The sequence below is a fragment of the Clupea harengus genome, chromosome 20 (assembly GCF_900700415.2).
Source record: "Clupea harengus chromosome 20, Ch_v2.0.2, whole genome shotgun sequence".
NCBI lineage: Eukaryota > Metazoa > Chordata > Actinopteri > Clupeiformes > Clupeidae > Clupea > Clupea harengus.
In genome coordinates this window covers 9,283,981-9,428,159 of record NC_045171.1, presented here as the reverse complement: position 1 = coordinate 9,428,159, position 144,179 = coordinate 9,283,981, and the positions used below count along the sequence as shown (strand labels likewise).

At 45.0% G+C, this 144,179-nt stretch overlaps 2 protein-coding genes across 2 annotated transcripts; one reads left to right on the top strand and one right to left on the bottom strand.

Annotated features, from left to right (window-relative positions):
- Positions 1 to 35,616: 35,616 nt before the first annotated feature.
- Positions 35,617 to 134,004, bottom strand: ctnna1 (catenin (cadherin-associated protein), alpha 1). The gene is made up of 19 exons (XM_012831883.3): positions 133,895 to 134,004; positions 133,684 to 133,809; positions 130,327 to 130,444; positions 129,827 to 130,022; positions 123,034 to 123,200; positions 119,454 to 119,573; positions 118,041 to 118,310; positions 109,129 to 109,332; positions 79,823 to 79,903; positions 78,564 to 78,716; positions 70,089 to 70,181; positions 69,474 to 69,630; positions 68,287 to 68,487; positions 65,603 to 65,763; positions 61,283 to 61,393; positions 56,830 to 57,011; positions 52,454 to 52,559; positions 39,509 to 39,643; positions 35,617 to 38,071 (listed from the first exon to the last, which is right to left on the bottom strand). The coding sequence occupies exons 3-19, from the start codon at positions 130,441 to 130,443 to the stop codon at positions 37,784 to 37,786; spliced, it is 2,742 nt and encodes a 913-aa protein (XP_012687337.2). The 5' UTR covers position 130,444; positions 133,684 to 133,809; positions 133,895 to 134,004; the 3' UTR covers positions 35,617 to 37,783.
- lrrtm2 (leucine rich repeat transmembrane neuronal 2) lies at positions 83,845 to 87,575 on the top strand. Its single transcript, XM_031586912.2, has 2 exons — positions 83,845 to 84,338; positions 85,079 to 87,575. Exons 1-2 carry the CDS (start codon positions 84,335 to 84,337, stop codon positions 86,725 to 86,727), a joined length of 1,653 nt encoding a protein of 550 aa, XP_031442772.1. The 5' UTR covers positions 83,845 to 84,334; the 3' UTR covers positions 86,728 to 87,575.
- Positions 134,005 to 144,179: the final 10,175 nt, after the last annotated feature.

Sequence of the window (144,179 nt, the reverse complement as noted above, 5' to 3'; positions counted from 1 at the left end):
AGGGAGAAGTTTGCCCGTGGTTATTTCGGTTCATTACAGCGGCATGGTCCTGTTTGGTGATTCGCCTTGGGAGGATGGTACAGTTGCTTGGGGTCAATTGACCTTGAAATTCATAGCGTGAAAAATAATTGGTCGGCTAACAATGCGTGCATTTGAGGTGTGTCTGTGTGTGCATGCGTGTGTTGGGAGTGTGTGTGTGTGTGTGTGTGTGTGAGGCATCTCACCCTTGAAGAGCCAGCCTATAATAGTTGTCATGCTCACGCTGGGCTTTCTCTGATCATTCAAAACTGAGTCCTAATGGGAAGCAGTTTTTTTGTGACACTTTAGGAGAAAGCTGAGAATGTGTCTGGATTAGTGAACACACATTTTTAACTAGTCCGTCTGCAAGGTGGCAAATATCCTCATTCCTGAACTCATTTGCAAAGTCTGAACGAGCCCACTTCCATCCTATTTATATGTGGATAGACATGACTGTTGCAGTGAAGTAATTTATGCTACAGATGTTTGCTAGGGAGCGCGGCTCGCCCAGGGGAACCATGATTAATTTATTTGTGTTTGGATAAGAGCGTGTTCGCCAGGCCTATTAATATTGCTCTTTTGCCGAATAAGATCATATCTTGGCAAATTGAATATTCCCTTCTTTAATAAGTCAAAGCTCCAGCCTCCGTTTCACAAAAGGTGAAAAAAAAAAGTTGGGGGATTCATTAGAACATTAGCCACAGGTTGTAAATCTTTGCACTAAAAGAGACGATTTTTCATGTTTCGGAGGGCGTCGGCACGCTTTGCGGAGAACGATGGGCATCTATAAAGCCAACACACCCTTTATAATTCAAAGCCAACGTACTCCTCTCTACCCATCCTCAGATTTACGAGAGCACGGCCCATTATATTCCACATCCGAAGTTACATCGCCAGTCTGTTTGGATGGTTCAACATACTGTTAGATACGACACAATATACAAGCTTTAACGTAGCTCTTCGCACACACATAAATGTTAAACTCTTAACGCGTCTAAACAATAAAGAAAGCATCTGTGGATGTTTGTTATCAGACATGACTAGTTTAAGCGCATATTAACCATATTTTGCGTTTCCTACCGCTGTCACGGTTTTATGTGGCGTAGACCCGTATTGTGCCCATGACAGTGGATCTTATGGAATGGTAGTAAAGAGTTCTTTATGATGTTGTCTAGAACTGAATGCATTTGGTGAAGTGTTGTCATTTCTCAGGACCACGTGCTTTGCAAGACTTAGCATATTTCATATTTAATACGTCTTTAAACTTGTTTAGAGTCTACACAGTTGCTTCCAAGCCCCAGACACGCATCACAAAACATAATGTTCTTTAGAGCAGAAAAATATTATGCTGTCAGCTGTGACGGGCATGGGACTGCTAGTTTTGCTCTCTGTATGTTCTTTAGAATCTGACAGATGACAAAATCGGGCTTTTTAGTCGCATGGATGATGGCTTTTAAAAAGAGTCCAAAACAACGCAACGATGCAGCCACTGAGTTCTTATCTGCACTTTGCTTCATGGGACATTTTAAGCGCCAGTGTGTAAAAAGGTTGATGAGACACTGGACTACTGTGATGTGTTCATCAGTGGACAGCTGCCATATCGACTCACTGAGGCCAATTTTGAATGTCTTGGATCTCGGGCACTTTCTTGATGCCCATCAAATCCACCTTTGGGCTTTCTCTGACCTCATCATTTTTAATGTAATCTGCGATGGAACTGCTTGAAAATTCCAAGCAGACTCACTGCAACTTTCATCGCTGCACTCCATGCTTGCTCATTTTTCTTCCCCTCTTCAAAGACGAGCACGCTTTCCCCCTTCCTCCTCTACATGCTTCCTGTGTTACACTTTCACAGTCCCCAGATTTCATTAATTAATGCAACATTCCTGGAACAGCTTTGCCGCTCACCTTAATTCACCTACAGCTGAATTGGCAGCTTCTGCGTGGCACAGAGAAGCACAGGATAGCCTGACATCTTGTGTTCCCTTCGTACTGTAGGTGCTTTGTCATTGTATAAAAAAGCTCCATGTTTGGAAGAGTGATTGACACCCCTGAGAGAAAAGGAGTTTGATGGAGTTTAGTGTTTTGCCATACGCAATTAACTTTTTTTCCCCAGCAATTCTGAATACCACAGTGTGCCTTCATTTTGCACAAATGCGCATTATGTTTTTTTTCTTTTTCAAGAAAAATAGCGGTGGAGGCATCCTAGAGATGGGGTGCATAACATCAATCTGCAAACAGATCATCTGCAGACAAAAGGGACCTTAAAATGCCGCGTGAAATCAGATGCTGGGAAGTGAAAATGTAAAATCCTCCTGGTCTTTGAATCAGCCTCGCGTTGCTGCAAACGGCTGAAGCTGTTATGCGAAATGATGTGGGCTCAGATAACTTTGCCTCACAGAGATACGTCCCCATAAATAAGAGCCTGTGGAGATGGTCTGTGTTTTTTAGCAACATGTTGACGGCAAAGATCCCATTCCTGATGACACGACCATGACATGGGCTGTGGTGTAATCTACAACCATAGAAAGATGATGATACAGTGCACATGTCAGGAGTGGACCTCTCCACATTCCTGAGATGTTTTGACATCAAGTCCCATTATCCCCCTGTTATTGAAATGCGCTGTGGCCTTGCCCGAGTATTTGGGCTTGAGTTGTGTACTCACGCACTGACAGTGTTGTGGCTTCAAGGGGACCAAAGCCATAGATGGGGGGAAAAATAGGGGTTGCTATGGCGATGGCGGCGCGTACGGACGCAGCGGCTCCTTGGTCTCCAGTTTGGTTCCGAATTCCGTTGTATGCAAATAGAATGACAACAAAGGCTTCTATTCTATTCTTTTCTAAAAAAGAGGACACCACCATTAACCCGTCTAAGGACATGAGCTTTGTCCTCCTCCTGCGGATCCACGTGGGTTCCAGAGCCGTCTCTATGGATTCAGGGTAAATAATCCATCTGATGTTTATTCGTGGTCACAGACGTCACGAGACGTGGCACTGCCTCTGTACATAAAATAGATGCGGTGCACTCGTAGGGATCTCAGGGATTGACAGTGAAGAGTAAGAGCCTCTCTTCAAAGAGGAGGTGGTAAGCCACGGAGCAAGTCTTCCTGCAAATCCTTTTGATTTTGCTTACCTTGAAACATACAGCTGTACATGCGACTCACAGAAAGCTCTGTTTTCGAAGTTCTGAGTCACGACTGGAAACAAGCGGCTAGTGTACGGTTTTCCAGACTGTTCAAATTCACCCCCGTTCTTTTTGTTAATCAATAAATGTCAACTTTCAAAGTATTATAGTAACTGTGAAATTAAATCCTGTTTGGCAATGGGTGAAAACCAGGCCTCGGTTCTTCTCCTGATTAAGTAAATAGACAAATGTATTATGTCTAATTGTATTTTTTAATTTTCTCCCTTTAATCCTCTTAATGGTGTAAATCAGACATTTTACACACTTTAAATGGCCACGTTATGGACATGGCTTTTCCTAAATAGGACACTTTAAATGCAATAAAATCACCAGCTATTAAAACAACTCTTTAAGCTTTACTTCCCGGCCATGCACTTTGAGAAGTGGACTTTCTACAACATTACAAACTGCCAAATAAAACAAATGAGAAGGCATGTCGATCTGTCCATTCTTTTCATTCATCATGAAGTATACTATTTGTCAGAAATATTGATTTCATCTCATTTGTAATGCAGACACTGTCCGCAAAAACATACAGGTGTCAAACTGTAGTTTTATACTTGGTGAACAACAGCACAAGCCCCTAAATGTTATTTGTGAATTACCTCAATACGTCAGCTCTACTTCTGACCTTCATGAGGGGAGTCAAATCAGTCGACCGCCACACACACACACACAAAATACTGTATCCGTCTTCTGAAAAGCTCTCAAAAAAGGACTGTCTTGTTTAAAGTGCAGGAAAGGGGGAAATAATTGATCCAAGGAAACAAAAGTTTCCTAAATGCAGCTTGATAATAGAGAGCCGTCATCATTAGGATTGATGGCACCAATTTATTATTAATGATTCGGAAAATGAGATCCAGTAGGCCCATTTTAAGTACATTTTCCATTACAGTGGCTGACAGCCACATATGCTGATCATTCTCCTAGCTGCACTTTACCAAAGGCCTGCTATTGTGTTATTGTTGAAAACACACTGCCTTATTAAGTTAATAAAATGGAAGATAATGTGGTGTCATGCAAGAATTATTTCATATCTGAAATTAAATTAAGCCATTTCATCTCTGCAAGTCTAAAACTGTATAATTACGGCATTGTTATGAGTCTGGTGCAAAATAGAAACGTTGGCCAATAGACAGAAATTATAAACACAGCCAAATCGAGTATAGGAATGCATGGGGACTGCGCAATTGTTCATTACACATGTCAGAAAACATATGTTTGATGCACATATCAGTAATTATTGTTTGCCTTTTGAAGGCAGTTAGATTAGCAGCCAATATATATATTGTGCCTGTCAGTGTGGCAATCAAGGCAACAATAGTTTTTTTTTTACTGCACATCAGTTCCTGCTAATTAGACAGGGCTGATTGTTTTTAGTTTTTTTCTTTCCAGCTGTCCTTTCAACCATATTTGAATAATCAATAATACAGGCATCCCTTTGTAAGGTGTTAAACCTGAATGAAACATTATGAAACATTAGTTTGACTTAATTCATCTCTGTAATTGTGTGGCACTTCCATATCGGTCTGTACAGACCTGTTTGTGGAGTCTGTCCCCTCTTAAACTGCAGTATTTTATACATCAGTTTCACTGGTGGAAAATATAACAATACAGTCTTAAGTGGAATATTTAAAAGATGATTGACAGAAATATTGTTAGTTGTCAGTTGTGAGTGAAACATTGCAACAGTAGGTCAAAGGTTTTCTTTGAAATTAAAACACTGCACTTCAACAACAAGGTGTTTGACATGGATGTTTTAGGTAGGTTAAATATAGCAGAATAACCATGAGTTTTATCCTCGGTGACTCATTCACTGCAACACTGTAACATTATGTGCAACACAGCCTGTCATTTCTGCCTGCTGCACTTCTACCAGCCCCCATCCAGCAGGGAAGAAGCCGTATCTCTTCACCCAGGCCCCGGTGTCACTTGCTCAGCCCAGCGCAGACCCTGCCATGCCTGCAGATCAGTCTCTGAGCCGGTTGAGCTGATTTCAGGTCATGGGCTCCGTCTTTAAAACGGATCTCGCCTCATTCACAGGAGCCTCTCGTCCACCGGCGCCTGGCAGCTCCGCCTCACTCACCGGCAGGCACCCCCGGGGACCTCCGCTAGGGCCGCCCGCCAAGCCCCGCCCCTGGCGAAGGGGATCTGGCCAATCCTTTGGTGACCACCTGGCTACAGGCGTCTCCACCAGGCGTGCCTCCTGCTGCTTTGCAGCATGCTGGGTGGAACGCTGGGAGGCATGGTCCTAACCTCCACCTCTGCACCTCCAAAAAAAAGCTCAATGCTTTCGGGGAAATATTCCACCTTCAGCTCCCCGAAATGGGCCCTCCAGCCACTACCTGCTGCTGTGTTGGCCTAAAATAATACAGCCATGTGGCGGCACTGTCAACAGGCTGAGAGCCGCAAACATGCTCATGATGTTTGGCTGATAATGGACTACAACGGTCCTTCAGATAAAATCATGTGAAGATCAATCGCAAGCGAAAGCAGAAAATTACTAGGGGGAAAAAGCCTTGAATGACAGCTTTTTATGAAAAATTAGGACAGAGATTATTATTATAACATTATATATTGTTACATCAGTGTGTATAAAGAAGTGCAGAGTGAATTTCTGTTGGATGATCTATCATCCCAATGCACTGTAAAGGTACCATTGTATAACACACACCAAGGACACTGCATGACTTCGTATGTGTTGATAAGCAAAGACAGCTTCACTGCCCCGGTTGATCTTCTATATTCATTTGGTTTGGATCTTGTGCAAAAAGCTCAGCACGCTATAATAATATATTTAGAGACACAATATGTTGGTTTTTAAATAGGTGTTTGAAGTATGTTTTTGTAGATAACCAGAATTTATAATATCCTAGTTTTGTGATCTGGGTCTAACAAAATAATGTAAGAACAGCTTTCACAGCACAACCTTTCATTCAATTACATCAGTTAGAAAGCTAGCTAGCTTTTATCAATGCCAACTGGGAAGTTGTTGGTGTCTGCAAGGCAAGTCTGTTGGCTTTTGACAAGTAAGCTAGTTTACTGTTAGTAAGCTACTTTACTGCTGCTTTAAGTCCATCAGCTAGAAAACCAGACATGCTTTGTTATATTGTGTAATACTTTAAGATGCTTTACTCAGATGAAATCAGAATCACACACACACACACACACACACACACACACACACACACACACACACACACATACACAATGTTTCTTAGTACATCAATTAAATTAACTCACCATTGATGGGCTATGCATTGTTAAAAGGGGAAAGAATCCTCATAATACTTCAAAAACACACTCACCCTTCTGATTAAAATGCATTTGCCTTTTCCTGTCCCTAAACTTCAAAGATGGAACTGCCCCCTGAAAGATGTAACAGATCTTTACCATTTATAATTCTTTACCATTGTTCAAGACAGAAAGAAAGAAAGAAAGAAAGACAAAAAAAACAAGCAGTTCCTCAATGGTCACCTTATTTAGATATGCAAATTAATGCTAATAATGTTAGCACTAAGAGTTTCAATTAAAAACCTCTTCACCCCGCCCCCCCTTGCTCCTCCACCCAGCTCTCCACCTGTCACTTGTCATTTGTTGCACCTTCTGAAGGCCCCAATAACTGAGTTTGGGCTTCCCTGGAGACGTGACCACATGCATCTGAAACACACACACACACACACACACGCTACACACAGACACAAACACACACACACAAACGCGCACGAAGGCACACGCGCACACACCGACACAGACACACACAGACACACACAGACACACACACACACACACACACACACACACACACACACACACACACACACACACACACACACACACACACACTGTAGCTTTAAATGGGGGCTTTAGCAGGGCCCATTCCCATGGCTCTCCGCGTGAAGCCTGGTCTAATCTGAAGAGGAGCAGACCCTGGCACCAGCGGGATCTAATGGCCGGCCTTTCACACCTCTGCTGGGCCGGCGGCTGGCCTGGGGCGCAGTGCACACAACACAAGCTGTGGAGTTTTACTAAGCACCAGCGTAGCACAGCTAAACACCTCCACACACACACACAACGCACACAACACACACAACACACACACACACAGCCTGTTGAGTTTTACTAAGCACCAGCGTAGTACAGCTAAACACCTCCACACACTCACACTCACACACACACACAATCACACTTTTTACTGTAGTGTACGCTACACTGGTTAGCATGACGGGAATTAAAAAGGGAAATGAAATACATCACATTTAGCCTCTGCTTACTTATTATAATTAATGTGTCAGTTACCATGACATCCACTTCAGTGTGACTGTTTTCAACTGTAACTAATGTTAAATCTGTAGGGTTATGGGGCCTTTGTGTTCACAGATGAATTATACTTTGCATTCAAGATATCAGTGAACAAGCAATTAATATTAGCACTGATGGTTTGTTCACTTCTGCATGTAATCAATGTTAGTTAAGGGACTTTTAATGTATAGCATTACCCAGGAAAACTTACATCAACAACTGAAAGGCAATCCCTACCTACACAATTCAACACCATGAAATGTTCATAACATATTTATATACACTACTAAAACTATTACTGGTATTACTTATAGTAATGCTGGATCTTTCAGCCGGGATCCCACATAGGTGAAAACTGAATGATGCAGTCTGACGTGTCCACTTTGATAGTGATGGCTCAGCACAGGTTATCATCAATCATGTAGGCAGTGTTCCCTGTGAACACTTTAATAAAGGTATAAATACGTATACATTATACGCAAATAAGTAAAAAAATGACTTATATAATGCTAAACAACATTGTACTAACAGTACTATTACAAATATTTAATTCTTTCCGCTTCAATATCAAGTAGGTGACATCTGAATGATGCTCTTTTATGTTATCTATTTGCTTGCTGTAGCTGAATGTGGATGTGCTGTTTCTCATACACAGATTACCATCGATCATTGCAGATCGCAGATAGATACGACAGGCAGGCAATGCTATCTGTTTATCTGAGCAACCAGAAGAATCACACAAGTTGTGTGTTGTTGTTTCTTCTCCTCTGTAATTGTTCTGCTCCCATTTGGTGATGGTTTTGGGGGGGAGGTAAACTCTGCCCTCCCTTTGTTTGCATATTCTTGACTCATTCGCCTTCAGCTTCAGGTCCCTAAGTAGTATTTCTTGTAGCGTGATCTGAATTTATTGAATTATATTTCTGCATTAAGGATTTATTATTTGTGCTCACCGTCATAAATCTGTTAAGCACATTTCATTTACTAAACATCTTAGGGCTTTTTAAAGAAGAACAAGAGATTCGGGAAGGCAAATAGAAAGGGAGAGAGAGAGAGAGAGAGAGAGAGAGAGAGAGAACACTAACATTCAATAGAGAGAATAAACAAATGCTGTTTCCTGAGGAGCCGGAAGAGTGAATTATGCGTGGGGCCTCGGCCATGACTTCCTCCCCATAAGATGCATTTGAAGCATCACATTAGCAAAAGCCTTTGCTGCTGGTGCTGCTGCTACTTCATAAAATGGTGATGAATCGAGGCTTTTCCTTTCCAACTGAAGTAATATCAAAGGCCCTAACAGCTTTGTGTGCACATGGCATAAAGGAGGCAGGAAATCACTGAGATCCAGTCCAATCACTGCGTTTGACTCGGAGGTCACACCAAGAGCTGGAGAGAAACAGTAAAGATCAGCTTTCAACTACAGCCAAACATTTGAATGTGCAAGTGGATCAGCGCTGCAGTAGCGACAGTCAAGCAACTATGGGAAATACTGGTTCATGTGTTTCCATATGGCCAAGAGTATCTTTTTTTGGACTATTGGGACTACAGGGTTACAGAGATGACCTTCATCTTTCTGTGTGAACTAGTGAAATAGTGTAAAATAGTAGAAATAGTGTGCAGATAAGCAAGAGTCCATATGGCCAGAGTATCTTGACTATTAGGATGACAGGGTTACAGGGATTACCTGTAATGTACTATTATGATGGCAGAAATAGTTTGCAGATAAGCAAGTGTTGCATGTTCTCAATTATAAATATCAGAAAGGCCCAGGAATGAAATATGCCTAAGAGTACTTCATGTAAGACTAGCCCAGTTTCTCAGCATACTGGATGTACATGAAATATGCCTAAGAGTACTTCATGTAAGACTAGCTGTTTTTCAGCATACTGGATGTACATAGGAGGAAGACATCCATTAGAACCAGCTGTAATTAAAGTGGGAAAACAATGCGTGCCGTTATCTTGTTATCATGTATGTCAAGTGGCATCAGCTTATCATTAACCAGGGGCATGACACTGTTTAACCTGATCCGCATGACAAACAAATGAGCTCAAAGTACTGTTTATTGCATTTAACACATGCGACAAAAAAAAAAACTCTGATGGCTTTTGCTACAAGCCTCTATTTGTCTTAACTGTATGCTTGAGCTCCGTCGTCTTTGAGCTCCAGCGGAATCTGAGACTCTGTTATTCCAACATGCTCTTTTCGAGCTTCCCCACGGATGGCTTCAGGTCAGCATGTTTAGTCTACTACCTTTTCAGAGATTCCCGAAGATGTTTACCAGGGTGGGTAACAGAGGGGAAGGTATTCTCTAACGAGGCATTTTGCCGATTTGGGCAAAAAATCTTTTTTATTCCAACTTTACTACCTCAAACGCTTTTACGACCTAAGGATAACCTTAAATAGATTGTAGATATATTAGCTGTTATTGCAGAACAAAATAGAGGATTATAGAATAATAAACATAGCACAAAAAGTAAGGAAATTTGTGTTTGGTAGATTATTTCTTTGTTGTAACAATGCTTCTTGGCAATACATTTTATACCAATGGAAAGCCTGTTCATTTCCCTTTTAAATTGTGCCACATTTGTAAGGAACATGCATTTGTGGGATGAGCAGCACAGCTGTTTATGTGGGTAGTGCCCAAGTAAAAAAGTTTATTCTGTTGGTATTCACTTTTGTTTTGAGTTGTTTGGTGGATTGGATGATTGAACTCTCGATCAGTAACAAGGAACAAACAAGACATATTGGCAATTTTACACTTTATTCATTTAATACACCATCAGGAGCGGTTGGAAGATCCATACGCAGCCACAACAGTCTGGCACCTCCGCCTCATGCTGGTCACCAACCTTTGTCACACGTTGCTGTGGGATGGCATTCCATTCCTCAACCAGGAGTCGTTGCAGGTCAGCCATCGTGGTTGTGTTGGTCACTAACACGTACAGCACGCCCAAGCTGATCCCAAAAGTGTTCAATTGGGTTGAGGTCTGGACTCATGGCAGGTCATAAATGAATAAAGTGTAAAATTGCCAATATGTCTTGTTTGTTCCTTGTTACTGATCGAGAGTTCAATCATCCAAACAACTCAAAACAAGAGTGAATACCAACAGCAGAATAGGAGAATTTTGGCACATTTTGCTTGGGGCGCTACCCACATACTCAGCTGTGCTGCTCATCCCACAAATGCATGTTCCTTACAAATGTGGCACCATTTAAAAGGGAAATAAACAGGCTTTCCAACGGTATAAGATTTATCGCCAAGAAGCATTGTTACAACAAAGAAATAATCTACTAAACAAAAATGTCCTTACTTTTTGTGCTATGTTTAGAAGTATAAGGAGCGATTGAGTACATTTTGTGTACATTGAGTACATTTTGACTACTCTTTTTCAGATAAGACTTGCACTAAAGATATTACAACAGACATCACTGGGATCATTTAAAACAATATCGTTTACAACAGTCTACATAGAGGAGAAACCAAATACACAAGTAGAGTGTCAGAGCGTGTTTGTGTGAATATGCATCTTTGGCCTATAAAGATTTGTAATGATGGACTTGGGAAAATGAGCCCATCCAGGCTTCCATCCAAAGCCTGATTGATTGGACTCTCCGGCATATTTGTCACTTAAGCAATCAGATTCCAAAAAATGTAAAGGTATGGATTGCAGTCGCATTCAAATGGCTCCAGCAAGCCAAGAAAGGAGAGGTGGGTTAGAATTCAAAAACCTAAAAGAGAACACTGGTGGGGGGGGGGGTTCAGTTAAACATTTAGTTGTGTTCTCTCCTGTTCCATTACATGAATGTTGCCTTGTTGTTTTTATCCACTTATCCTTATCCACTGCCCAAAGAGGAATAGGATTTTGACATAGTCCCCAGACTCTGTGAGAATGATTATGAATCCTATTGTGAAATGGCCATCTGTGACTGTGATAATAAAATAACAACAGCCGTATAATGGAGATCATCCTCCTGGATGTTAGAAATGCGTCTCTCCTCTCCCTCGCTAACTTTGTGACGGCTCACACAAAGCAATTTGCAGAAATACAGGCAATTAGTGCAGGGAGGGTGGTAGTGCTCTTTCAGGAGAATTGTCTCATCAGGCAGTGCGCTCCATCGCGGCGGTCTGCCACTGCATTCCAATTATGCAGCAGCGCACCAACAGGGCGCACTGGCAGAGATGGCCAAAGGTATAGAAAAAAGGGCAAAGTGTGTGTGTGCGTATGTGTGTGTGTGTGTGTGTGTGAGTGTGTGTGCCTGCAGGGGGATTGTTTACCTACATTTGATGGCAGGCCTTGTGAAGCCTCTGCGGGTCATGACGCTCACTCCTCTTCTCGCCGCCGCCACCGTACCGCCTGTGTTCTCGTGATAAATGGAAAGTCTGTTTGCTGTGTCTGGTTGGTTGTTTTGGCAGCCACGGCTCGCAGCAGGCATCTGCCATCTTTTCTGCCTGTCCCCGCCATGAACCCCGCGCACTGTTTTTAGGGCCCCCGGTCATAACAGGAGCACAGCAGTGGTGGTCAGTGTGAGGCAGACTGTATAATGACCAGGACGGCTTTTAAAAGCCCAGGACTTCTCCTCTGAGGGGTACCTTTCACCTGCAGCAAAGTGCCTGAGTTGTGCTCAACTTCCATGTTCCAGGAGGTGTCTTAAAATACACACAAACCTAATTAAATATATAAATAAATAAGTGTACCTGGAGCTTAACTGGCAAAGCCAAGACCTGGTAAGAGGGGTCAGGGGTCGGTGCCAAGGGAGCTGACGTATGGCTTAAAAGCATCACCTAAAAGTGCAAAACACCATCATTGTGCAACGATTTGTTACAATGTTTGTTTTTTTTTTTTAATTCAAAGTGGAGATAAAAAGGTGAAACACATAATGAACCAATAGTATTGTTTTGGAGCTATATAAATAAAATTGAATTGAATTGAATTGAATAATGAACAGTATGCTCCTCAGTATGCCTTCAAAGTCGTGGGTGCATTTAGGTAAGGAGATGCATGCTTTCCCTCTCTGAAGGCATCATGCTGTGCGTTTCTCGTTGGCGTAGGGATAGAGACTGACAGGATCTACCTATCATGCAGCCTACAGCATCACAGCTGAGAGACCTCCACAAGTCAGGACAATTATGCCACCTTCATCTGAACTAATGTTCACTTATTTCCTTCCATCTCATTTAGCCCCTTTTCCCATTGTCCTCTGGAAACTAAGACCTTTCAACACGTTTGAGATTATATGCCGCCGCTAATTTTATTCAGTTTTACACTTCAAAGTTATTCAAATAGGAGCAGATGCAGAGTGCTTCCGTGGCTCTTAGCTGGCCCTTTGTGCGCTTTTTATATGATTACAGCCTTTGATTAATCCTTCTCAGAACAACCAGGGCAGTAATGCGGCAGGCGTGGGTTTTCAAATTACAGGAAAACACGGAAAAGGTTTAAAACATGGGTGTTGAGCAATTTATAATAAAGAAAAGAACCCCACTCTCAAGTGTGTACGCTTTCCTAGTGATTTATAGGGAGCGTATCGAAAGGCATCTTAAAAGAAGGAGAAAGGCTGCGCTCTTTAAATCAACAGGTGGACCTTGTGACATCAGCTAATTAACCTAATTTACCTGGGCCCAAGGGTGCACCCGGTCAAAAATGAGAAAAAAGGGTGGAATGGAGAAATCAAGAAAAGAAAATCAAAAGACAAACAATTAAAATAAATAATATAACAAATAAAATAAATTTAAAGTAATGTTACAAAAATACACTATGGATATGGAAATGGATATAATGAGGGTACTAGTAGGAGTATGCATACGCACTCACAAAATAACATTACAACAATAGCAGCCATCGTCACCACCACCACCCTCTCAACCACCCTTGTCGTCAGCAATAACCCCCTCCTTCATCATCATCATCATCATCATCATCATCATTAAATTCAATTCAATTCAATACAATTGTATTTATATATCATCAGCATTAAAATAACTAAGTAAGCTATCAAAATAAGCACAGTCAACAACCTATACAAACTCCATATCATGTTAAGTTGGAGTTCATTAATTCAAGAAGTAAATAGCTCTGCCTATCTGCACCCCTTCTAAGATGGCGCACTGCCTCGATACCCTGAAATGTCAGGGTGCAGATATCATGTCCAGTCTCATTAAAGTTGCACAATTTATGCCATGAGCAGAAAATAATAAGGGCCTGGATAGTGTAGGCAAGGCACCCGCCATCGCATGCTCGCATTAAATTAGCTGCATGGCTGCAATTTTGGTCGGATTCATACTGTCGTGTGAATATAGGAGGATAACAAGGGCAGATCAAAAGGGAAACGGGTTCGAATTTCAGACATCTTATAGATAATGACTCTAAATGTGATTGGACATAATTGTGTCAAATTACTTTGACTAGGCTACAGAGCATTTTCCCTGCTGTTACGAGATGTGATTACCTATTGTTGTGTTACACTACACAGCTGTAGGGGCTGAAATGAAAAAGATTTGATCTCAAAACCCTTACTCTTACAATATACATCTCCTTTTAAGACATTCAATTACTCTTAGTGTAGTTTATAGTTTAAAGGCAAACACATTGCCTTAAGATGAATTATTATTTCCTTAAGCACTGAAATACATGGCTTCCTCCAGCAGAATCAGACTTTCAAACCTAGGTCAGCCATGGGAGTAGGCAGCCCCTTTATGATGTCTCTGTGGAGTTGCATAATGGCCTTGCAACTCCCACACAGATCCTTTTTCTGTCTGGGACATTTCAAGCAATTGGAGCGATTCGTGTACTTTTCCCTCCTAAATAACGCAGAACTGTATGTTCTCGCCTAGGTATGGCGGATGCTCCAGGTCTTGCATCGCCTACCTGTCCGAGGGGAATGACAATTCCCCCTGAGGCCCCTGCTGGCTTAAAGTGGGTCTTTGCCAAGGTCTCAATCCCATTTGCTGTCTCAGGCTTGTCACTGGGGACATGACATAAAACCTCTGCTTTGGGGAGGGTTACATCCACCTGAACTTTTAAATCTAAAATTAAATCTTCACGGAGCAAATTAAATCTTTGCGAACACATGTGTCTCTCAAATTGGAGGCAATCAGACTTCCACCTATCTGTGCAAAATCCACAATCCCTGGCGCTGGGTTATAACCTTCATGTCGCTGAATGGAGGTAATTATGGCAGTAAAAAAGGAAAATCTCGAGACGAGACTTGTTTTGCACTTGAACATTATTCTTAAGTATAGAAATATGCTCCGGTCCAAAGAGAACAAAGGCATATAATGAAGACTGCCTGGCGGCAGCGGCTATGGTGGTTGCGGCGGCGGCGGCGCTTTCACGATCTTAAGTAGCGAGGTGGCCCAGACGTGCAGATAAAACAGGCCAGAGGAGAAGGTGCGGTGGCAGCTTGAGATGTAATGTCTGACCCAGCTTTTCCCCCAGCGAGCATGTAATGCTGTTGTCAAAGCCACAGATACCCCCATGGTGAGCAAAGGAAATCAAACTTGAAGCTTCCTTGCCCACCCCCCACCACCACCACACACACACACACACACAACGCCCCTGTCCCCAGTCTGTATCTAAGGCGATTACCTTTCCACAGATCCTACTCCTTGCATCCCTTTTTTTCTCAGTGTAAAGCCACGTTTATCTGGAAAATTCGCCACAAAGGTTGACATGTCACAGCCAATATGTCATGGCGACCCGCCTGTCCTAGAAAGCCATGGATGACCCCAGGGGGCATTGAGTCGGAGCAGTCCCCGTTCGCAAGAGACGTGTTTCAGGCAGGCAAAACTCGAGCGTGGAACCCAAGCCCTCCTTGGCCGGCGCTAATGAAGGCAGTGATGCTAAGTGGGTCCCTGCACGGCTGGGTGGCCCTGGTGGCCTGAGCTGGTAGAGCACACAGCTAGTTCCTCCCGCTGGATCCATGAATCAGTTTAGTGCTAAATTGACAAAGTTACTGGATGTGACAGGGGCAGTCATAAGATTGCATTTTGTTGGATCAGTGTTTCTCATTTTTTTTTCTCTCTCTCTCTTTCTCTCGCTCTCTCGCTTTCTCTTTCTCTCTATCTCTCTTTCTATTTCTCTCTCTGTCTCGCTCTTTCTGTTGCAGCGATGCAGTCAGATCGCTGCGGAATTTAAATTGATCTGATTTATTTCAAGCCAAATCACGGTTCTGCCTTTGCTCCGAGGAGATGGAAAGACATGAAGTCTGTGTACTGTAAGGACAGGATGATTACAGCTCCCTTCAAATCTCCATGATTTGATTTGTAACAGTTGACTTGTTACCAGCAAAATGTCAACCATTCGTCAAATAGCCCCACAGATGAAAAGATCATCTCAAACAGGGAGGTCTGTACACCGCACGTCAGGCCCAGTGCCTTTACCTTGTTTATCGACACACTGATACAAGTTGGCCCATGTTGTCTATTTTTTTAAAGCGGTAGAATGGATTTCCATTGCTGTCCAGGCTTCCATGTAGTTTCAAACATCAGCTGTCCGCTTGCAGTACATGGCCAGGGGTTAGGACCATCCCATTTATCTCCTTCAAGGTGTTCCACTGCTGTCCAGGCCTCTCGGTTTTATTCTTCAAGTCTAAGTGGCTCTCTCGCCGTTCATGTCTAGGGGTAGCTGGCCGGGAGAGGAATGGGGTGGGGGCGGGCTGGCGGGTCTCTTCCAAGACTGAAGAGGTCACTCTGCTCTCATCACACACACACAGTCATACACACACACACACACACACGCACACGCACACACACACACACACACACACACACACACACACACACACACACACACACACACACACACACACACACACACACAGAGAGTCATATGCGCGCACACATAGTCCACTCTCTGTTGGTTTTCAACCTAAAAGAAAAAATAAATCACTCCCTACTCCCAGCGACACAATGAATTGTATCGAATAGGTTCCCCCTAATACGCCCCATGAGCCTGGGGACTAGACTGTGAATAAAGGCACCTTAGAATGAACCCCCCACTGGGTCGCCTCCCCATCCATGCTCGCCTGGCTGCCTGCCTGCCTGCCTGCCTGGCTGTCGCAGCGGCCTCGTCTCACAGTGGACCACTGGGCCCCGGCGGAAAACAGAAATAATCGAATGTTCAAGCTCGGGCTGTTGGCAGGCCTGACACAGATTCATAACCGGAAATAATCATGGCAATCACAGGTTTCCTTTCAGGAAGGGATGAATTCATCGACCGGAGCCCCAATCAATTTCCTCACTGAACCACAAAGTGCAGGAACAGGGCCGAGGGAACTTCTGACGATATTTGGTATTTATGTTCACAAACATCAAACTTGCTATTTTATTTTTACCTTTTTAGCTGACTGATGTGCACACTTGAATTAACCGACACAATCCTAGAGCCCAATATCACTAGAGGACATGAACACTTTGTGATGACTCCATTCGGCAGTTACTATTATATATTTTGCTGTCAGATTCGTTCTGAAGGGCAATTTCAAAGTGGTGCAGTGCAGACTACCTAATTCTGTCCATCTATTCTCTATCTCATTCTTCAGGACATGGGGCACAGGGACTTCAAGCCGTGCCACGGACCAAGGCCAATACATATAGACTTGAAGATAAAAGCAACTTGATGGTTAGCTGCTTTCATCTCTAAGCCCTAATATTAGCATCATACTCCCCCCAGCTCAGGCATGATTAAATGAAGCTAAAGCAGTGAAGTAAGAAAAACACAAACATATTAATGGCTTCTTATTTTTCTTTTCGTAGCTCTAAGCTTTTGTCTGAAAGCAAAACAAGGTAGAGGACTTTTTCCACTTGTAATAAAAAAAAAAACGAAAAAAAAAAACGTAAACAAATCAGAAATTCCATCTTGGACTTAATCTGTTCTTCCAGCCCAAGGCCTGGTCTACCCACTCAAGGGGCCCCCTGCAATCGACTGGCACTCTCAGGGGAAGCCACAGAAGAGGAAAGAGCAACAGAATGGAAATCTCAATACACAGTTCACCCAGATTGGTATTGGAGGGATTTACAGTACACTGGCTATAATGTGCAGCCAAGCATTGATAATAAAACAGCCACACAGGCAACATTTGTGAGCAAAAAAATAGAGAGAAAGAGAGAGAGAGAGGGGAAATAAATAAATAGAAATAACAAGGAAACAAACATTATGCAAGATGTCCGAGAGATGCTCACTACCCTGCTTACACCCGCCTAGTTAGTTAGCGGCTGACCTTTCTCCTCTTGGTCTGCTAGGGAGGTCGGCTTTAACTATCTGCAAATATCAGAAGGGGGTGAGAAGGGGGGCAGGGGGGGTAATGGGAGCATGGCGGGTCATTTTTGGTGGGATAGATTTGTTCCAGCAGTGTACTCTGAGGCAGTGGGGCGAGTCACACTCCTAGGTAACGTTACCTGAGGCCACCTCTCTCTCTTTCTCTCACTCTCTCACTATTTCTCTCTCTCTCTCTCTCTCTCACTCTCTCTTTCACGCTCTCTCCTCTGGCGGCATTTAAGAACCTGTCAAGGGGAGGGGGCGTCGCATTTCATAAAACAATTATCAAAGACGGCCGTGGCAACATGCCCGTTAGGGCTGATTGCCTTCCCCAGCCTGTGCTGCCTCGCCATTGCAGTCCAGCTGAATGATTTATAGATGAAGTGAGATCCAAGGCTCCACACACCGCAGAGCGTGGGGGACTAAAGGGGGGACCAGGCAAGGCACCAGTGACACTACGTTTAAGAAGAACAAAATAGAAAAACGAGAGAGAGAAACGGACAGGCTGGAGATGTTGGTGAGAGTGAACTCACAGGTTGTTGAGGATGCTAAATCACCATTTCCCCTGTTCTGGAAAGCGCCTGTGTTTAGATAGCGGCAAAGGAGGGGGGCAATATTTTCCGGCTCCTTCTTGCCAGGGCGAGAGAGGCCGATAAGCACGGCACAGTGTGCCAGCCAGATTACAGACAGGTTCCGGGATGCCTGAGGGATGTCAGGCCATCGCTTTCCCAGCACACATTAGGGGCTAACACATAGCATCACGTATCTATTATTGCCTCCAAAGTGGTTGCTGTGACACCACGTCCGTCTAGCGTGGGGTGGGGGGGGGCCACCCCACCCTGGCCTTGTGCTGCAGCCAGGACCAGGGCCACTGGGGAAAGAAAGAGGTGGAGAAAAGAAGTAAATTAACCCACGCACAACTGCCAAATAACAACGGCAATTTCACACCTGAGCGAATAAAAACATGACCATTCGTTTGTTGTCCTGACAGGCAAATAATACAAAAAAAAACTCACGTTTAGCTTGGGTGGCACCAATGAGGGGGTGTGTTTGCCATCAGTCAAACCTGTGTTTGCCGCTCGAGTGAAGGCATCCGTCATGTGACTGCGATCGCTGATTACTTTCATAATGGACCTGTGCTTAAAGCAACGTTTTCAAACTATTAATCCAGTTCATAATCGGAAGCGGAGGGCGCCCAACATGCATGTATTTACGTTCGCTTGCTTTAGGGGTCTAAAAGCGCTGCCCGTTGTGGAGGACGCAGTGGGGGTTTTCTAGATTACTCACACTTGTTTGAATCAGCGAAATGTCAAGTCTTTGAAAACGTATGATGTTCACATCAGGGTCCACCCTCTGGAAGGTCCTGAAGGTTTATGGCTACAAATTCAGAACAAATTGCAAAATGAATCATTGTATCAAATAAGATGGCTCATATGACTTGACTTTATGTATCAAATGTACTTGTAGCATTGAAACATAAAAATATCATTGATATAATTGATAATATAAAACTACATTGTGATGATCGTCTTCGTTTGTTAAATTTTTTGTCTTTCACAATTCAGACTTGGATGTCTGCATCCTCCAACCACTTAATAGTAGCGTGGTCGAGAGCGAGGAGACCGTCTAGCCCATTGGGTGGTTTGAAAATTGGGCATTCCTGAAGGAGGTGCGGGATAGTGATGATGAAATCATACTAAACTTACAGTAACAGTGCAACTGAAACCAAAACGAAATCTCTTTCAAAACGATTGTGATCAGTTTATGTAAACAGTAATAAAAAATAAAAACAGATTTAAACCTAAATCATTAGTTTAAAAGGATTCCTTATGATGTTATATATGATATACAGTTACCAATATAATGTACAGAGTAAAGATTTGACTTTTAAACCAAAATAGGTAGATATTACACCAAGTAAAATAATGAAGCCAGAAGGACACAAGAAAAAAAAATGCAGCTAAAAGCTCCAATTTGCCTCTGTAGAAGAAGTAAGCCATTGCAAGGGGGGGGAGGCATGATAATGTGACGACCATCCATACATGTAGTATTTTCTCTCGAATCATGAGAGAAAAAGTGGCGAAGTGACATCTCAACCAAACAAACGCAATCAAATCCCAACACACGGGCGAGCTCAGTGCTGGAGAGAAGATGGGGTTGGAGACCTTTCGACGTCTTCCCCTCAGTGAGCTAACTCAACGTGACATCAGTGAGAGAAACTCCCCAATTAAGCCCCAACTGTGTCTTCCAGTGAGGTCTCTCTCTCTCTCTCTCTCTCTCTCTCTATATATATATATATATACAGTATATATATATATATATAAAAATGTATATAATACATTTATATTTTTTTAGTAGGGGGATACATGGGATCTTGCCAAATTGCCCCCCAGGCTAAGGCAAAAGGAGGCCAGAGTATATAACAAGCGTGGCCTGAGAGTGAGCAGAGTCCAGTCAGTGAAGTGTGGACTGTGGATATGATCGTAAAATAACCCCCCACCCTCCAAGAAAAGAGGATGGAAGTGCTTCTACATCAGATCGATATAAGGATGTATTTTCCTGTGGTGCATCAAGGGAAGGTATTGACAAACTTCGAATCATCTTTACCTGATCTACAGAGATATCATCACTGACTGCCAATGATTGCCTGTTTGCCTAGCAACTATTTTCCGTAAAAAAACAATTAAAGAGTCTTTCACACACCGTCATGAATTAAAACCACGATTGCCCGCTGTGTGTGTGTGTGTGCATGTGGGGGTCTTCTAATATAATTTCCAGAGTGACACACATATTACCAATTCCAGAAACATTGGCATTCATTTGCATGACTTAATGTTTCCAAAACCAGTGGGTGTCAGTGTCTTTGCTTAACGACATTATTTAAGCAGTGTTTAAAGATGAGACATGGAGTGAGTTATTTAAGCAGTGTGTAAAGATGAGACATGGAGTGAGTTATTTGAGCAGTGTGTAGAGATGAGAGACATGGAGTGAGTTATTTGAGCAGTGTGTAGAGATGAGAGACATGGAGTGAGTTATTTGAGCAGTGTGTAGAGATGAGAGACATGGAGTGAGTTATTTGAGCAGTGTGTAGAGCTATTTGTAATTATGTGTCTGAGCAGAGGGAGTGAAAAGGGAGTGTGCCTTTTATAATTTTAAAACACATATCATGTGCCAGGGTCTTATGAACACAACTCACTCCCATTTGACTTGTACAGAAAGCTCTTAAAAATCAGTATGTAAATTCATTTTTCTCACATTTGTGGACAAAAAAAGATGGATTACTCAATTGGACTTTTTTTTACATAATCCCCGAGGGATAATACTCCTGACTGCGGATGTTACATTATTTACTGCAACAGCTTATCTTGCGGGGAAAGAATGAAAGGGGGGAAAATGGAAACTAGCAATATTTGGAAGGAGTTCTTGCGATTGCCGTGCTACGGTTGCCATGGAGGGAGCTAATTAGAGAGCCTCCACATCACGGTGTGACTCAGCACTATCATTATACAAACGGCAGTCAGTAAATTAATGTTAAGTGGATGTGAACTAAAGCATTGTTTGCACAGCTGTGGCTCTGGTGAAGAAGGTAATGTGTGCATTTTGAAGCACATCCCACAGTTGTTAGCGGAGGGGGGAGGGGGGGGGTGTGGTGGCGGGGGAGACAGCTTTCATGGCTGTTTATATAAATGCTGATAACAGGTTTGCCATCTCCCTAATCTGTTTAGCCCTGTGGATTGGTTGCATAGAGTGTACAGGCACGTTTTGCACTTTAAGCCTTAAAACAGGTACTGGATTAGAAAATTGTGGAGTGTATAAGCCTTTTTTTCAAGTGCTTGTTTTGTAAGACTAGTTAACCTGAGTCACTGTTTCCCTTGTGTTTACCCTGACCACATTCCAAGTGCTCTCTCCCTTCCTGAAAGAAGTGACGCTTAAATCAGTGACATCCTCTGTAGCTACTGGTCTTTACTCTCACCCTCTCCCTTCCCCTCTCTCGGTTACATAATATAGTTATAAAACTATTAGTGCTGTCAATCGAAATATTTAACAAATTAATCGCACAATTTGCTGTGATTAATCGTGATGAATACGATTTTTGATTAAAAAAAATTCCCTCTTAAGACTGAAGCTTGTAATAATGGCTCTTTAAATGTAAAATCATGGTATTAATGTAGAATCAACATAAAAGAAGTATATTTCAATTCAAATACTATTGTTTAATAGCATCTTTTTTTTAAGCATCTTTGAACACAGATTCTCTCCTGTAAACTACAGATTTCCAGTCAAATCATCAAGACCATTAAACACAAAACCCAGGCAGCTGTGTTAATTGCGTTAATTTTATTATTTTAAAGCGTTACATATTTCAAATTAATCGCAAAAATGTACGTATTCATTTCGACAGCACTCAAAACTATTTGACTAGTATTACGTAATTAAGCGTTATGAATGGTCAGGACTAAGTGAACTCTTGAACTGTTTTATATCGAGGCAACATTCACTGTTGCATTTGTACAGTTCATCCGGGCAGCATTTCCCACTGGTTTGAGATCTCCACAGCGACTTGGCATCCCATGTCTTATCTCATGTGTGTATGTTTATTTTCTGCTTTCCGCCCATAAATACAGCACAGCATGGAGCTTTGTGGGGATGGGGGAACTGCCAGACATTGGGGGTGGGAGTTGAGATGGGGGGTGTAGGGTGGTGGTGGGGGGTTGGGTTGGGGGGGGGCCGACATGCTGTACATCATCAGTCACGTTAGCGCAAACAGATGCCGCTGCCAGCAGCCCTTTTGATCCACTAAAATGCTGCACACAACAGAAATGTTCGGACTCTTTTGCTCAACTGTTACATATTTCCGCATATTTGTCTCCCCGATTCAGCCCGTGGCAACCACCAATGTATCAATGTCAGCTTCGCCGTCGACAGACTGCAAAAGAGCAGAACTCAGCAAATGGTATGGCACATGGGTCTGTGCAAGGGGGGAACCTGATGAGACTTCCCCGGCTACACGGCGGGGCGGAGCGGCCCAAGGCGGAGCAAATTGAATCGTGTGGGAGCCCGGGCATTAATTGGCGGGCTGTATCTTCATGCCACTCAGGCTCTCTCTCCCGTGCCGGTTTCTCATGAAGTTTAATATGCCTATTAAAAGACTACTGCAGAGCAGGAGTGGTGTGGTTTTCATGATACTGCTAAAGGCGCATCACGCCACATATCAGTGCTATATAAGAGCGGGGATGTTTTTTGGGGGTTCTTTGAGCAGGGTAACTGAACGCCCGCTGCGCACTGCTCTGCGCAGAAATAGAAATGCGAGCTGACAAATGTGAAAATTCAAATAGGGCAAAAGAGCTTGCATGTCCTAACACATAAGAGCAGCGGGTCACGCGGAGAGCTGGGGAGCCAAGGGTTGCACTCGAACGAGGACGAGGAGGACCGCAGTTTGTCGCCGGTCAATTAGTCCCATTTTTCCACATCCCCGGGCGAAGGGCCCAATTAAGAAGGACGCAGGTTGGGCCATAGAGAGACCACTCACATTCAAGAGAGCTAACTAAACTGATAGGTTAAGGGCACGGGGACCAAACACTTGAGGCCATGCACTCATAATATTATGTCTCGGGACAAGCAATAAGACCCCTGCATTTGATGATCACCATTGAGTTACTGTACAGAGCCGACTAACTCTGCCTGAAGGATTTCAGTGCGGTACTCTACTGACTACTGCCATATTCTGAAATATGGATTTTAAACTCACACTCATGCATTCCGAATCTGGCAAAAGGCTGCATTCTTCAGTCGTGACAATACATTTACAGCACACAAACACACTCTTAACGCTGTCGACTGAGTTGGAATTGATTGGGTTCTGTGCAGATTGGAAAAGAGAAAAGATTAGTACTTACATGATCGTGGATCTAATGTGAGCCAGTCTCCAAACATATAGGAGCCACCAGAGCTTATGAGTCACTAGTATGGACTGTATGTATCGGCATAAATGTATGTCACAGCACAGCAGGATTGCCTTTCATATAGCCACAGATTTTGGCCCAGATGTGGCCCACACCTGGGCCAGATCAGCCCAGACTCAGCTGCCATCAGAATGACAGGACTGTAAGTAACGTCACTTTGGAGACCACCTCCTGTTAGGAACCATAAATAACAACATCATCAGCAAAGGAGTGGGTTCCACTGAGCTGACAAACTGGCTAGGACTTAAATTGCATGAGGGTTTTATTTTTTTATATTTCACCAGTAGAAACATAAATTACATGGTTTTCTTTTTTTTGGCTTTTCACATTATTATGCAGGTCTAGGTTTCTCCCTTTCAGTGGCAGGTACATTGTGAATTGTCCCATTTTTTTAAGTGCACAGAAAAGAAGTCCTGACAGGTACTTTCTGTTAGATGCACAGCAGCAACCTTGCATTATGTTTTTTGAAAAACATCATGTTCTAATCTAGACGGACTACATACTCATGTTCTAGACGGACTACATACTCTGCTAAAGGTTCTCTTGTGCCAACAAAGATGGTAGCCAACAGCAGCAAAAGAGGGGCCATTTGAGGACCAAATTCAGCTGCTTTCTGAAAGTGCCGTAATAATAAAGGAAAAGTTAGACCAGCTTTGATTTGGTCCCAGAAATATGGATTTGTCCCACACTGAATGCGGGTGGAAGGGTTAATTAACACAGTTGGTTGTTGTATGGAAAGCTGGCAAATTTTCTGATGTAACCCCACGGCGCAAAAACAGCAACACAACCCCTGTTGTGGCCCTCCATCTTGCACTGAAAACAGAAATATTACAGCAGTTAAACGGAAAATATTAAAGGGGAGCACCAGACAAAATTAAACTGGGTTCTTCTGACAAGAGCGGAATAAACATACTGCTGTTGTTTATGTAATAGGAGTGCTTGTGTTTATCGCAGCATACAGAGTGCTGGAAGCTGAGACGAAGATTCTGCATCACAAGTATACTGTCCAGCTGTAGCAACTCGCGTGGATACTGGAGAGGGAAGACATGTTAAAGAGCTTTATGTTACATAATTAGAAGAATAACGCAACCTGACACTCAACCTCTGCATGTTTTAAAACAGATTAAATAATTCAGTGGGCTATTCAAACATGTATCTCATCCTATTCTCACTGCACAACAGTACACTTGCAATGGCAAAGAGATCAACGCGAAATAAACACGGATCACAAGCAGTACCAGCAAGCGTTCAAAAGAAAGTTATTTCCCCCGCACCGTCTCTAATCACGTTATTATTCACGCTCGCCTTATTTAAATATTTACTCATTCCTCCGCTTGTTGAGTCACAACTTTTATGACACATTTGAATTTGTTTACAAATACATGTTGGTCGACATCAAATTTGCGCAAAGATATTTGTGATATCAGGCGAGAGCTACGGAGGAAGTGGTCACCCAATGAGATATCACTCAAAATAGATACTGGATTATTTGGGCACATTTCTGCTTCGTCGCGTTAATCTTGAGATTTCACAGAGAATTGCCTCTGCATCACCTCTCATCTTGTGTTATAACAACCTTCCACACGACACAACACAACACATGTTGTTGGCCCAGGCGTCGGAGGAAATACAGAGCACCCTTGACAATTCAGAAGTAAGTCCTCTCTCTGAAGGCACCTTGCGCCCTTCATAAAATACACAGCATAACAATCACCTTGATTTACCACCTCTAGGAAGGGTATTATTTCAGAGGAGACAAAATCAATAGAACTGAAACCCTTGCAAATGCCTCTTTTTGTCCTCGAGAGGTGAGTGGCTATGTCCTAGAATAATGCATCTCCTCAAGTATGCACGAATGACATTATTCTCTGATGATAATGGTGGCCCGTCGTAAAACAGGGGTCGGCCTGGTGGCACTGTCACACAGAGAAATTATTTAATATCACTTTTAATTAAGTCAGCCTACACAACAGCTCATTACAATGAAAGGTTGATTAACTCAGCATACTTGCTGCTCCGTATAGTCCATTCACTTTTATGTCCGCCTGTCTACTCACTAGCCTTGAGCCGAAGTGATCACGGGGGCCTCCACGCATAGATTTAACCTGATCTGAGACAGTAATATGGAGACTGACAACTGAGTAACAACACCTCTGGTCAGCGTGGGCCTCGCCTTAAATCACTTTCACTGCCAGTCTAAATATAATTCGTACCCAGACAAACAGCGTAGGCCAAACACTCTGAAGGGTGTTTGCATTTTGTTGTGTTAATTTGTTTTTTTTTCCTCCTGTCTACTCGAATCATTAAAAATTGAAATACACAACGCATATATATATATATATATATAAAAAAAAACTGTCGACCTGAGAGCTGAATTGGACACCTCCGCTGTTTTTAATAAGAGCACTCCTCCCCTCCTTCGAATAAAGACCGAGACGGCCGTTAATTTAGACCAACACAGCAAGACAGCCTTGTTTATAGGCCGCACAGAAAGAGCTCCCGCTAGCGACAGAGAGGACTGGAAAAAATCCCGGAGTAAATCATTTCTCAGTTACAGATGAACAAGTCGTGAAGTAGATATTTTGCATTTTCAAGAGTCGGAAAGGATGAGCAGGAGGATTTGCAGAATATTAAAATGCAAATACATTATGTTTACGGTTTTGTTATTAGGCTGTTGCTCTCTGGTTTTAGCACATATTTAACATGCTTGTGTAGGCATATACCACAGAGGAAATATAAGGCTCACATAAAAAATTAGACTAATTAATATGTTGCATCGTTGTATTTACAGCACAACACGTCTCACACAACACAAATATCTCAAGCCTTATTTGTGGTTGATTCATTTGGCATGCTCAACCGCTCTTCCAAGCAAACACATCACTCTCTCTCTCTGTCCTCTCTTTCTTCCTCGCTCTCTCTCTCTCTCTCTTCCCCCTCTCTCCCCCACGCACCCCCCGTCAGATATTTCCCCTTCCTCTAAACCACTGGCATGAAGGACAAGATTGCCTAATTGGCATGCAAAGAGGAGATGGAGCCTTCTGTTTGGGCTCTGTCATTTACTCAACAAATCACACTGTCATCCGTGATGCTTCCCCAGGCCGTTTGATTCCGAGGGCTGGGCTGGAAGGTGACAAGTCTAAGCTCAGAGCCCTCCACTAGGGACGGGGATGGTGGGGCGGGGGTCTGGTGGGGGCGGGGGTCTGGTGGGGAGGGGATCTGGGGGGTCTGGGGGCCCAAGGGCTTGGGAGTTCAGATGGGAGTCATGCGCGCACACACACAGAAGTTACTGTAATCTTACTCTTTGGCCTAATTAGCCACAAATCACATGAGTGCATTTGAAAATCATCACTAGCCTTACCTATAAAGAACACCAATAAAAATAAGCAGTTCTTCGATTGAGGCGTTTAAAGCCCATACGGGGAGTGGGGGCAGTGAAGTACATTAAGTGATTGTAGTGTGCTTTGCCCATTGACATTATGCTATGAAGGAAGAGGGGGGTAGCATGCCCATGCCCACGCCCACACATGCAGCTAATTCAGACCGAGAGGACGACCAGTTCAGTTCCAGACTCATGGTAGTCAAAATTATGGAAGCCCATTTCTGTCAATGTCATTATAATGTGAAACTTTCTTGAAGTAATGACTTAGTATCTCAAACTAATGACTTAGTACCTCAGAATAATGACTTAGTATCTCAGAATAATGAGAAGCTTTCTCAAAATCATGACTTAATATCTCAGAATAATGAGAAGCTTTCTCAAAATCATGACTTAGTATCTCAAACTAATGACAAACTCTCAAAAGGACTTAGTAACTCGAAAACTTTTACATGTTATTATTTTAAGTTTCTTGTTATATTATATAAGATACTAAGCTACTATTTTGAGAAAGCTTCCCATTTCAATCACTTACAGTATCTTTTTTTTCCATCCCATTGGCGGACATGAGCTTCCGCACAAAATAAACTCAATACCCTAAACATTTCATTAGATCACTGTGGTCCTTGGCCTACATCACCACAACTTCAATTAAAACCGCAGGAAAGAAAGAAATATATTAAAGAACATTTATGCAAATGTTGACACTTCATCATAGCTATGTAAAAGCTTCTTTTAGTGAAGAAAAAGCAAAAGCCATTTACAGTCTCCAACCCAGGTCTTTTGGCATTCAATTAATTTGTTACAGCAGCTCCCACAACAGCATTCTGCAACGGCCTGAGATATTTCTACTTGGAGTTCCAAGTTCCTTTCTTCCACACTGGCAAAAGAACAATGGCTAACAAGCTAACCTTATGCATACACCAATTCCTTCGTAGTTAAGATTAAAGACGTGCCAAGGAATGGGTCGGCGCGGTAACCAGACAGCTAACAAAAGGTGTCTGGACGCAGCATGCATTCCCCCAAACCCCAGAGTGAATGCAAAAACTGGGGCCGGGGCACTCTATCCGTCGCCTGAGCTGCCAGCCTGATCTAATTGTGAAAGCAGGATAAACACTTTGAGTAATTCGGCGTCGGTCAAAAAGGAAACCACACAAATCACCCTCCCTCAGGGGGGGGTCTGGCCAAGAAATTGGTTTAAGCACGAGTTCGCGACATGGGTACCAATGCGGACCCCCTCTTTCTTATTCTCGCTCTCTCTTCTACTCTTCCTTCTTCCCTCCATCTCATGGCCAGTCCTTTTTGCCTCGCCTTTAAAAAGGAAAAAAAAAATCGCATTAGTCGTCATTGTTATGGGGTTTATGTTTAAGGGGGGGGGGGGGGGGGGGGGGGGGGAGAGCAAGATTAAAAAGATGACTGTCTGGCAGACACAGCTGCACACCCTTGGGGGGGATCTTTGACTGATGACTTGAAAAAATATAAATCACACTCAAAGCCCATCTTCGCCATGACAGCCATTAAAATACTGTAAGAGCACCTGGAATACATATTAGCTGATTGGTAGGCAGACCACCATATATCAAAGGATTACGCAGAGCGGAATGTTTGATCGCCGGTGCTAATTTCCAGCTGCTTAAACAGCGTTTTGAGGTGTATTTCAAGTTAAACACCACCAAGTGGCTTCGGCGAACTCCGACGAGGTGGCTGAAGAAGCTCTTTTTGAACGCATTAAAACCATGTTAGCAAAGGAATAAGCTAATAAGCTAATCAGGGGAATAGGACTCGCCGCTTGGTGTGTGGTGGTGGTGGTGGTGGTAGTGGCAGCGGTGGCAGGTGGTGGAGGGATTTGTTGGCAAAGACTTGATTGCTGATCGAACGCATCCTGCCCCTGAGTCCTGCCCCTGCCACTGGATTAGGGCAGTCACAAATAATCTGGAGCCCTTGGGTGAAGACAACGAGATGCCACGATGAAGAACCTGAAGCCGCAAATCACTCTGGCTGGTCAATTAAAGCGCCCGTTGAAAAGCATTTCGGCTGTAATTACATTGCACAAATCGTCCCCGACAAGCGCACACACACGCACACACACACACACACACGTTCATCAGCGATATTTATTTCTCATAGAAAGACACTAAATGTAAACGTCAAGCGGCTGGGTTTAACCCAAACTGCCATTGTTGAGGGACGTTTCCAACCACATTACCAGTCACTGTACCACACCTGCTATTATGAACTTATTAGGCTAAGCCAGCTCTCTTGTGAAATACTAGTAAATACGTGCTTAAACTGACAGATCTCCCGGCGTTGTGTGCCTGTAAGCACCTTGCTGCCACCCACCTCAGTGCCTTTTTAAAGTGTGTTTGGTTTAGCCCCAGGGTGACAGGGCAGTAAGGGTCTTCATATTATCCAGACAGGGTTTATGGATTATGGATGGGAATCCAATCCATACGCCATTCTGACTGCAGCCTTGGATATCACACAACCACTTCTAATTCAACCTGCCCACCTCCCCCAACCCCTTGCTTTCCCACCCCCACCTATTTCGCCCCCACATCCTGGGGGGATTGCGACAGTGTGCGTTCTTCAGTTAGGCCGTGTTATATGTGTGGGTGGCGGACTCGTGTATGAAAGGGCATGATACAATTGTTTAGTGGACCGTAGGTGAGACTTCAGGCCTGATGGAGAGGTAGCAGGGAATGACTCAGACAGCAGCCCAGACACACTGCATCTGGGGCAGATGCCTCATGGGACGCTACTTATGAAGGTGTCCTCTCAGTCAACACACAAAAGCATAGTAAATATGATATACATATAAAACGTTTATGTACATCAATTGTTTGAATATTGCCATGATGACATAGGGGTCATTTCAAGCATGTCATTAAATGAACAAACATGCCATGGTGAATTACGCTTTACGAAATATCGGCTAATGACTCAAAACGCTATAAAGATGAGCAGAATGAAGGCTATTGTGTTTCACTGGACTGACAGTGCTTACAACGAAGTACGTTTAAGGGAAGGGCAGGGTAGAATGTGTGTGTGTGTGGGGGGGGGGGGGTGGAGGATGGAGCGGGGATGAAGTGGATGCTGGGATAGCATTGGCTGTGCCTGACAGGCTTTAAAGGATTGGCAATGAGAGTCAGCAGTCACAGTAAAAGTGCCTGTTCGACAGGCCCCCCTTCCCCTCACCCCCACCCCCAACCTACACCCTCTTCAGCATGGAGGGACAGTGTGTGTGTATGTAGGTACATGTGTGTGTATGGGGTGGGGGGGATGGGGTGGGTTAGGTTTACGAGATAAACGCAGGCAAGATTGAAAGCTCAATACCACATTACTAATTACACTTCTGCGAAAAAAAAGTCAAGTGAAGTCCCCCCGCGGGAAAATACTTCCATTAAACATGATATGTGGGTTACCGGGCTACTATAAACCTGACACTGCAAGCACAATATACAATTCCGTAACTTACGGCTCCAGCTCTCGGCCTGATGGCTCTCACGTAGTTAATGCGGCCTCCCAAAAGAACTGCTCTCCACATATGCCCACAATAAAACATGAACTCAGACACCCACTGCAGATAAACGTCATTATTACTGATATTCAGGGATGATTCCATCAAACAAACATAAGGGACCGTATAATTCCCTGCGTGCAGATGAACTTCCTACTCCACCCACACCCCACCCCACCAACACCACATAACCGTCTCCCAACCAAGCCAGGTGTTTATTTCTGTAACTCTAGTGCTCTGAATGTTTAATGAATATTGGAAGACATAAAGAATAACATCATATTTTACTGTGTCAGGCCTTGGTGTTAAATTAAGGCTCTGGACACGTATAGACGGAATGCAGTAACTTCCCAGAAGGCGAAATAAAACCCTGATCCACAGATTTACGAGGTTATGCAACGAATCCAAGGTAGTGTTCTCACCCATATCACCTCTTAACACAAGCCTCTCCAAGGGGCCTTGGATTTCCTTTTTATGGTCTTAAAATATATATAAATATATGAAGCACTAGCCTAAGCAGTAAGCCCTTCCTAAGATGGTCTCAGCTCCGAGTACATTTACGTTTATTAAGCTACTAACAGGGCAAGCATAAGAAATACTGATCACACTGACGCAGTGAATTGTTTGTGCTCTCCGATGTATGTCCCTGAGAATGTTGTGATTGCTAATGCTATGGGTGGTGACTTGCTTAATTTAATGCCACAATGGTCACACCACATTTGCAGTACACCAGCGACAAGGGGAAAAGCCTTGCAGTTTTTCAATTATAGCACTTTTAAACAGAAGATCACCTGAGATTTGGAATTTTCACTCACCGTGAAGTCTACAGCAAACCTTTTTCTTAACACTTACACACACACACACACACACACACACACACACACACACACACACACACACACATACACACACACACAAAAACACATGTAGTGGTCATTACTTGGTAATGGGTTAGAACATTAAACCACAAGCGCTATGTACTGCGGGCCACAAATGGGCTTAAGTATAAATCACAGGTGCTCTATGTTTGACCACATACTCACCAAGTGAGGCACTTTTACAAGCAGCGGTCTCCCACAGTGCCTAGTTATCAAGAAGCGATATCCTATGTCAAACGCATGCGTCTTTTTTGCCCTCTCATACAGCGTACATGGAAATCCCCCCCCAATTCTGCGCACCGCGTTCAGACCTTATTATTTCACGCCTCTGCTTATCATGGTGTGACGTTCAGGGAGCCCTCCTCCTCTTCTTCATCATCATCCTCCTCTTCCTTGTGGTGTGCAAAAAAAATCAAAATAGTGTCTGGCAAGTCTGTGGAGCTTCAGATGTAAATCACAGTTCTCAACACGTGCAATATCTCTTAGATGTCTGAGTTCACCCAGCACTCACTGTAGACATGCCAAAGACTTTTTGAATTTCCTTGCCAGTCTTTTCACACCTCATTGAATGCTAATACTTCAGAGGGATTTTTTTTTCTCCTCGCTTCTTCTTTTTTTTCCATATGCATCTTTTCATCGCGGAATTATGAGCACGGGGGGCCGTGAGCTTTGAGGGGGTACTCCACCAAGTTGATTGAACTGTCACACAACACCTTTTTGTGATTGATCACATTTCCGCCAGTCATGTCACCGCAATCTCCGAAACAGTTGTTGCAATGACAGCACCGGTCCAACGAGGGTGGGAACCTGGGGGAAAAGGGGGTGGGGGGGGGGGGTGCTCGATGTGAGATGGAACTGATGCACGTCAGATTAAGAAAAGGAGGTCTGAGAGATTCTAAGAGGGGGAATGATGGTGGTCTTATAATAAAGAGGAAGCACTGAGGATGGCAGGATATGGGTGAAGGTGCAGTAGAGGGCAGATGGGGGTACTAGAAAAATAACACGTTTTGATAAAAAATAAAGGGTTGGAAACTTCAGAGGAGCATGACCGAAATCCTTGAATAAAACCAAACTGACAAGAAGACCTTGACGTCAATCCAGCCAAGCCAGATCAATCTAGACTCTCGCACGGCAACTGTGACGGCTCAGGGAAAGGCATACAGCACCGTTCCCTCTGCACTCATCAAACATAGCATAGCTAAGAGGATGTGCTGTAGGCACTGTAAGAGGGGCCTTTCAACGAGGGATACTTTTCTGAAAGGGAAAGAAAAAAAGAAACCTCTATCACCATGAAGGATGGAGAGAGCACGTCTCTGGGTCAGACAGCAAAACAGCAGAATGGAGAATGAGCGAGCACATGTCTGAGAAAAAAGTTCAAACTCGAAAGCAATCGCAGGTCAGGAAAGGATGGTACCCCCTATCAACCTGGATAGATGACACACACACACACACACACAGACGGACAGAGAGAAAGAGAGAGAGAGAGAGAGAGACACACACACACACACACACACACAGAGAGAGAGTCAAGAGTAGACCCTCAGGAAAGACCATGCGTGGAAATAGGGACCTACAATGTAGGTAGGCACTCATCAAAATGGTGATTGAATGAGCCCCTACCCCCTCCTGCCAAGGACTCAATCACATTCTCAGTGGGAGAACCTCATCACTTGGTCACTCAATGCGACTCCTGTGCAAAATAAGATGTGCAATCCAGCCAAGCTGGAGGTGCTTCACCTCCCCAGGCTGAATCACCAAAGAGCACAAATGAGGTGTTGGCCACCCATCCACTAGTATCTAGATAGAATCGACGTCAAACCACAGTAGCGGCAGAATAAAATGTTTTCTGTTTTGTTGTTTTCTAGTCACTGGACAAAATAAGTGTATTTAGTGAATTAAGTAAATTGCTGCATCTAAAAATAACATTCTAAAATATAGTTGCCGAGATTAGAAAGGTTTCCAGGTTAGAAACAAAAATCTTTCCTAGCACAGTCTACATTAACCCTGCCAATAAGTAATAGACCTCTCCAAATTAACCTTTATGTTTTAAATGTAACCTTTAAGTTTTTTTTTGGCTCTGATATCATGTTTTATAATTACGACATGAAGAGATGCTGGTGCCTAAAACTAAGATGGCATTGTCTGTAACTATGGTAACACGATACATCTGTTTCTACAGTAATGTTAAGGAAGACGAAATCTATTCTATCTGAAAGGTAAATGTGTTTCATTCTGGAATAACCAAAATGGGCACTAATGTGAAATGTAAACACAATGTTCACACACTACATATCAGGCTTCAAAGAATTATTGATTATTGATCATATTAGCATGCACAGGTGATGTATACTAATGAAACCTATATCTGAAAGCAGATTGCTGCTTTTCTGTTCTGATCTTTGAGAACCCAAAAAAATTCCACCCTGTATTAAGGAGTTCTATTTGAATTTGGTGACACTTCACAGACTAACTGTGAAACAAATCATAACAACCTTCAGGCGGCTTCAAACCTTTAAACGGTGGTACGCAGCACCTCTTTGAGAGAAACAATGCAATGGGTAGGAGTGTGGATCATTTATGTAAGTCGTTACAAAATGTCACCACTTATCTGAACAAGTGGTTCACACAAGTCAAATTCTTGTTTATAAAACTGCTTTTCCTGCAGCCTTTACTCTGTCACAAGGGCGATTTAGCCTAAAAGCTCAAGCACCCTGGGAATCAACTCTCGACCTTGCCATTTCCAATACTCTGCTTCTCCACTTGAGCTACGCAGGGTTCTTAGGTGACCCTGAGCATTACGCAAAACCTGCTGAAATAAAGGCAATAAGCGGTAAAAAAGAGGGACATCTCCCACAACATAAAGGATGGGTTCACAAAAGGAAACCTTGTCATTATAGAGGCTTACTGTATTTCGATGTGAAGAGGGGCAGGATTGCTTTCCGTCGTCTTCTTAGAACAAAACACCCACAACTTGACAAAAGCACAATTGCTGTTTGAACTCCCACTGCTACTTTGACCACTGTACAGACGAGATGTGTACTCATACAGTAATCTTACCCCATATTATAAACTTTTATGCACAAATGCACTTATGATGCACTAGTCACTTGCCTGCATTCATTAATGTTTATAAGGTTGTTATGAATCATAAAATACCAGACACCCACAAATGTAAATGTTCATAATTTCCAATGACAAATAACTGTAGTTTGCTGTGGTATGAGGCTTTTCAGCAGTGGTATGTTTATATTAATATGTTCGATTGCCATTTTAACTACTCACTCTTTATGTGAATGTTCTGAGCAGGCAAACTGTGTATAACAATGCATCATGTTCTAAAAGTGAATCATGGGCTATAAAGCCCTCGTACTCAAGTGTTATCCAGCAGAGATGTGAACATTAATGGACCTGTGGCCTCTTCTGTACAATTATACAAAAAGTTCACAAACTTCCAGGAGCGCTCTTAAAAGGCACTGATGCTGAACTCAAGAGAAGTGTTAGCCCAGCGAGGGATCTTTGAACAGAATCTTAAGCGCTGGTTTCAACTCCAAAACCTAAAATTCTACAAATGTACGTCTGTACCTGGTTGCTAAGGCTAAAGATGACCCCCTCCCTCTCAGCAGCCAGTTCACTCCTGTTTCTGTGTGCAGTCTGCCTATCTATCTCTCTCTCGCTCTCTTGCGTTAGAAGCTCCATCTTTCTATTTTAAACCACTGGTATCTCAGGAGAAAGGTCAGTGTGAGAGGGTTATGAGTAACGTGTCAAATGTGTTGAGTGTGCGCATCATTCAGTTTCAAAATTGTGTCTTGAGAAGATGTTGAAATCTGTTGCCAGGAAAACCAAATATGGAGGGCATGAAATCCAATTAGGAGGGCAGTAAAAAAAAAAAAAAAAAGAAAGAAAAAGAATCCCTACCACCAGCTAATAAACCGTATTATGAATTAAACTAAAACATCAACCTACAAGTGAAGGAGGAAAGATAAAACACGCTTTTAGATTAATACGCTACCATGAAATACCCTGAAACTATATTTAGGGAAAGTGACTGATTAAGCGACATACTTTCTCTGCCAGAGGTGAAGTTCTACTGTTAATACACGTACACAAGATTAATAGTCAATTGTTCCATTTTAGTTTTTATTTCTTTATTTTTTTTTTTACATACAGAAAATACAAGTAACTGTAAAAAGTGTGCAGTATTTAGTCAAATCCCCATCAAACTGTTACAGAAAGCTAATGCTAAACAACAAACACTGCTCTTTTATGCAGAGATCACCACAGCAGTTTTTTGGAAAAAGAAGAAATGAAGAATTGAACTCCGACTTCCAGAACATGTTTTGAGGAGCCTACAGCACACAGGACATGATTGAATTATGATGGGGGAAGAAGAAAAAATAAAAAAACAAAGAAATCTCCAAATGAACACAAACACACAAGCAAACAACGAAGGAAGAAACAGCCATCTGTCAAGGGCTCTCCGCTGACCTGCCCTCTTAATTGTTTATACACGTACAAAACAAGGCAGGGAACCAGGGTACTGGGTGACGTTGCTTCAAAGACCCTCAACGCACATCCATGAATACAGATAGCATGCATGGCTGGTCCGAATGTGGGAACAACTCTGCTGTTTCACCACCCACTGCTTTGAGTTGAAAAGGTAAAAAGAAATGATAAAAAAAGATGGCTTCTACCTCACGGTGCCCCGCTACACTAAACTCCTTGACTATCGACCCAAAAAAACTCCACACTTGAACAGCTCAATCAAGTGTGGATCCCTACAGGAACAACTAGCAAAAGAACAAAAAAATTAAAAGAAAGGAAAAGTTTATATTTCTTTTGGAGACGTTTGAATGCCATACACCTATATAAAAAAAAATAAACAAGGAAAAGGAATCAAACTGTTGGGGCGGGCGGAATGTGTTTTAGATCTGCCCGTTACGGTACGGAGCACTGCCATTCCAGCCCCCCCCTTGGGGCCGACCCAGGGGAATATCGAGCTCATGGTCTGGCAGATCATTTTAGTGTTTGGGGTGGCAGCAGTTCCTGACTACAGGTCTACTGGTAGTGTCTTGGCCATTGAAGTACAAGGTTGCAGGGCAGGACTGATTAGGATGCCCTCCTGATTAATGTATTTGAGTGGATCAGTGCATCAGTGGTGATGCCAGGCTGAGGCCAAATGTATGCATTAGACTGGGAGTGTAGGGGGGTGAAGCCAAGTGTACGTATAGGAATGAGAGGGCAGGGAGAGCAGCGTCCTGTTCAGCAGTATCCCGCTGCCATACTGGGAATCACGTATTCACTCCTTAAAACAGTCAAAAACCAGGACAAATGATGTGTTTTTATCGGCACTCAGGAATGTGTGTTTGCTATTGCCTACATTGCATCCGAGTGAAATTGCAATCAATGAAAGAAACAATACAAATACAACGACAAATGAAGTAGCCAGTTATCAGATCAGGAAAAGACCAAATCCAGAGCCCTGCGTTTATTTACTTTTTTCGTGGGCATGTTAAAAAAAAATGTTAGTCAAACAAACACACCCAACTATGAATATATCAAAAGTTAATTAGATGCAGCGCAGAACATTACGGATAATGCACTTTGGTCTGAGCACTAGAAAAAAGGTTCCCTAAAATGCCTCACCCATCCTACAACAGTACTATAACTCGTATTGCTTGAGAGTGTAGAAGGCAGAGCTTGCATAGGCTTGACACCTAACACTGCAAATTAGATTAGAGGGGAGAGGGTGCCATATCAAATATAGTTCCTAAAGGCAATATAAAAGAGCACCTCAAATATAATTCTCTCTCACGCACTCACACACGCACACACACACACAAGATTATAAAATACTCAGAGATGCATCAAAGAAGAATCTTGATCTGAAGGTACATGAAGGCCCTTCTTTCCTCTCTTTAATACCATAAAATGCCCTTAGTCCAGTTGCCATTTCCTTGCTTCTATTGAGGACAGATTCATTTACAGATTAAGCATAGCAGAAGGCTTTCCAAGTGAATAAATATAAACATTATGGAGGAGTAACTGGGGCAAATAAAGAAACTGTGAATAAAAAAAAAAGGATAGTTTGCTTTCTAAGCTAAAGGAATGCTCTCAAAAGCATATATGCATCTTCTTTATATATTAAAAAAAAAAAAAAAAAGCAACAATCAAACAGACAAAATCAATCCCAACGTCTATGCTGGGAGCAACATACATTTAAGAGTGGTGAATACATGTCTTATTCTAAGCTCCCATAGCCAGTAAAGGCAATGCCCTTTGCTCAAGCCCACCTAGATGCTATCCATGGCTTTGAACTCGCTGAGGGCCTGCACAGGGTTGATATGCTTCTTGTGGGAGGAGCGGCGGACCTTGTTGGTCTTGTCGTCGTCCTTCTCGCGCTTGACCAGTGGCTTCTTCTCGGGGGCTTTCATCTTCCAGGAGACGGCCGGCATGTTGAGGTTCTGCATGCCCAGGGACCTCTGGTACTTGGTGGAGGCCACGTAGGACGCCTTCACTGTCGACACCACGCTGTTCATTAGGTTCTTGGCCGCCTGGATCAGGGACATGGCACTGTCCAGCTGAGAGGAGAAAAGGGAACGGGGGAATTATGGGAAATGAGAGAGAGAGCGAAGAGAGTTAAAAACAGAGATGATTTCACGCCTAATAATCTGTGACACTCTGAGAAGGTCACACGCACTTCACCAGAGGTGAGGTGGATTTGTGATCTCAAATAAATAGATAAATAAAAATATGATTTGTGATCTCCTCAAATAAATAAATCCAAAATAAAAACAGGAAACATGCAATAGTTGAGCCACAGGAGTGTTGGCAAGTGTGCAAAAAGGTCAGCCGTGAGCGCCAGAACTAATTGAATCTCCGCCGCTTCACGGCCTTGCAGACCTTATTGACACGGAGAAGATGTAATGGCGCCTCCACCTCCATGCCAATAACAATGAGAAGTCATTATTTTTCTTTTTCAGAGATCAAGACGATGGCGACGAAGACGAAAAAGAAAAAAAAACACGTGGCTATGTTTGTACTCTGAGAGGCAGCCTAGGCTGCTCTCTAAAAATACAGCAGAGGTAAATATCCTTTGGCACATTTTATGAGAGACAGAGAGAGAGAGCGAAAGAAAAAAAGAAAGAGGGGAGATGGTGGAATGCTTACACATAAGGGAATACTATCCCTATGGACAGGGAACATGTCGACCGTTTCTTTTTTTTATTGTTTCAGAGCTAGAGGAAAAACAAGGGTAGCAAAAAAAGCTAGATTTCACGTGGTGAGGGAATAAATTAGAAGCTAATGAGGAGAGATTACACGGGCTATTAAAGAGAGGCAGACGCATCCAAGACTTTAAACGACAAACACGGCTAGAGATTAAGTTGCTTTGAAATGAGGAGTAAGCAACACAACACACGGGGAAGGAGTAATCGTATTACGGAGGTGATGGAGCGGAGTGACAACAAGTCCTCTGTGTGTGTGTGTGTGTGTGTGTGTGAGATTACACAACAGATCATATCAAAGCAAGAGTACTTGATCGAACACACACACACGTGTACATGTGCACGTGACTGTGTGCAAGACTGTGTATATATATTTATGCAGGTGTACATCCACATTATGCTGTCTTGCGTATTAGCTTCCATGTACCAATTAGCCCATTCATTTTACTGTTGCGCTTGACTACACATCTGGCTTAAAATAAGCCCTGCGGTGGTGTTAAAGATATTATAAAAACGCAACGTCACGACCAGTAAGTTGTATTTAAATCAGTTTGTTTTATTTTCAATGGATAACCTCTACGCACTTAAACAAAACTAAGGATTGTGAAAGTTACACTTCGGCTAACCTCCTCTTAAACAACCCCCTAAAACCCAATCACATTCCATTAATCCCCAAAAGTTACGAGACGCGTCAGGAGAAATGTAGTAAGCCGAAGCAAAACTGCATGACTTGCTGCTGAGGCTGGTTGTTGTGTTCTTGTGTGACTATCTTGCTGTGTGAGAACTACTTACCCCAGAGACCACGAGCTCTCCTCCCAGGTTCTGCACCTCGGCCTTGACCTTGCTGCAGATGTTAAGCTGATGGCAGTAGAGGGCGATGCGCTGCAGGTAGGCCAGCAGGTCCTGCTTGCAAGTGGAGTCCGGACACTGGAGAAGAGAGGAAGAGGAGGGGAGGGGGAGGAAGAGGAGGAGAGGGGGGGCACGGTCAAGGCCTGATCGGACAGATTTACAACACCACGCAAGGAATTACATTTCCATCAATCTGCTTTTAAGAGATATATAAATAATGTATAAAAGACTAGCCATGACTCATCACTTTCTCCCCCCCACCCTTCCTCTGACTTCTTAGGTTTGGCTCTGAGCTCCGATGCTTTTTGAAGTAGATCAAAGCAGGTGAGGATTATTACAGAACTTGGACAAACTTCTATAATTAAAAGCCAGAAAAGAAAAGGACTGCTGGGATTTTTCAACGTCGCAACAAATTCCTCAAAGACACGCACGACAAGAGGAGTATGGATTCCACCCGCTAAAACTACCCAAGTCAAATGAGAGATACAGGATTTGCTGACAGCGTAAGAAGCGCCCAAGCTGAAGAATACACTAACAGCGGGGGGGGGGGATGGAGCTTGGATGGCGAGGGGTGCCTTTTCACACCAGAGCAAAAGTCAACATGAGAGGCCTTTCAAATTGTAATGACATGCTTGTATTCAAGTGCATCTAGTGAAGCCAGCCATCTACTGTTAACATTACTGAATGGCCTCTCGTTAGCCTTGTCCCTCCCCGGAGATTTGGCCCCCACTCTTTTTAAGCGCTCACACTCCAGGCTTGGAGCACACCCTGTAGGACTCGAATGCACTTAACCACCACTGCAAAAGACTTTAGCAGACTTTTTTTTCCCCTGTTGTTTTATGCAATTTAAAACTAGCCCAGTTCCCCAGCTGTGCTTTTATTTCATTTATCGAGGGCTTGTTGAGATAAAACATTTGGGAAAGAGGGGGGGAGGAGAAACAAGACAACAAAAACGTACATACTTCCAGCGTTTTAAACTTTAAGTAGAGTAATATGCGAGTAGAAAATGGCTTGGGGTAGGGGGCCAATTCATAGATTGCAAGCATACATAATGCAGGGAGATAACAACCTAAGAAAATACCATGCTGTTAAAATAGAGTTATCCTGCCTTTTAAAAAAATATAGAAAATCAAGTCAAGTCAACACTTGTTTTCAAACTAAGTGGAAAAGTAGGCCTGTGTCCCATTAATCTGTCAAACTCTGTTTTTGGGGGACATGGTTGAATGTGGTGGTTGAAGCTGCAGAGAGATCAATAAATGTCACCCTCGGGATCTGCCAGCGCCACGTCTGGTGGCCGTAATCAAAATCTACTTAAAATCTCTCACTGCTTAATTACGACTAACGAACGCGCTCCAGTGGAGGGCCAAACTAAAGTAAATACACATCCTAATAAGAGGGAAATGTTTTAAGGCTCTAACCTTTTCTGCCCATCAGGGGACCAGAGACGGAAGGACAGTAGAATGCTAGATTCGTTAAACTCAATTTGCCCTGAGCTTTGTTCAATTAGCCCCCCGCCCACCATCCCATGATTTCCTCTATACTTGATACAGATTTAAGAAAAATCTTCCTGGGGAGCCCTTTTTCCTCCCCTCTGTCTCTCTCTCGCCTAAACACTTATTATGCACTCAACCTCCTAGTCCCGTCCTCAGCCTGCACCTCTTCCCTCTCTCAGAGGAAGTGATGCGCAGTTCAGAGGAGCCTCTCTGGCTGCTGGAGGAGATAAAAAAAGGTAACACGGTCATGTCAGTCCTGCAGCTAACGTGGCGGAACATTGGGGAGTCTGGGCCGTGGTGTCTTTAGCATGCTTTATTAAGCAGCGGCAGCGGAGGCCGCCGCGTCTTTGCCAGCAGCAGTGCACATAGTCGTAAGTGTTGCTCCACACCACTCGCGCCGTCACACCTCTGCTCGAGCGAAGAGTTACCCCGTGCCCACCCGAGTGCCTCCTGCCATGCCGAGTTTCTTCCACTTCCCATGAGGTTCTTAACATGTGTGCAGGGTGTTCTCCGGGGGGGGGAGGGTTAGAAGGTCAAGTTAAATGTAGATCATAGGATGGCAGGCGGGCAGGCAGCCTTTCAATCCAGAACGTCCAATAGCTCTGAAGCTGGGTGCTGATTGGAATACCAATTACTCTCCCCCGCCCGGCTTTGGCAGAGCCGCTTTGGAGTGTCTTTTTCATTTTGGAGGCCGCTGCTTGGCACCCTGGGAACTGTAGTGCAGATCATCCTCCTACGGAGCGCACGCCGCGGCCACCCCGGTGGGGTATCTTGGATAAGGCGCTGGGGCCTCCTGTGCAGCTCGGCACTACAGCGGCTGCTCTGTGCCTACACTCAGAGGGCCAGATGTGAGGCGCAGCGGGGCGTGCGGGGAGGGGGGCCCAGACTTTTGGCAGAGCCTCCAGCCCCCAGATTACAGAGGGACAGCAGCAGCAGCAGAAGCGGCAGCAGCAGAGGAGTCCTCTGCTTCTCCTGCTTTACTATTCTAACCCATTACTCCCGCGGTGATTAATATAAACCTCTAAATTATATCAGTGCCCCCCTCGCTCACACACACACACACACACCCCAGCCCCGCTAAGCTGCTGCTGCTGCACACCACAGCCCCGCTGCCTAAAAGCACTCTACAGACAACGACAGTCCAACAGAAAGCACCCCGAGAGAGGGGGGGGGGGGGCGCAATGGCACAGAGAACAACAGTGAAAGGCAGAAAAGGAAGGAAATGTAAAGAAAGGGGAAAAAGAGGATTGGAGAGGGAGCAGTGGATAGAGTGCGGGAGAAGAGAGAGATGGAGTGAGAGAAAGAGAAGAAGAGAGGACAAGAGAGGAAAATGGCATAGGGGAGGGAGTGAGTGGAGAGGCAGAGGGAGGATGAGGGCGCAGCAGAAACAGAGCGGTGCTAAAACGGTACCCACTGTGCATACAAATCAGGCACAGGACTGGCGTGTCAGCCGGCTCGCTGCCGCGCCTCTCAAAGCCTCGCTTGTGCCTGCTCAGCTGCTGGACTCCACTCAGCCCCCCAACCACAGGAAATAATGTGTGCTGTGTGTGTGTGGCTGCCTGTCCTAGTCGCACATGTACATGACAGACAGACACACACACACACACACACACACACACACACACACACACACACACACACACACACACACACGCCTGCGCACATGCATAAAGGCATGAGATACTAAACCTGTGGCGCTTTGACTGCATATAGTGTGATAACGTGACTGTCCTGTATTCATATATGTGGGTGGTTTGGGTGAGGCGGACACAAACTCACACAAAGGCATAGGCACAACTAAAAACTGAGCTTGTGTCTGCCTCATATGGACATGTGATACCTGCACAGACAGGCACAAGACTGCGTGCCCACACATACACATAGCCACCCACATACATGAAAGAACTTGAACTTGCAAACTGGAGACAGCAAGGGTTCAGACTGCTGCTCTTTCACATGTGAATACAAAGGATGTATATGTAGACAGGCGCGCACACACACACACACACACGGTGACTCAAACAATCATACACATGCACAAGACACTCTCCCCCTACCCAGTAATTCCACTGTTTTTAGCTGATAATAAGGGCCTTTCTTGTCCAGCATGTCCAGGACGGAGTAGCCCCGTCTAGATCCCCCATATCTCCTCAACACCGAATGCCGGGGTGGGCTGAGGCCACGCAGCCCTGGAGGACCCGTATCTGATCCGTTTACTACGCCAGGGCACTTTAATGGCCACTGCAGCAATCTAATGCATCACTCAATCATTTATAAATTAAGTGGACTAGCACAGCCCTCTTGGGGAAATGTTTTATAAAAAAAATGCTGCTTTTGAAAAATCCATAACTGATAATGATGTACACTTCCCAAACAGTTCCACCGGCCTCCCAATGCAAGTCTCGCCCCGGTCACCTGAACTAACCCAAACGGAGATTATCATCAGTTTACTGATCGGTCTGCTCCAATCCAAATCTCTAAAAAAAAGTTCAAATGAGGAGGACGCACGTCCCTCCCTGCCCGCCAGGAAGCATCTTTGTCTCGAGACATCGAAATTAAAATGCAGAGGCAGATAAAACGAGGGAGTTACTCCCTGCAGCAGTCAGAGGAACATGCAAAGGTTAAGGATGTTAAAGAAGGTTTTGTTTTGTTTGTTTGTGTATATTTTATGCAGTGCGTTCCCCCACCTGCATACAGTCTAAAAGTTGTCCTGTGCACACAGCTTGGCGGTGACTCTGCGTATCTAAAACACAGTGCTTCATTGTGTGATTAACTTCCAGCTCATCCATATTGATGAGGACGGTGTGTCTTCACACGCTGGAGGAGTAAAGGCAGGCGCTTGCCGCTGCTTACACAAGCCCCTTCTGTGTACGTGACCCCTTGCTACGGCGCAGAGTTCAAAGCACACATTGTTCCCATTTTTCCAAGCAAAACTCAGACTCCAGGGAAACAACAACAACATAAAAAAAAACTACCTTTTGTATGACAACAATAAAATGGAAAAAAAGTACAGCAACAATGAACAAGCACAGCGAGCAGGAGAAGAAAGCACACTTAAGAACAGTGGTAGGTGTGTTTCGCAGGCACGGACTTTTAAAAATATCCACTGCACATAAAGCGAACGGGAAGGTCAGGCCTCATCATTGCAAATGTCATGTGGCTGGCCACGTTCCATTTCAAACAGGCAGAGGGAAGGTGAGGCTGGTGGCGGAGGAGGTAGTAGCTCCTCCACTGTGTCTGGGAAGCTGACCTTTCAGGACACATCAGGCGAGGGAAAAGCCAATTCCCCCTTCTTTCCATATTTACTGACACCGCAGCATGTTAATGTGCCATGGCCTCATTGCGAGTGGTGCTCCCTGGGTAATGCAGTCTTTTTGTTTATTTTGATTTCCGTGATGCACTATGGGGAGGGATATCAAAACACCGGGGCTTGTGTTTAAGACCCTTCGGGGAGCTGTGTGTGTTGACAGTGTGAATTTATGTGTGCCGGCATTACTTGTAAGCAAATGATGAACTCCCTTAGAACAACACCCAGCCACCGCCACGACAGCATGGTAGCCTTTGATGCTGGCCAGGGCTGAGCGTGGCCAGTCTCAGGTGTGTTATACCCGCTTAATGGCCATCTCCTGCTTGAAAAACAGGCCACACACACCCCTGCCTACACACACACACACACACACACCGAAAACCACCTCGCATGCGCTGGCTCTTCCCAGCTTGGTTCTCAATCCCCTAGACAAGCCATGGGGTGTTCGCTGGAAGTGCATAGTCAGCAACACCCACGCTCACAACTTCCAACTCCAGTCAAAAGAGAATCCAGCTCTATTCGTAATGTTTTACTGGCGATGGTCCGCATAGACATGTGTGGAGAGGGGGGCAGACAGTGTGAGAGAAAGAGAGAGAGAGCGCGAGAGAGAGAGAGAATGTGTGCATGAGAGAGAGAGGCCAAAAGAGGAAGTGAGCTTATGTGTGAGCGCGCGTGTGAGAGGAAAAAGGGGGAGTGTTGGAGGGCTACTTAAGTTTTATCTTTATTATTCCACCCATTTTTGGCCACCGCTTCTGCTCCAAGCGCTTTTGAGAGACCAACTCTGACGTCTGTCCTGATCCCGTGTACTGCTCGTGTTAAAAATTGTTGCCCAGCCCAGTCGCTCTTTTGTTATTTTCATTTTCCATCCCTCTTTTCTCCCCAGTGAAATGAATGGTGGAACATCCGTCTATTGTGAAGTCACTCGCTCTGCCAGCTGTACACCAAGTAGACCGATGGCAGCTGGCGAACAAAGATTATAATTGGTCATTCCAACCACACTAGAGATCAGAGGTTTTGCAGGATGTGACATACCATCATAATACAGCATTATTAAGTCGCCTTTATGTTTATATATCTGGCTTATCAGAGATTTTCCGGAACCTTCGATTAATGATTCGGCTCTTCCAGCTTTCATTTCGACCTTACACGGCCTTACATTACCTTACATAAAACTTTACATATCTGACTGGTTATCAGAGATTATGTTCCAGTATGACATAAGCCATGGACCGGTAACATGGCTCCTAGTGTGTTTACTGGGGTGGAACAAGCCTTCCACTGAACAATACAAAAATCAATGGGAGTCAATGTTACACTGTCCACCTATTTACTAACAACATTTTTGAAGACACTTGTATCGAACGTTCTAATGTTGAACATATGTACACTGCCAACCATATTCGCCTGCAATATCCCAATGTTGAGGACGAATTGGAATTTATTAGTCAACTGGAAACCGCAAAAGGTAGAGATGTAATGTTGGTCTACATCCCTCTGACCCACTTAAACGCTCACTCTAATCATATCTTCTGCTTTTTATTCACGTTTGCTTAAAGAGTTAAAAGTTTTTTCTCTTCCTAGGTTTTCTATTCCTACCACCACTGCTCGTCACAAGGCAGCCTTCTCACAGGCATAGGATTCATGATAAGGTGCGGTCCATTCCTTGTCTTAGCAAAGTACTAGCAAAGAGGGCCTATTACAACACTTGCCGACCAGTAGAAGACTAGTCTTCCAATAGGTCCTCTTTGTAGACTCTGTGACAATGACTGAGGATTCCAATGTAAGTAATGTAAGCATCACTGACATTCTTTTCACTTCAAGGAGGATGTGTGGAATTTGGTAACACTTGCGTCTTTTAACACTTTTGACCTTGACATGATAAGATCATAAGGTGAGATGATAAAATGTTTGCCTTGATTTGGGCAAATTATGTAGCTTATTGCACAGAAAATAAACAAAGACTGTCAATTTATTAATCTGTCTTTTGCTTTGCTGCTGCCTGTAACTCTCTGGGAGGGGTCGGGTCTGAATATTGCACCTTTGGAAGCAATCCAGTCACTGAGAAGTTTGCATAAGAATAAAAAAATGAAACACATAAAAGAGAAAGAGAGTAGGGGGGAGAGAGAGGGGGGAAAAAAGAAGATAAAAAAGTCTGGCAGTCAGCAAATTAAGCCCTTGTGACTTTGCAGTGTTCTGACATAAAACACATCTGCTAGAGCCAGAGAGGCATGGAGGCATGGGGAGGAAGGATGATGAACCGTCTGTGACCTGGAAGAGACCGCAGCCCCGGACCAGCATCGTAAACTGCCCCATCGCACACACGTACACACACACAGTGTCATCACACACACACACGGTGTCATCGCACCTCTGAACTAGAGCTGCTCTGTCACACTCACGCAACATGAACGTGTATCTTATTTCTGCCTGTTTGTGTGTGTGTGTGCATGCATGTCAGACACTACACAGCAGGTATAACACAAAGGCATAGACATACAGACACAAAAAAAGCTCCATCTCTTTCAAACACACACACAAACAGTCCAACAGTCCACTGCACAGCTTGATGGGTCAATTGACAACATGCAGAGACTGAAGTTGGTGCAATTTATTTCGTTCATGTGCGAGAGAGAGCTGGAGAGAGAGAGGGGGGATGGAGACTGCGGAGGAGTCCAATCTGAATTCCAGGTGCACACATTACCTGAGGCTGCATACAGTTCATTTTACACAAGCACCTGGTTGCTATCAAGTCATTTTCACAGATAAAAGATTAGTCTGTGGTCCAGCTCTACCAAGGCAGACTTCTGGTGCACATATGAATGAACCTGAGAGGATGTGAGAGAGAGCGAGAAAGAGAGAGAAAGAGCGATGAGCATCTCTTCCCTTATGTGGCTAATGAGTCTTATATTGCATATAAACTCATCTGGCACGGCTCTGGTTTCCAAACAGCATGCTAAATATAAAACCAATCGCTGTCTACGCTAATCAATCTCGTCACATTTGAAATGGACTGGCTATCCCCCAGCCCCCTCCTGCCTAATTACCAAATAAACACACCCAAACAAATAAATAAACAACAGCAACGGCAACATATTTGCCCCCGCAAATTCAATTGGTGTGACGAGCCTGGGACACTAATGTGACGTTTAAAAGGACACAGACCAGACACTGGGTATCCGGGGTGCCAAGTATGGCATGTGCCCCACCGCAGAGCGCCAGGCGTTCTGTAATTTATGGACTTATTAAAATATACATTATGAGCTTGTCAAAACGCGTTTTGGAGTTGGCGTAGTGAGTGGCTGTGTGAGCAAGCGTGTATGCTTTCCGCAACTGCCTGACATGCCCCTTTCATTCCCTCCAGAAGGCCTGCTGTGAAATCACGCAACTGGTCTAACCACACGGGGAAACCCCAGGCAAACCCCCCAATCCAAATAGTTTTCCACAGCTCTCTCTGCTGCTCACTGAGGCTCTATTTACAGTGTGGCCTTTACGTGAGGGGGACGCCTACAAGCTCAAACAGCGGGACAAAACTAGCGTTTGATACCTAGCATGACGCGTTGTGTCTACGGTCTGTGGTGACTTCGGAGGTCACTGGGGGTGGGTACTCGGGGGAGCAGCGGCGTAGGCGCGTCTGGCCTCTGCCCCCGCACACCTCCGCTCCGATGACCCGTTTTAAACGGACGGGCCTTTGGCCCCGGCATTAGCATAACTGCATATTTAAAGGCCTGAGAGGGATGAGGAGTGATGCAGCCTATAAATAAACACTCTTTGCTTAACAAACAAGGGTGGAGAAGAGGAAGAGCAAATACGAAGGGCAGAGAGAGAGAGATAGATAGGCAGGGATGGAGAGGGAGGGAGGAAGGAAGGAAGGGAGAGAGGGCGAGGGAGAGAGAGAGAGAGAGAGAAGGAAGAGACAGGTGCCTTGTGAGACAGTCATGGAGAAAGACGAGGCGTACCGTCTGTGCATATGTATGAGCATGTCTGAGAGTGTGTGTGTTTGAGTAAGAGTGTATGTGGCTGGTGATTGTATAAGCGTGTGTGTGTAATTGAGTGTGTGTGTGTGAGATTTAGTAAGTGTGTGTGTGTGATTGAGTAAGTGTTTGTGAGTGTGTGTGAGTGAGTGTGTGTGCTTGTTGTGGTTGGGTGTTGGCTTCTGCTCTCTTCTCTGGCTGACCCTTGAACTGCTGAGCTGAGAATCTGTGGGCTTCTCCCCTCGATTTTTGTTCCGCCGCAGCTTGGAGGGGGGTGGGGGGTGGTGTGGGGTGCAGTGGGGGTGTGTGTGTGGGGGTGGGGGGTGAATTTACTGCCCTGTCACCATAAAGCGTTGCGAGGCCAGAGGGGGGATTCGAGTCGGACCACCGCCGCCGCTCGTGGATCATCATAAATCTGCGCTGATTGAATGCAAATTGGAAAAGTACACTATGTATGTCGGTATACATCATGAGGATAAAGCATGCAAACCCCACACACAGCAACACTGTGCCCGCTCGCGCTAAATATGCAAGCCTTATATTACCAGCCTGTGATTGTGCTGGTGCTGGAGGGCGGGAGGGAGCGTTTGTCTGCATTATTTTCCATTGTGTGCTGTATGGATGTCTACGAGTGTGTATATTTGTGCGTCTTGTCCACCACTGGTTCATGTGTGCGTGCATCTGTGTGTGTGTGTGTGTGTGTGTGTGTGTGTGTGTGTGTGTGTGTGTGTATGAGAGATTGCAGGCATGTGTGCATAGTTTTCTACTGTTTATATGTTCGTGTGTGTGTGTGTGTGTGTGTGTGTGTGTGTGTGTGTGTGTGTGTGTGTGTGTGTGTGTATGAGAGTGTGTGTGTGTGTGTGTGTGTATGAGAGAGTGCAGGCATGTGTGCATAGTTTTCTACTGTTTATATGTTCATGTTAGTGTGTTAGTGTGTGTGTGCTTGCATCAGCTTTGGGTCCTATGCACATGTGCGTCCACATGTGCAGAGAGGGGTATTTATTGCCCACATGGTGGCTCGCACGTTTGCATTATAAATCTCAATTACACTGCATTATTTGTTTACCAGTGGCGGCGCGGCGCTGGAGTTCTCACTAGGTGCCCCTGCAGAGTCCTGCTCGTAAATTGTTAATAAACTGCAGTGCAGACCTTTGCATGGCACTGACCTAAATCCTGCATCTCATCCCCGCGCAGTACACTCATTTCTTTAAACTTTAATGGGGCTCTGTTACACCCATTTAACTGACTTCACCCCCCCAGAAAGCTTGCCTGCACCCGCACCGCCCCTAACCCCCACCCCCCCAAAAACCATTACCCCCCCACAACCCCACCCTGCCGAATAACAATTCTGACAGCCCCCATGCCATGTCTGACTGTGTTAAAAGGATCAGAGATACAATAGGTCTGGGACCATCTGGAGGGAGATGCTGCAAGAGACCAGAGGCGGAATCAAAACACAAACAAAAAACAACAACCAATCCTTTCCCCGCCCGGCCAAAATGCAGCACACCCGCTCACACACACACACACACACACAAAGTGCCCTGGTCAGCTTCAGTGCATTCTGATATGGAGCTTTGGCACAGACCAGAAAACAGGAGCCCAAACAAACAAACAAACAAACCGTAAAAGGGAGGGTGGGAAGAGAAAAAAAAAAAAGAAAAAAAACACGAATGCGAGCACAAGAGTCACGGCCCTGCTCCTCACCTTCCCTTTTCTGAGTGCAAGAGTGTGCTCACCACGGTGGTCCAGCACAGAGAGCAGACAGCCGCCCACACCAAACAGCCCCCCGCCCCCCTTCTCTCTCTCTCTCTCTCTCTTTTCTTCTTCTTCTTCTTCTTGCAGTGCTGCGCTCACCTCCCAGGCAGTGCCCTGTGCTTCCAAGCAGCAGTGGTGGGGCGAACGAGCAAGGAAGCAAGCGAGCGCTAAATATAGATGCGTGTAAATAAATTAAAAACCTGCCACCTGGTAATTAGGCTGCTAATTAAAGACGAAGCACTCTTTTAATGGATTCAGGTCTCTCAAGGTTTCCCCAACCACCCACCCCATCCTTACTAACCTCCTCCATCCCTTCCCCACCTCCTCCATCCCTTCCACACCACCAATCTGCTCCTTCTCCACTCCCACATCCGTCCAGACCTGAACCTACTGCCCCTCAAACCAAAGCTCTCTAATGGCTTGTTCATGCTGCGTGATTCTTGGTAAGGTTGTGATTTGTGATTTTCGCAGCTGCTGACTAAACTCCAGAATCATGGCCAACTCGAGGGTGAACTGCATGTCAAACGCAATAAACCCATGTGACTCTCAAAGCTGTCAGGACGGTCTCATGAACACAGGAATTTGAATTGGATGCTGTGTCATTCCATAGTAGGCAAGCAATGCAAGAGATTCAGATGATTTTCCCTCATCACACAATAGTACCCATGCTAAAAGGTATACTCCACAATTCCCTCTTCGCACAATGGAACCCATGCTTAAAGGTGTGTTCCTCAATTATAATCCAATTGACTTCAAATTCAGAGAATTTCCCCACACCGTCCTCTAGCAGTCTGTGTGCTAAAAGAAAACTTGTACACAAAATAAATAAATAAATAAATAAAATAATAATAAATTACAAAAACCTCTGTTTGCACAGTCCTGGCTCTGCAAATGGGAAACCATGCATTATTCTAGCCAATCAACACATTGCTTCAGGATCATGCAAAGGAAGGGCATTTTTTATGTAATTTTGGTATGTAAAGCTTAAATATCAACAACCTTTCACCAGAATCATGGACTGCACCTTTAACCTAGGCAAAGAGACGGCCATGTACAGTAGATGAGTGTGGATTGGTTCCTGGCCCATCTAGGTCTGGCAGGCACGTTGCTGTATTTATACTGCAGAAGCCCCACACCCCCAGAAGGTGCGCATGTAGATACACTCCACCCACAGACACGCAGGACTCATGTGAACCTCTGCACCTCTCGCTCATGCAGTTTGATCTAATATGCTCACACACACACGGTGAGGCACAAACACAGAAACATTCACATGCCGTCTTTCGTCTCTCCTACCCCATCTGTGTGTGTGTGTGTGTGTGTGTGTGTGTGTTTGGTTGGGTGAGAAACACACACACCTGCACAGACCCCATCTGTTTTCTTAGGGGAATATTGTATTCATAACAGTGGGTAAGCAGCTTCACAGGACTTGGTGGGGGCAGGAGCACCGAACATCATGCACCCCCCCGCCCCTACTGAACTCCTTATTTAGCATTCCCACTTCATCGGGCCAACTCAGGTAATGCCATCGCATCCAGTTAGAAAATGGATCAGCTCCTCTGCGGATCAAAGCCCGACTTCAATAAAATATCAAAACCACCAGTGCTTTCCAGATGACTGTGAGGGCTGCTCATTATGCAAGATTATGTAGGAGAAAGGTGAAGTTTTTTTTTTTTTTTTTTTAACTGAGTGCGCACACTGCAGATGTTTCCTGGCCGACTTTCTCATTTTTTTTTGTGGCCATAGCCTTTAAATAAAGGTGCTTAGCTTTAAGGCTCCCTCCCAATCTTACAGAACATGAAATGTTTAACCAAAAAAAAAAAAAATGTATATATATATATATATATTGCACACTTTGACGCAGGCAATTAATAATTCAGCCGAACCTAGTGCAGTTGAGTTCGCAACACACGGCATGAGGCCTTCTCCGATTGCGCACCAATGCAGACGAGAAACCTGGCCTTCGACTTAGATCTAATCACCCATTCTCCTGAAGAATATTATTATGTTTGAAGAGGAGTAGTGAGAAAAATGTACATCATCGCCAGGCCTGCCCTGCAGATATTATTGGAAGCTGAGGGTCTGAAATAAACAACTGAAAAACAACCTTCCAAGTTTCTTTTCAGAGGGTGAGACAGTAAGGTAGTTAGATCAGTGCTTACGGTCAGATATCTCAAAACTTGTGTTTGCTTCGGCCTTACCGTTGCTGAGCTATAATGCTGCCAGTTGCAAGCAAGACACGTATGTAGTCAAGAAAAGAAACGGTCAACTGTACAATCCCCATTAGCTTTTTCCAAAGTAAATAAAAAAACACAACACACACACACACACACACACACACACAAATACTACTGCTTACTTGGTCGGCAATGGTGCGGCCCAACTTATCCATTCTGGAGCCGGCCTCTGCGATCTTCTTGGCGGCGCTGATCACGTCCGAGGTGTTCTTCAGCGGTCCCTTGCCCCTGAGGAGACAGAAAGAATCAGTCACACAGTGGCAGTCAGGCAATGCTTGCCAGTCGCTGCATCCTCCCCAAACGCAGGGTCTCGCTCGTCTTACACGGAGCCGGCGGGCATTCCGAAGCACGCACACATCCCCTCGCCTTCCCTCTCCAGGGAAGAGGTGGAAAGGACCGACTGGTGTGGAAATGGGAATTCTGGCAGCAGCTTGCACGTGTCTGGATGGCTCTCTGACACACTCTGCTTTTGCCAAAAGCTGGCTTCGTACTCTCGGGTCCAGGACTCTAGGTCCCGGCAAGGCCAACTCCACCGGTGGGGATGGGCTAACAGCATCACATAGGCCAGGGGGAGTCTGGAGGTCTTATTTGGCGTCATGAGTCTCTTAGGAGGCCCCCCCCATTTTCACAGCAAAATAAATAAATAAATAAATAAACCAACAAACAGGCATCACATTTTCTCCCATGGCAGAGGCCCTGGACTATGAGCTGCCCGCCTGCCTGCCTGTCTGTCTATCGGTCTGTCTGTGAGCACAGCCAGATGGTGAGAGACCAGGGCCAGGGCCTCCCACTGCTGGGCTGAGCTGTCTGTCTGTCTGTCTGTCTGTGCTGTGCTCTCGGTGGATTCCGAGGGCCACTGCTCCGGTCCTATGAGCTTAATAGGGTTCAGGCCTTCCCCCTGCCTCCTGCTCCTGACACAACACCCACCCCCCCACCCCCCCTCGGTTGAAGCTGGCGAGCCGTTTGCCAGCTTTGCGTCCCCACAAGGGACTCCAGGGCACAGTTGGCAAGTGGCGCAACCTGGATTCAAAGCTGCTCTCTCCCGGCTAAACTGAGCAATCCAACCCCCAACAGATGGAATTTTGTGTTTTGCCTCTTCCTGTCTCCCTCCCCTTTATAATTCTCTGTCTTTCTCTCCCTTTCTCTGTTTTTTACCCTTTTTTTATTCCTCTCCCTCTTTCTCTCCAACACTACAATCCTCCTCCCTTTCTTTCCCTTCCCTCTTCCCTTTCATGCTCTTCGAGTCTCCTGACAGACATCAAGAGAAAGGGAGTCCACATAGAGGTAGCCATGCATTACTTCAGCGAGCAGCACACCACAGGGGAAAGGGGAGCTCTCTGAGACTGAAGCAGCAGGATGCTGCCTACACACACACACACACACACACACACACTTACCCCCTCGCTATTGAATCATTATGCAAACAGCGGCACTGGGGCTAGGATTAGATAAGAAAAGAGATGTGTGAAGGATAAAGTGTGTATAACTGTACAGATGTGTGTGGGTGTGTGTGTGTGTGTGTGTCTCTTCGTGCGTGTACATGCATGTACTGGATGTGTGTAAGTTCAATAGATACAAGCCAGACTCTGTGTGTGAGCGTGTGTAAACATGTCAGTGGTCTGCATGCATGCAACAAACAAACAATAAATATATGAATGAGTGTGTGTCTCTAAACATGTCTGAACATATTCTGCATGCACTGTGCGTGTGTGTGTGTGTGTGTGAATTCCACAACAAACAGTAAAGGGCAGCAACACAGGCAACCTTTAATATCCCCCTCCCCCCCCCCCCCCCCGTAGTCTATTCCCTTCACAGGCCAGCCACCCTGAGCCACTACAAGGTGACTGTTTAGCAGGTTGACTCGAGATCGTTTATCAGATTTGCATAGCTGAGGACACGACTGTCAGAGTGCCTGTGAATTAGTGGGCAACGCCAGCTCCAGATGGGGGTCTGGCGGGAGGAGGGGTTGAGGTGTGCGTGGGGGGGGGGGGGGGGGTAGGGGGCCAGATCGCTGGACCACAGCACGCACACACACACACACACACACACACACACGAGTGCGGACAGGTGGCTGCAAATCTGCGACACGAGATCCTGCCGCCATGCTTTATTCATGAAAGACTGGGACAGCAGGGCGCTGCGACGATGGTGGCATCGGGGTCCTCTTGGCGAGATATCAAGTCAGGATAAAGGCCCGAATAAATTTCCCCTTCAAAACATTAACCTTCATGGGGCCGTGTACCCGCTCAAGGTCGAGGGGCAATAATTTGGGCGTCGACTGAATTAACTCCCCACGACCTTCGCTGTGGCTGCTGCAAATGTCTGCTTTCAATCCATCACAAACACACACACAGAGTTCCTTTCAGTCAGTCACACACACACGCATGCACACGGTCACTGACAACTGATGTGATCTCCCTTGAATACGGTGACATTTGAGTCATCATGCATGGTGCATGTTTCACTAATTTGTTACAGTGACACCATGCCAAGGCGGTTAGTGCTATGATGAAGACCATCCACCGTAGACCATCACAACCATAATCTTGCCCCATGACACACATCATCTACTCCTGCATGTGTGTGTGTGTGTGTGTGTGTGTGTGTGTGTGTGTGTGTGTGTGTGTGTGTGTTTATGTGGATATGACTTTTAATCTGAACGGCAGTGGTGGCATGTGGAGCGGGGGCGGGGTGGGGTAGGAGCTTTGGTGGGGCGAGATTGGAGCCAGGCTCATTTACATGAATTTGCATGATATTAAAATGCCGCACGACAGGTCAGGGAGGAAAGGGCTGTGGAATTGGAAGAGGAGTAGGGAGAGGAGGAGGAGGAGGAGGAGGAAGAGGATGCTGATCGACGGACCATGCCCGGCATCAGCGCTTGGAACTTCAGCGTGGGATGGATGGATGGATGGAATAAAGGAGAGCAGCAGGAGGACTAAAACCTGGCCGTAAACCTCACCTCTTCCTCTCTCTCTTCTTTTTTCCTCCCCCGCCCCCACTTACCATTTTGTGGAGGAAAGAGGAGATGAAATGACGGTATAGCTTGTGGGGTGTGTGGGGCCCAGGTACCTCCGTAAATGGCATCCGCTGATGGACAGGCTCAAAGAGCGGATAGACTACCCTATGTGCGCATTAACAGTCATATTTGTCTACCCACACACACAAAACACCGTCTCTCCCCATCAGCTTCAGACTGTCGACCACACAAACACACAACCACCCACACAAAGCCCTTGTAGGGAGCAGATGGCTGGGACACTGAAGTGTTCAACCCATAAGCTAAAAAGGACTCTTTAGATTCTGCTGGCGAAGGTTGGACACGCACACAAAAATGTGCCTGACCTTTCTCACTGGTAATAAGTCATCTCTAACCACTCCTAACCCCCCCCCCCCTCCCTTCCCTTCAGTCGTGTGCTATGCTATGTATGAATCTGTGCAGAGACACTCATAGATGGCCATGTCAAGATAGCAGCAGCTGCTGTACAAAGTGATACTGTGATTGGAGCATCTCTGCGGAGGGGGGTGGGGGAGTGGGGAGAGAAGGGGAGAACCTGACCCACCCTGTCACTGCTTGGTGATGAGTGCTTGGCTGTGATGACACCATGCAGGCCGTCAGTGAAATTAATCGGTTTTGGATTATGAATATCAGATGCCTGATCGGTTTTATTTATTTATTCCTTTATTTTTTTAAATGGCCGAGGGGTCTGTTCTCTTGTGCATAGATGGGAATAGATACGAGAGTGAGCTCGGTGAGCAAGACTGAGTAGGTTCAGAGGGCCCTCTTTAAAATAGAGAGCCGGAGAGAAAATTACCAACTTAAGAGCGTACAGCTTCTTCCTAGCAGGGTACTAAGTATGGTAATTCTGCAGTCATTCAGCTAGGCTGAAATGACACTGAACATAAGAGTGCAAGAGTAACAACAAAAGCTTGTCACTTATTTAAGAGAAACAGAGAGAACGGGGTAAGGGGAGGTTAACACAAGAAGAACAAGAGGAGAAGCAGACAAAAGAGGGCCCTAACAAGGATATCCGCTTAAAAAGTCATCGCCGCGCCATGCAAATTTAAAGAGCTGCGGAGGTCAGAGGAGGATTGCACAGGCATTCAGGGCCAAGCAGTCCGAGAACTAGTAGAGTGCCACGCCAACTCAACGAGCCACTAAGCCAAGACACACGCATCACTGGAGAGAGGGAGTTAGGAGGTAAAGAGAGAAAAAGGGGGTGGGGGGGGCGAGAAGGACAGAGAGAGAGAGAGGGGGAGAGCTAGAGTGAGCAAGAGAGATGAGAGAGAAAGAGAGAGAAAAGTGAAAGCTAGAGTGAGCAAGAGAGATGGAGAGAGAGAGAGAGAGAGAGAAAAGTACAAGCTAGAGTGTGCAAGTTAGAGTGAGCAAGAGAGATGGAGAGAGAGAGACATTGAGAGAGGAGAGAGTGTGGCAGCGGGAGAGGGAGCAGAAACGAGAGCTGGCTTCGCGGACGCGGCGCCGCAGCTGTGCGCGACTCACCTGGTGAAGTCGGTCATCTCCATCATGATCATGCACATCTGCTTGGCCAGCACGATGATGTCGTTGCCGCTGTCGTCCCACTTGGACACCTCAGCATCCAGCTTGTTCTTCTCCTCCTGGAAGCTGGCCACCTGCTCGGCGATCCTGGCTTTCTGCTCCTGAGGCAGCTGAGCCATGATGGCCTGTGGGGAACGGGGGGAGAGAGAGAGTAGAGTGAGAATGGGAGAGAGAGAGAACGGAGTACTGAGGATTTGGCACAGTGTGACCATTACACCCCTAAAGCCAAACGACAGTGAGAATAACACAGCGCCCGGAGATCACACCGAGAGCCAACTGCTACCCATGTCCCCTTCCCCCCACCCATCCCTGAAAACCTCTCCTGCTTCCAGCAAAGATGTTTTCAGACAGGCACTGCAACCCTGAACTTATCCCTGGACATTACCCAGAGGATTTGTATATGAGAACGCACAAATGTCCGAATCAGTTGGACTGGATATCAAACAGACTTTACCCTGCCAGCTCCCTAGAGCAAAGTCCTTGTAATGTCCGATTGAGCCCATGCGTGAATACAGCAGGTAATTGTCCAGAGAACTCACAGCGAGCGGGTCTGTTGACACCCCTCGTTTTCACTCACACAATGCCTGAAGCAAAATTATACAAATGTGCAGTCGCAGCTTTTTAGCTTAAACTTCAATACGTGGCACAACCACTTAGTTACCTAGCGACCTGCCTGGTTCATGTTAACAGACCAAGATCACATTTAGAAATCCCCATTGGCAACCTCATACTTCTACCAACAATATTTCACAGGAATCCTGCCTGGCTTGGTCAATAAAAGATAGAACCAATCAATCCTCATCAAGAATAGTTCTACAAATCCACCATTCTTGTGGCTTCAGAAGATCAGAACTTTGTTTTAATCATGTTGAAGAAAGGCACCACACGTTCCCCATATCGTTTTAAGCAACATGCATTACTAGCTCCAGAGTAGCTCCTTGAGTGAGAATGAAGAGGCTGGTCGAACATCTGCTCTGAATACATATTTATTTTCTTCCCTTGCCTCCGGCAATCTTAAGATCTATAACGCAAGTTTTTTTTCTTCCACCCTCCAGGACATAATGAGCTGTGTGAATGTGTGTGTCACTTGGTTAATAATAATCCTGAGGCCTCTTCAAAGACAGCCTGAGAGGCTGCCGGGGACTCATGGCACCTGGGATAGAGTGCACAGAGGAAAATGAGACGAGGAGAGAGAAATAGAAAGGAAGTGAAAGACAAAAATGGAGCTGAATACACAGACAGACAGAGAGAAAGACAGAAAGAGAGAATGAAAGGTGGACAGAAAAAACAAAGTTAAGAGAAAGAAGAACTGACAGAATAAGGGAACATCAAAACATTAAAGAATGAAAAGGGAAAAGGATAAAAAAGACAGAAATAAATACAGAGGACAAACAGACATCAAACAACAGAGTTGCGGTCCTAGCCTAGCTATTCCTCTGTGGGCTGAAACCAGTCTCCACAGGGGTGGCGCCAGGAAAAACAAAGCAAGGACGCCTGACACCAATTAAAACGTGAAGTAATTGTGTTCCATCAGGGCCAACCAGAGAGAGTGCATTCTGTGCTGGTGGCAACCCCCTCGGCAGGCTGAGTCCCACAGCATGCTAAAATGCACCTCAGTCCTGGAGCGCACTTGTGTGATTTGCGAGAATGAAAAGCTGTACGGGGTTAACAGAGGTTTGATGTGAAAATGTATATAATAATTGAAAGAAAAAAAATTATAAATAAAAATAACACCCTAAGTGGAGGTGGTGAGGACGAAGAAATGGCCACTGCATTGCACTGTATTTCATCTTTCTTCAGACTCTGGTGGAGAGGTCTGTGTGAAAAGCCCTCATTATTTCACTCTTTATTAGTACTTTAATGGCCGTGTGCACATGGAAAAACATTATTTTACTTTTAGTGCTATAGAATTTAACAAGCCAGTCATAGCATTAAAAGAAAAGCGATGGGAGGGGAGAGGAGAAAAAGCAATATCAGTGTATATTTTAACACTCGCGCACAAAAGAGATTAGCCTCTTTGAGAATCCACTGCGCCAACAAGGAGGATCAAAACTAAAGTAACGAGATCCCCAAAGCATAACTTCCCCCCTCTGATGATCGCCTAGCCTGGCTCCACCCGCGTACTGCTCACAGCTCCGTTTCTGTTGTGATTATAGTCTAGAAACTCTGTTCATAAGAGGGACTGCAGGGCCATTCAGAGTAGCCAATCAGTGACCTGTGGGATTGGCTAAGTGAACGACGACGTTGAAATGTAGCGTTTGTTCCAACGATGACGGCAGTGCTATAGCGACTGGAAATGAACCCCAATGGAGTGTGGCCTGACCCTATCTATTCACATGGGTGAATTTGGGTCTGGTTATACCTGGCTAATGATCTCCCCCACCAAATGAAAGGCATTAGACACAAGGACTGCTGCACCAATCACACTTCCCGGAAGTTCGCCCATGAATTAACCTAATTTACATGACTAATTTCCAATATCTGTTCCCTCATCATGGTAAAAACAGAGTCCCTTTATACAGCTGCTCAGTGCAATGCTTTTTTGCATGCATTACCCTGGCAACAGCAACCAGGTAGGAGATGAGATGAGGGAGAGAGATGCAGAGGGGAAAAGATGTGAGACTCGGATGAGAAATGAGGGAAGAGCGACTGAGAAAAGCTTGATCTTTGAGCTGCCACTGATGGCATTAGCCTGTGAGCTGACGACAGACACTCACAGCCGAATCCTAATGCACCGTTTCACAGTTCCACTCAGACTCTGGAGCCTTGCACAAGGAAGACGGAGGGAGTATAGCAGTGGGAGGGGAGTTCAGCACTCCAGGATGGCCAGTAATCAAGGAGGAAATCCCACTTGTACAGCTCCCTGATTCCCCGTTTCCTCACTTATGCACCAGGCAGACCACATGTGGGAAGTGCACTGGCACAAAATGGCTGCCATCACATCAACCAGGTGGGCACTAAACACTGGTAAAAACGAGATGGGGCTCTTGCGACATGGCAAATAACCATGTTACACAGGGGGCAGTCACAGTGAACTACACTACAGTGTAGGGCTGAGTTCCTAGTTTTAATGTAAGAGCTATGTCTATGTATGTTAACACGCTACATACAGCTGCACTCAAAATAATTCAACATTATTTGTACATGAGGAAAAGGCTAAGATTGAACTTGAAAAGACTGAGCACTTTACTTGAGCCTCAAAATACTGACTTTCACTTTTTCATTTCCATATTGTGAATATTTTTGAACACAACATTATGCTCTCAAAGCCACCCCTCTAAATAGAAAAGCCTTTCTTTGGATTTCCGCTCGCTCTCGCACTCTTCTGCAACACTTTCAGTGTGTGCACATGGTTACGATTTACCCACAGATTTTCAATCCCTGCTTAAGATTTGGGACTGCAGGGCATCCAGAGGCTAATCGTTGCTTTTAATGAAGTACTTCATGGTGTAATTTGAGGTACGCTTTGAATCATTGAAACCATCCTTGAAACCAATGTCTTGTGAAAACACTTGAAAGTTTTCTACTCAGGGTTTCCTTTTCAAATGGTCAAAATGTTCATTCAAAAGTCAGATGGAAAACCAACCGTCTCAACTGGTTTCTCCAGCATCTCCGTGCAATATCTAGCTATAACTACAGATGTTCGCATACAATTTAATACATGCCCATGGTCCCCATGGAAATTACTTTCAGGTTTGATCAAATAAAATAATCTTGACAGGACAAAAAACATATACGTGATTGACGTGCCAGATTCAGAATTAAGTTGACCAATTTGAGTGAGCTGAACAGAAAAATGGATGGGCATTGGCCAGCCCTGACCACTTTTTGATCTGGCCTTGTGTTGCATTTAATTTCTTAAATAACAGTAACCTAATTTCAATTCAGATGGAAGTTGCACTATAATGGTAAAACTTTAACACACCACCACCCCCCCCCCAGGCCTGTGAACAGTCCACAGAATTGGTTTTTCGACCTCCAGAATAAAAAATGAAACGCAACTTCACATGTAAACTAAAAGAACAAGATAAATCTCCCCTGGTGTCTTTGTTGGGTTGCATCATCATGCCTTTAAAAAGAAACCCTCTGAGAGCTGCAGTGCAAGGGTAATCCTGAAGGGTGGGAGAGAGAGAGAGAGAGAGAGAGAGAGAGAGAGAGAGAGAAAATGAAAAGGAAAGTGGGAGGGAAAGAACAAGTAAGGCAGAGAGAGACAAAGTGAGAGAACCAAGCAGAGCAAGAAACGAGAGAAAGAAAGGCAGAGCAAAGGGGGAGAAAGAGAGAGAGTGTGTGTGTGTGTGTGCACACGTCTGACAGATCTGGGGCCGTGGTGTGAGTGTGTGTGTGTGGGTGTGGGGGGGTGCACAAACAGAGAGGGACAAAGGGGCACACGTCTCACCCTGGCACTCTGGCCGGCAATGAGCTGGTCATCGTCCGTCTGCCTGCTGGTCCTGCTGTGCATATCAAAGTCCTCCGTCTCAAAGTCCGAGTCGTCTAGCTCCTCTGGGGTCTGTGGAAGGAGGGAGTACAAAAAAGAAAAAGAGCATGAGGACGAGAAAGAGGAGGAGGAGGAGGAGGAGGAAGAGGAGGAGGGGGAGATGGAGAAAAAAAGGAAAAGGGAGAACAGGAAACATTAGAGGGCTGGTCTGAAGACTTAAATAACCCAACTTGCTTATGATCTATGACGAAATCCTTAACTCCAGCCCCAACTGCAGCGCAGGCAGATAAATGCCTCGGCCGGGGCCTGCTACGGGAAACTGTAAACTCTAAATGAATTTGTAAATCAAGTGTAATGTGCTGCCTGTGCATTTTGAGAGGGAAAATGGAAATATAAGCCAGTGTGAAACATATTGGGGGTAAAACACTTCAATCAGTCTCCCATCTGTCGCCGGTGTCTTTAAAATAAAATAAATAAATAAATAAATAAATAAAGATGCGGGGGAGGGAGCGGGGGTGAGTGGTGGTGGGCTGTTGAGAGAGGGTGGGAAAAAGAAGGAGGAATGATCCCCCTGCTTCTGTGAAGTGAGACAACCCGCCTTATCCCCGGCTTCCATGGTGCCTCAGTGCTCCCTGCCCTGCATGCAGAGCAAGCCCCTTGGAGCCACACACCTCTCCTCTAACCATGCAACAAGAGGCAGAAATAATATCAAAATATATAAATAAATATATATAAATAAATAAATAAATATAGCTACGTCCTTGACTGACAAGGAAATGCATTCGGATTTGATATGGCCGAGGCAAGGAGATGCGGCACCGATAAGAGTGCATTACCCCTGCTGAAGCAGGGCGAGTCGTGCTTATCCGACTGTCTATGCCATCCATTTATGACGACAGTCATGCTGACTGCGAGGCCGCCAGAATGGAAATGCCACGGGTGAACAAGCCGAGACCCTTTCTCCCTTGTGATTAAGTGTGTCCACTAGGCAGAGGAGAACTGCGGCCCGGTGATGCTGACAGGTGGGGGGAGGGGGGGGGGCAATCAACACCTATTCCCCATCTGCACAGAGAGGACGGGGGGGGGGGGGCTCAGGCTTCAAGATTTCATGGCCGCAGCTTGGTGAGACAGATAAGCATAGGAATACTGAATAACCCTGGAGATGAAGGGAACTGGGACAGGTCACGTCGAGAGGTTGGCTTGGAATGTCAAGGATGTGTAGATTAGAGCCCCGGCTCACCTCAACAGAAACATAACAAACGGCGAGAGTGAAGAGTCATCTCCTCCTGATAACCTGACAGACAGTCAGCAAGTGGCACCAGGCAGAGGCTGCCTTCACATGCTGCTGAGAAACCGGTGTTCAGCTGGCCAAGGTATTGAGCGGAAGCTGACTGGCAAACAGCAGGGACCGCAAACCTCCACAACACAATGAGTCAGAAGATGAATCAGATGAAGGACAAAAAAAGAAATCCTGCTAAGTCTCTGATTTCACATTATGAAGCCACCTTGGAAACATGTAAATGAAAGCTTTGTGTGTTCCAAGTTGTATTTAACCAATAAAACTGAACCCAGGAAGCTGATGTTTTAAAAACACTTGGGTTTCCCGGCGAAGCATGTTAAAATAGTGTCGCAGAATAATACCTGGGACTCTAACACTGTGGCTCAGGGTGAGTGCATTTTGTCAATAAACTAGGGCAGACAAGAGCCCAAATATCAGCGCGCTCTAGAGAACGCCGGTGGCGACAGCAGCAGGTGAGCAGGAATCAGGTCTGGCCTCCCGGAGCCCAGGAGCCGTCACAGCTGCCCCAAACTTTTAGAGGGGCTGGCTGTCTGGGAGCCATTAGCACCAGTGACATCTCTGTGTTGGAGGCACCAAGGGGGTGTGCACACGCGTGTGTGTGTGTGTGTGTGTGTGTGTGTGTGTGTGTGTGTGTGTGTCTCTGCTTGCTTGCGTGTGTGTGTGTGTGTGTGTCTGCTTGCATGCGTGTGCGTACGTGGGGGGGGGAGGGGTGGGGGGGCTGCCCAACTGTCAAATCCCACGAGACGGTCGACCCAGGCTACGAGCGCTTCCATTTACAGAGGTTAAAGACTCTGTCCATCTCGAGTCGCCCAAGCCACACACTTGTCGGTTCGGATTGAAGGGTCGGTGGGGGCCGGGCAGGCCAGTAGAGATGCCCGGCGGAGCTATTATTCTGCACGCCGCGGTTTTAACTCGCCTGACTGGATGACACTAGTGTCCACTTGGAGCACGCTAGGTGGACGTGGCCGCGGTGCCTGGCCCGTCTGATTAACTCCAATTAAAGGCTAAAGGGGAAAAAATTGACTTAAGTGCTAATACTTCCCTCCTGAGTTCTTTTCTTCAGTTTGAACAAGGTTACAATGCTGAAGCAATAATTGCCTTTAAAAAATAAATACATACATACATACATAAATAAATAAATAAATAAATAAATAAATAAATAAAAGCTGTTGCTTTGGATCTTGGGTCTGTCTACATCTAAAAATGCCTGTAATGATCACTTACTCCAATTCAATTTAAGCAGTAGACTCAACACCGCGAGAAAGAAATAACAAAACAAAACAGAAATATATTGACTTCCCCCTGTTTTTAATTATGCAATATACAAGCTCGAAGGGAGGAGACGGTTGGAAAATACCAAAAGATCAGCAGTGATTGGCTCCCTGCATCGGAGGCCATTTAAGCTGCCATGCATTCTCGGAGAAAGTACTCCTTCCATCAATCCTGGGCCACGTTAAACCAACACTGGGCAAGGTAAGGCCCAGCAGGCCTAGGGGCACCGGTCCTAACTGCTTCATCAATCTGGATAACAAGGCATGGCACTGCAGGAAAATGAATACTGTACCAGAGCTCGAGACTCGGCCAGGGTGGGGGAGAGGGGGGTGTGGAGGGGCTGTGGTGGTGCTAATTAAAACCGCAGTGTTAAATCAATTACTTATTGTAATGCAAATACTGTGAAATGGTTTCTTTATCCAATTTGGTGGTTCTTTAGTTCAGAGCTTCTGGCATTAATGAGGACCTTTGGTGCAATTTGGGTACGCAGATTCCACAGGGAGATGGAGGGCAAACGGAGGTTAGTGAGGTCAACATGCCTTTATGCAGCTGAGGGGGGATCCCTTACACTTCAAAACAAACCAAACAAAAGCCAGAAAAAAAGATGGAGTGCCTCTTCTGGACATGAAAATAAGCATATGGCGATGCAAGTAGCACATGGGGGCAACTGAGCATTAAGGATTTTCAAAGGAATGACCAGGACCGATGTACTGCATGTCATTTAAATCTGTCATCCTAATAACTTCCTCACTGATCATTCTTCATCTTCATCATCCAAGTCTATTGCCATTCTTCATCTTCATCATTCAAGTCCTCTGCGGGTCTTCACACATTTAACAGAAACGGGTGAGTGAGAAGGGGGATATGGGGGGGGTTGTAAAAAAAAAAACTCTTCATCCAATTACTCAAACAGTGCACATAATCTTTACAATTAATTGGAAGCTCATTACACTGAACGATGGCACATGAAATCTGCCTCAACTAATGGCCCTACCGTAGCCACGACTCGCGCTTGGCGCCTATTTCTGCTGAACTTAACGATGGCCATGGGTTTGTTGTCTGCTCATTGTCGGCCTATTAGACGACGCTTGAGTGCTAGCAAGCTGCCATCTGTCCCCTCTCCGAGCTCTTCTCAGGCAAAGATCATTAACCCATACACAATGACTGCACGTCCAGAGAGTGCAGGCTAGTGCAGTGAAGAGGTTGGGTATTGTCTTCGATTAGCCCGTTACTTGCTACAAACACGTCGCCTCCATTAGTTTGGAGTGTCGACGGGCAATCCCACACACGTCTGGGGTGAGAAGCCCGGTGGGGGGTGGGGGGTGGGGGAGGGGGGGGACAGACTTCTTCAAGGAGTTTATTATGTACAAATATAGAGGGGTCATTTAGCTCAACAAAAACTAAAAAACTAGGGGCCTTTGAACAAAAGAAATAAAACCGCACAGAGAACACCTTGTGCAGTGTTAATTATAAACACAAAGAAAGTATATATTATAATAAGTATTTAAGCCTATTTGTGTGCTGGGAATGAGTCACTCACTTTCGACAGAGTTTAGAGAGAGAGAGAGGAGAGAGAGACACGAACACACTCGCGCAAATACACTCTCTCCGTCTCTGTCTCTGTCTCTCTCTCCCCCTCCCCCCCCACACACACACACACACACACACACACACACAGAGCAGAACAAGGGCATGAATAATACACTCACCCTGATCATCAGGACAGCCTTTCTGATGTCACGCACGCCGTCATAGACCAAGCGTGAGGCGTCGATGAACTCGTTCTCGTCCACCGGCATATCTCGTCCACCCTGTATGGCGCTCAGGGCTACCACGGCGGCCTCCACTTGCTCGGTAAAACGGGGCATCACTGCAGAAAGCACAGGATGGGGGGACGGCCATGTGAAAACTGGAATACACTTCGCACACACACACCCTCTACACACCCCAGGATGGCAAAACCGATGATGGGGTTTGTAGTTCACTTTAAGTGCTCCCTCACGTACGTCACAGAGAGGGTCCATGGGGACCTGGAACCCAGACGCACGCTTCTGTCTCATTAGGATACCCCGACATTTCATTGTTATCACACGGGGGCCACAGTGAAGTTCGCAGTCAGCTATTTCTTTCATTTGTTTGTTTTTCGTTTCCTGCAAATAAATAGTTTCTTGGGTGCAAACTGAACTGAAGAAATGAACTAACAGATTGGCCTTTCAATAATTAATTGTATGCCAGTAAAGCTTTTATGGCTGGGATAAGGTTCGTGCTGTTGGGGCCTCAGTCACTGCTCTCCCCTTATATGCAATATGGGTGTGTGTGTTTGTGTGTGTGTGCGGGGGGAGGGAGAAGTCTGCACATTAAGACTGTTCAAAAGGCCAAAACAGCAGCAAAAAACCTCAACACCTCAATTTTGGTGAAATTAGTTACTTGATTTAACATGATCCATGACCATTTGCACAGCCATTTTGCCGTGCCTTCCCAGAGGCTCAGGGGCCTATCTGTGGCCTAATAGGCCCTCCCCGTGGGTTAAGGTGCATTTACATTAACATCCATTCTCATTCACAATTTAGGCCTACGCAGAGGGACCGAATGGAGAAAAAAGAAAGAAAGACTAAGCGTGAGCGCGAGTGCAAGAGAGAGAGAGAGAAAGAGAAAGAGAGAGAGAGAGAGAGAGAGAGAGAGAGAGAGAGAAAGAGAAAGAGAAAGAGAGAACGCACCAGTAAGCAGGACAAAGGGAGTGAAGGGAGAAATGAACAAGAGGAAAACTCAGGGAGATGGGCCGGAGAGTGGGCATGAATGACACCGAGGGACAACAGGAGGGATGGATAGGAGAGAAGGAACGAGAGAGAGCGGGAGAGAGAGAGAGAGACACGAGGTGGGCTTGCGGAAGAATGGAGCGGCGCGTCGAGAAATAGGTTTGGGGCCAGCCTGCAGGCTCAGGAGGGGAAATGAGGTTTAAAAAGTAGTTAAGGGAGCCTTCACGGTCACGACACAGCTTGTCTTCACTCCTATTTTCCCTTTTTTTAACCTCTCCACCCTGCACTTCTCTATTCTCTCTGTTCTCCCGCAAAATAAAAAAGGGAAAAGACTTAATCTTTTACAACATCGTTCAGACAGGAACAGGTCTGGTATTCAACTTAATAATGCAACTGGAGAATACGGCTTTTTGCGGTGATTTCATCATTTAATGGACTAAAAGGGCCTTCACGCTCTAATGTGAAAACGAGGCTTTGTGGGATGCTGGCACTCGACTGGAATGAAATCAGCATGGCTTGACCAGTGGGTTTAACTTCTGTGATTTTGTTGTGCTTATTTATTAAAGCTAGTCTGCAATTCGTGCGAAATGTTGCTATTTGAGCACAAATGATCAAATTATACCCCACCCTTCCATGCTCAAGAAGCAACGTGCCGCTTGGCTTACAATCATGGACTGCACCTTTCATTTTATTACTCTTTTTTTGCTGTGTGTGTGTGTGTGTGTGTGTGTGTGTGTGTGTGTGTGTGGGGGGGGGGGGGGTTGCTCAAAGTGAGGGGTGTGTGTGTGTGTGTGTGTGGAGGGGGGGTGTACACAGAGCAAACAGTGAGGAGGCAGTGAGAGGGCAGCTCAAATGATGCATGGGCACCCTGCGGATGTTCCAACCAGCATCATTCACTTTTGACAAGGGAGCAGCCAGAGCCTGTCAGGAGTGAGACTCACACCTTAGAGAAGCATGGCAGGGGGTGGGGACATCCTAATGTGGAGGAGTCACACCTGTATCAGCTGTGCAAAGCATCATGGGAAGGTAGGGGGAACCACAACTGATACAGTCACAGAGTACATACCGGTGTGTGGGTGTGTGTGTGTGTGTGTGTGTGTGTGTGTGTGTGTGTGTGTGTGTGTGTATGTGTGGTTGTCTAGTGAATGCAGAACTCCTGCTGTGTCAGTCACATAGGGATTTAGGCAGGTGGGGTGTTTGGGGAGCTGTTGCAAAGCTGTGCTGTTTAGGCAACAAAAGCCATTTTTTAGCCTAATTTGCATATTCATACATTTATTCAATACTCCCTTCACAATCTCAAAACTGCATGTTGAAACATTTTTTGTGTCTGCACGCGCACTCTTGTCTGAAGCAATGTTAAGCCCGCACTAACAGTTTCATCTGTGAAAATGTCAGTTTTCATGCTTCATTTTCTACTAAAACTGTCCAACTCCTGAGGAGTCCTACAATGTACAGAACTGTGCCTAGAAGGAAACCAACATGGGGTGGGAAAGTGAATCCATTCTGTTGAGCATTAGGAGGGGCAAGGGCCAACCACTGAGTGTGAAAAGTGGAGTTTGCAAAACTGAACCAGTGTCTCTGGCTGCACTTTGTGTGTTATAATTGGGGAGGCAGACTAGGGAGGAGATGGGCCTTACCTGTGTCAGTCAGGAGCTTGGTGGCTTCCAGAACCTTCTCCGTGTAAACGCCGGGCTCATAGTTGTCCATCTCCGAGGTGACCACGTGCACGACTCGGGCAGCGCGGCCTCGGATGGCACCGGCTGTGCGGTCCAGTCCGTCCACGTCCTTCTCCTGCAGCGCGATCACGCACTTGTTTACGTCCTCCAGGATATGGTTCTCTGTGATGAAAATATTACGTAACAAAACACATATGTAAACACGTGAGAAGCCATTTTCCTGCCTGCGTGGCAAAACAAGCACAACAAGGATGCAACACGGAGAGAAGTGAACAGCACAGGGGGAAAAAAATAAAACACCACATCAAGGCAGGAAATCCTTATCCTTCATGGTGTATTTGCAATGTCCCTGGCTTAGAGGAACATTAGCAGGAAACCTACAAGGGCAGTGGGGAATCAAAGACACACACACACACACACACACTCAAAAAAGAAAAAGACCTGGAGACAAACGCGCAGACAGCTTATAAATGGGCGCCTGTAAAATGCAAATCGACATTGTGTAAACTGCGCTCCGTCCTTGGATGGAGGTGAGAGGAGTCACTCGGCTTAATGCTTAATGAGAACTCTTTAAGGCCACGCCTGACAAGCCGTTTGTGCGTCCTAACATACGTGACAGGATGTCAATTCCGGGCCTGCCGTGGCCAGCGCTCAAGTGCTTTTGTCTGGTCCGGGGAGAAAAGGGAAGACTAATCAAGCACAGAGAAGTATTCTCGTCGCAGACAAAGTGTTGCACTTCAACAGGCTTATTTTTTTTTTACCCTTTGACGTACCTTTGAGAAACAATTAACTGTGGTTACCATGTTCATCTAAGTCTCATTAGGCCTCTTCAGCAGATGAGAGTGGCTTAATGCTTTGAGCATGTACAGTCATTGGTTATCTTGTACGTTATCAGGAACTTTTCAGAGGGAATTGTGGTACCACACAGCAGTAGAAGTAGTATCAAGATTTCGCAGCAGCAGTAGTAGTATCAAGATTTAATATCCTAGACTCAGGTCATTCAAAAATAAATACCAATACATATGTATGCATGCAGATAATGGGCTGCCACGGATGCTCAGGGCAGTAGGATCCATTACATTAGCATCAGAGAGCCATTCCAGTTTGAGCCCGCTAGCTAGCCGCCGCGGCCGAGGGGACGCGCTTACCGGACACACTGAGGAAGTCGTCAATGGAGGTGATGTCGTCCACGGCGTCGGTGAGCACGCGCACCTGCTTCTCCCACTGCTCTTTGAAGAGCATCATGTTATCCAGGGCCACCTTGCTGTTGGGCTTGCTCGCCAGGGCCAGAGCCGCGTTAATCACCTGCAATTACAAATTGAAGCCCATTAGGACCCATTACAAGGGCTGGCTGAGTGGATGAGGGGGGGGTAGGGGGTGGGTGGCGGCAGGCATGCATGCAAATCACCACACATGAACATAACCATGGCTCTGTTGGCCAGTTTGCATTCTTTCCTTATGTGTTTATTTATTTCTTATTTATATAAAACTAATGTCATTTTAATTCACTGCTGGCAATTACAGTACATCTCTGGTTAATTCTAGCTTGTCTGTTTGGTTGGTTGGTTGCTTCACACACACACACACACACACATCCCCCCCCCCCAGCTCTGCACTCGCTCTTTTGGAGGAGAGCTACATTTGTCGAGATCAAAGCCGGAGGATGAATGGGAGCCATTAGGGCCCGAGATGAAAAGGACTCGGCAGGCTGGCGAGGGGGCCTGGCGCTGCCAGTGGGATGCCCAGAGCGGAGTCGGCCCTACCTGGGGGCAGAGGGTCTCCAGCTGCGACGCCGCCATGCGGACCAGCTTCACTCCCTCCTCATTATTGGAGATGGAACACGCCAGGTTGGCCACCTAAGACAGGAAACAAGAGAGAGAGATTCTTTCAAGGTAGGCACTTGAGGGAGAGAGGGGGAGGGAGGAGAGAGATTCTGTTAGCCAGTAATTACCGGTTTTTGCCTGGTAAAACAATGATGAATTTAAAACTTGCCAGCCAAAATGTCCAATAATAATCAGACAAAATCATTAAACACATCATTAAAACAGACGTTTGTGTTTTAACCAAATCAATCAATTCATCTTATTGTCGTCATCTTATTTTATTGATTAATGGCGTCACAAAATGCAACCACTTCTTACGCTTAGATTTTATCCAAATCACGTTTCATTCTCCGTGAAGCTTGAGGCTGAGCTCCGCCAGACACATCATGCTGATTAGCTAACCGAATCGCTCCATTTCTACAGGGAGGGCGTAATCTATTGGAATCGTCCGTGGCTCTCTGGGTTTGTGTATTGGCCTACAAACGTGACTGTAAATGCCAGCAACCTCAGGAAGGGTAAGTAGAGGCTCATTCACTTCCCTGGGACAGTTCTGTTCTGTTCTGTTCGCACAAACCATGTTTTGCTGATGTTGACAAATAAACGATACATGGGAATAATCTCGCTCGTAGTGCCATTGCGTTGATAATAATCTCCAGTACCTGTAGCCTAAGCTATAACTTTCAGCATAGGTTCTGCAAGAAATATGGGTTCACAACGATGAAACGTGTGCCTTTAAAAGCTACACTTTACTTTCTTTCTTTAGTTTTACGTCTTTAGCATAATTCTTTAATTATGCCTTAGCATAACCTTAACATGTGTCAGTAAGTTCCGAATTTGTCCGTTAAAATGTATTCTTTCTGGAAAACCAGGCCAGCAAAAAAAATCCTAGCGGAAACCCTGAGATGCGGGCATGGATAGAGAGAAATAATCATGGTAGAGAAGGGCAGTGGGGAGAAATGGAGAGAAACCGAGAGAGAAAAACAGAGCGAGAGAGAGAGAGATTGATGGAAAGTGAGGCACAGAGAACTTGAGGTAGAGACAGAGGGAGAAAAATATAGATGAAGACAGACAGAGGAAAAAAAGGAGTGAAATAGAAGAGGTAGCCGAGACAGAGAGAGGGGTGCAGGTACCGACACCCACACAAACGCCCATCCATCACAGAGACAGTATACAACCAGAGGCGCATTTAATGTAATTGAACATAAAAGTCGGATGGTACTGAGATGATTAGACAAAAGGGATAAATAATAAAGCCAGCAAAGAGAAAGAAAGTGAACGCCATCAACACACAGATACAAATACAGATACAAACACACTATAAGGTTCTGGTTCCCATCCTGATGTTTGTCTGTGTGTGTGTTTGTGTACTCTGTAATGTCTCTGTCTGCTGGTGTTAAGTGCCCATATTTGTTGACGGGGCTAGGTTTGTAGAGTAAAATTCCCTCATGGGGACAATAAATGAAGTAGGTATTTATGTATGTATGCATGTTTGTATGTATGTTTGTATGTATCTATCTATCTATCCATCCAACCTGTTCCTCCCCTCATGTTTCAGAGGTGGGGGGTGGAGTCTGAGACAGCTGCCAAGTCTGAGAGATGGGGCCTAATCTGGCCCCGATCTGCTCCAGAGTCAGCGCCTCTCTCGGACGGGTCGACTGTGGCGAGGCAGGCGGAGGCTCCCGCGGATGATTAAATCGCCACTCTTGCTACGATGCCATTACCCCTGGAGAACGTGAGAGGCAAATATTCCTGACACCTTCAAAAAAAAAAAAAAAAAAAAAAAAATCTCACAGGCTGCTGAAAGCGAGAACGCTGAGGTAAGCAAGTGCTGTTCCCGCTGCCAACGTTTATAGTTTGAGAGTAAATTTTGCTGTATTGACCCAACAAATCAAGCTCACCTAGCGGCGCCAATCCCCCCCCCTCCCCCATCCCACCAATCCCCTGACATTTGTGCCCTTCCCTGAGAAGAGGTGCATTATGACTAATCTTATGGGTCACCTGCATTTCCATCAGGCCATTTAAAACAGTGTCGTTCATAAGCCTGGTGTCGTTTACCATGACAGAAAGGCCACACGCATAGAAGAAAAACCTGTGGCTGCCCAGGGAGCTTCTTGCATCTAAATGCTCCATAGCTGCCTTGGGCAAGGGGGGAGGGGGCATGTTTGGTGAATGGAATCTTAAGTACACTTTGCTACCCATCATGCACCCCTCCTCGCTGTCCCCTGAAGACAGGAGACTGTTGAAACATTTAAAACCACCTAACACTTCAGATGACAGGCACTCAACTGTGCATGTTAGCACTCAGTACTCCCAAGCTCACACATCAGTGTTTGGGGGGGGTGGTGGTGGTGTACCCCGGGGGATTTCGGGGCTGGGTGCAAATATAGGATGTAGGATTGCGTAGCATGCCCTTTCCCAACCACTTTTCCTTGACCGACAAAAAAACGTCATAGACGACTTAGGAAAATGACTTAAGAAAAGACAAGTGTTGCTATGACAATCCGACTGCACTCACACTAGGCTGGGCAATTATGTGATGGCAGATGTTATTGACGCGGGACATGCTGATCGTATGTTATTTCTGCTGCAAGGAATTGTGGGACGGTATTATTTCCTTTCGTCAAAGATGGTCCAGTGTACCCTATGCTAAAGGAGATAAGTAAGGAAGTACTGAAGCACCTTTTCTTCAGCATTTAGAGGATTCAACCAGCTCTCATCATGGCTGCCACTAAGATACTTGCGGGTCATTTACCTCAGTTGGGCGCCTTCCTATGCAAAAAAGGCTATTCGACTGCAGCCTTGGTGCCTGATGTCACAGGGTTGCAGTTTAAGTCCTGATGCTCCCTTTCAAGCCTCTTGATGAGGAATCTGCCTCGAGGGCAAGTTGCACCATATCCCATTAACCACTCCAGCACATTACAGCACTAACACAACGTGAAAGAAACCACAAACAAAAAACAAAAAAAAAAAAACAAAAAAAAAAAAAAACACAGCCACGCAATCCCCAACACCAGCCCTGCCCCACCCTACCCTACCACCTCCACACCCACACCCACACACACACGTCAGAGAGGCTGATTCAGTGAAAAATCTATTAAAATGCATATCTGTAAATGACCACGTGACCGGTAATGGAAACGTGCACGTTCCGTGTGACTCGCATGTGAGGCAAGCCCCGCATTACAAAAGCAAATTAGAGAACCATTTTAAATGACTAACCTGTAACAGATCTGGAATTGTATTCATTCCTTTGCCAAACACTCCCTGTTGATGCATTTCACTCCCAATTGACTAATAGATTAAATGTATTTCCCAACAATAAAACAAGTAATGAGAATAAGAATATTTCAGCCTGGAGGCTTAAAACAAACGAACATGTATATCTTTAGAAAACAGGTGTTTGGGTGAAACCCTACAAGCCACATTGAGAGCTAATTAATTGCTAATTTTAGGCAATTCTGCTGTGTAATGTTCTCATCTGCTCGCCTTAGATTAAAGTGGTTTTAAATTGGTTTTCGTACATGTACACTGGGTTGATTTGACCAAACATATAAACTACCTCTGACAAGCAAGTCGGAGGAGAGACCACCTGAAATCACTGTTACCACAGCACTCAAACAGGACTAGTTAAAATCGCGCACTGCTATAACCCTCGTTTGTGTTAAGTTACCGTTTTGAAACTTCCGTCTATAACAAAAATCTTTTCAGATTTGCTTACATAGGCTAATGCTGACACTTTTAAAAACCGGTTTTGAACAATGGTCTGATGCAAATAGATTAAACTGTGATAGATTAAAGTGTGGCTTCTTAATGTCATCCCTTTCCTAACCACCTTCTTAACAACATCGATTTAGTTTATGTTGTTACTGTTATGAAGTGACAGAGCGGGGTGAATAAGGGTTCAGGCTGAGGTTGCGAGGCGTTCACGTGGGGCAATTACGTCATCGGGTTAGAAAGTGTGCGGACCGGGCGTCGACGCGAACACGGATCCGCTGGCGGTTCGAATCTACCAACTCTGGAGACCGGATTCAAAAGGTTGTGGATTCAGGGACCCAATCCGCCGCGTTCGTGTGGACGAGAGGCCGATCTGACAACACATCTTTCCGGAATTTAGGCTATCCAGGTTCCGTGTGGACGGGCCCTGAGCCGCCTGGGACATGACGGCCACAGCGGCAGACCCTGGCTGCGCTCTGCTAAAGTGGAGCTGAGGAGGAGGCGGCGGCAGCAGCAGCAGCTCCAGCCAGCCTCACTACGCAGGGAACTCATTTGCAGCTAAATGTCAAACATTTTCCAGCAGACGGACGGCACTCCCGTGGCGTGGGCGCGTGGCTCATTTCCTCCTGGAGGTTGTGACTCGCCCATGTGACTGTACATCTTGTCACACACATAAATTAGCGAAGGTGCATCAGATCAATAGGCAAGGAATGAGGGGTGGGGTGGTGTGGGGTGGGGGGGTGGTTGGCATCCAGGGGCAGCAAAGCTTGCGTCATCCGGGCTACGCCCCCACTGAGACGGTGACTCAGGATGAAGTTGTATGGATGCGAAAGGCGGTGAAATGGTGATTATTCAATTTGGATCCGGGCACTAATTACAATTTCAATATGTTATGCAGACTAGTTGGCAAGAAATCTTTTGAGGGGTGTCAAATGCAATGAATCATGAATCACTCAGACCGACTTGCCCAGATTTTCTTAAGCTTAGTAATTACTGCTGGCACCAGGTTCCTGAAGGGAAAAAAAAAGGTTTTGTAGACAATGTATTATAAATTAGACATATGATGGGCTTCTCTCTCACTCAACCTCGGCCTCCCTCTCCCTGTCTCACACACACCAAACAGACACAACACAAACACACACACCCCCCTGGTGTCTGCTTCTGTCTTCAGCCTGCACATGGCAGCAAAGACGCTGCAAAATCTCTCCATCCCTTGAGCAACCTAGAACCTTTCAGTACACGGCCCAGAGGCAATGGAAAACTAAGCCCATCCTATTTTTACTCCAGTCTTCAGGAGAAGCAGCATCGCAGTGCTGCCACGCAGCAAAAAATCCTCTCAAAATATGGTACTGGTGCTGCAACTGAACGCTGGCAAATGCAGCAGCCTCTTCCAGAAAACTGGCTCCTGTTCCCCCTCCCCACACACACACACCACCACCCCCACCCCCCCAACACACACACACACACACACAGCAATATCAGGATGCTCAGGAACTAGTCAGTCATTAAGGGAGAAGGCGAGTGAAATCAACTAATCAGAGCAATGAATGAGGCAGCGGCGACGTGCATCTCGTGCCAGGGCAAACAAACAAACAAACAAACCAACCAAAAAAAAACAATAACAGGCAACTATGCCAGGCAACACCAGTGGCAGCCGCTCTCCAAAGGCAACCGTGTGAATGTACAGCAGATATTTGAAAATGCATTTGCATAGAACAAAAAATTTGACCAGGGAATCATTTTGAGTCGAACACATAAGTCTAAATAATATATAAAATGTGTTAGTTTTGGCACGTTTCTTCTCCTCTGGAGGACGAGCAAAAGGGAGAAAGAGTCTCCGAGGCTTTTGTACGAGGAAAGAAAAAAAAAGGAGGCAGAAGAGCGGGAATGGTAACTGGCTCCTCCTTATCCATGGCTGTTTGATTGTAGCGCAAATTAAAGCAAATTTCAGCTACAGAGAGTCTGAGCCACATTTAAATGGGACATGGAAATCGTGGATATGTGTGCCAATAACCGTGCAAAAGGCCATCCTTTCCATTCTTCCCACCCTCCCTCCTTTCAATCTTTTAAATTTTTGCTACATGAAAATCTGTAGCTTTTGCCCAGAAAAACAGCTCTACACTGGGGCAAAAAAAGGCAACAAATAGGTCAAAGACACGAAGTTCACATAAGGGTGAATGCCGTTTTTTCCCCACCATCTCGTAATGTTATGCAGTCAGACAAGATTAAATGGTGCCCTGACCTGCTAAGCTTTAATACCGGCTTTGTAATGGTCGACAAAAAAATAAAAGAATCAACCTGTCAGAACCACAAGTCATTGGGGTAAGTTTAGACCATAACAACACTAAGAGGCAGAGGAGGTAACGTCGCCCTGGTGTCAGATCTGAGTTCTCATAAAAGGATGGTAATGGTAGGGAATTCCTGGCGGAAGGGAGAGACAGACAGACACACACACACACACACACACACACACACGGGAATTAAAATGCAAAGCACATAGCACGCAACAATCGTATTCATTTTTCTAGCTGTAGGAAACTGCATTAATGTTGAAGATGTCGGGAAAATCAATACATTAAAAACCCTCAATCCACTGTTAAACAGCCATCCATTTCCAGCAGGCCCCTAGGGGCGAGGCCTGAATACTGTGCGAGGTGTCAGCCACAGACAACTCCTCCACACACACACACACACACACACACGTCCTGCCACTGCTGCATGTCTGTGGAGGTACACATCTGAGTGCCCATCTGGCTGTAATCCCTGCTACAGGCGCCCAAACACGGCGTCAGGTGGGCCCTCGGATTTCAACAGGCCTCATGCCTCATCTTGCCAACTGCTTGTTGTTCACTAAGCCATAATAAAGAGTTAATTGTGAACAATTCTGTTGTGTCGTTAACAATAACAAGTAAAATGTAATCGCTACTAACGTGAGCGTAATGCTTGCCAGCAGGGACGTTTACGAAACCCCAACTCAATGCTTATTGTGTTTCCTGGTTACTCCATGGTAACAATTAATGAGTAAGCCTTTAATGATCTGAGATTGCGTCTCTGAGCTATACGTGATAGGATTTGTTATCTGCTCAGATTATCATAATCTCACCCTCTGCAAAAACAAAGCATGGGTAACCGCCCCTCCTCTCGTACATATGTTCACCAGCACACAAAGCAGATAATTCAAAGGAAAGCTGTAGTGATGGATTGTATTTATGGATTAAACGCCACGCTCGCTTTGCTTAAACCTAGCGACTGGATTGAGAGCGCCTGAAGGCCACCTCTCTCCCCCCCTCTTAGTCTCCGCCGCAGAACGCAGAACGTAACGGCCGAGAGAGAAGTGACTTATCGGAGGACGTGTTCTGCTGCTGCTAGCACTTAAAACCCCAGCGAGACTCAGTTTAACAAGCCTCTTACTGCCCCCACCCCACTTTGATTTCCACACTAACCCCTCCTCGCTCTCCGACCACCCCAGCAGCGCCACGCACAGAGGGCTGGGGCGGCACCACACGGGACGAGGTCATTTGGAAATGTCAGTGGATGACGCCTCTGTGCCAGCTCTGCGCTGGGCAGATTTGAAGACAACTAATGAGGACTGCTAATGTTCCTGTCAGCTGGTTGGCGGCCCGTGAGTGAGTGAATGTGTGTGGTTGTGTGTGTGTGTGTGTGTGTGTGCGCGCGCGCGCGCGCGCGCGTGTGTGTGGGGGTAGGTTTGTGGGAGAGTGAAAGAGTGAAAGAGAGAGTGTGTGTGTGTGTGTGTGTGTGTGTGTGTGTGAGTGTGTAGGTTTGTGGGAGAGTGAACGAGTGTGTGTGTGTAGGTTTGTGGGAGAGTGAAAGAGTGTGTGTGTGTGTGTGTGTAGGTTTGTGGGAGAGTGAAAAAGAGAGAGAGAGTGTGTGTGTGTGTGTGTGTGTGTGTGTGTGGATGGGACTTGAGAGGGAGAATGTGTGAGTGTGACTGCACCATGGATTTAAAAGCCTAAATGATTCCACATGAGAGGCTTGTCTATTAGGAAAATGAAACAGCTAGGGAGATGTGAAAAGGCATTTTTGTATTGGTCTGCATAAACCATGGGGAGGCGCGTGTGTGTGTTTTTGTGAGAACAAAAAAAAAAAAAATGTGTCTAGGGCAAAACCAGCCTTCCTGTGCAGTATGTCAATAAGAAATAGGATATCCAACTGTTGAGACAATGAATGTATTTCCCCCGAGACAGCATTTAACCTTGGGCACAGAGAAGTTTCGCTCCTCTGGGCAGAGAAGGTAAAGGGGGGGGGGGGGGGGACTGTGACCATCCATACAAATGTAGTTTGGCCACAACAGCGCTGGTTAGCAGCCTCCCTGCATCTGCCAGAGGCACAGCTATAAAAGTGCAGGTCTGTTGACTCAGTCAGTCCCCTTTGATGGGCCACAAAAAAAATGATCTATAACTTAGTATGTATAAAGGTAACGGCGTACTCTCGCAGATCAAGTGGCTGCGTCAGGAGCTATTTTTATTTGCGATTCAACTGGCATGCATGCATATTCTAGTTTTTAGAAACTGACTTACAGACAGACACATAATACTCATACGCAAATCAAGCAGCAGCCAAGAATGTTAAAACATGTGTAGTCAATGTTCAGACCAAATTGTCCAGACGAGACACTGGGCAGACGTAAGCAATTGTGATTAATATTAGCATTAGCGCTTCTGTGGTGTGCTTCTTGCCTACCTCAATCAGCTTGTTGGCATGCTCGCGGAAGACTAGGGCATACTCCTTCACTTCCTTCTCGTCGCCGTTCCTGGCCGCCTCGATGAGGACCAGGAGCGGCACGTTGGTCTCCAGGAAAGAGTCGGACACGTGGTCCATGACCGCCTTCCTCAGCTGCAGGGAAAAAGAGACAGGGGGAAAAAAAACTCAACTCAAATTGAACTCGGCGCTGACAAAACAGCCTCCCTAAATGTCACACATCATTTGTGGAGATTTCCTTTTTTTTTTTTTTGTCTTTTCTAATTCATTCATTTTCCCCCATTGTCCCTAAGTGGGTGGATGAGTTCAACACCTTCAAAAACTGTTGAAGATCCAACATCCAATTATTTTGCGATCATACCTGATCAACCTCTAACTTCTTAAAAAAAAATAGTTTTTTAATCTCCCCCCCCCTCCCCTTCGAGCTCTTTCACCTCGTCTTTTTTTTTTAATTGTCAGACTTTATTCTATTATGGAATTTGAGTCTAGTTTTTCCCCTTTGAATGTTCCCTCCTCGATCTGCGATCTGATCTGCCTTCACCTGTACTGTACCCGACTTGAATGATATCTGTCCAAACAAATGTATTTTTTACCCTTATTTGTTTCACTAGCGTATATAAGATATGTATACCCTAGTATATACAAGATAACGAGTCGGGAGAGACATGGCCAAATGGAAGCCCACTGGAGACCCTCTCCAGTGGCGCCAGTAATTTCATGTTTAATGCAAACTTATAAATATCAACATGCAGGCCGTAATGGACAGCTCAACGGCTATATGAGCTCCTGTAAAGGAGTAGGGGGAGAGAAAGCAGCTCGCCTTGCATGGGCTCTGAAAACAAAATATTTTCTACATTAATGACTTGGACATAAAAAAAAATCAATGGGGGATCTGCGCTGGCCATTATTAATGGGGAGAGGGAAGCAGAGAGGTGAGAGCGAGAGAGACAGACAGAGAGAGGGAGAGGGGGATGGAGAGAGAGGGGGAGGGAGGGAGAGAGGGGCGGGAGGGGAAGAGTGAGGCAGAGGAAGAGGGGGAGATAAGAGGGAGTGGGGAGAAAGGGGTTAGGAGACAGAAAGAAGAGGGAGAGGGGGAGGGAGAGAATGGTGGGGATAGAAGCAGAGAGGAGAGAAGAGGAGAGGAGGGGAGGAGGGGAGGATGGAGAGGATGGTGGGGATAGAAGGGAGAATATAAGTGGGAGATCACTGGAAGGAGGAAAAGGAAGAGGAGAGGAACTAACCTGTCTGCGCAGGTCACGGGTCTTTTTAGTCATCCTGTCGATGGCCGTGTTCAGGGCATCGCTCTTGTCCTTTCGACCAGCCTGAGGAGGAAACATTGAAGAAGGATTAGTGGGTGGAAGAGAGAGTGAGACGAGACGACAGAGAGAGAGAGACACAGTGAGAGAGAGAGAGAGAGAGAGAGAGAGAGAAGAGAGGGCGAGACAGAGGAGAAAGGAGTGGGGGAGGGGGGACACAAGCTCAACTGTTTGCTCTTGTTACCGTCATGTCCTGCTAAGGAAGATGGGTGAAAGTCACCTGGGAATTTGGGGGAATGGATAAACACATTAGCTTGTCATGGCACAGCTTCAGCATTTATGGGAAGGTGAGGAGGTGAGCGAAGGAGAGACAGAGAGAGACGGAAAGTGAGACGGGCAGAGAGTAGACAAGAAGAAAACAAAAACACAACTCTGCTGGCATACATGACAGGAGGAGAGGACCGGGAGCCACGGCCAATCAGCACGGAGCTGAGGGTTGGACTTTAGTGGGTCAATCTGAAGACTGACTAACTCGTCCGGAGGGAGTCTTACACACGCGTGTGCGTGTTCTCCCACCCACATCTTGCCACTCTAATGAATATTTAGGTCTGTGAATTCAAATACAACAAGCACAAGGAGGCTTGTAAAACTTTGTGGGAATTGTTTTGCCACGCTGCAAGCCAGAGTTTTTTCTAGGTTCAGTAAAAAAAAAAAAAATAGCATTTAGAGAAAAACCATGAAGCTCTAAAAGGCTTTGAACGCATCCTAAAGCCAAGACATGATTCATTCCTAATCCTCATTAAATGTCATACCTAAACTTAGACATGGATATCATTACATCAACTATGGCTTGCTCATAAGACATGAGCCTATATAAGAAGCCACTGGAGACTGAAATGAGGAAAGAGGAAGAGATTCACAACACATGCTGAGGCAGGAGAGGGTCAGAGTTTGGTCACGTCAGGGTTAATATGCCCTCTGTAAGGGTACCGCAGTGGAACTGGCACTAGTGGAGGGGAGGGGGGAGTAAGGGGCAGATGACTGGCTTTGCCCCTTACGTACCCACTCCCCCTTAGGCCTATGCCTGGAACCTAACCACTGGTCCAGAATGGAGAGAGAGAGAGAGAGAGAGAGAGAGAGAGAGCGAGGGACAGCGAGAGAATGAGAAACAGAGAGAAATAGAAAGAGACACAGAGAGAGAGAAAGAAAGAGAAAAACACACGAGAGATGCACGTCACCCACATGCCCCAAACGAACAGCTCAAGCGCACTGGGAAGGTAAATGTGCAGAGAGAGGGGGTGCCAGAGGGGGGGTGAGGGCGTCACAGGGGCATAAGCAGCTCTGCGGTGACGGCCAATGAAATATGGCAGAGGCACAGAGCACCTGCCACTACTACGTGCCTCCATGAGCCCATTCCACCTCCAACCCGGCCCCGCCCCCCCCCCGGCCAAACGAGCCCATCGGGTGGTGCTCTGCTGGAGGCCAGGGGACGCCATCCGTCTTAATCCCCACTGAGGTTTTTTTTTTTTTTTTTGCCAGTTGGAAGCAAGCACTCACAGCGGCACACACACACACACCACACTCATTCACACACACACAAACACTCACCACGCCGCTACAGTCACCTAAAGACACACAAAAACACACACACACACACACACCACCCTCCAGTCCAAAATACCCTCCTCTAATGGCTACCTATTTCAGCTAACCATTTCTTCTACGGGGAAATTCATCTCCTTGGACAGGTCATTTCTTACCAAGTGGCATAAACCTGGGGAAACGTGAGCATGGACTATCTTGCAAATCAAAAGTTAAGAGGGAAAAAAAGAAGAGAAGAAAAAGGAGGAGAAGGAGAAGAGGTGCTCCGAGGGGTGAGATGATTGGGCTGCTCTTCAGTATTGATTTCACTGCGGGGCCAGTCAGCTTAATTGGTGACCCATTAGGCTTCTCACACGGCTTCACAGGGTGTTTTTACCAACAGCTTGGGCATGATGAGCTACAAGCTGAGCCCTTGGGAATATGCATCCCTACACACACAAACATACAGACAGACACACAGTCTTTTCTTTTCCCCTACCCTCCCTCAGTGATAGGAGTCCCACCGGGAAAACAACACTAGCCCAGCACTTTGGGTAGAAAAAATGTGTCTACTCTAAATAAGGTGACCCGGAAAACAACGGCAGGGGTCATTTTGTACAGGACCAAAATAACCGACCGGCAGATGTAAAAAAAACAAAAAAAAAACATGCAGAGCAACCTTGGCGCCTGCACAATGAATGGGAACTTTGACAAAAAGTGTCACAAAAATAATTTGACAAGAGCAAAACAAAAGCACTGTATGAGTATACACAGCTATGTTATTTTTGTTGCGCTACCACCTTCAGGAGGCCTTCAACCTGTTCGTTGGTAAGAGACAAACATTGCTTGGATTCCAGGGAGCTACACACTGTAGCATATTCTTGTATGCTCTGACAAACATCGTTCCATTTAATACCCTGCGTGCTTTGAAGTTCTACTACTGACCCAAAAGGCATGGTTCACTGAGCTCATGCTAAACAAAAATAGACCACCTCAAAACAAAAAAAAGGAAAAAAGAAACCGACAACTGAGAAAACAAATAAACAGATATAAACCTGCACGCACACACACACACACACACACAGTGTGTACACAAAGCACATGCACCTCAGTACAAATCCCAATTCTGCGCGTCTTGTGTTATCTAGTCCTCAGTACACTATTAGGTTGTCCTGTTTGAATGCTCCATTAAATTCTCCATTCAAGGGAGAGACAGAGAGAGAGAGAGAGAGAGAGTGAAAGAGAGAGAGAGAGAAAGAGAGAGAGAGCGAGAGAGAGAGAACACGAGAGAGAGAGAGAACACGAGACAGAGTGAAAGAGAGAGACACTGTTCCAGCATCTGACCCACTAGTGTATGAAAGGCCACTATGACGTCAGCTGGCTCATGACGTGTAGAGTTTTGGAAACCTGGTTTAGCATGACTTCAACTCCCTCTCTCCGCCATACGTCAAACTCAAACACGACAGGGAGGAGGCAAGAAGGCGACTGTGTTGTTTTTTTGTTTTTTTTTCTAAGAGAAGCTGACAAACAGCTGCTTCACCATACAGATGGGACTCTAAATTAAAAATGTCAAACTATGTTAAAAAGAAACCTAAATGTGTTTTATTGCCATCAGCTGGTGTAATTAAGTAGTGGAGACAGACTAACAATAGAAACTAAAAACCTCACAAGCAATACATTCATGCATCTTCTCTTTTTCCAAAACTGAAGTACACATGTTTCTAGAAATGTGAATTATGCATAACTCATGCCCTTACCACTTCAGCCTTTCCACCTACGGCACATTTTTGCTCCGACACTTACATACACGATCAGACAGAAAAGCCGGAGCCGAGAGATTTACTATGATGGTGAATTTTTGCTGCGAGTTGCCGCAACATGTTGGAGTTATCAATATTCCAATGGTGACGAATCAGGGAGAAAAGAAGGAGGAGGAGGGAGGAATCAAACGCACAGGCACTGTGAGCAAGTGTGCAAGGAGGAAAGCGAGAGGAGAGAGGGAGGGCGAGAGGGAAGGGAAGAGAGAAAGAGAGAAAGAGAGAGCGAATGAGCGAGCGAGATAGTGTGTGTGAGTGAGTGTGCGCGCGCGCGAGCGAACGAGCAAGAGACAGAGAGCAGGAGAGAGCTAGAGAGAAAGAGCGAGAAAGAGCGTGCGGACGCGCGTGCACAAGAGAGAGAGAGAGAGAGAGAAACCGCACCGATGATCGACGCCAGCCTGCCACCACTCTGTAGCAGTGAGTGGCTGCAACAAAAAGCACAGAATAACATCGTGGCTTTTTCTCCTCTGCTTTTCCCCTCTGCGTCTCTCTCTCTTCCTTCGCTGCCCTGAGCTCGGCACACAAACGCACCTCAGACTCGCTGCACTGGCGTCGTAAGCGGGGGTCTGACTACCATCAACAAGTTAGGGAGCTGAAGGACCCCCAACCATGCTAGAGGACCGCTTGATCTTCAATTAACCAATTGAGCTGACATCATTGCGGAGGAAAGGAAGAGGGAGCAAAAAAAAAAAAAAAAAGGAGGGGGGTGTGAGGAGAGTATTGTTTGCCGGGGTCTCTTTGGATGCAAATCATCAACTTCAAAATTAAGGATTCCTGGGAGGTAGAAATGCTCGTCTTTTCTTAATCTGGGATTTGAAAACAGGACGGAATAAAAGCCAGCAAAACAGGAAGAAAGAGAGGACTAGGGGGGGGGGAAAGAAGAGAGGAAGAAAAAAATTAAATCAACATCCTGGGACATGGAATTTGTGATTTTGTTTCAATTGGTGGGGCTTGACAGCAATTCATTCTCTCAGAAGAGCTTGATTCCTTTTGTGTTTACTCAAAAGGGCTTTTACCCCTCGGATTCAAATTCCATCTGGCTGCTCCAAGAGTCTGCGGAAAAAGAGAGTTGAATGCAGCCCCCGATGTGCACAAAAGAATGGGTAAGTTAGCTCTTTAATTCACCGAGTCTGGACCTGAATAGGAAATAAGAGTGAATAGGAGTGGGCTGAGGCAGCCTGGCAGTCCAGAAGCATCCATTTAGTTAAAATGAGGTCTTACGTTTTTTTTTACTCTTCTCCCATTATTGGTAGAAGCAAAGTCGTGATTTGTTATGACAGCAAATTACTGCCATGTTGTGTGCTGTATGAACAAGGAGTACTGTTGGTCTAAATTATTTTCAGAAATATGGCTTTTAAAAGAGAGATCTGATGTGTCAAGGGCATTAAAGTGGGTAGAGGGGTAAGAGTGAAATAAAGGACTAGAGTGTATTTAGAAAACATGAGGGGAGAATAAGACAACATATCAACTGCAGAGGAGGATGTTTCAATTCATCCGTGACACAGCGTCAATGTGCGCGTCAAACACTGATGAATACTAATCAGAGCGCTCCCTCCTGTCAAGCCACATCAAGTTTAAAAAAAAAAAAAAAAAAAACGGCGCACACACACATGCAAAAAAGACAAAAAAAAAATGTTGGCTGAATATCTTAAAATGTGTGTAATGACAAGCAGTGGCAGGAGAGAATTATGGATATTCAAAAATTGTGATGAAAAAAGGGGGGGGGATGAGATGAGATGAGGTGGTGGGGAGAAGGGGAGGAAGAAAAAAAAATGTTTTCATGCCTTGCGGAGATTAGATTCCCCTCCCTCCGGTTTATTTTCTTATCTTCAAACCCACCCAGGTTTCCATTCAAGGTGGCCATTGGTGGGACAAGCACCAGCGGCACTTTGTGTGATGAGCATGCTTCTGTGCCTGCCTCCCACGTCATGCACAACCTGCCCTCAAAAATGCCGCTGTGAGGACCTGCAGTTTTACTGCGACACGCAGGGGCTTCTGACGCCCCCAGATGGCATCGACCGAGGGGCCCTCGGGCTCTCGCTCAGACACAACAGCATCGCCGAGCTCAGCCCGGACCAGTTCTTCGGCTTCACCCAGCTCACCTGGCTCCACCTGGACCACAACCAAATAACCACTGTGCAGGAGGACGCGTTCCAGGGGCTCTACAAGCTCAAGGACCTGAACCTGAGTTCCAACCGAATCACCAAGCTGCCCAACACAACCTTCATCCACCTCATCAACCTGCAGATTCTGGACCTATCCTTCAACCAGATGACTGTTCTAGAGCCGGAGCTTTTCCACGGGCTACGCAAGCTGCAGATCCTCCACCTGCGCTCCAACTCTCTGCGGACCACGCCTGTCAGGGCCTTCTGGGACTGCAGGAGCCTTGAGTATCTCGGACTCAGCAACAACCGGCTCCGGAGCCTGGCCCGAAACGGCTTTGCTGGGCTCATTAAGCTCAGAGAGCTGCACTTGGAACATAACCACCTGACCAAGATCAACCTGGCCCACTTCCCCCGTCTCGTCGCCCTGCAGTTCCTCTACCTGCAGTGGAACAAGATCAACAATTTGACATGCACCATGGAGTGGACCTGGACCACCCTGGAGAAACTGGATCTTACCGGTAACGAGATCCGCATCCTCACGCCCGAGGTGTTCGAGACCTTGCCCAACCTGAAGATACTACTACTGGATAACAACAAACTGTCCAACATGGACACGCAGACCCTGGATATGTGGAAATCCCTGGGCACCATTGGATTGTCTAGCAACCTTTGGGAATGTACCAAAAGGATCTGCACCATGGCCAGTTGGCTCAGTACCTTTAAGGGCAGATGGGAACACTCAATTTTGTGCCACAGCCCAGACTACGCGCAGGGGGAGGAAATACTGGATGCTGTCTATGGATTTCAGCTTTGTCAGAATTTCTCAGCACCAGTTAGTCAGTCAAGCACTCCCACGGAGGGCATGTTTCCCCAGGAGCTGACTAGCCCGTTGTATGGAAATATGCAGACCCCCACGTTGGACTACTATGCAGAGGATTTGGGGAGTTTTACCATGGTCACCGCCACCCTCACCACCTCCACCTCCACCTCCACCACCACCCAGACCCCAAGCACCGCCCTGTCAACCACCACCATGGTGGCAGGGGCAGCGGTCACTGATGACTTCATCGACATTGACAACACAGTGCTCACTCAGAGAGTGATCATTGGAACTATGGCCCTGTTGTTTTCCTTCTTCCTCATCATTTTTGTAGTGTACATCTCGCGGAAGTGCTGCCCCCCGACGCTGCGCAGGATCCGACACTGTTCCGCCATGCAGAACCGGAGACAGCTGAGGACCCAGCAGCGGCAGCCAATGGCGGACCTGGCGACCCAGGTGCCCTACAACGAGTACGAGCCGAGCCACGAGGAAGGTGCGCTCGTCATCATCAACGGCTACGGGCAGTGCAAGTGTCAGCAGCTGCCTTACAAAGAGTGTGAAGTATAAAAACTTGTTTTATTTATTCCTGCAACCTATGGGGTTTTGCCATTCTCAACCATTTCAAAAACGATACAGGGTTTGTTTTATGGATTTTTATTTGACCAGTTTCTATATGGAAAAAAATATACATAGTTTCTTTCTACTGGCTAGCTTCGAAAGAGGAAGAGAGAAAAAAATAGATTCTTCGAGTTGCTGGGGTGACTGGAGGTGGATATGTGATGAGTGAAGAGATGTAAAGAATTTTCACACTTTTATTTTTGTAACGAGAATGCAAGGTCCTTATTGAGCTGGGGCAATCAATCTCCACCCAGGATGGTTAGATAGGGGAATTGACACTGCATTATTACCACACTATTCTGCAGCACAGTGGAGACGAAAGAAAATCCATAGCCAAATCATCTGGAAACCTGAGGTTCAGATATCTGTTGCAGAAATAACATATCCTTGGGAAGAATGGTGAAAACTACGAGAGAGAAAAAGAAAGAGAAAAAAAAAGAAAAAAAAAAAAAGAGTGCTGTTGTGCTGTTATGCTGAATAGAAGTACAAATTTGATAAATGCAAAAGGATTTTTATGACACACAAGTAGATGACACTTCACGTGGCCACTTTTGGGAAAGTTCAAATTGGATAGTGATTAAGTGACATTTTTTAATTCACCTTTTTACAAATTACTGAAAGGAATAATGTTATTAAAAAAAAAAAATACCACATGCATACTGAGAACCCAGTGTAAAACAAACGAAAGCTGATCCTTTCAAAGCGATCTGTATTCGCTGAGGAGAACACGTAGCTTAATAGCCTTCTTGTTTCTGGATTTGATTTCATTCAATAAACTCAATCCCCCTCCTGCAAAATCTAAAAGCTTAGCACTGTGTGTTCAAAGGTTAATGCCCAATATGCCTCTGCCTAAGCTCTGCCAAAATGTCTGGATAGCTCCCTGAACTGTGACTGCAGCAGGGACATATTAAGTGTTGTGTGGAGACATTCAATTCCTTTTATAATTATGCATATGTACAATGAAGTGATTTGGTCTTCATTTCTTTAGTGCCATCTCTGACACCTTCACTGTGATAATGTGTTGCGGCTAAACTCATTTTGGCATAAATTACTGATGGGGATCATTAAAATCTCACGGACACGGACGAAACACCCAACAAAACAACTTTACAGCCGACAGTATACGATCAGGGAAAGAGGACAAGAGGAAGGGAGGAAGGGAGGGGACGAAGGAGGGGTACGGCACAGAATATTACGCCCCCCAAAAATAAATTCATTGCAAGCTTCATGCCACGCTGCTTTAATGCAGCACAGACTGTAATCACACCTGACAACTTCAAGATTGAGCCAATTAAGGCCAGGCAGCAAGAATCTAATGTTCTGTCACCCAGCCCACTGCTCTGGCAAGATTTAGCTTGCTTGGCCATTGAAAAGTCACTCTTGCACAGTAAGCCATCCTTTCCCACTCCACCTACGAAACCCACTGGAAATTTGAGAGGCTATTCTTCTGAAAGCAACAGAGAAAATTAAAAAAAGAAAAATCTCTCAATGAGTGTGAGTGTGTGAGACAAGAGAGCATGATAGGCGCTAAGAGACAGAGAAAGAGAGTGAGTGAAGATTCAGAGGCGGTAAAGGAAATGAGGGGGCAGTGAGAGGAGAGACAAGAGATAGAAACAGAGAGAGAGAAAAAAACAGATAGAGCAAGAGACACGAGAGAGAGAAAAGTAAGAGCCTACACTTGATGTGAGCTAGACCTCTCAGGAGACTGTGATCGTCGTTCCTCCCATATCCAACACCAGAAAGAGACAGGGAGAGAGAGTGCGAGTGCGCACGCGAGAGAGAAAGAGAGAGAGAGAGAGAGAGAGAGAGAGAGAGAGAGAGAGAGCGTAAGAGATGGAAAGAGAGAAAGACGGAGGCTGGGTCAGCGGAGCATTTGTATGCAGCACTGAGAGGATGTGCATTAGTATCCTCTAAAGAAGCTGCCACTGCAGCTCTTTGTGCCATTTGGAGGAGGCTGTGTGGAGGAGGTGGGTTGGAGGAGGCTGTGTGGAGGAGGTGGGTTGGAGATGGACGGGAATGGAAGGGGATGGACACTGAGGCTAAGGGGCCAGAGGCTAACCAGAGGCTAATGTCTCATCTCAGCCAATAAGCGTCCCCTAAACCCAGGTAATGGTGGACCGCAGGGGTTAGAATAACACGTGGGGGAGGGAGCAACGGCATAACTAACCATGAATGACAGGGCCCTGGGACGCTGTGCCATGACCAAGTGATCACCTTGGCAGAGAGGCAGGAAAGACACTTTTTGTGATTCGTCATCAAAATGACACACACAGTTCAGAGCAAACGAAACGGAGGGTTTAAAAAAATTCAAAATAAAAGATTGAGTCTTGGTAGGAAACCCACAGCATACAGTTACAGATCCATTAACAGAGAAAAAATTTTATTTTTGGAGAACCTATATAAAAAAAAAAGCTTTACTACAAAACAGAAACAGGGAGCAGATCGTTATTGGCTAGAGAGACTATTTGGCAGTGCAACCAGAGTGGTTGGGATTTAAGCGAGGGATGGTAGCCCCTAGGGGGTGCTGTAAAGAGCCATCTGTGCGGTGGAATGGCGGTCTATGCAGAGACATGTTGGCTCCGTCCAAAATACCCAAGACACAGTCAACATCTCGCTCCCTCAGAGGTCTTTACGGCCAGACACTTTTCAACAGCCTAGCTGAGCCGACAAAATGGGCTTATGTTCTGATTCAACAATGGAATCGAATTAAACAATGCATCAACGTTGTACCAGACAAATCTAGTGGGCGGAAAGCCAGAGCTGAATATCTCTACCAGCAGAGAGTTTTGGCAAAGAAAAAAGGGGGATTTTTAAAGGGCCCTTTCACGCAGAATAATACCCAATTTCACTGTCGGTTTGGTGTTTGGAAATGAAGAACTTGCTCATGTTTACAAAGCGATGTTTTCCTTTTTTTTTTTTTTTTTGGTTGGGTTTCCTTTTCTTTTGATCTTAAGGTGATCTGTACCCCTCCAAAATTGTCTTGCATGATCCAAGAGGGACTGAAGTGTTTACCCACTATTTGTTAATGCCATCCAGCAAATTATGATGGAAAGGCCTCCTTTCCTGGTATGATAGATTTAGAGAAAGAGAAGGGGGGGATGAGAGATAACTATATTTTTTTCAGCAAATAGAGAACTATCTTGGCAAATGTTGACATCTCACTGTTGAACAATCAGCTTGTAAGGTGATTGAAAACACAAATTTGTAGAGACATGCATCCATTTGCACTCCTGCTCTTGTAAAATGTTATTTTGTTTTGTTTTCTTCGCGTCATATGCTGAAAACTTGCTCCTCACTCTGCCTAGACCTGAAACACAACCCCCCTCCCTGAAAACCTCTTTGTGCAAACTGAATGCTTTTCACCCCTTTTCCTTTTGTATTGTATTATGTACAATTTCATATCTGTATAGTGGATAAAGATGTGGCCAACTGAAAAAAAATCTTTTTTTCCTTAAGACATATATTTTTAAATAAAAATGTTACAATTTATTCCTGTTTTTGGGGTCTGGTTTTAACAAAGGTTTCAAATCTCAAGAACATGGGTTTATCTGAGCTAGTTCATGCAAATGGTTCAGCGATTTCAATACCTTCTTTGCAAACTGAGCTGACCTGACCTAAACGTAAGAGACTGGCAATCCTTCTGACAAGTAAATAGAAAATCGCACAAAGTCAGAGAGGATTTAAAGATCGAGATCTTCACCAAAGAGAGGCCTTTTTTATCACACAGTCCGGCTTAACAGTGGTGTGACTAGATTTTATGAAACGGATATATGGAGGGGAAAAAAGGGGTTTTAGTATCATTCCAACCTTGCCACTTTTTTTGCCCTACTAAACCAAGATAACAGAACGCCTGAATAACTCCCATCAAATGCTGGACCATTTCTAAGAGTCGCCTCTTTAGCCTCGAGCAGAGTGGTGTTCAAATCATGCTTCTGGAACTCCGATAAACACACAATGATTGACACGGGCTGGAAATGATTATCTACACCAGTGGCTCATGATTTCAACCAAATAAAAACGGGAGGAATTACCTCAGTTTGGCCAGAGGGCTACATGTGCTGACGCCCCATCCACCCCCGCCCTTCGCTTTTTTTTCCCTATATATATATATATATAGTTTGTAACAATGGATGGACAAGGCAAGTTTCAGTGTCTCATTCTTTTGAAGGCTCCATCCGAAAATGCCCTTAAATGTACCAAGCGCAGCTGCTGTGGACATATTCTGGGGTGAGGAGGTACACTGCCAGGAGAAAACAGCTGCTACCAGTGGGGTGATGCACTATGGAGTACATTACAGTTTAGCTAGTGAACAGGGTACAGGGGGAGAGGGGGGGATTAGGTATTTTTCCAAGTTTGGATTCCCTCTCCGACCTCCTCTTTTCTCTGGCCTACCCAGAATGCAGTGCACCAAATGCATTGAATGACATCAGATATCTAAAGGTGCAGGGACGTGATAAAGAAAGCAATGGTGAACTGGGTTTCATGCCAAACACGGCCTACAACACAGAGCTCTTTCAACTTTGCAGATGACTTTATAAATAAAAAGATTTTAAAAAAGCATGGATTTTGGTGCACTGTCTACAGTGGATTATGGTTTCAAAGCTTGTGGTCATCCATCTCAATCATTTCCAAGGCCATCAATACATAGCACAGTGGTTCACACAAGCTGCTACTCTGTCTGCATTGCTAAGGAGCATTTTTTTATACCCATCACAGGGAGCAGACATGAGATGTGAACAGGGGAAATGATTGGCTCACAATGCTGTCTGTCAGCAGTCAGTGGCCATCAGGAGGGAACAGCTGCTATGCCTATGGGGATTTCTCTTGAGATGCAGGGAGGGAGCAGGGACAGAGACCAGACATGATGAGGGAGGAGAGGGGAAATATGGAGAGTGAGAGCGCAAGACTGAGTGAGTGAAGGAATGACAGCGCAAGAGAGAGGCAGGCAGGCAGACAGCGAGCGAGCGAGCGAGCGAGAGAGAGAGGGTGCGCTTTAACAGAACTTAAGTCATCTGGCCAAACTATGGAACCACATGGTCACAGTGGCTAGAGGCATGCACTCACTTCCTTCCTTGAGCAGTTCCATCAGGACCTCAAATTTTAGGGGAATTTACTATCTACACTTTCTGCTTTTTCACCAGAATTCACATCAAGGTATTGTGTTGTCTTGTGATTAGTTGAAGTGATGAACACCTCAGACAGTATGGTCATGGTGTATTAAGACTCCAAGAACCAAATATCAGGCCAAAATGTGTGTGTGTGTGGGGGGGGGGGGGGAGTGAACACACACAGGCCATATTTTTCAGATATGTGTGTATTGTGTGACATTTCACTTGTCAGTTTTGCATTTTGAGGCAGAAAAGTGAATGAGTAAAAATTCAGACAAAACATACATGATTAGAGATGAAAATCAAATGAGAGATACCAAGAGAAAGAAGGATCTGCTGAAAGATATCTTTGCTACAGACCCTATACCACTGACTCTGGACAGGGTGACGGTCAATTACAAAGGATTCCCTCAACCCAACTAAATGGTGGATTTTCTGTTGAAATAGAGCAAAAATAGTGCAACTTGCAAGCTATTGCAAATAATGTGCGGATCTGTTGAATATTCATTACTTTTCCTGATCACAAGGTCACGAATTCCTGGAAGGACTGCTTAGGCAATTCACTACAGCCAAAAGAAGCCATTAACTCAAAAGGTCAGAATTTAATTTGGTTGTGGCCCTCCTTGTCAGAGGTTGTCTCTTTTGGTCGAAATGGAAACAGGAAAGAGATATGGCCATGGATTAAGAGCTCTTATATAAGTGCCATCTGATGCCCTATCTATACGTTTTGCCATTTTAAAAACGTCTACTGGCCTCCATCCAATTACACCTGTCTGTCTGACCATCCCTTGAAGTCATTAAAGGGCTCTCGTATCGGGGACTCAATCCGCAGGACGAAAGTAATAGTTATTTGTCGAGTCATTCAGCACTGGGGGATTAATCCTCTGTTTACTCGGAAAAAGATGAGTTTGTCGGTTTGATGGCTATTTTTTGTATTCATTTTCCTTTGATAACACAGGCCAGGAGCCGAGGTTGAGGAACACTGGGTGAAAGGAACGCATTCCTTTTAGTACAGCATGCACTGAACGCAGTCACAGAGCTTTCACAAGGGAGGCAAGGGGGAAGGGGAGCGAGGTGGGGTGGGGTTAGAACATCCTTCATTCTCTCTGATCAAAGTGTTCAACAAACAAGAGGTGAAGGTTAGAGTTGCACTGCAGCTGCGAACGAGACACAACGCATTCCTTTTTTTAAACAAAAAGGTTAGACCTGCTCACAGAAATGTTGTTTATTAGAATTTATACACATGCCAGATTAAAAAAAGGAAAGAATGGGGGGAAAAAAAGAGAAAAGGTAAAGTTCATGTAGCATAAAATCAAGTCAATATTTCTAGGCTGCCCTGATTGTAGCCTGGCACCGCATAAATCCTTGCATAATGCAATATTGAACATAAGTGTGTGTGTTTGAACCATGATGCCATTAAAATTTCATAATACCCCTTTCTCTTCTGTAAGAGAACACGACACCATTAATCAATGTTGTATCATTCACCGATGGCTAAGAAGCTATGAATATATATTAATTCATACGAGCTCACTTTGCTTTCACTTTCACACTGGGGCTTTGTTCAAGCGTGTGTTAATGCAGAGGCTACACTCCTTCAAACAGAAGCGTCTCATCATTTCCCTCACATTTCTCATTTACACCACCAGCTACAATAATCGCACACTATTTTTGCACCACAAAAAAACAGGAACAGCTGTTTTATGTGGTAAATCACTCGAGTCACCAGGAAGGCAGTTGCCCCCTGTGAGCAAGGTAACAGACAAAATTACATACAACATAAATTCCTTGAATGGAAAAAGAGGTTGTTTAGTCCATTGAGACTTTTCTTCTTTTTTTTTTTTTTTTTAAATGGTATTATTTAAATACTAATGATATGACAAAATGTTCCATTTTCACACATGGTTGCCAAGGAAACAGCATTAAACCAAACCACTTCCATAACATTAACCCTTTAGGGTTAAGGTCCTCTTATTTACCTGTATCTTGGCACAACTCTCCTTAAAAATGTTGCCATATTCATGCGTATTGACTGATCTCTTTCAGTCATTTCATCTGCACATCCAATCGATACCATTTATCACAATTTCACCCTGAAGAGACTCCAAGTTAATTTAATCCATACAAGGGCGAAAGGTTCTCAATAGACCATGGCTTCAGCAAGGGGAAAAAAACCTTTCCTAGATTACAGGCAAAACTGACTACGCAGGTGGCTGTCAGCTCAGCTACATTCTGTGATTCGTAAATCGGTGAAGAGCAATTCTCGTCTAGACCACGCTGCTTTACATCAATACCTAATTGGCTGGTTACTCTCGGACATACACCACCAGGCACATATCAAGCACAAACTGCGAGTGCCCCCTACCACCCCTTCTTGTACCGATACACCATGTCAGAGGACTACCCACTCACACAAGAATTATTTCATCTGTAATTGCATCACATTTGAAGGCCTTACAGAAGAAAGCTGAAAACACAAGTGCTGCACACTTCATGTTCAGAGAGTGCAATTAGGAGCAGGGTGGGGGACCTCCAGACAGACATTTCACGAAAGCAATCAGATTTATCGCAGGGACCATTTACAAGATCTTGACCGCCTGGGTAATAAGGAGGCCGAGAATGGGGCAAGAGCATAAATCTGGACCTCGGCGCGCACGCACACGCACACGCACACGCACACGCTCACACTCACACTCCAGCACCTGAGTGAGCCGTGTCCATCTGTACCGGCTCACATCCTGTGCCAGGCGGGGCATGGAGCCTGACACTTGGGCCATAAAACAGCCGCTCCACAGGCCGGCAGGCAGCGAGGGAGGGAGGGAGCAAAAAAGAGGGGGATGGGAGTGATCCTGGGCCGAGAGTGGGCGAGACCAGCAGCCTCTGCTGCCTGAGTGGGTTCAAGGACTCCAGGGCGGCGTGTGTGCCTCAGGTACTCATTATGAGGGTTCCAATAAATCTCGAAAATGCTTACTGGGAAGGACATATTGATCCGGATTCTCATCAGCAAAATACCTCCCTAATGTATTTACTGCCTAACACGTTTAAAGTGCGATTCCGCACCACGGTCTACGTTGGTGAATCCAAAAAAAACACACCTTGGGCCAGGTTTGACCGGGATCAATTAACCTATGCGAAAGACCTCCCAGGCGACACAAGATACCTCTGGTTCTCTGGGAAGGATGGGACCTGGGGCGCAAGCAATGCCGCCTTGTGTGTGGCCAGATTCATATACCATGATTACTTTTACAGTTGGCCACCTGGAAAGCCGTTTGTAATAGAATTATGACTCGTGTTACAGGAGTCGTTTAGGGTAAAGCGAGAGTCTCGACTCGGCTTGTGAATTTAGCAAATAGGCACTTACGCGGATCATGTCAAAATCACAGCCAGTCAACAGCCTGTGTAGCCAAGTGATCTTTTTTTGTGTCTCTTTCCTATTTTAGGCCTTGTACCGAGTTCCCTTCAGCGAAAACGACAGGTACTTATCAATAATAAATGAAAACATAGCGAAAAGAATGTAGCCAGCACATTTATGAACATGACTATTTCAACAGCAATGTGTCACTGAAATAGTTTCAGAGTTGGGAACATAATTTATATACATGTGACCTTTCCCATTAGTGCACCTTTCTGCTTTGAGACAAGAAACAAGAAGCGGTAGTGTGGGTGTTCTTGTGCACGGCGAGAGTAGTGGTTAGGGGCTGGCAGAGGCGTGACAGATGACAAAGCTGGTGAAATACGGCCAGCCTCCCGCAAGGCTAGTGTTCCTAGTAAGCTGTTCAAAGCAGATGCCAGGTCGTACTTCATCATCTGGTAACCACTGGCTCTGTGGTGGAAACACCAAGAGAGAGCGAGAGACAGAGCAAGAGGGTGCCAAGCCTGGCAGCATTCGTCTGTCTTATCGAAGCAATCCTTCGCAGTGTCAACTCTACACCCCTGGGCTAGCACCGAGTGGCTAATAAACACGGGCCGATATCTGTCTATATTTGGGCAACTCGACAGAAGTCAAGGCAGTGAGACTGAAGTCGAGGGGTCCAGAGCCGTCTGCTGTGTGAATGCTGATTCTCCCAACCTGCCTGAGGGACCTTTATTCCCGAAATCATTCCTCAAAAAGGGAATAAATGGTCTCATCAGGGGAGGTTAACAGAATGCCCTTTTGATTTATTAAACATGTTAAACATGAATATCTGTCCTAGTAATTAATTGGAACAGGACGGAACACTGACCCATGGCTACCTTGAAACAAAGCCCCCCCCCCCCACCCCTAAAGTCCAACTAATAGGCTATGACCGTAACCCCACAGCCACCCCCTCCCACTACATTCAACCCTTAGCTTAACTCAAGGCAGCATCCAGATCGAGCCAGACACGGCTGTGATATTACTCAGGATGGCTCAATCAGTACCGGGGCCCTGCTCTTGCACAGCGCGACTCCATTTTGTGTGATTGGAATTTAAATTACCCTATCCCTGACCTGATGCCCTGTCGAATTCCTCTGATGGCTATTATTCTCTGCTCTCTCTCTGTAGCTTTGAGAATGTTCAACCATGTTAGAAAAAGAAAGAAAGAAAGAAAAAACAACTACTGTCAAACAAAAGGAGGAACATTCTTCCTGTGGTAGGAATCAGTTCCTAGCTAAACGGTGTAAAAAAATCTATTTCACATCACAGCTCACTAGATACATGAACCAAGTTTGTTTTGACATTTCTATTCAACTGCTTCTTTCTAGACAATTAAGTCAAACACTTAAACCCATCCTGCTATAGTTATTTTTTTTATCTCCACAGACACACACACACACACACACAGATTAACTACATTGTTTATTATGTTTGGTATGAAAAATTGGAAGACACTAAGATATGAAGGTTACACACGGATGGGGGGGAGGGGAAGGCGGCATTCATCCAAGGATAAAGCGATCTCTACAGCGCTTGTACGGCAGTTGTGCGTAAATAACTTGTGTCCTTAAATAATGCCGCACAAGCTTGGCTGGCGACTCAGAACTCTGTTTGCACCCTGATTTGTAAAACCGGACCTTGAGAAAAGAAGCAAGCTCCTTGATAAACAGAGCTGGTATGTTCAAGGTAAACCATGATGTCAGAAGAATAATACAGGCCATTAAATTTTAATATGCCATTTGCAAAAACAATCCTATGAAGTCAACACCATTAAATGTCTAATAAAACAAGCTGGAAGTAAGTCCTTTTAAATGGGAATAGAGCTGGAATGAGGCCTCTACTAGGCGGCTACATAACATGCTCTCATCCCAGGGTTAATGGCTGTGAGATGGCAATGGTGGCAGTACATAGCCTTACACAACTCAGCTGTTAACAACACCCAGGGTGACAAAAACACTGAAAAGGCTGGCTAATAATTGCTTCACTTTCAATTTCTGACAGTAAATCACACAGGGGAAGCAAAGGAAGCAAGCCTTTTTCAAAGATATTTTTCCCCCTCTAACATCTTTCTTAACAGCCCTTAATGAAAAAACAAAAGACACAAAGCAAAGGCAAGCGTGTCTCTTTCTAAAGTGACCTCAACACTCAGTCAAGAATGTTTCTCACGACAAATTGGAGCCAATACCATTATCTTCGACAGCATGATTTAACAGCCAGTAATACAGAATCATTTCCGACCTTGAGAAACTTTCTGAAGTTTCTGGAGGTTCACAACTGAAAGCCAAGAATTTGAGTGAATCCGTATGGTCTGCTGGTGTACAGGAGAACCAATCAATGTTATCTACTGTATATAATGGTGATGGCTCAAACAGATAAAATATGAATCAGTGCAACCAACAGTAGCATTTGATGCATCAGCAGGCTATTGATCCCTGTTTACAAACCGTTCAAATGGTTTCTGTGACGACGCAGGCCACACTGGACCTTATAAAACAGTCCTTTGTCATGTACCAACCCCACAAAACTTGGTCCATCCAAAAAGGTATCTGGCCCAGGTGTGTAAATAATTAGTCAATTATAGAAAGAATTAGTCAATGCTGAAATGTCTCAGAGTTAAACAAACCTCTGTTGAGGCCAAGGGATCTCGAACACAAAAAGAAGTCAAAGTAAGATAATTGGGTGATATATATGGATCCTATGAAGCTGCAACCGCACTAGATCACTGACTCAAGCGAAAAAGCAGAAAAGTACATGAAAATGAACAAATGTATCAGCCACCATTAGTTTGTTATGGTTTGCTGCAAACTGAAGAGATTTATTGGGGACACTCATTCGAAAAGCCATCACCAACCCCAGGCTGTTCACTGAAGGAAGGCTTGGTGGATGGGGGACAAACAAACAGACTAGCTCAATTCAAAGGGCTCAACAGAGGTAAACATATCTGACAGCATGCATCACTATGTGCTTTTCATCTAAACTAATGTAAACGTCTGTTTTTGGGGGGGTCCAAAGGCAATTAATCTCAGGCCAACCTCGTTTATTTGGAATGAGTCCATTTATTCCCTTCCCTTAGATATTTATTAAATGCAATTACAACACATTTGAGGAGAGGACTACTGCAATTTCCCAAGGCCTTTCTTTTCCAGTAGGAAGTCTGAATGTTACAAATGAGTAAAACGAGAACATCATAGAGTTCCTCAACTCCCTGGTGTTCGGGTAAACCTTTGAAAAAAAACTCTTAAGAGACTTTCTTTTTCTTGAGAAACTACGAGGCAGGATCAACAATTCACCTTGCAAGATGGCTGTAGGATGCCCTCCCTCCCTTTGTGCGCCTCACGGCCATCATCTCCCGTCACGCAACCGGATTCGATATTTCATTGTCATCCCTGCATCCAATTGACTCGAGCCCATTTCAATGGAGAAATGTTGAAAGGCACAATACAACCTAGATTCATTTCATGTTCTGTACGTGCAAGGAACATTAAGAACTACTGATTCAACAGCATACCACTCGTGATCATACAAATGCCCTTCAAAAAGGACACGTCTTGTGTTATTTTAGGCATGTCTAAAGGACAGCTCCATCAGGTTTTTTTACCCTCTTCTCATCATCCACATTTGCTTAACTGAATTATGCCATGGATGTATTAAATGGCATTTTTGCCCCCCAACTAATTTAATACCAGCCTCTTAGACATAGACCCATTTACTGACGGCAAGGTCAGAGATGTGTACCAATCACAAAACTGCCTTGTGCAGAGCAAAGAATGAGGTCACTGAAGGGTTTGCTCAAAGCCATGCAGAGTTAAAGTCATGCAGCTAGCAAGGTCTCAGCCTTGTGCAGATTCATTCAGAGGAAGCTTCTTACCTTGGACACTGGGACTTGAGAAAGATGTGTGACCCTTTTTGATTCCATTATTATGTTCACACACTAGTATGTAAGCAGTGACCAACAAGCCTTCAACAGACCACACAATTCCCTTCAACACTACTGAAGTGTTTTCAAGGGCAAAGAAATTCAAATTCCTTTAATTTGTGCCACAAAAATTGCCCACAAAAACATTTCCAACTAGGTATCAAAGTGAAAGGATAATTAGAGTGATTTCTGTGCCTTCTGTTTGAAAACAGACAAAAATAATTCACGGTGGGAGAAAAATAGCAAGAAAAAACAAACTAGCACCTTCATACCTACAGGAGAGAAATGCACTCCAGTACCTTGCAGGCAGTACATCAGGCCTCAATTGGGAAACCAATGAGCCAAACAGAAAACAAAGCTCAAATCCATTCACCTCATAGCGAGAGACCACGGGTGACATTTGCACTAAAAGCTGGCAACAAGGGAATCCGCCACGGTTTGGAAAAAGTGAATTACTCTCCAAATGAATATAAAGTTACTTTCATTTTTTCGATCGATAGCAAAAGGCTGTCGTCCCTCTTTATAGAACCTTTTGTCAGCCAGCACTTTACGTCTCATTCCAGGCCTGTTTATGACAAATGTGTGCTGTTCTCTGACCTTCCTCAGCAGGTGATGCCGAACTAGCCCCCTCTCCCTCGTCAGCAGCTCCGACATTCACGAGCAAAAACACTCGTCAAAAGCACACAGTCCAGCCCAATGTCTTCGGAAATGGCAGCGTGCTTATTATAATTGAATGGGTGTAATCTCTTACCGAGCAAGAGCCCCATAGCCAAGAAATGGAACACTTCTCCAATTACTGACTGAGGTTCAATTAATGGAGCTATCCGTTCTAGCTTGGGGAGTCTGTCGCACCACGTGCTCCTGCTGCAGAGCCGTGGGTGCCGGGAGGCAGCGCATATTAAGAGTATTCCTCACTTGGCTCGGTTTGATATCGAGCTGGCTAGTGTACACATCTGCAGAGCTGGGACAAAATGTCAGTGGATATTACATTATGATGGGGACTGGATAGGGAGGGTAGGGGGCTGGCACTGGATAGAGTTCAGTCTAAGTACAGGTACGTACCAGTGGCACTCTAGCATACACAAAATTCCAGATCTCAAAAAAATGCATTTATCCCTGTAATCTTTCACGGTTGTGCTAAGGGCGTTTTGTTGACAGCACTACTTTAAATTCAAGGTATTTCAGCTTGTGCTATGGAGTACCTTTCGAGGTAAAAATCTAAATTTAGATCTCCCGGGTTTACTGGAGGAGAGATATTTGATGGCAACCGACACCCTGAACAACAGCAACGAAACAAAACAACAAAAAAACAAACACAAGAGCGCACGGAGCAGGTGTTTTTCTGAAGGTCAGCATTCCAAAACACAACTGGAAAAGGTGAGAATGAGGTGCAGTGGGCCATCTGGCAGAGTAAACAAAAAAATCTGCAGTAAATATAACCTTGAGCCGGGGTTCGGCGTTGCAGATTTTACCCATCCACCGTCTATCATGGGCTTCAATAGACCTTAATAGAACCTGTCAATCTCTCTAAGCGATACCATGCTTCTCTCCAGGCGAAAGGGGTGACGTTTGCACCCAGTCAAACATGCTTTTGCGTTTTTTGTCGTCATGTCATCATTATTGTGCTGGAGATCACAGAAACAGAGACGCTTCCACGTTCTCATGTTAAATCTCTCCAAACCCACACACTACAGCTAATTGAGATTAAAAAAAGCAACTGACAGGGTGAGAGAAAGAGAAAGGGTGAACAAGAGAGAGGGCAGAGGGCAAGAGACTGATGAGTGACTGAAATTATAATTGTATTTTTCACCTTGACTTTTTTCCATTATTATTATCATTACTGTATCTTATGCTTTGGCAATATTATACTTACAGTCAGGCCAATAACATTCATTGAATTGATTTGAGAGAGAGTGTGTGTGAGTGAGAGACTGAGTGAAAGTGAAAGATGGAGGGAGGGAGGGGGGAGAGAGAGAGAGACAGACATGAAGAAAGAGAGAGAGACAGACATGAAGAAAGAGAGAGTGAGAGAGATGAAGAGTGAGTGAGAGAGATGAAGAGAGTGAGTGAGATGAAGAGAGTGAGAGAGAGAGAGATGAAGAGTGAGAGAGATGGTGAGAGAGAGATGAAAAGAGAGAGTTAGTGAGTGAGTGAGTGAGTGAGTGAGAGAGAGAGAGAGAGAGAGAGTGAGAGAGAGAGAGTGAGTGAGTTGAAGAGAGAGAGAGAGAGAGAGAGAGAGAGATGAAGAGAGAGATGAAGAGTGAGAGAGAGAGTGAGATGAGAGAGAGAGAGAGAGAGAGAGAGAGATGAAGAGTGAGAGAGAGAGAGAGAGTGTGTGAGTGAGTGAGAGAGATGATGAAGAGAGAGAGAGAGAGAGAGAGAGAGAGAGAGAGAGAGAGAGAGAGAGAGAGATGAAGAGTGAGAGAGAGATGAAGAGAGAGAGAGAGAGAGAGAGAGAGAGAGAGAGAGAGAGAGAGAGAGAGATGAAGAGAGAGAGAGAGAGAGAGAGAGAGATGAAGAGAGAGAGAGAGATGAAGAGAGAGAGAGAGAGAGAGAGAGAGAGAGAGAGAGAGAGAGAGAGAGTGAGATGAAGAGAGAGAGAGAGAGAGAGAGATGAAGAGAGAGAGATGAAGAGAGAGAGAGAGAGAGAGATGAAGAGAGAGAGCGAGAGCGAGAGCGAGAGAGAGAGATGAAGAGGGCGAGACACGGCCCCCCGGTTCCTCATTTCCCTGAAATGGGCCGCACCTTTTCTCAGGCCCGCTGTAATTAAACCTAAGGAGGGGGACTGTATCTCATCTACCTGCCAGTCGAGCCAATCAAAACGGCTAGATTTCAACAGCAAGAGATCAAGGCCCAGGTCTGGGAACCGCCGCCTGACAGTCGGTTAGTGACAGGTTTGTGCTTTATGGTGGGGCCATAAATATAGCGAATGCCTCTGGGACATTAAATCTTTCCCTTGGTACATTGTGTGTGGTGTAATTTGTTTTAATTATACATTTAGATGAGATTACAACTAGATAAATTGAACCGCTTTCACTTTTTGTTTTTGAATTAGCCCCTTTTAACCTCAGTTTAAATCCTGACAACCTCAAGGTGAGGTAAACAATAGGACAAGCTGACCAAGACAAATAATAGCCTGCTGGCTGCGTTATCATTTACCATGCTTTGCAGGCCTAATATATTAAAACCGTGAAGCCTAAACCTCCCCTGCAAGAGCAGAGATATTAGACACGAAGTCACCAAGGCTTAGCTTAAACAAGCAGGTGTTTGCACGTTAGACTACATAACTCGAAAATAGAAATCAAAAATAAAAATAGATGGGTCATGAGGAGTCAAGATGATTATATTTTTCTTTCGACTGCTAACATACCATCTGCACTCAGCCTACACATGTCAGTCATATCAGATGCAAGAGCGATAAACCACTCAACACTCGGAGATGGAAACCTGCATGATATTCGTCAGTGGGGGGGGGGGGGGGTATTGGGAGATACAATGAAGCTAGACAGTATGCCAGTCACTCAGAGTGCCTAAGGCAAGAGCGAGGCGAGCCAGAAAGGACGACAGGAGAGGGAAACGTAGCATATGATGAAGACAACTACAGAGAGAGGCAGGAGACATCAGCGACTCAAACTCCTTTCGAGACCTTTCCAGAAGAATCCTATTGAGTGGCGTGCAGGGGGGCTGAGCCTGCCTGCCACGCACTCTCACATGTGTGTGCTTTTAAGTGGCAGACTTTTAAATTTCAGCCGCTTGCTTAACATGTCAAAGCACTCTCCTGTCACTCCAGCCTGTTTGTACACGGCCCACATCGAAGCTGGGGATTTTGAAATAGATTATTAATCACATGCGCCAGAAATGCTAACCATGTGCTGCAATGCAAATCAGGACGATGCATTGTAATTGGATGTAAATGGCAAAATGGCCGCATTGAGACTTCTTATTGCAGAGGTACAAACGTTTATTGGTTGAACTGTATTGGGTAGTTGTCAATCAAAATTCCTATTATTGAGTTGGTTTGCTGTTTTATTGTTCACTAGGGGGGAATAGAAGATGGCTGCAGAGAGTGGACCGTCTCAATTACTGAATGTCCATACATCTTTCGCAGTCATCAATGAGCAAACGGATTGATCAATTTACCCTGTTAATTGGCAGTTAATTATCTACTGCACTTCAAACGAGACAGAGGACAAGGACATGAGGAGGAGACAATGCACTGGAAAGCTATTAATACAACTAAAGGTACTTTCTGCTTATAATCTGCACAGATGCATGCTGTGACTGAAAGGGTTTATCACCAGGTGCCTTTTAATCAATTGACAGTATGGCAGGGTTTGTACATTACAATTCCAGAACCTATCATTACTTACACCAAAAGGGAAAAATGCATTTGGTACTTCACACTGAAGGCAAAACAATGCAAATCGGATACAACAGAATATAACAGTTATCATTGAAACCAACTAGATTAATGATTCAATTACATTTCACCGATGCCTGCTAGCGAATACAAAGAAAACGGACATTTTTGACTAAACCACCCTATTTTCAACATTATGAACAGAGATAAACAAATCACTTTCTATACTGAATCAGTCAATTTACTTCCTTACGCAATCCAATTTCAGATTCATAGACACTGATTGGCATTTGTAGCACAGGGAGATTGGAAAACTGGATGAACTGAGACTGGAAAAAACTGACAGTACTGACAACTCCTCAGCGCTCGCTTGTACCAAAATAAATAAATTAAATTAAAAGACCATAAGAAAAACCAGCACAAGCATACACAACACATAGACTTTGCTAGCTCTGTGTGATGTGTTCCTTTTTGTGCACAGTGTGACAAGACACACACTTAGGGGTCAATAATGAATATGATTCACCTATTAAATATTAAAACACTATGCTGCACACCGCTCCCCACACACACACCCCTTCTATCCTGCCATCTCAGTCATTAAATCAGGCCAGGGCACCCTGGACGGTGCAACAGAATTAACATTTTCATCTGAAAGATAAACTAAAGCCTCTAGTGTTCTTTCGGGGGCCTTGGCTTCCCTCCCCTAAGAGAGCCATTTTTTGGAGCCATGGTAAATGAAGCAGAAGGTGAGACAGGGGAAGAGCGCTGTGCTATGTCATTTGAAAGAGACAGTTTCATTACAGATAACTGGACTCCAACGCGTGCTCACTACCAAAGAGCAGAAGAGGACAAGGACGGAAGTCGGGAGGGGCTGTGGGGGGGTGAAAAATGGAAAAGGTAGAGAACAGGGTGGAAGGAAAGAGCGAGAGACAGAGCTAGAGAGAGACACAAATTGTGAGAAAAAAAAGTGTGTGTAAGAAATAGGGTTTGATACACCGAACAAAATGAAGAGGCGTGGAGGGTGAGAAAAGCAAAAGGGGGGAAAAGGGAGAGAGAGCGCGAAAGAAAAGGGGGTTGAGTTACTATATGTATTCAACAGAACAGCCTCAGCCGTGACTAAAGGCTCATATGTTGTTCAGTGCAGCATATTCTTCAGATCATTTGCTTTGCACATAGAAGTTACTGCTTCTTACAGCTTCTTATCAGTTTGTTTCCCCTGATCCCCTTAATTAACAGCTGTTTGTTTAGTTAGTGACACAGAAAGCTTCACGTGCATCCAGCCTTCTGGTAAGTGATACGAGCAGGAGTATGACCCAGCTTCTAGGCACATTACTAGCTCTCTAGTAAGTGCCACGGCAGGTTTCAAGGTGCAAGCTACTTGGGCACATTACCAGTTCTGACCTGCCCATGACATACCCTGTCAACTCAGGGAAAAACTACATCTGGTCCTGGTGCCACTGACAGCACATGGAGCAACAAGCCAGACATCAGGTCCAAGGTGGGAGACGAGGAGAGACACCCGAGACGGTGGAGCACATAGCTGCGGTGGGCGCATCATGTCCCTCGTCTGTCTCTCGCATCTGAACCAGTGAGCAGCCGGGGCCCTGTGACATGTCGGCTTACGCTCCCGTGTGTGTGTGTGGGGGGGGGGGCGAGGAAGCCCAGACATGCTGCTGCTGCACGAGGAAGCCCAGTCATGTAGAAAAAGGCACTCGGAAACAAACTTGTGTATAGGCTTGCTTGACGTGGCTCGAAAAACAAACTGGCAGCACTGAAGGCTGGTTGAGGTGGGGTGACATGGAGAGGCTTGAGAGCAGGACCGATCACGGGCAGCTCTCATCATTCTTCCGAGACATATGGTTGGACGTTATCTGCCTGATGGCAAATGGGGACCGCAGGGCAAAAAAAATAAAAAATCAAATTCAAACCGCAGCATCAAAAACAGTCTGGGGTAAGGGAGTTGGCGGACCGTCTTCCTCTATTATATTAACATTCTTCATGCGTCGTGGTCACACAGCACATGCTAGGATCGACAGGGAGACGCAGCCGAGATGTATGAGACCAGGGACCTAAATGGTGGATGGATGGTGTGTTTGCTACTGGCACTGAATGCCCAGATCAATATGGAATGTGATTTGATTTCTGGCATGGGCTTGTCAAATCACCTGTTCTGCTTGCCTTTCACTTCTTCAAACAGACGATGGGCCAGAGTTATTATCGTAAACTAAAATTAAAACCAAGAAGAAAACGAATGGTTTAGAGATATTTTCATAAACCGAAATAAAATAATTTTCCCCAAAAACTGCCACTAAACGAAGCTAACAAAACATTTTATAACAGATCATATTGTTTGCCTGAAGTAAATGGTTGAAATATTTAATAGTGTTCTTGCATTTTATGAGCATTCAAAAGGTGCAGTCCACAAATGTACAGTCCTGGCTCTGTAAACAGGAAACAAACTCAGTGGGCCGAGCTATAAACAATCCCATCCAATAAACACGGTGCTTCAAACCGAATTTAGGAAATCTTTAACAGGCTTTCAGTCTGAAACAAATGTAGCCTATTGCACGTTAGTTAATGTCAGTCTTGAAATGCAGACATCTTCAAGGATAAACAGATTCTTCACACTGCATTAATCCTCGATTTTAGCCCTTAACTAAAATAGCTAAAACTGAAACTAAAATAAACTAAAAGGAGTCCATCAACTAAAAGCTAAACTGAAACTAATGGAATCACTGGTAAATTGAACTAAAACTGAATGGAAATTCAAACTGAACACAAACATATTATCAAAACAAAAAAAGACATTTGAACGTTATAAACTATTATAACCTTGCAATGAGCCACATCAATGTGGCCCTTCAACAGAGGAAAAAGACACAAGCTCAGAGCAGTTCCTGAACACAAAACGTTTAGGCAGCATCCAAAGACAAATTTGGTTTGCATGTCAAAGGAAAATAAAACACAATTCCTGTTGTAAATTAGATGCTTTTTAAACTCAGTTGTCTGTTCCTACACAAGCATATTGCTAGTGACCCATCTGATCAGTATTGCAACAACAATCACTATTATGGCATCTTTAGACCAACCCAAAATCATTTGCAGTTTGCCTAATCTACTACCCCCGGGTAACCACCACTCCAGCCACAGTCTCATTTTTACCCAGGAAGAGTCCTCCAAACATCCTTCTACGCTGCTCAGAATCCAGGTCACCACGATGCCCTTTACCCACAGCAGCACACATCAGAGCTCATCTTGAAGGAGCTGCTGTCTGCGGTGGCCAGACCAGGTTCTGCATTTCCATTTACAGATAAAACCAAGGCGGGCTGAGCGCCCCCACCCCCACCCCCCGTCTGACAGATAGAAATAGACTCGGCTGCACCTGCGAGACATTAGTGCGCGTCATCATCATCGCCACTGACTTGTAGCACTTGGAGCGACTTGGCGCGCGCTCTATGATTCACAGGTTAAAACCTTTACAGACTACTGGAGGGTGACAGGGGGAGTGAGGCCAGGGGGAGTGGAGAGAGAGGTAGAGACCGAAAGGGAGGAAAATGAAAAGAAAAATAAAGTGAAAGGATGGTACGAAATAAAGCATTACTGCGGCCATAAAAGAAAATAATAAACTCTGCTAGCTGGCTGGCTCATTGTTAGGCATCAAACGGAGAGGCAATTTCCACTGCTTAATAACAAGGAGGCGGATCAAACACAGATGTCGCAGGAGGAGGCTTTTTTTTTTTTTACACCCCAGAGAGAGAGATGCAGTGAGAGACATTACATGAGGAAGACAGAGATGGAGGGGAGAGAGAGAGAGAGAGAGAGAGAGAGAGAGAGAGAGAAGGAAAGAAAGAGAGAGAAAAAGAGAGGGATGTGGAAACTAAGAGGGATGTGTGAGAGACCAAGGGAGAGGCAGTAAGGGACATTACATGAGGAAGACAGAGATGGGGGGAGAGGGAGAGAGAGAGAGAGAGAGAGAGAGAGAGAGAGAGAGAGAGAGAGAGAGAGAGAGAGAGAGAGAGAGAGAGAGAGGAACATTACTTGGTCGAGACAGCGAGAAAGAGATCTGCACAATGGGAGCGAGAGAGAGAGATTAAGACAGAGAAAGAGTGAGAGAGGTAGGGAGAGAGAATCTAAGTAAAGGGGGGAGAGAGGGAGAGAGAGAACCAGAGGAATGAGACAGCAGAAGTGAGAGGAGGAGGAGCTGCAGTGGTGGCTGTGCCAGGATGCACTGCTCCTTCCTGCATGCCAAGCGCAACGCGGCACAGCACGGCGCAGCACAGACCCCCCCACACACACACACACACACACACACCGCCCGGGCTCTCAGAGAAATGGGACCATTCCACGACACCAGGCTGAAACAAATTCTCAAAATGGATTAGCTTCCCCGATTAGGTGCCTAATTTATTTATTTTCATTATTAATTACCGGAGGTTTCATACTGCTTGGCCTATAAATGCTGCCTAATTCTTCTCCTGGTCCAGGGGGTATAATGGAACTCTTGTTACTGGAGCGGAGTGCGTGTGTGTGTGCATGTGTGCGTGCATGAGTGCGTATGTGTGTGCATGTGTGCGTGTGTGCGTGTGTGTGTGTGCGTGTGCGTGTTTCCTTCAAACCGCCCATCTGTCCTTTTTAAATGTCAAATGTAATTTTGAGGTGATTTCTAATGAACAGGCGGAGTTGTGGAGGGTTTGAAGGGCCTTTTGAATGGCACAAATGCAACATATGGGCCGACACTGGCTACAGAGGCATGAAACAAATGTCCACTGGCCCAATTAGAAACCCTTGTTACCTTTTATGGCTGCTCTTTAAATGCCTGCGGTGCAGCCTGGAACAGCCAGCGCATTTGCCAAAACCAGAACTTTCTGACTGAGAAATATTAATTGTGGGGAAAGGGCCTGTCCAACAAGCGTAATTAAATGGTGGGGCCTTTCACTACAGAATAAACCATTGTAGAATGCACCAACTGTCCTAATTACACTGTCCATTAAGCCAATGAACAACAAAAAGCTGACAGTTTCCTACACATTCCAAATCTCTGCTACAGTAAAACCCTACAGGAACAAACAGAGCTGTGTTAAATGTATAACTGCTTCCTCCTTCATTTAAAGAGGAAACAAAATAACACACACACAAACACACACCCCTGCATAGTGTGATGCGTCAACCGTTCCGGGAATAAAAGGTTCTCACAAGCCCAACAGGATTTCTTAATAGCAGGTGGCTGCATAATGTTGACAGGGCGAGCCACAGGAGAAGAGCAGGTGGATGGCAAAGGGTGAAACTCAAAATGGGGGGGGGGGGGAGAGAGAGAGAGAGAGAGAGAGAGAGCGAGAGAGAGAGCGAGAGCGAGAGCGAGAGAGAGAGAGAGAGAGAAACTGCGAAGAGGAAAGAGAGGGGGTGAACGAGAGAGGATAAGAGGGAGAGAGAACGAGAGAGGATAAGAGGACAGCAGCTGGGTTGGCAGCTCAGGGGCAGCAGAGAGCGCTGCATGAAAAATAAACAAATAAAACAGATTGGGGGAAACAAAGAGAGATTGAGGGAGAAGAAACGCACGGCCACTTACATTGCCCATGTACTCGGAGAGAAGGTCCTGCAGAGCCTGGCGCACAGAGTTGCACTCGGCCACGATGCGCTCGCGGCGGTCGTCACGCGTGCAGGACGAGTCGGCCATGAGGGCGGCGCCACTGATGATGCTCTCCAGGCGCTCCTCCAGAGAGGGGCGGAAGCGCTCCTCGCTAAAGCTCAGCGGGTCCACGATAATCTGCTTCTGCTCGGAGGAAAGGAGGGGAAGAGTGGAAAGAGGGATGAGGGAGGCAGAGAGAGAGGGGGGGAGAGAAAAGAGACAATGAGTTGCTGAACAAACATCACAGGAACATATTTCACAATTGGTTCTTGTCACTTTTACGCCTCATGTTCTTCCAGACAAACAACTACAAAAGAAAAAAAAAGAAAAAAAAGGAGCCTGTCACTTTTACCACCTGTATCCTTCATCAGCCATCAGTTTATTTCCAGCCTATCACTCCATACACAGAAAGACATCCGAGGAGGAGATTGAGTGGCAGAGATTAAACGAGAATGTGAGAATGAAAAGGCCCTTGAATAGGCCAAGGGGCAATGGTGGAGGGGGGGCTGAGGGCGGAGGGGGTGGGAAGGGTCAGAGAAAAAGAGCCGAGTGGAGCCTGGCAAATCACATCCCCCCCTGAGGAATGAGGTGATTTGACACATTCTGACTTGGCAACTGTCAGTCCGGAGGGAAGGGAGCTTGACAGTTAAACAGTCATCATCACTGCCACCGCTGCCAGCCTAGCAATGTGAAGCAGACGATACCTGTGGCTTCAGGGACCCCCGTCAGCCTCTAGCACGAATGGGCCAAGTAAGACAGCGGAATATTCCACGGCTGGCTGACTGATAGGGGACTGTGACAAGGCGATTGCTCTAGGGAGGAGGAGGAGGAGGAGGAGGAGGAGGAGGATGAAGAGGAGGAGGAGAACAGGAGAGTAGGGGAGCGGGTGGTGTAATCTGCATTAACCAGAATGATCAATAATTTAGCGGAAGCTGAATGATGAGGGGCTTTTTGGGAGCACAGCTGCCATTACAGGCCAATGGGACCCTTCACTGCTTCAGCAGGACTGCATTAGCCGTTTCAGTGCTTCCCCTTCAGATGGACCTCTCTGGATCAGCCTCGCACATCTCATAACCACCCACATCCATTTTCACAGAACCCACTCTCAGCAGCCAAATAATACCAAAAAAAACAGAAAGAGTCAGAAAGACGAAAAATGGCGAAATTCAGGTTTAATAGGAAATGACTCATCAACAATGGACACTATGAAAGTCAGGGCTGGAGGAAGAAAGCTGCAGGTGGAGAATTACTAGCGGCTGCCGGCCCCGCCACACACACACACACTCAGCCTGAGGCTCCCAAATGCAGTTATGCATATGAAACATGTTGCTTCTCTCCTACCGGAGCCTGAGTGACATTTCGCGAGTCCCTGGTTGCATTTCAAAGCCATTCAGTCCACCCACACCCGCCCGCCCACACACACACACACACACACACACACAGACACAGACACAGAGCTCACCCCACCCACCCACCCCTCCCACACACACACACACACAGCACACCCCCCCCCCCTCCCACACACACACACACACGTCTCTCCTCAAAAACCAAGCTCCCTAAGTAAAGGCCAAATAGATATGTACAATGCTGCTGATGCTCTGAGCATTGTAAAGGAAAAGCAATCTTCCCATCCAGCAACTTCCATCCTTCTGAAATATATGGAACGCTTCACGAAACCCTTCCGTCTGACACAGTCGTTCAGATCTCATGGTAAAATATTCAACAATTCAGTTGTTAGGAGTTGGAGTTTATTAGCCTCGGTCTCGTCTGACCTCTTTGCGCGCGTTACGTTGCCATGGCAACAAGCCTCTGACTCACTCATTCGCCTGCTCCGAAGTTGCCTCGGCTGGCTTGAAATTAGGCGCTGACTAAGTGATGTGGAAGGGGAGAAGAGAGTGTGAGTTTGTGTCAGTGTGTGTGTGTGTGTGTGTGTGTGTGTGTGTGTGTGTGTGTGCGCGCACGCGAGTGAATGTCCGTGCACATATGTGAGCCAGAGATTCTGCATCGTCACCAGGATATTCTAGGATATAAAAAAAATGCACATGATATGAGGTGGGCAGCATGTCCACATATGTGTCCTTGCTCACACAATCCTAACAAAAGCCCAACACCCCCCCCCCTCCCCTCACACAGTTTTTCCCCACCATTGAAACAGAAGCCATCTGTCTAAGTAAAAAGTAGAGGGAGAGAGGGAGGGAGAAAGCGAGAGAGAGAGGCAGAGAGAGACAGAGAGAGAGAGAGAGAGGCAGAGAGAAAGGCAGAGAGAGAGACAGAGAGGCGACCCCTTCACTTTATAAAAATGGAACTCGTCCTAAGAAGCAATCATCGCTCAGAGCCGACCATAAGGTGCTTCCTCGTCTCTGCCTTCAGGAAGAGCACGCCCACATCAAGTGCGCTTCCTTCCACTTGCAATTTAGTTTGTACCTCTACTGACAAGATTCCACCTGCTCGCTCGCATCAACTCAGCCTGGCGCAGCGACAAGCAGTCGTCTTCTGATCCGTGCCATTCCAGACACAAGACAGAAAAAAATTTCATGCATCCAAACAAACAAGGAGCAAGGGCATAGTTTTTTTTTTTTTGGCCTTAAAAACAGACCGGAACTAGTGAAGATGTCGTGCTGTGTAACGTCTAAATAAAAGGCCACAGCATGGGCGAGTCTTACCATTGGTAGGGGCTTAAGCAACAATGCTGCGTCAAGAGCTACCCCTTCAGTTAACCATTGGAACTGTCCGCACAGCTTAGTCAGTGCTTAGTAATTAGTTTGGGTGTGAGGTCTCCAAAACTCTCTTGAACAAGGATGCTCACAGGGCGCTTGGAACCGGCAGCTAACATCACCCTGGCAACGGGGTCGGAAACCTCTGTGCAAGAAAACTTGACACTCTCAATAATATTTTGACCTTGGGGACGATTAAGTCCCATCAAGAACGCTCAGAAAATATAAACGGCACAACAGGTGTCATGCAACAGCGATCGCTCTGAGCCCAGTAGATCTGGAGAGATGAAGTCCTAATACCTGCTAAATTCTCAGTTGAAATTGCGACCCAATGGAGGTTAAGGGAAAAGCCCCATATAATATATTGGAGAACAACCCATAAAACCAAGCAGGTTTTTATTTTTTATCCAGACGCTCTGCCACAGTCCAAGAGACATTTAAAGCAACTGTTCTCCAAGGAAGGCAGTCAGCCTCCTCACATCCTCTACCCATGTTTTGCTAAGCGGAATGAGATCTATGCTTCTTTTCTATAAAACAATTTGACCAATTCTAATGTTTGGCCATCTGCAATTACATAAATTCACGGATAATTAGACGCCGTTGACGAGACACATTTCGCTGGAAATCAAAGACGAGATGCTAGGGAAAAAAACACAGCTGAAATCTGGGGGTGAATGTCTGTTCTACTCCAATCACTCGTCACCTTCCACCACATAATGACTGACTCATCACCCCTGAACAGTTCCACCTCTCACGACAACACGAACTCCAGCATCGACGCCTGAATAGCTTAAAAGGTCCCCAACAGCAGACTGTGGCAGCTTGAGCACCTGCTCAAATGGGAGGCACTAATGCTTGGTCTAGCAATCCAGCTGATTACTGCATTAACAGGCAGTGTATTAGGACAGGCTGGCAAGCTACTAATTAAAAGAAGAAAAAAAAGACAGGCAACCGCTTTTATTCTGGAATCAATGGAGATGACTGAAGCGGAAATAAGCAAAGCGAGAACAGTGAGTCACACTTAGCTTCACACACCTTGCGGCAGTTGTAGTGACGAACGAAAGCACTCTGCATTAATCCATAAACTTTCTTATGTATTCAAGACAGCAACCAGAAGAAACACAGCAGTCTCTTAAGGGAGGGAAGAGGTGTTCTTTTAAAATAAATAAATTAAAATGGAAATCGTGTCGTGTGGCTGTGTGCGCCCCCTTAAGAAGCTGCACCCCTTTCAAAAAGATCACAGGTTTTCTTAAGGAGTCCCTGCACAGTGCCTGGCTTCAGAGCCACAACCCCAGCTCCACTTGCCATAAACAAAGGGGGTATGAGATGTGAAGGAGCAAAACGATAATCCAGAACTTCAGAAATTAATTGGCCCGACACGAATTGGAGCGAGCAAGCAAAAAAAAAAAAACTGCCTGCTTTGCGGAGGGGGAAAACAGGGTGGGGATGGGGGGAGCAGAATGTGGAGGAGGAGGTGGAAAGACATCAAATGCCAAGAGAGCCGAGTGAAGCTTTCCTTCAGAGTTGCAGATGCATTCGCTCAACGAAAGCACAAGTCTGCCAGCTGTTCTTCCCGTAAAGTCCTCTTCGGAAAACCAGGGGGGGCGGGGGATAAGTGGCGTGATCTTCATGGAAGAATCTGTCAATTACACCACTGCAGAATCACCTGTTGGTAGCCAACAGTCAAGGCCCATCAGTCACAATTACGGGTGCCTCAATCGGCCAATTAAGACAGTCATTTGTCCAGATGTACAGTTCCCATGCATCCTTGGTCAACAGAGCGATGTTGCTTTGAGCCTCGAGTGCTAATGGAGGAATGCTAATTAAGTATGTTAAAGATTAAGTGGAAAGCCAGTTAATCTCTTAAGGTTTGATCTAATCATTAGGTAATGATCAAAGATCAATTAAGTTGAATCAAATTAAAAAAAAAAAGCCAGGAATATTTACTGCCTTGAGGCGAGGCAAGCTGTGCAAGGACCCCACCACCAGGATTAAAAGAGACATGCTTGTTAAGAACATGGCAGGCTGGAGGGGGCAAGGCTGCAACATGAACACCACAGCCAACCCAACAGTGCAGCTCTTTAACATACTTTAACGGAAATAGAAGGGCACGGCTTCTGGCAATAACGATGATCTGTCTAATCTCTTCACACATTTCTCCAGCTAGACTATTCTCTTTGGAGTAGCCATTTCTCAATCTGTTCACACACACACACACATGATGAGTAAGAGGCCAAACCAGAGCTAGTTTTGTTGCAATATGCGTGTGGTAGATGTCTATCTGTGATGTAATTAGCCTGAACCCAATGAGCACCATGCACCTGATCCCCCTTCAGGAAGCATCATTTCTCATGTCTCTGTTGGCCTCTGAGGCAAAAATGGAGGCATCACATCAGAAACGGTTTACAGTACAAGCCCACGCTTTTTTTCTAAGTATATATGTGTGTGTGTGTGTGTGTGTGTGTGTGTGTGTAATTATGTCCAATTAATTTAGAATTGTTTAACCTGCCTTGTGTCTCTGACAGCTGGTGACCTAGCGTGAAATGCTAGTGCCCCGCTTTTTAAAATAAAGTAATAAAATTACCCATTAACCAAGGACATATCACAATAGTCTTGTCACTTGGCTAATGGCTGGCCATCTATAGAATGAATGCAATGTATTCCATCAGAGAGAGACTTTACTCCATAGGCTCAGGCTTGTGTGTGCATGTGGAAGATAAAATAATGGCCCTCAACTCAAAATCCTGCTGACTGCCTTCATAATTACTGAGAGTCTGAGGCTGGCAGTTAAGCCAGGGCAAGCGGAACAGGAGCCTATAGAGCCTTGTCTCACACACAGGTCATGAATGAATGAATGACCAGCAGGGCATTACATGCAGCGCAATTCTGCAGTGCACACTTACAGCAATATGCACAGAGGCCTGTGTATATGCACCACATAGGGAGCCATTATTGCCATTATTATATATATTAAATCTGCCCTACCTTTAGAATTGTAATATGTAGTTTCTTTGTATACAAGAATATTTATAATACACAGCAATAATATATTTCTCAAGACAGTTTAAATTATTACTTGACTCAGTCCTGCGATGCAGTCACTGGACACATAGCAACAAGATGAGCCAAATGCAACTGAGTATTTAAAAACACTATCTTTTTTCACACACACACACACACACACACACTTTCTACATAATACATCAATATGCTGGAGTGTCTGTCAATGCAAGCAAACACTGTGAACTAACCATCAGCGATGATCATTCCCGCCAGTCAAACTGATATCTGCATTAACAGGAAGGCCACTGTGGCTGGTCTTGAACTGTTGTTGCTTTAGACAGCAGAGAGCTCATTTCCCTCTGGAGAGATCATTAGGGGTCAGACCCTCGGAACAGGGGTCAATGTGCACTAGGAGTGGGCGATATACCGGTGTGATCGTAAAAACCGGTATTGTGCCACGCCATGATATGGATTTTGCAATACCGTGGATACCGCGATTTATTCATAATTCATAAATTCGAATTTGGCATTCATATTGTTTTGTTCCAAATTTCAACTGAGTGATAGTACTAAGTATCTACATCTTTTTTTATTTCAGTTTAACCTTTCTTGGTTCTTACGAAAAAAGGAATGTATGTTAATATGTCGACCTATTTTTATGAGCGGACGGCGCATGCATTTGTTGCGCGCATGTAGTGCTCGCAACAAACAAGCGTGCAGGCAGCTGAAGTTGGTTGGCAGGCTACGTACTAATATATAGCTTATTATAAGTGCGTAAGTGAACAATCGAGGATGAGCGAACACGCAGAAAGTGATGTTGCTCAAGAGCTGGATGATAACGAATTGGTTCAAAAGAAAGGGGGCACCTCTGTCGTTAGGAACTGGTTTCGGTCTCCGACCTCGACCAAATAAGAATAATAGACAGTTGTGTCGCCGTGTTGTTTTAGCCAAAGGTATAAGCACCAGCAACCTGTTAAAACACCATTTAATTGGCAGCTTGCACATTGTCTACTGTTTGTTCATCATATTTCATATCATCATTCTTAACCCACATAGGTAAGGTACATAGAGTTGGCAGCTGCTAGCTTGTGATGAACTCGTGATGTGTGAATATTAACTCTTTCATACGAAGTTGCACAGGCACCCTGAGGGTTTCTACCTTTCCCATTATAATTTTATGAGTTAAATCGAGGACACTATAACATCAGCTAGATAACTAGCCATCATTTCATGCAAATGTAACTCTTCCATTTAAATCGTTTATGCTAAGGTTATTAAAAGTGTCCTTAGCTAGCACAGCAATTCGACAACCATAACCAGGAAACACAACTTTAGCTGCAAAGTTTAATTTCTCAAAATCAGCTCAGCATTAAAAAGCAGTCTTGGGTTCAAAGTGATTACAACCACTTGTGTGATGTTAAATGGCTTCACATAGATATAAACAATCCTAAGAGAAATAATGGGAAATCGACAAAGGGCTCACTCTGATATCAATGTAATGTTAGCGAATATTGCTCATGCTAATATTTAGTCTCCGCTCTTCGTCCAAAGCCAAATCTATTCTTGAGGTTCTAACATTTTTCAAACTTGCAATTTGGCTTTGAATGTGAGTATTCGATCGCGTTATCTTCTGTCTCGTCGTTTGAAGCATGCCGTTTAGCTCCGGCATTGGTCTCCCATTATTTAACATTTCACGTTTCTTGAAAGCCCAGTTTCAGGCTCTCGCGCACGCCCCCTTCATTGAGACAGAGGTACTGTTTGCCTCCCCTCAGTGCTTTTTCACTGCTATGCGGGTTTATGTCAGATCAGCAAGACTATAGGTTCTACACATACGTGAAATACATTGCCTATTGTATGGATAGAAAGGACATATAATACAAGTGTACACAAATACTACAGTGGTGACAAACAACGAGAAAGCAAAAGGCATGCGCACAATCTGAGATGAGGCGCTGCTCGTCGCTGCCTCACCTCGCATGTCTCCTCTCTGTTTGAACAGGACATGCGCAAATTCAGCGATTTTTGATTATAAAAATGCTTGAAATGATTGGAATCATACAGAAATTACATTTGTAGGACATATTAGATACATATTTATTTTATCATTATTTGCTTTTTACTTTTCATGATGACACATTTTGCCTTAACTAATGTCATTTAGCTAAGAAGGGCTATTAAAATGTGATTCAGATTTTTTTCCTCATATATCGTGATATCATATCGATATCGTCTGGACAGTGGAAAATATCGTGATATGAATTTTAGCTCATATCGCCCACCCCTAATGTGCACCCGCTGACCCCAGCGCAGCAACATGAACGACAAGGGATTTTCAGCTCGCCTCCCCTTCCTTACCAGATCTTGAAAGGTCGACCACAGTTTTGTTTAGGCCCAAATAAATTAATCTAATACAATCCGGGATTACGGTCTCCTGGATGAAGTTCAATCAAAAAGTGGATAGGCAAACGGCTTTGAGGGTTGGTTCGTTTGTTTGCTCGCTCCCTCCGCCTCCTTTCCCCCCCTCTCCCTCCCCATCTCTCGTCAGAAAACACACATTTCCACAGGGGAAAAGGGGATATATTTCACAGGGTTGCAGACCTCCCAGTGTTCAAAGTTGAGCTCAGGCTGACTGACAACATGTTCCTCATCTTCAGCCATTTCAAAAACAAGAACTTGGCACGCCTCTTGCCTGCCATGAATCCATTTCATGCGGCAGAAAGCTATTTTTAGGGGCTCTGCTTCAAAATACTCCCTAGTTTCTGAAGAGTTGCTGGATGAATTCGCTGGGAAAATAGTCCCCAAATGGAGGAGAGGATCGAGGAGGGGGCATAAAACCCTCAGGGATTCTCAGACTATTTACAAGCTTTTAAGAGGCCAGCTCTACGGAACAGCATTTTTTGTGAGGCAATTTACTCTCTGGATTTTACTCCAAGAAATGTATTACTCTGAAACAACTAATTGGTAACATAATAAAGGCTTGTTCCATGATTCAACATTAACTAAAGACAATGAGTAAGTAAATAAGTGAATCAACCACCAACACAAACCCAGCCCAAAGGCCATCATTCAGCCCACACCCAAATCCATATACTGTATATGAACACACACACACCCCCCGGTGCCCTGACTTACGTCAAAGTTGTTAAGGGCATAGGCAAGCTCGCCGCCGCCAGCGGTGTGACCGAGCGCAGCGTCCTCGCTGGGATTGGCCTGCGCGGCGTTGGAGATGCCGGTGACGGCGTGCTGCAGCTGCTTGTAGATGAGGTCGCGGTTGGCCTTGTAGGCCGCCACGTCCGGGTGCTGCAGGCAGGCGATGGAGGCCGTGTACAGCATGGGCACGTTCCTCTGCAGCACGCCGCGTGCGGCCGCCATCTGGTCCTTGTGATGCACATCCTTCAGCTCCTAGAGAGAGAGAGAGAGAGAGAGAGAGAGAGAGAGAGAGAGAGAGAGAGAGAGAGAGGTGATTACTTTTTGGTCTCAATCGCCATGCTGAGGACCATTGAAAACACTTAGACCTGATGGAGCATTGTCTAAATGGCTCACAAGGATTTTTCTCCTTCTTTGTCCCCGCCCCCCTCCACCCCACTCCCAACAGTCTACACACTATCATAATCAGGCCATTAAAGTATAGTCTAGCAATTTAATTCACAGTCTGATGCAGGCCATTTGAAAGCTTTTTCCAGCTCTCAGTGTGCAAGCAGTATTCTCACTGTGGTCCGGGTCATCGACTGCAGGCAAGAGCCAATAGTGGAAAATGGCTGCCAGCATCGCTTATGTCTTTGCAAGTCTATATCAGTACTGACAGTGGGAATAAAAGACAAGTGCTCTCATCTTAAAAATGGCTGTGTGGGTGTATCTAAGAGACTTCAAATACACTCTCTAGACCATACAGCATCTAGAATCTTGATGTCTTGTTACTGAAAAGGGCCTGGCTAGGCAACTGCTGATGTTAGAAAATCAGGGTAAATAAATATTCGCCGAGCAGCTCCACTCCATTTTTGATCTGTGCGAAAATAATTAACAGTCAGGATTTGGTAATCTATCTCAATTGCAAAGAGAAAAAATAAACGCTCATTCCATTAGTCAGTGATGTCACTTGGAAAATTCATCAGGAAAAGCACCACTGTTGACTATGGCTAACCTGACAAGCCCAAAAAAGGAAAGAGGCTCCTATTTTCATATCAGCTTAATGGATTTTGTCACCCTTTTTACAGCAGTAAAGCCTGTCGTTTTTGTTTTTTCATTTCTTCCCCTCTATTCCCCTGTGTGCCCTATTGGTAATAAGGAGATTGTTCATGCTTATATGCATCTAATCTCTAACCAAAGCCGGGAGTGACTTTCACCCCGTCTGCATGGGAGGTGAATTTGATGCCGTTTGATACGGCAGCACAGCAGCATCTGATTACATCCATTCAGGTGGAGGCGAGGCGAGGCGGCCACACAATACTGAGGTCAGAGCAGGGCACGGCTTAAACTGAGTAAAGCTGCAGCGCATCGCAACATGAGACGCCTCGCCATACCACACTATGGGCTGCACCACTTTACCTGCTGCCTCTTGGATGCCATCAGGTTGAGTTTGTCCACCTCCGGCTTCAGGGCCTTGTACTGGATGCCAAGGTCCTGCTCAGTCCCGGCGTTGCGCACCTTGGCCAGGTTCTCCTCCACCTATGGAGAGGAGAAGGAAAGGAGGACATAAGAGAAGGAGAAGGGAGGGGGGGGAGGGGGTAGAGAGAGAAAGCAAAGACGTTCAAAACACAAGGAACATAAAAACCTAATACAGAGTAATGGGGAAATAAGTGTTCTTGGGGAAGATTTAAATGACAATCGACAAAAAGCGAGTCACGGCCGTTTCCCTGTCTTAATTCACATTTATGAATGATAATGGGAACTCATAAGGTCAGATAGAGGTAATTGCCTCAAAAAAAGCATCACTGGGCCAGGATACAAATTGGTTGTTTTCCATTTATGACCCGCAGTTTCTCTATGCACAAGTTAGCTTAATTGCCTGATCTGAGAGAATAAAGACACACACACACACAACCATTGTTCTCATATGATCATTCGAGCTCAACTCCCTGAATAATCGAGTGAAAAACAGCGCCTACTCTTTCAGGAGCACGCTTCGGCTCCTGCTTGCAAAAACGTCCATCACGCCGCATTTCAACCAAAGAACGGTGACACCAAATCTAATCTTGACGCCAAACAAATAAACAAATAAATAAATAAATAAATGGGAATAATCCACTCAGCTGGGTATCACACGTTTCAAATGAAATCTCGTAAAAGGGTCGATCTGCCAACATGCTGAAATGATTTCAGACACACACATGACCAGCCATCCCTGCACCACACCAAGGCCCACACCGGGGTTGGGGTAAATAAAACACATTCAATAACTTGTTGGTTGTCATAGCTGAGAAAAGGAAGCTCTCTCCTGGTTTGGTGCAAACAATACATCAATCGAATGCATATAAATGAAATAAGCGATGTCTCTCTGGGTAAAGAGTCACATGGTATTATGCCAACAGGGTCAAGTAAAAAAAAGGTTTGAAAGAAGGGAGACAAGAATAGAAAACAAGAAAAAGATGTCAAGGCAAGTATATATATATACACACACACACACACACACACACACACACACACACACACACACACACACACACACACACACTTGCCTTGACAAATCTTTTTGGATGCCAAGATAGCATATTTCATAAATAGGGGCAGGTTAAATGAATATCTAAAGGGAAAATAAAGACAAATGGCTTAAGGGTGAAAAACAAAAAGCTTTAATTTATTTAAACGTAAATTAAGTACAATACAAATATAGTGCAAGTACAACTTCCCCTTTGGGAGTGACTACAGGTCTACTTCCCGAATTAAAGTGCAGTAAGAATAGAGTGCTTCGAGTGCTCTAAAAACGAGCTCAATTGTAGGCACATGCAAAGATAAATATTTTTAACCTGGATTTAAAAACTGCTACGTTTGGGGCACATCTAAGATCGTCTGCCAGTTTGTTCCAGTTGCATGTTGCACAACAGCTAAAACTGCTTTTCACCATGTTTTATAAACCATCCAATGATTTATAGACTACTAGCAGCACTTCTATTCCAGAACTAACCGGAAGCCAGTGTAAAGATTCTAGAACTGGTGTAATGTGTTCTTGGTCCAGAACAAACTCTAGTGGCAGCATTCTGTATGAGCTGCAGCTGTTTAATGGTCTTTTTGGGAAGTCCATTTAAGAAACCATTACAGTACTCCAACCTAATGGAGATAGAAGAAGGGTTGAGCTTCTCTGTCTTTTTGGGACACCAAACCCTTGGTTCTGGCTAGATTTTTAAGATGATAGAAGGCTGTTTTAGTGAGTCTATTAGAATGTCAAACTTGGACTTTGGTTTTTAGAGCCAGTCATAAGGAGTTTACAAATAATAATCTCTGCTTCGTTTTAATTAATTGAAGAAAATGTTGGATCCTCCAATTATTTCTTTCCTCTAAACATTGACACAGTGAGTCTATTGGGCTGTAGTCATCTGATGAGTGTGCCAGATATATCTGTGTATTATCTGCATAATTATGGTAATCAATGTTGTTCTGTACAATTTTGCTCAAAGGCAGTATATAGAGATTGAACAGAAGAGGTCCAAGAACTGATCCCAGGGGGATTTTGCATGTCATAGCCACCCTTTTAGATTCATAACTGCCAATGGTGACAAAGTAACTCTAACGTTATAAACAACACCTGAACCAATTAGGTAGAAGTTTGCAAATCACTGCCTGTGGCCATTGTCTGGCTGACAGAGCAGAAGTACAGAAAACACGAACCAGAAGCAAACAGAAAAGTCAAAACAAACTTATCTGTTCAGATTTCAGTTCTGGTACTGCTGCCTCACTGGTTATGCAAGCAGACAATGGAACAACAAGAAATATAAAAGAAAGACAGGCAGAGTAAAAAAAAAAAAAAAAAAAAAGTAGAGTGAGGCTCTGAGAGCAGTAATAACCAGAGGGAACAGTGGAGAGAGGGGGGGGGGGGGGAGAGAAAGGCGAAATTGACTGGAGCTGTGCCTCTCCTTGCACTCTTTCCGGAAGGCAATGGAAACACTTCTGGACACTGGCCAGATGCCTGTAGCATTCCACTGTGCTTTCGGCCCGCCTGGCAGCCAGAGGGGGCGGGGGTGGGGGGGTGGGAGGTGTGTGTGTGTGTGGGGGGGGCAGGGTGCCGTGGGGTGAGAGATAATGAAGTGGGTGGCTATAAAAAGACTGGCGATATCATCACTCAAAAACTGCTCCGTGTGGCAGCGAAATATGCACGTTCACAATGACCACACACGGGCCGGAGGTCAGTTTTTGAATCCCATATCTCAGACGGAGTAAATAAAGTGGACTGAATCTAATCTGTTTTTTTTGTTTTGGTCGGATTTTGCCTCATGTCAAATCTGCTAGAGAGGTAGACATGAATCACCCAGCAATTTGTGAGAGGTAATCTTTAAAAGGCTCAGCCTGACATTTGAGGAGAGCAGTGATGCACATTCTCACCCTCACAAATGAGACAAAAGGTGGAGGGAAGGCCAGGAGGGGGGGGGGGGGGTGCAGGGGCAAGGATGGTTGCTGTGCCAACCTGACTGACAGCAGCTCACATTCACCAAGCCTGTTTCTGTGCGGGCTGGGATAGAAACCTGGCCGCAGAAACGCCGAAAAAGGGGTCAGGCAGCACCGTAAATCTCCACAGGTCTCAAAACTTTTACATTGCTTCCTGACTTAATCCAAAAAGATATATCAACCTCACAAAGACAGGGCAACCTCTGAACTTAATTGTAATAGGTATAGCACTCTGCCAACAACCTGTGTTAGCAATTTATAGCAAAGGAGTTGCCCCCCCAGAGATGGAATAGTTTTAGATGATTAAGCTACACAATTCTTTGTCTTAAGCTTTTTTTTTTTTACGATTCCCTTTCCTTCCTTTCCAAACTTTATGCCTTCATGGTCAACAACTACATCCTGCCTGTAGGCCTTGCAGCACTCTCATCTCTTGACAACACAACTGAAACACAGGCGTGTAGGTGTAGGGTGTGTGGGTGTTCTATGAATGACCTGTGAGTGGTGCAAGAGGGGAGCAGGTCCACCTTACCAGTTTGAGCTGCATCAGGAGGCGGTAGACGTCAGCCATGTCTGCGAGCACCAGCAGGTGGGTGACGGCAGAGAGGAGGGCACGCGCCGCCCGCACCATGTTACCCCGCTTCACCGATGAGCACGGGTCCTCTGCAAACTCCCCTGACGCCTGCTTCATGGCATCTCCTGCAGGGAGGCGGACCAGACACACACACATTATTAGGATTGGCAAGTTAACATGTATATGATATCAAGGCAAGATCTAAATGTTGTTCTTACAGCAACAATTGTACATCAAAGGGTAAAGGAGACGCCTATGTTTCCAAATAGACTACCCATTGTAGCGGACACTGACCAGAACACACACCACACCCACACCAGTAATCAATGAAGTCCTGCTGGTGTGCCGTCTGTGCAGCTGTTGGTTAACTGTAATGGTAAGCCCCTGCTGGGATCATTAATAACTCATTAATGGCCTGAGCTGGCTACTCCATCGTCCTCCCAACAGTGGCCCATGCTAAGGGTTCGGGGATGGCCAGACAAGGTCACTTCCTCCGTGTCTCAGCAGTGTGGGTGCCTCGACATCCCAAGCCCAAACCATGTCAACACACCACACAGCGGAGCAAGAAGCCAGCTCCGTAATGGTTTGAAACAAGAGAGGGCTCCGATCCGCTAAACGAGGGGTTGGCAGAGTGAGACGAGACACAGAAATACTTCTGGAGCTGTAGCTTTTAAAAAGGTGCACTGCAGCCACACTCCCCCCACCGCACCCCACCCCCCGACTCCCTCCACTACCACCCCCTGACCCTTAGAGTGCTTTGGCAGAAAGTGGCATTTTTTAGTGCAGATAGCTAGTGCGATGTATTACTGAGGCGCCCTCCACAGATTTAGCAGCACTGCTTCTACATCAGAGTGAGGGGAGGGGACAGTTATGCATAGCCTAATAGGATGATCCACTGTGCCAGCCAAGTACACACCCTTTGCTTAAAACATGTGATTAAAAACAAAATTGTGGTTACGGCATAAGAAAATGTTGCATTGCACACAAACAAAAAAAAATATCTTTGGAAAATAAAGCCACAGGTCTTGACTGACGCATGGCTATCGACGCAGGCAGAAGAGCTTCAATTTGAAGGCAAAGAAAGTGGAGCCGCAGATGCCTGCTGTACTTTCTTTTTTTCCTTCCTCCTGAGCTTGAAGAGGAGGTGGAGAGAGCGGAGATCTCCCCTGGCACCCTGGGTGCTCTGAGTAAAGAAACAATGTCGTCATCCAGGGACGAGCCCCATAAATAATTTCCAATGACATAAAGCTATATGGCGAGCAGTGACACGCAAGCTGGAGACGCAGCAGCAACTTCCTCATCAGCACCCCCTCCAACACCACACACACACACACGCACACACACCTCCTGTGGAGCAACGTTCAGAATCAGTGTGGCTTCCACATCACAGATTGTCATTCTGCTTCGCTGGGGTAAGAGTCAAGAGTGAGTGTGTGTTTGTGTGTGTGTGTGCTCGCGCATTGCCTGAGCATGGCTTTAAAAGCCTGAGAGAAAACCTTGCTGGTTGCATGGGTTTACAAGTTAACTGCATTAGTGGCCCTTTGTCTGACACATGGAAACGACAGAGAGAGAGAGAGAGAGAGAGAGAGAGAGAAACAGTAACAGAGAGAAACAGACAGTAACAGAGAGAAAGAGAGAGACAGACAGTAACAGAGAGAAAGAGAGAGACAGACAGTAACAGAGAGAAAGAGAGAGACAGACAGTAACAGAGATAGTGTGAGAGAGACAGAGTCACTGAAATAGAGAGAGAGACAGTCACTGAGAGAGAGAGAGAGAGAGAGACAGTAACAGAGAGAGAGAGACAGTAAGAGAGAGAGAAAAAGAGAGAGAGAGACAGTAACAGAGAGAGAGAGACAGTAACAGAGAGAGCGTGAGAGAGAGACAGACACAGAGAGAGAGAGTGAGTGAGAGAGAGAGAGACAGTCACTGAAAGAGAGAGAGAAAGTCACTGAAAGACAGAGAGAAAGAGAAAAACAGACAGTCAGAGAGTGGTTGAGAGAGAATAAAGGCGAGAGAAAGTGATGAGGCTGCCACGGCTTCACCACTGTGAACTTTCCCCATTCAGGCCATGATGTTCCAGACAGCAAGCACTATGTGTACGGTCAGACACAGCCTTTGACCTCCAAAACTCTCTCAACTCACTCACCCACCCACATTTTCTCTCTGACACTCACAGGCAGTCATTCAAATCAGTGGCAAACAAAGGCCCCTGGTCTTCAAGTGTCTGCCATTGTGTATCACAGTCTGTCTAACTTTTCCTCAGTGATCTGTGTGGACACAACTGACAGCAGTGCTTGCAACACCTGGTAGCCCTTCGTGCAGGCATTCTTCAGATGTTGGTTGCCCGAAATGAATTAGACAAGCCCAAATAAAAAAGAAATATATATATATAAACATTTCCATTTGCAATCATAAATATCATTATTCATCTTAGTAAGGTTTGCTCTTCTTCCTCTGTTCTTTTCAGGGGCCACTGCAGAACATAACCCATAATTACCTTTTCCTCCAAATAGCTAGCCAGATGAGCAAAGAAGGCAAATATAGGAGGGAATTTAATTTCACTTAAAGGATCATTTCTTATGAGAGGGTCTCAGACAGGGTGTTGTTAGATTTCGGTAGCCTGGCGGGAAAGCGTGATTGTCCTGGGACGTCGGGCTAGTGATTTTGCAAACCGTGGACAATGATTTTTTTTAAATACATTAATATCAACAGGGAAACCACAGCTTTACTTACAACGCAATATAAATTCAATGAATAAAGCAAAAGGATAGCTAAAGTTTCTTTGCTCTTTTCCACTTGGCATTAAGAGCATTAGGCCGTTTAAAGATTTATAAGGAGTTTGCTATGAGAAAAAAAATAAACACACAACACTGTCTAGGTTTACAGAGGAAGAAACACCACAGACAAGCAGTCATGAAATCCTTTCTAAAGTTACATCATACTGCTACATATCATGTACTGCTGAATATTTAGTTCCTTCCTTTCTTTCTTTATTTCTATCTTAGTGGGTAGGGTTGGCCTGTATATTGAACATATATATTTAATGACATGTTATATAGGATGTAATAAATTACCATATTCGTAATATCAAGTATGAGCAATAAAGGTTATGCAGGTTACCACCATCTGCGTGAGTTTAAATATTACCGCATTTCAACCGGGAAGAACTGAGCAGCTTTCTCCATCCCTCTCGCACACACACACAAACCTCTGTGTGTATGGTGACTAGCCAATGAAATTGAACTATTGCTATGACGCAGACATAATTTCTCTTAAATATCTGCAGCTAAAGCCCTCTCTGGTTTTGTTAGCAACATCTAAAAGGATAAGTAATTTACTTAGCTGGGGGAAGTCTGTGCGCTAAAACCAGGTTTAGCCGATGCTGACAAATAAACGTTTTATAGGATTTTATCTTGTGCAGTTGTTAGGCTGTTACTTGAGTATCGGTAGGCCTATGCTAAAGATTCTAAACGACCTAGCTAGCCACAGCAAACAAGGCATTTCTGTGGTCCTTATTGTCTGAGAATGCTTTAGAGTGCGTTTAAACACTATGACAGTAAACATATTACTCAAGCCTCCTCCAATTTTTCCAGCCACAAAAAAATCTTTATATTTTAATAAATAAAACTCATGGTCCTTAACATCTTTCACGGTTGCAAGTTTACAATGCTTTCCCGTGATCAAGTCCATGAAAACCAGCTGAACTAGTTTGTCATCACATACGGTTGGTAAGCAGAACAGTTTGACAGCTTTTGATTGCATCAAATTACAAATATTTTAGTTCCAAGCGTGATCATGATGCGATGTTGCGATGCCTACACAATGGCAAACAGGTACGTTTTGGATATTATCTATTCATGTTGAATTTATTTGCCCACCTTATATACCCAAATTCCCACCTCAAGATGACATCCTGACATGGTCACTGGTTATTAATATTATGGAGTAACATGATCGCATAAGGAAACACCAGTGGTGGAGCTTTAGGGCTTGGCTGCTAGGTCAAAATGAAAAAAAAAATGATATAAATAAAATTATATTTTCAAATCCCACCCCCTTACCATGTATGCTGTGCATAGGCCTAAAGTTGTCTTTTTTGTATTCTTTTTTTAAATCCAGAATTGTGTTCAAAATTATTTCATGCTAGAAACGCCCAAACTTGCTTTGGCAGCCTAGGACATCATGTTGTTTTGATTTTTATTGGAGATTAAAAATACATACTGATACTTAGTTCAATATTTTATTGTACTTCACTATCTCCTCAGCATGTCGAGATTTGTTATGTTTTTTTAGCCATATCGCCCAACCCTATCAGTGGGGATAAAGAAAAATGTACACTGTAGACCTCACCAACAGGAAGTGGTGTTTGAGGTCTCTGCGTTTCAAGAAAAGCTCTGGCCGGAGTGCTCCTTCAGACAGAGAGGGCGGGCAGAGGGAGAGGCCAGCTCAGAGTGAATAACCCAGTACAAAAGATCAGCCGGCAACTCGGAAACGGTCTCTTTTTCAAGTGTTTTTTCTTCCTCCTTTCCTCTCTCTGGTCTTAAAATAGCTCCAGGACGGCCCACCAGACACATACACCAGCACACCCACCCACCCCAACCTCAAAAGAAAGTCAGCACCTTAAGACTGTCATTCCCTCCAGAGGGTCCAATCAATAAGGCCATTTTCACTGGCCTGATAGTGATCAGTGTGCCTTTAATAAACTCTCATCCATCTCCTCTAAAGTAGTGCCCTGAGAGGGACCCGTGTGTGTGGGGGGGAGGTTGGACCATGATGAAATGTTTAAAATGGCGGTCACACAAAAGCCACGTAAGGCCTCGAGATTCTCCAGGGAGACAGCGGTATGGAAGAATTACCATGGAAGCAGCATTACTCAGCCTGGCCTTATTGAGAGGTATGAAGAGATAGGTTTTGATTGTTGCCATAAATAAGAGCAATTGTTGCTGGAGGGAGAAAAAAAACGACCAACGTGGAATGACATTCAAAGCCTCGTAAAAGCCATGCTCATTGATTCATATGGATGGGATTAACAACAGGGACTCAACAAAAGAAGCTTTCTTTTTTTTTTTTTTTACAAAAAGGTTGATATTAGAGATTAACAGCTGGTATGGCTCAGCAAGGTGCAGACATGCCTGTATAGTGTTTTTTCCACCCCCTTTCTTTCTATTTTTGTGTCATCTGTAGATTTCTCCCCAGTCAATGGCGGCATTATCAGTCTGGCTACACTTGGCTGAACCGGCAGCCCGCTGTGGCCCCACTGTCCCTGCCACCGGCTGACAGCAGCCTCCGGATTCCCAGCCAGTGACAGCATACCAAAATCAATCTGACATTCCTGGGGCATCTGAGCATTTGGTTGGTCTGCTCCCGGCCATCCACCCCCTCCCTTTCCTCTCCCAGAGCTGCATCCTAAACTAGGCTAATAAAATGTGGAGTGGGGTTGGAGGACGGGGGTCAGGTGGGGTTGGGGGAAGTAGAGATGCAGTCCCTGACAGAGACGTTACTTCAACAAGTGTGAACCAGCGTGAGACTGCGCTCGGCAGCTCCATGATGCACTGCCAGATGGAATCCAGGAAAGCTGCAGATTTCCGCGACACGCGCATGAGGCGTAAGCCTATGTCATGGACTGGGATGCTGACTCGCTTGTTTATTTCCACCACTGCCCCCGATTCCACCCCCTCCCTTGCATCACGCCATCCTATCCCACATCCCTCACCACCTACCCAACCCGTCCTCTCTGCCCTGCTGAGGAGGGAGGACAAATTCAGCCTGAAAATCTCATTTCAGTCAACTGGCTTTCACTTCTGACAGGTGTTCAGCTTAATAACGGCTGACATCGCCCATGACGACAGTGGGAAATGTCAGATACTGCAGCGCCGTGGACTTGGGCTGTCATTTTCTTGGCAACCGGCTAAATGAGAATATCTTGATAGATCACTGTTAAGAGGAGGAGCAGCGACAAGCCGTCCACTAATGGGTGTGACAATCCCTCTTTAGCCTTGGAGTGTGTAAACATATACCTAGGATTAGCCCTCAAATAGGAGACAATTTATCACCAACGTCATGCAAATCCACTTTGCCCAACAAAGATACAAATGGCTGGAACTACCATCCTCGCATTTATCTGGAGGGCTATCAACTCATGGATGATGCAAGAAGACACGAGCATATTTATTCTTTTTCCACAAAAAATAATAATAAAAAAAACACAAGGGTAGGGGGAACGCGGGACTCCGAGCAGAATGCCTCATTCACTGTGCATCAATATCAACAGGCTCTTAAAAAATTCATAGCTAACAAGACACTGAGAGATGAGGTGCAGCACTTATTTGACAGGGTTAAACCTTTCTATTAACCCATCTCCTGCAGCACTCTTCAGAGGAAATACATGAAGATGCCAGCGTGTGGGGCGTAATGAGTTTTAACAAGGGATGGAGGGGGTGTGTGGGGGGGCATAGATTAAACATGGAGCCTTAAGGCGGTGTTTGCTGCATTACACATCCCAACCAATAAGAGGAGGAAAAACAGGGATGCATGGGTGTACAAACCCAGGTTAAGTGTGTGCACAATGTATGCCTGTCAATTCCAGTTAGAATAATAGCCATTTACATTTTTTTACAGCAGAGTATCCTTGGAGAGGGGTGAATACAATTCACATGTGACCAAACCAGCTGCTACTAGAGAACAGAAGCATACACACGTATTTACTTGCGCCACCTCAAACTCAAGGTGACCTCCCCCGACGGCTGCATACCTTGCTTGCGGACATCCTCGACGGCAGCGGTGAGCTCCTCTTTCAAAAACTGGCTCTCCTTGGCGATCTTGTCCCCTTTATCCAGGAAGTTTAGTGTGGCAGTCTCCACAGACGCAGCCAGCACGTGGGCCTTCTTTGAACGGCCCTTCTTCTTGTTAGATGGTCCCTTGTTGCTGGAGTTCACCAGGGTCGTGACCTGAGGACATGCGGAGGACAAATCGAACATAACAAATGATTTAGATGTATAGGCCTTCATACACATAATAATGAACGAGATAGCCATGAGTTTGATGGATATTCTTTTCCCAAGTACAGAGAGTTCAAGGAAAATGTGTTATAGTCTAGCCCAAACACAAAGAGCAAGGTCCGAGACACAAAGATCAGGGGAAAAAGTAAAGCGGGAAAGAAATAGGCGCATCTCCATTCAATCCTAGATTTGGGGGATGCGGGGAGAGTCGGAAATCAATGTTCCCATTAGAACCTAAAATGCAGTTTCTCACCTGGGTGACCAGAGGCTCCAGCAGTCTCTCCACTGCCAGAGTCCGGATCTCCAGACTCTTTGGGTCCCATTTGAAGTTGATGTTAGCAGTGTTTATGCTGCTCATGTTTGCAGACATCCTGAGGAGAGAGAGAGAGATGAGGGGGTCAATAAAAATAAAAACTGGAGAGTGGAACCGGCAGAGAGCCATTACAATGAGTAGGGGACAAGAGAAATGCCTACAGCAGCTGTCTATATTCCTCTAATGTGGCACAGTACATTAACCCACAGCACTCCGAGGCTAAATTCAGGCACTTTTGTGGTTCTGACATGCTGTGCTATTTTTGAGCATTTAAGCAACTTCAAACAGTGGTTCCTAAGTCATGTTTATGTGTTTAAATTCTACACAAGTTTAGGTACAATTATATGTTAAGTATGTCCTATTAGTACTTTCTCTTAAATCCCTATAGGCTAATTATACTGTGAAAGTTTTTTTACTTGTGCTCGAATACATATACCGAACCAGGTGTGACGAGCTGTTTTGGTCACTTGCTGTGATTCTCTGAGGTCTTGGGTATGCTGTTAGCATTTAAGCTAATCCCTCCAATCAAACTCTATCTAACATTTATGTCCTTGTCACTGTAGTATCAAAAGGATGGCCTTGAACCATACAAAGGGGGATAATTACCCCCCCTCCACATCCTTTTCACAAGGGAACGACTTTTGGAGAAGAGACCAAGTCAATTATTTTACAGAAATAAACGTACTCAGATTGTACCCTAGTAGTTCATCGAGTTGTAGCTTCATATTACACTATGTCTTAATGTTCTTGGAATTTAAAAGCTTGGTAATAAAACTTTTTAAAATTCCATTAATTTGTGTGCCGAGTACTATTTCATACCCAGTTGAAAAGATAAGTACTATACAATGACGTAGGCCTACACCGGTTAATGGTGCACTCAACTGCTGGTTTAGGTTATGTTTCCATATAGGGTTGTGACCTGAACATGATACTGTAAAGTCCATTGTTTTTGCATCAACTCAAACCGAGCTGTTTGAGATGTTTGTCAGGACAACACTTGGTAGCTAAATAAAATAACATTTCATAATAAACCTATTGACAGATGGCTTATCAGATGAGATGCTGACACTAAGTCGGAGATTGGCCTAGCCTTCTACTATAAAATCTTGAACAGGGGTGTAGAGGATAACGTTAGAGTGGATAACTCCTCCCTGTACAAGCATTATGTTTTGTCTTACAAGCTACAGTATTCACTGCTTAACTTCTGGCTAGCGTTAGATATTTGTCCTGTAGATATGGCATACCATTCACCATATCTTTAGCTTGCAAACAAACGTAACAGTACATTTCGTCATGAATAATAAACCCATGTGAAATTTGAGCAGTGATGCTACAACGGCAAAGGCTATCTTTCTGTCATCTTGGCTTGAGCTGAACTAAACATGCCACAACCTGACCTGGAGGGGTGAAAGGGCGTCGCTAAAATAGAGCACAAGGGGGTGAGCTGGATTTATAACACACACAAAAATGAGAGCATCATTGCAAAATCATTTTATCTCCAATTATACGTTGTTTCATAATCGTTGGAAGCCATAAATCTCAATTTAAATAAAAATGATATTAATCGCCCAGCCTTAATATCTACGGTTATCTACTTTCAAATGGCAGGGCTTGCATAAAATTAAGAAATTATACTGGGACCCCAGTTGAGTTTCTTTTACAGTGGACTTTCTCCTGCATGATCCTTCTCCTAACTTAAAGCTACGGGTAATATCTTTAGCATGTGAATAGAACAATCAATAAAGAGGTTGGTGTTTACGCCGTCCGCCCTTGTGCTGTGATAAATAAAAACTTGACGTATTTTAGGTACTTTCTAAACAGTCATTTTATTTGTCAGTGTATTAATTGGCAGGAAAAGCATTTAAGGTTTATGGCAACACTATTATCCCATTGGAGTGATAATGTGGCATGAAGATTGGATACAAGATTCCAGACAAAACTGATCTAATTTTTCTCCGCTTCACAACGATGCAGTCTTCACTAAGCTTGTGGGTATAGCCTAAGGACTACTGTTTACATGAAGCACTGACCTGTGGGCCCCCTATGGCAGTTTATCAAACAGGACAAGTGATTCTGGCTCTCAGTGAAGTCTGAGGCTGAAAGGGAAATCATACGACCTAAGCACATCGGGATCCCGTCAGAAATAAAACAGCCATGCTAGCCCAGTCAGACGTTTGTTTACATCATATAGAAAACTGACAGGCTTTAGTGCAGCAACATCAAGTGTGGCCCAGTTTCCAATTTCCCTGTTTCGATTCATGCAGCCACTGGCATTTTATTGACTGCACATAGTGCATTAAGAGGAAGGGATAATCGGGATATCCAGAAGGATGAAATAGCCTATATTTATAGGTCAGAGTTGGGAAGTTGGTCTCCAATTGTGAAATGGACATTTTATCAAACAAACAAATCAGGACACACACGTGTTATATAAAAAGTGCCACAATCCTCATAAGGAATCAGGACTTGTCTAATACAATAGACATATGGGGACTACACTAAAACCTTGTATTGCATTAAGATGATTACGGGAATGCGTTTAAAAAAATGATATCGCTCATGTAACAGCAGATGTTGTGTGTTTTGGAAAAATAACTCGGCGCTACTGGCCCAGTGGAAGGGCGGTGGCCATCCAAGCGTCCAGGTAGAGTAAAAACCAGGAAATCCTAAGGCCGGTCACTTAGATACACTTTTTTGTAAGTCAAATGAAGCTCTCAGCTAAGGAAAATTAACGAAGATTCATAAACTAGAGTTTTGTGGCCACAAATTGTACGAAGTATTAGATAACTTATAAATCATCCTATTCTCCGCAAGCCAACTACGCATGTAAAGTTAGGCAGGCAGAGAGCTAGCCGATTGCTAATTTAGCCACCGTCACTTGCTCAGCTGGGTGGACGTGACTGCTTAGCAAATTATGCTACAAAACATCAACCATCGCAAAGTTTTAAAAAATGAAGTTACTGCTCGATGTTTCCCGATAATATCACTCACGACACAAGATGTTGTGATTCAAGCAAGTCAAGCATGACTAAAAACCTAGATACATATGCATCAGCAACTCTTCCCATTACAATGCGAGGTATCCCAAACATCCCAAACTATGGGAACAAGCTAATGCTAGCTTATTCCGCTATCTAATTCGTCAGAGAAGCTAGGTAGCTAAACACTTCACTTGCTTTAAATTGTATCTATATCAGAACCAATGGGGGCTACTTATACATGACTATACAGTCTGACAATCATGTAATAACATATACAAAGTAATACAACGCCTTTAAGAGTTGCTCTCTAACTTACCAAAACAAGAAAATCCACTTGGGAAGTTCAGTGTAAATTAGCGTTTCAAAATGGTGGAATGGAGTCCGAAGAATTCAGTGGTTAAATCAAAAGTTTGAAAATACCCTGTAAGTCCTCAAGCTTCAGCTGTAGAGAAAAGAAAAAAAAAGTTAAGAAACAACATATTTAAAGTTATACACTGATAAACAAACTCCAGAGAAACCTAAATTACCGTGCTATTGGCGCCGCAACTTCAGGAGCTACAAGTTTCACCCTCTCTTTGGTTTTCTATGGAGAAAGGGAGGGGGGAGGCGGCTTCCTGGAATGGCGGATAAGCGGTTGACACAGGACGTTATTCCCAATGAGCTATCAGGTGTGTGGTTAGGGCGTGGCGCGTATGCTGAAACTATGATGTCAACTTTTTCAAAACGAAGTGAATAATTAGAGATAGGCCTACTCAGCGAATTAGACTGGTAGAGTTTTTGTTTGAGTTTATTGCTAGGAGCGAGATTAGCAGTAATTGGAGATAACCTTTACAAATTCACTTGAAATAACTTGTTGGTCTACCTTCGTTTCTGCGCATAAGTTAATTCATTGTTGCGTCTTGACTATCTTTTGTCGTAGGCTCGTAGCCATATAATAGGCCTACATTTTTTTAATCAGTACGGGCAAGGATAAAATGCCTATGTCTGAAGCTTTAAAAGAATTTGAGGAAGGGGGCTGTGGAATTTTTTGCAGCTGGTGTGTTGCAGTTGACACTCAACAGCATGTCTTAGCATTTGGCCCTGACTCAGATACAGAGAGAGACAAGATAAGACTCCCCAGTGAGGACATAAAAGGCAGACATGCAGTCTCAGAAGGCCTACTATGAGTTCACAGATAAGAGTCCCAATGCTCTGCAGTTCATGTATAGGTGTGTGCGTGTGAGGGTACAATACAAATTCACTTGCCAGTTGGGTTACATTCTGTTTTTTAAGATATTTTATAAGGATTTTTCAGTCACAGTGTACCACAATGCAGCATTGTCTTCCGGTCCAAATGACACAGAAATAACATATTTGTGTCATCTGCACACCCCCATGCCTTCACACAGCGTCTGCAAGTGACAGGGTAATAACTGTTACCATCAACCAAATCATATATTTCCCTCGGCTGGTACTTTTCATTGCCTGTATGTATGTTCCATCACCCTGACTATAAAACAAAGACTGGAATTCAGTCTGTTGCCATGAGCGCCTCAAATAGACTGAATGCACTGATAAGCAATTTGGACTGAGAGTGAGAGTGAGTGAGTGAGAGAGAGAGAGAGAGTGTGTACGCACGTTTGTGTGTGTGATGGCGAGATGTGAGGAAGATGGCAAGCTCACTCTATCATTAAAAGGATGAATACCAATGTGAATTTTAATGAACAAATCTACAGGAGCCAAGTGTTTTTGTTTGCACTTAATGAAGTGGAGATGCAATAAACAGGTTATTGGAGGGGCCAGATGTATTAAAAAAATAAACATACACATTTTGTGCGTAATGGCCTTACGAAAAGATGACATCGCAAGAGAATGAATGCTTTATCCCTTCCAATGTGTTGCTTTTACAACAAGCCTCTCTCTCTTTTACTGCATCATATGGCACCCCCTCCGTCTCTCTTTATGGGAGAGTAAAATTGAAGCTAGGTAACTGACAGCTGCAGCAATTTAGTCCTCAAAAACTTCTAAAAATCCACAGCATCCAAATGTACCCGCCCACTGAAAAGGCGATGCCTCTTATCAGCTGGGATGAAAAAATAAGTAATGAACTGCAACAAAACGATAGGAGCTGAGGGGTCATAATAGCAATTAGATGTGGGGAGGAAATTGCTTTATGGGGAGAATACAGACAATCATCTGAAATCAGCAGCTGTGGGATAGTGAGTACATTAACAACAATGAGTTCTTGTACTGCAGGCGACGGTTAAAAAAAACACTCAATTAGACGGCTGGATTAGATGTTAATTAAGAACCTCCACCACCCTGGTAAAATGTGCAACCCCAAAAGTTAAGTGAGTACAAGGCTATTACACAGCCTATACCATACAGTACCTCAGTGCTAATTTAAGCGTTGCAAGATGATTATGAGACTGAGATACCGAGATAGGGATGGAAAGTAATTGCAGTTGGGCCATCTGTAAGAGGACACACTGACACTTGTAATACATTTATGTAGGCTAACTTTAATCTGCAGGAGGAAAATATTTTCAAGGGGTGGTTGGTGATTTTCCAAGAGCTAAGTCAGGAAGCCACGAACTTAAGGTCACTAACTTCTGATTTAAAGTAATTTAACATTTTTAGGTATATTATTGATCGGTTTTAGTATCATCCTAAAGTTAATCTTGATGATTTATAGGATATAGTGTTTCTGTGGCTCAAAAGCAACTGATAGAGCTAGGTGCTAACAACATCAAAATCATGGGTTTGAGAAAACATATACTGATGAAACTGTATCTGTACTGTACTGTAAGTCGCTTTTGATAAAAGCTAAACTAGTAAATAGGAGTAAAATATGGCATAACACTGCTACGGCTAACACTGTACAGGATGCCATATGAGACTTAAAAGAGCGTATAAGAAGTGACAGTGGCTTTGAAATATATTTTCCAATTTCTAAACAACAGTTTGTTCGTGGGGATGCACTTTATGTGTCCTTGAACTTCTCTATCTCTCCTCCCCCTCACCGCCGCCACCAAGCACACAGCCCAATCTATCAGACATAAGATGGGAGCACAGCACTTTATAAATAATTCCTTCACATAATGAGGCTATGAACATGTGTGCCACGCTGAATGAATAATCAAGTCCCTCCATTCTAATCACAGCAGACTGAGTCTCGAACCAGAGTTCACAGGTGCTTTTTTTGTTGTTGGTTGGTCTTGATGTTGTTGCCCATCCCCCAACCCCCTACGGACATGCTGGGGGGGAATAATGCACCACACCCAAATGAGTCATTCAATTGTCAGAGCCCATCCAGAAGAAGTGGTGATGTCATCCTCATCAGACGGACCCTTATCGCTAAGGCCCAGCGATTTGCATCACCACAGCAGTGTTGTGGTTGAGCTCGCAGGGTGATTAGCAGTGCTACACGGCTTTATTTGGATATGCATGGCTCAGAGCTTACCCCCCGAAGCAGCAGTGTCTGGGTGAAACCAGCCTGCTTCGGAGAGCCTGCTAAACAACTCCTACATAAAACCCCGAAATCCCAAACCCCTCACAAAATCACAGGAACAATAACTTTGAACTATACCCAGGATGGTGTTATGCGGAAATACTTCAATTATCATGAAAGTGTGTTTCTGAACAGAGCATAATTAGGCCAGTAGTGGATTAATGAAAAACCAACCATGGAGAACACATGTATTTCTCAGAGGACGTGTTGCCATGGAATCAGCAGTCAAACTTCTCATCCTTTGTTTGCAGTTCAATGTATTATTTAACAGTAAATCTGTCATCCTCTGTAGTTTGTTACATCGACTCATGGTAAGTTAGTCACTGGTGTCATGATGGGTCACAGAGGCATAAAGGTCATTGATATGCAACACACTTTGCAGTAAACAAGTAGCTGTGATATTGTAAGGCATAACTGTCAGAACAGGCCTGAATCGTCTGTCTGTTTGGCCTGAATCGTCTGGGTTTTCTTTTTCAATCAAGGACATACTTACCATATATATATATATATATATATATATATAATATGTGTGTGTGTGTGTGTGTATATATATATATATATATATATATACACACACGCACACACACACAATGGTAATAAAGTGTTAAAGATAAGATATAAATAAATACATACTCTTGTGTGCAGTAGCTAACACTCAGTGTTGCAGTGACTGTCAGCTGTGTCCTAGTGAGCGAGGTGCCTACGGCGCTGTACCCCCTACATGGCTCATCTTCTCCACAGCCCCGTTTTATAAAAGACGACTCATGGGATCTGTTCCATTTCACTATGAGGTCTACATGGGAGAATGAGAGATTGTGGAGTAGATAAATGAGGAAGTGATGGACAGAGAGCAGTGCTGAACGTGGGCTCTAACAAGGATTGAGTCATCTTTGTAGAATGTCAGGAATGGATCATTTCTTTATTTCTCTCACATCATTCTGCCTTGGAGACTCTCAGAGACTTCAAGCGTCGTCTTGCGACTTGTTGACATTCTCGGCTTTCAAAGTGGAGTGAGATCTTTGAAACCGATCGTCAACATTTTCGCTGGCTCTTAAACCCAGCTCGACATATTTAATCTAACTGAGCATAGGAGGAGTTAACAGGCTTTAAAGGGTCACATGACTAAAGAGTCACAGCCTGTAGTCTAGACAGGAAGGCCACTCCCTCCACTGTGGTTGCAGAAACATGCCCAGTCGAACTCTGGCCCTTACAACCTGGAGCTGGAGGCATGTTCGTGTACATCATGTAACTTGGGCAATCTTATCATTCCAATCCAGTGGTTCATTTTGTCCAAACTTTTCATTCACCTGTGGACACATCGCTATGGCAGTATTCCAGATTTTCACATAGACATGCTGTTATCTGCAGGTACCATGCTATTCTCATTTCTCTGCAAGCCTGGTAGAAGCAATATGTATGTCAAGAGAACATTATGACAGTAATCTCTATAGAGAAATAAATTATACTAACTATAAATACATTTTTACAAAAGAGAGGGGTCATCTGTTTTACATTGGTTTGTGTTTTTACATCTGCCTCTCCTGAAAAGCAAGGACATCTCTCTGGTTATGGTGAGCCAACACATGACTCACACAGGATTATAAACATAAAGGACACATTGGTCACTCGTGGCCTTGTTCATGCTTTGAGCTCCATTCTTATTTTCCTACGCTTCGATTTGCTCTACCTCAGAAGCAGTCAGAAGCAAGCAGACAAATGCATATAAGGTATGTGTGCATGTTTTCCATTCATGAAGGTCAAGGTAGATCTCATGACAACCCTCAAGTGTGAAAGCTCTCAGTCATGAGTCCGGTGTTGTGGTTCCAGCATACGTCTTGCTTTTCCCACTTGTTTTGTAATCTCCTGCAAAGTCTATATACATAAAACACATGAAGTACAATGCATTCAGAACATGTTCTTGTTTGTGGTGTTGGTGCTGAATCTTGAGAGCGGAATTATTACGCCAAGCTGTCCATACAATAGAATCTCTTCATACTCCTTACCATTGAGAATTCCATTATGTTCAAAAAAAGGCGCAGATATTGTGAGGCGATGATGGGAAATGACCTTTTTTTCCCCTGCCCATCCATCCATGTTTTCATTTGTTGATACCATGTGAAGTAAGGGTCATTGAGAACACAAAAATCTCACACATCAGACAAGCTATGGTGCAGAGGAAGTATTGCACAGTTTCCAGTTCATCAGACCTGACACTCCGTCTTTCTAATAAGAAAAACTTGTGCTGAGAGGAAGTCTCTGGTATCAAGCCTGTGGAATATTTCTTTATTTTCGAGTTTTTTTTTTATATATAATCCACTGATCTCTGACTCGATGGAGACAGCGCCTCGGTTGATTCCACTAACATGTCAAATGAATACAAAGAAACTGTTGACGGCTGGTCAAAAATAAACCCAGCATATTTCCAAATGCACTCCAGTCCTTTACACGGATCTGTTTTTCAGAAGGACAAAAATACATTTACCAATATGGGGGCAAAATCTGTTCGCTCATGATGCATCAATCATTTATATGTTTTTCTGTGTGTGTTATTTTTTTATCTTGTATTGTATTCCTCAGAAATGTGAAAGTTATGCTTCACCAAAACGCAAAAGGTAATTGTTATATGAGCCGCTCCCTCTGGAATGTCTACCACATTTTGATGTGGATTGCAAGGATGACAGCTAAGTGGATTGAGGTACAATGTTGAAATACTACCTGACCAGATAGCAATAAACATCCAGTCATTGCCCTTGCTCAACACTGTAAACAACCCACCATTGGTTGACAGGTCAGCAGGCCTATATATCCCATAAAGCCATATGTCAGGTCACTCCCATCATGTCAGAGGTGATTTGGGCTAGTCAGTTTGAACCTGCCAGTGCGGGTGAATAAGAAGTGTCTGCGTCTGAACATTGCAGTTTTCTGAGCTCTTGTGGTCAGGAATAATATTATTATGATACGTTTATTGACATTGTATATTATTATTACAATTTTTACATGAACAATATGGTGGAATACAGGAACATATCACTGCATGGATAGCATAACATCAGCTTGTTGTCTCCTCTGCTGAGCTCTGTATTGGCCTGTGTTTCATCTGGTTTTTTTTTGTACTTGCATGACTTTTCAGAAAGATAATGACGGTCTAGCCTGTTCTCTTTGTGTATTCTATTTGTCACTTGTTCTCACCCCCTGGTGCTCTTCTTGTCATTAAAAACGCACACAAAGAAGACACAGTTGTTACGAGCATCTGATCCACCCTGCTGTAGGCATTTGCTAACTAGGATCAATCGGCACAATAATGAAGTGAAATCCAAATAACACGCTTTCATTAAATTCCTATGGCTGGTGAGAACGCGTAAAAATATGTACAGTTATTGAAACTGAACGTTGGGTGCTATGTCGGGGTAATATTGATTTCAACCTCTGTCTTTTCATTTGAAGGCAATAGATCTTTTTTTCTGACGTTCAAGTAGGTGGCACTGTATAATACTGCAAGGTTACAGAACTCATCTGAGGGGGTTAGTGGGAGGAGTCGGAAAAAAATGAACGACTAGTGCCCGGGTCACTTATCAAATGGAGACAGAGAGGGAGAGAGAGAAAAAAACAGATCTGTTCGCGAGCTCTGCATAAGGATCAGAGACAACCGACTGCACACAACATGGTGTGTTAGGCATCATCTTCTCGTTCTGAAGAGACAGAGACCGCATGGCAATCATAGAGTGAGCTCAGGATTTAATGGTATGCATCACCAAGGGCATTATAATGGCATTTACTCGTTTTCCCTCTTTTACCTGAACCTGCAATGAACCCTTGGCACAATCAGGGAGAGAGATAACACAGAGGGAGAAACACAGAGTGAGCTGTTGGAGTGAGAGCAGGGGAGAAAGTGGATAGGGAGCGAGAGAGGACGTGAGCAAGAGTGGGAGAAGGAGAAGAAACAGAGAGAGAGCGGGGACAGAGTGATGCACATTAAGGACACATTATGATGGCAGATGAGGGTCTCCAGTGTCCTGTCCTTTTTCGCGGGAGAGCTGGCTTTGTCACCGTGTGCCCTTCAGGCCCCTACTCATAAGTCAGTCCCCGCAGCGGCTGCCATGCCCATTTTCGCTGGGCGCACAGTAAATGTTTTATATAACGGCGGAGGTAACGCACACACACACACACACACACACACACACACACACACACACACACACACACACAGGAGGGGAAGCATTTACATGAAAAATTAATGCAAGCAGATGTTTAGGTTTGCATCCCTCATGGCCGTGTGCACATTTCAAAAGAGCGAGAATCGATTAAAAAAAAAAGAAGCCCAGGCCCTCACCACGCATGATTTAACGCCCATCTCTTGCACATGATAGATGCAGAGGACAGGCACTGTATGAATTTACTGTCACCGTTCTGTCATTCGGAGCGCATTTGCTGCCGTGCCGAATCCGGGCTGGAGTGTTCCGCTGCCTTGTGACACCTGGTGCTAGCCGCAGTGCTATAAGTGTGTTTTGTAATAGCCTGGTAATGAGGTGAGGATGCAACAGTGCCCTGGCAATGCCACAGGCAAATGGGGACACAGGCTGTGTTACTTTTCACAGGAGTGCTCGTCCCTCCCGACAGCCTGGCCAGCCACAGGAACATGTGAAGGAGAATGGAGGTGGAGGAAGAGGAGGACAAGGAGGGACAAGAGGAGGAGGAAGAGTTGTGAGCCCACTGCTTGCACTGGAGAGAAAATGATTTGTCTGCCATCTTGCTCCTCGGAACACCCTAGAGTCAGAGAAAAATCAGCAGCATTCATGTCTGAGAGGCTTGGGAAAAAAAAGGGTGATCCAAGCCGTCATTTACTGAACGGGGGGAACGGCAAGGAGAGGCGGGCGGGAGGAAAGGAAGAAAAATCATCCATCCCATAATACTCACTCTCACTTTCTGCATGGCGCTGTGATGGGGAGTGCTGGGAGCCTCAGCGCCCACCTCCTCTCTTCTCCTCTCTTCTCTTCTCCTCTCCTCTGCTCCGATTCGCCTCAGCTGCGGCTCAGAACTTGATTGCGAGACGGGGGGAAAAAAGCGGGGCCAGACACCCAAGGTTAATGCTTCTGATGCAGCTTCACTCATCAATATAAATCACATTTCACTAGCCAGGTTACGCTCACAGCTGTTTTTCAATTTGTTCCTTCCTTTTTTCAAAATTGTTTATGGGTGATTCTGCATAGGATGTATTTTTTTTTTTTTGTGAAGCTAGGTCTTTAATTCCCAGTATATGCATTATAAAAATAAAATGACAGTAGTTGTTAGACTGTAAAATTCATGCTTGGAAGATTGAATATGAAGCAGCTGCCGAATCTTTCATCAAAATCCTTAATTGCCTACGTGGGTGTGTTTTTAGGTCATCAGCCATATGTACATATTTTATATACCTGTGCTAATTGCAAAGGAGCCTGTCTTGTCATAATTACAGCATATGGCCATTCAACAGTACTACACACAAGGACATCAAGAATAGATTCGATTAAAGCAGGTATATTATATCAGAGCAGATCAACAAAGTTTAATGTGGATGGGAGTTTGTTTGACCTTTTCTCTTTTGTCTGTGCTTTAAGACAGCCATATGTAATGTCATTTTGACCGTGCTTTAAGACAGCCATATGTCATGTCATTTTGACCCTGACTTATAATTGATTCTCACCTCTGCACATGCAGGCCTTTACCAAGCTTTTTAACACACACTCACACACTTACACACGCAGATGCACAAACACACACACTCACCCACGCGCAGATGCACAAACACACACAGATGCACACACACACATTCACACACACAGATGCACACACACACTCACACACGCACACACACACACACACACACATGTGCTCCTTTTCTCTTTAGAATAGAATAGAATTTGCCTGTGTGTGAGAGCGAGAGTGTGTGTGTGTGTGTGTGAGTGAGAGAGAGGGAGAGAGAGAGAGAGACAGAGAGAGAGAGAGATAGAGAGAGTGTGTGTGTGTGTGAGTCAGAGAGAGTGAGAGAGAGAGAGAGCGAGAGAAAGAAAGAAAGAGAAACGATAGCTATACCTGCAGTGCAGTTCAGCCTTTCATCTTAAAACAATTTCTCCCATTCCCCCCTTTCAAGGGAGTAATCAGAAAGAGTGAAGGGGGTACTGCTGCACTGTTTTGGTACCCCACCTCGCTAACACACGTTATCAACATCCCAACGTTATCATGACGACCATCATTATCACGAGGCCGACTGTGCCAGTGTGGTTTATGAGCTCCATGGCAACGATGCGGTTCCAGCATGGCAACGATGCGGTTCCACCACGGCGTGAAACTCTGCGGCAGTTCATCCCCGTGGCCTTCATCGCGGCGTTATAAGTTTTCATTATTAATCTGGTCTTGGATAATATCTTGTCCCTCTTCCTGCTGCCACAGCTCTCTAAGTACTGGCACACCATAACTCATGTAACTACTCGTGCTTCGCAGCCAAGCCCCCCTGAGCTTACTAGCTGCAGATTAAAGGAGGAAGAGGTGCTGAGCGTTCTGAGAGGCCATCGGTGTGCCAGCCGGCCATTCACAACACACCGCCCTTTCTCCCCTCCCCAGTTTAAGGTTCTAGAGAGAGAAAATAGGACTTTCCTCTGCCAGGCAGGTGCAATTAGCCACTTGACACTTCCCTTTTCACTGTCTGGGGTTGGCCCCAGAATTTGAGAGAAAAGATCATTATTACATTTCCAGCATGGAAGGAAATTTTTGTCTAGCCCTCATCCAATAAGTGGGGGGAAAAAAGCCCTTCCGTGGATGTTTTCTAACAGCGGCCATCCGCTACCCGCTCATCAGAGGCTCTTTGTGGAGACACAGGCTCGCTAAATTAAATCAGGCCTACTGAGAGTGCTGCTATTTTTGTGGGCGTCATGAGACTGCCAGTCAATCTGGATGGCGCTGCCTATAAAAGAGAGCGCCAATCTATGATGTGGTTGTGGCATGAGAGTACACAGCCAGCAATATGCTCTCTCTTCTCTCTCTCTCTCTCTCTCTCTCTCTCTCTCTCTCTCTCTGTTACTGAAGGGTACAAGACAACAAACAACTCCTCTCCAGGACTTTGCCCCAATTCTCTTCGTCTTTCCATCTCTCTCTCTCTGTGCTTCCTCTCCCCCCTGCCCCCTCTCTCTCTCTCTCTCTCTTACACACACACACACACACACACACACACACACACACACACACACACTCCTACACGCAATCACACCTCAATCTAAGATTTTTAAATACTTTGAGCCCTCACCACGAGACTGTGGAGGACATTAACAGGATAATCTCGCCTTCACCCA

Bases quoted from the DNA above. Each gene is read 5' to 3' on its own strand.
- ctnna1 (XM_012831883.3), bottom strand. From the start codon at position 130,443: ATGTCTGCAAACATGAGCAGCATAAACACTGCTAACATCAACTTCAAA. The intron at 109,333-118,040 runs GTAAGTCAGGGC...TCCTCCGAGCAG, and splicing joins ATGCCCTTAACAACTTTGAC to AAGCAGATTATCGTGGACCC. The intron at 61,394-65,602 runs GTGAGTGTATTA...CTCCTTCCACAG, and splicing joins AGGCTGTCCTGATGATCAGG to ACCCCAGAGGAGCTAGACGA.